At 46.9% G+C, this 144179-nt stretch overlaps 3 protein-coding genes across 4 annotated transcripts; 1 reads left to right on the top strand and 2 right to left on the bottom strand.

Moving 5' to 3' along the window:
* Positions 1-53658: 53658 nt before the first annotated feature.
* Positions 53659-96209, bottom strand: ALG5 (ALG5 dolichyl-phosphate beta-glucosyltransferase). Of its 2 annotated transcripts, XM_036250041.1 has the most exons (10): positions 96124-96209; positions 90061-90232; positions 89671-89717; positions 88512-88580; positions 87592-87684; positions 83058-83171; positions 70227-70286; positions 64446-64597; positions 55329-55414; positions 53659-53837 (listed from the first exon to the last, which is right to left on the bottom strand). In XM_036250041.1, exons 1-10 carry the CDS (start codon positions 96199-96201, stop codon positions 53722-53724), a joined length of 987 nt encoding a protein of 328 aa, XP_036105934.1. In that variant the 5' UTR covers positions 96202-96209; the 3' UTR covers positions 53659-53721. The 2 variants fall into 2 exon arrangements, with proteins under 2 accessions (XP_036105934.1, XP_036105935.1); XM_036250042.1 differs by lacking the exons at positions 53659-53837; positions 55329-55414 and adding an exon at positions 61995-62070.
* Positions 96210-98023: 1814 nt separating this feature from the next.
* EXOSC8 (exosome component 8) lies at positions 98024-104713 on the top strand. The gene is made up of 11 exons (XM_036249923.1): positions 98024-98060; positions 99032-99068; positions 99306-99369; positions 99907-99980; positions 101579-101624; positions 102626-102731; positions 102816-102861; positions 103503-103599; positions 103882-104002; positions 104098-104204; positions 104502-104713. Exons 1-11 carry the CDS (start codon positions 98044-98046, stop codon positions 104615-104617), a joined length of 831 nt encoding a protein of 276 aa, XP_036105816.1. The 5' UTR covers positions 98024-98043; the 3' UTR covers positions 104618-104713.
* A 75-nt stretch (positions 104714-104788) lies between these two features.
* On the bottom strand, positions 104789-140810 carry SUPT20H (SPT20 homolog, SAGA complex component). Its single transcript, XM_036249922.1, has 26 exons — positions 140663-140810; positions 138354-138445; positions 135540-135575; positions 134844-134902; positions 134513-134579; positions 132692-132818; positions 131623-131726; positions 128818-128934; positions 128653-128706; positions 126248-126387; positions 124655-124811; positions 124503-124559; positions 122769-122840; positions 119329-119480; positions 118174-118200; positions 117633-117665; positions 116870-116987; positions 115992-116094; positions 115705-115863; positions 113651-113720; positions 113015-113169; positions 110226-110281; positions 108094-108237; positions 107103-107205; positions 105728-105831; positions 104789-105136 (listed from the first exon to the last, which is right to left on the bottom strand). Exons 2-26 carry the CDS (start codon positions 138354-138356, stop codon positions 104999-105001), a joined length of 2355 nt encoding a protein of 784 aa, XP_036105815.1. The 5' UTR covers positions 138357-138445; positions 140663-140810; the 3' UTR covers positions 104789-104998.
* Positions 140811-144179: the final 3369 nt, after the last annotated feature.

Below are 144179 nucleotides of genomic sequence, written 5' to 3'. Positions count from 1 at the left end.
GGACTGAGCTGTGCTCAGATGTGGGCAGGATGAGGGCAGGAAGAGGCGCCTGCAGGACAGTGAGCGGAACAGCCCTTCTCCGCAGATGCAGAGGGAGCCTGCAGTGTGGGCCGGGCTCCTGGAAACACCTGCAGGAATCCCAGGCCTTTTCTTCTGGTGTGGGTGTTGCTGGAGGACCTTGTTTAGTCAGCAGGGAGCTTTGCGAGATGCTGCAGGTGCCGGTGATGGCAGCACATGGAGGGAAAACTCCCTGAGCCAGAAGCTGCAGCCATAACTTGTGCCGCCGTGTCGCCCGGCATTTCCTCACCAGTGATGCCACGAGGCCAGCGCTCAACGTGGGGCCATGAAACGGAATGTGAAGCTGCACAGGGGTGGCCTGTTGTGACCCAGGAGAATCAGCCTCACTTGGACACAAAGTAATTCTGAATAGTAGGAGCTTTATTCCCTTCCTAGCGGAAAACTGCAGCCCCGGGAGCAGACTTTCAGCCCTTTTATAATTAGGGCTAAACAAGCACTAATTAGTTCGGAGTTAGCCAGGTGAAGTACATATAGTCTTCAGTTTCTCCTTATTTACAGTGGAAGAATGTTACTTTTCAAATTCCCAGTGGAGGTCAAACTCTGGTTCATTTTTCACTGGGCTGGAGCCACCTACAACATTCCCCACTGGCCTTCTGTACAGATCAAATCTGATTCCTGTTGTTCATCTAATGGCGACGCGAGGCCAGGACTAGTAATTTGACTGATTGGACCCTCTCTTGTGAGAATTAGTGAAGGTCTGCGAGGTGCTTCCCTCCTGCTAGAGCAGAGAAGTAGTGAGCCAGGGGCCAGTTACAGCTGAGAACCAACACTCTGATGACTCCTGATCCATTAGCACAAAACAGCAAGTTCCCCTAGTGCTGCACATAAGCCACCCTGCTGGGGGGGAGGTGTGGTGGTCGGGTTACATTTTCAGGATCTGTTGTAGCTCACTGTCCTTAGAATCCAACTTGTCTTTGAGCTGCCCTAATTAACAACCTCCGGGACAGCAAGATGAACAACAGGGAATGTTATAGAGGGCTTTAGCCCCATAAAAATTAACCAGAGTTTGACCTTCACTGGGAATTTGAAAAGCAACATCCTTCAGGAAAAGGGCGGACAGACACGGCCCCAAGGCCAGAGTGTCCTGCGTGCTCTGTAAAGAAACTGACAGGGAGAAACTGAAGCTCCCTTTACCCCATAAAACTGTAACTGTTCAACATGTGTGTATTGCACCTGACTGACCGCTGATATCCCTCTCGAATGTGTTAGTTTTTAAAACTTGGATAATGGAATGAAGAGCAGGATAGATGTGTGCTGACCCAGTTCACCCAGTTCCCTTTCGCCTCAGCTCCCTCCCCCCTCCGTTCCCTCCTGCTGATCGCTAACTGCCTCCGCTTCTGTGCACACAGCTCAAACTCTTGAATGACCCCTGCCCTGTATAAGCAACCCTCCCCTGAGCTCGGGGCTGCAGTTCTCTGTGTAGGTTGGCTGCAGTCCCTGCGCAGATAATAAAACATCCCCAAAAACTGAAAAATTGAGTCTGAGTGTGGTCGGTCTCCTGGGTTACAACAGATCGTGACGTTTTCCAGGGCGGGGAGTGGTATGCCTGTGGAAATGTATTCGATGGTCATTTCTTCTCCCAAGATCCCAGCCTAAAGACAAACTTTCACATCCCCAGGATCTGCAGTAATGTCAGCTGCTGTTCCACAGGAGTGATTTGGGGGAGGGTTTTCGGGACAGGCATAATGGGCATCTACACGTTGTCCCGGCCGTGCCTAGGCCAGAGAGGAATAGTCCTCCCCTATTCTTTATTTCTAGGCTCATGCAGGTGTCATCTCCGAACAGGCGAGCTAGGTCGAAGGAGAGGGTAGGGTCCTCCCCGTATGTCTCATTGGAGGAGATGACAGTTCCATCTGTAGTTGTCATGATTACCCATTTGGACTTACTGAATGGGTTACCTCGGGTGCTTGTTAGGAAGGGGTAGAGGAAGAGGAGGAAACAGAGGGCCTGATTAATTTTAGTTTTAGGGGGTCCTCCTGCCACACCGTCATCCATTTTTCAGGAACTTGGTGGGGGTAGCTGGTTTTACCTGGGTATGGTGAATCCAGTACCTTTTCCCTGAGACCTCTACAGCAGTTGGAGTAGGTAGGATGACTAAGTATGGTCTGTCCCACCGGGGTTCAAGGTTCTCAGGGTGGTGTCTCTTCAGCAAAACCCAGTCCCCTGGGTTGCACGTCTGAGTCGGGGATGGCAGAGCTTGTCCTTCAGGTCATTGAAGGAGCTGTCAAGTCTCATCTCAAAGGAGTTGAATAGCCTGTAAGGACTTGAAGAGATCTCGGTTATGAAATTCAGCAAGCTGTTCAGAACTAAGCTTAGGTAAAATGGGCGGGGGTCGCCCGAACATAATTTCAAATGGGGTGAGTTGCTTTAGATAAGGTGAGCAACAAGTGTGCATTAGTGCAAAGGGCAAGAAACTCACCCAATTTTCACCCGTCTCTAAGTGTAGCTTAGTTAATGTTTCCTTTAGAGCCCTATTCATCCTTTCCACTTGTCCTGAGCTCTGAGGCCTGTAAATACAATTTCCAATCTATCCCTAAGGTTTTTGCTAGTAATTGAGATATTTTAGCAATGAATGCCGGACCCCAACGCTAAGGGAGGCCAAGCTGAGGGATGATCCCAGAGTAGATGCCTGATGACGATGTGAGCAGATTCCCCTTCTGTGGGGAAAGCTTCAGTCCATCCGAATAAGTATCAATAAGGACAAGTAAATATTTGTAGTTAAATTTTCCTGATGTCATGTCGGTGAAGTCTAATTCCCAATGTTCTCCAGGTTCTCGTCCTCATTCACGGGTTCCCGAGGCTGGGGGTACGGGTGGGCCTGCGTTTACTTTGGCGCCGGCCAAGCATCTAGCGACCGCCGAATGAGCCACCAGTTTTAAGTTGGAATGTAGAAATGTCTATTTAGGAGGGTTGTTCATTGTGAAGTTCCAGGATGGGTGCTCCGTGCAGGGAGCGCGGTAGGTCTGATCCAAGCGCCTTTGGTAGCAGCAGGCGTTGGTCTGGTAGCTGTCGCCAGCCGTGGGGCCCTTTGTACAATTTAGTCTGTTCCCTAATTAGACCTCTCCTGGAGTCTAGTTGGGTTGTTTTGGTAGTTCTTTGTGGGAGTGGAGGAAGTATGTCAAGGGGCCCCACTGGCCTTGCGGCTATGTCCCTGCTGCTTGGTCAGCGAGGGAGTCTCGCCTCATGGTGGGGTCGTCCCCTTTCTGGGGCCCTTTGCAGTGCATGACCTCTGCCCTCTTTGGGAGCAAGACGGCTTCTGACAGGGCTAGGATTTCTTCCTTATTTTTGATTTCCTTGCCAGAGGAGGTAAGGAGACCCCTCTCCTGGTAGAGGGAACCATGAATATGAGCCGTTGCAAAAGCGTAGCGGCTGTCAGTATAGATGTCTGCTGTCTTTCCTCGTGCCCATCTTAAGGCTTGTGTCAGGGCAATTAGTTCAGCCCGTTGGGCAGAAGTTCCTCGTGGTAGGGCCTGTGCCCAAATAATGTCTGTCCAAGTAGTGATTGCTGCCCCCGCTAGTCTGGCCCTCCTTTCAGATAGCTGCTGCCGTCTGTGAATAGTTCAAGTTCAGCCTCAAGGAGCGGGATGTCAGTGAGGTCCACTCTGGACCCCGTAAGGATCTCAGAACAGTCACGCAGTGGCTCCTCATGGTCATCATCTGGCATGAGGGTGGCTGGGTTCAGGATTGAGGCCTTGGAGAAAGTCATGTGTGGTGGGTTTAGGGGTAGAACCTGATATTGGGTGATCCTCATGTTCAAGATCCACGGGTCTGGGGGGCTCTGTAAGAGGGCTTCTGCAGTGTGGCCCCTATTATCTGCAGGTCCTCTCCTAAAGTTAATGTCTGAGCTTCTCTGACTAAGAGCGCTGTGGCTGCGATGGCTCTCATACAGTTTGGCCAGCCAGAAGCTACAGGATCGAGTCTCTTAGAGAGACAGGCCCTCGGGTTTGGGTTAGGACCCCCTTTGCAATTCCCCTGGTTTCAGCTACAAAGAGCGGGAAAGGCTGGGTGATGTCAGGTGAGGCTAGGGCTGGAGCGGAGGTGAGGGCCCTTCTGAGTTCCTCAAATGCCTTTGTTCTGTCTCAGTCCAAATAAGTTCATGCCCTTTCCCCCAGAGCTGGAATACAGTGGTTTTGCTATTTCTGCAAAGCCTAAAATCCATAGTCAGCAATATCCAACAGCCCCTAGGAATCCCCGTACCTGTCTCTTGGTGGCTGGAGTCGGGATCCGGAGGACGCCTCAATCCTGCTGTTCGAGAGGGACCTCCTACCTTCCTTTGGTTGGTGTCCTGGGTAGGTTGCCTCCTGTGTGCATAGCTGAGCCTTCCTGGCTGACACTCGGTAACCCAGTTTCTGCAGCTCCTCTAGGACGGCTCGTGTTGCTTCTGGGTATTCCTGCAAGGAAGAGGCTGTGAGAAGGGGGTCATCTACATATTGTAGCAGGGTCACCTGCGGGTGGCTTTCTCGGAATCTGAGGAGGTCCCTGCTGAGAGCTTCTTAAATCCTTGTGGCAGGCGGGTCCATGTCAACTGTCCAGAAAACCCCCTCAGGATCCGTCCATCCAAAGGCGAAGATGGGTTGGCTCCAAGGTGATAAAGGCAGGGAGAAGAAGGCATCCTTCAGGTCCAGGACCGTGTAGAAGGTCCTGGAGGGCGGTATGAGGCTCAAAGGGGTGTAAGGATTAGGCACAGTAGGATGTATGGTTTCTATCCTAATGTTTACCTCACTAAGTCCAGGGCAGGGCCATAGTCTCCTGTCCCTGGTTTCTTCACAGGTAACAAGGGCGTGTTCCAGGCTGACTGGCAGGACCGGAGAATACCTGCCTGCAATAGTCTTCTGATGTGCTCAGCAATCCCAACCTCAGCTTTGTGGGGAATCGGACATTGCCGGACCCGTCTGGGGGTAGCTGAACTCAAGAGTTGAACAATTATTGGTGGTTGGTGTGCAGCTAAGCCTGGGTGGTTGGCTTCAGCCCACACCCCTGGAATTTCATCCTGCAATTTCCCTAATAGGTTCTGGTTACTTGGTCTCTGAGGGTCCCCTTCATACAGCATGTATTCCTCTGATAGGGAACCGACACCATAATTGTCTGTGGCGTCTCCCTGTAGTCAGGGTGGATTCTCCATCTGCAAAGGATATGGTGCCTGTAGCTCCTGCAGCAGGTCCCTTCCAAGGAGAGGGTAGGGCCAGTCTTGCACGACCAGGAAGGAGTGTGTTGTAGTCCCCTCACCTAGGTCAGTGATCCATGCCCGTGTCCAGGGATAGGGTTTGGGCTTCCCAGTAGCTCCTACAATGGAGGTCCGTTCAGAGGAAAGGGGTCCATGGGGCTGTTTGAGTACCGAGTAAGTGGCCCCTGTGTCGACCAGCAAATCGATCGGTTGGCCCCCAGCTGTCAAAGTCACCGTAGGCTCCTGAGGGCCAAGTTTGTAGGAGCCGCGGCCTCTTCATTCTCGGTCCTGGAAGAAGATGCCACGGGAGTCACTAGCCTGTTCCCTCTCCTCCTTCATGGTCCCCTTGGGGCACTCATTCCTCCAATGCCCCTTCCTTTACAACAAGCACACTGGTCCTTGTCAAGGGGAGGCCTTCCTTTCTTTTCTTTTGGTTTCCTTGGGGTCCGTTCTTACAGCGACCTGGTGGAGTGATTTTTCTGCCCTGAGCGGCTAGTAGAGTTTTAGTTAGCTGCTTTGGCCCGTTATGGGATCATCCCTGTTCTGAAGACTTTTAGAGCAATTTCTAACAACTCACTAAGATTCCTTCCTTCAAATTCTTCTATCTTTTGTAATTTCTTTCTGATGTCTGGGGCCGACTGGGAGACAAAAGCTATGATAACAACACGTTTATTCTCATTTGCTGCTGGGTCCCAGGGAGAAGAGGTCCGGGGGGCCTCTAAGTCTTTCTAGGACGGCGGCGGGAGATTCATCCCTGCCCTGTAAAACCTCACGCATCTTATTGAAGTTTGTGGGTTTCTTAGCTGCTGCCCTTAAACCCCTAAGCAGAGACTGGCGATCATGGCATAAGGCCTTCTGCCCTGTGTTGGAGTTGGGACCCCAGTTAGGGGAAGTGTGGGGAGCTGTTCCTCTATTTCTTGGCAGCGCGCTTGGTGTCCCCTTCCTTCCCCCAAAAGGCTTTTCTCTGCTTCCCCAAATGTTCTCCCTCTCTCTCCTGACGTAAATGACGTCTGCAAAATCTGTTGACAATCGTCCCATGTGGTTGATGGGTACAGAAAATAGTCTCCATCGAGGAGATTAATTCTTGGGCCTTCTCTGAGAAGGGGTTTTGGTGTTTCCAACTGTATAAATAACTGGTTGAAAAGGGACATAGACATAACGCTGTCCTGGGGGTGCCCCTCACGGAGAGGCGACATTGGAACCGAGGAGTCTGGGATTCCTTCCCTTTGACTGTAAGGGGTTCCTCCGCGGGTCTGCGGGGGACCATCTGAATTCGGGGGAGGGGCTGATCGATGGGCCTCAGGAGGTCCCTGTGGAATTTGGAAGTTATAAGGGGGAGAGTTTAGTAGCCCCTCGATCAGGTCCTCCGGGTCCTCCAGCAACACCGGATGGAGCCTGTTCTTAGGATGTGGCTCTGGGGGCAGACCTGTCCGGGGTTTTCCGAGTCCTGTGAGGGCTGCTTGGGAGGCAAGCCCCCTTTTGGCCTTGGGGCGGCTAGGATAACACTGCAGCCCCGATTTTGGCTTTCATTTCTTTCCCCTCCATTTTTGAGGGTGCTAGGTACTTTCTTAGATAGCCCGGTTTGTCATGGGCTATATCTATCCACACATCTATATATATTTGTTGGTGGGGGTGTGGGACCTTATATATCATAGCTCTGACAGCAAACAATAGGGAGAGGTCAAATGACCCCTCAGGTGGCCAGTCTACACCAAACGACGGCCATTCTAACTCACAGGGTCCTGAGGACGCCTGGGTCTGCTGGCTGCCCGTGGTCACAGGAGCTTAAAGAAATCAGACGTCCGGTCAAGATAGCGGGGTAGGTAAATCAGTCCTCCCACAACCACATCAAAGTTACAACTACATTACAGAGCAACCATCATTCAAAACCGCCTGAAATCAAGCTGAATGGAAGTCCTACAACTACAGAATTAAAGCAGCAGCCACATCCAGACAGTAGGAGGGCGGAGGTTACAGGCTGGCCCCATACCCACGTGTGGAGGATAAAAATCAGGGGACACCTCGGCTGGGAAGGTCCTTCCTGAGGACTGAGGGGTCCCCGTCCCACACCAGGTGCCCGGCTCAGGGTTCCAGTGCCAGGAAGAGAAGCCCCATCACTTCTGGCTGGAAAAACCAGCAGGAACTGAGCCCCAGGCAGCTCCTTTAAGGGCCCACGAGCTAACTTACCAGACTCTCTCCCTCTAAGCTTGGAGGGGAGGCAGCTCGAGGGGCGCCAGAGACACACAGGGAAGAACTGAGCTGTTTGGCACTGGAGCGAGGGCTGGAGAGGGGGCTTTCTCTGGAACAAACGTGCTGTCAGAGGCCTTTGTTCCTTTGGTGAGCCCTTCCCTGGGGCGGCAGACAGTCTCCATATCTGGGACTCCAGCACCTGGCTCACACTGGTAGCCCCACCCTGGTGACTCCCTGAGGCCCCGCCCTGCCCCGCCCCACCCCACCCCACCCAACTTTCAACCCACCCAAGCTGTTGCCACTTGCTTAACCATAGGATTGGCCTGTCTTGGATCTTGCTTCAGGTTTTTCCTAAATTCTTTCTAACGGAGCAGCATTGGGTCTCAGCGAGACCCATACCTCTCATTAAGTAATACACTGAAACAAACACAGGGAGGCAGCCAAAATGAGGAGACAAAGAAACAGGTCCCAAATGAAAGAACAGAACAAAAACCCAATAAAAGAACTAAGTGAAATGGAGATAAGCAACCTAACAGATGCTGAGTTCAAGATACTGCTTATAAGGATGCTCGATGAACTTATTGAGAACCTCAGTGAACTTAGGAGGGCCTCAAGAGCATAAAAAAGGACCAGTTAGAAATCATGGATACACAGTTAGAATTGAAGGAGGCATTAACTGAAATAAAGAATAATTTACACAGCTTCAATAATAGAGTATATAAATCCAAGGAGCAAACCATCGATTTGGAATATAAGGAAGCAAAAAATCCCCAATCAGAACAGCAAAAAGAAAAAAGAATCCAAAAAAATGAGGATAGTGTAAGGAGCCTCTGGGACAACTTCAAGCGTGCCAACATTCGCATCTTGGGGGTGCCGGAAGGAGAAGAGAGAGAACAAGAAATTGAAAACCTGTTTGAAACAATAATGGCAGAAAACTTTCCTAACTTGGTGAAGGAAACAGACATACAAGTCCAGGAAGCATAGAGAGTCCCAAACAAGATGAACCCCAAGAGGCCCACACCAAGACACCTCATCATCAAAATGCAAAAGGTTCAAGACAAAGAGAGAATCTTAAAAGCAGCAAGAGAAAGGCAGCTAGTTACCTACAAGGGAGTTCCCATTAGGCTGTCAGCTGATTTCTCAAAAGAAACTTTGCAGGCCAGAAGGGAGTGGCAAGAAATATTCAGAGTGATGAAAAGCAAGAACCTACAACCAAGATTACTCTATCCTGCAAAGCTGTCATTTAGAATCGATGGCCATATAAGGAGTTTCCCAGACAAGAAAAAGTTAAAGGAGTTCATCACTACCAAACCGTTATTATATGAAATGATGAAGATCTTTTTGAAGAAAAAGATAAAATATATGAACAAACAAAATGGCAATGAATACATATCTATCAACAATGGAATCTACAAACAAAATGAACAGGTAGAACAGAAACATTCTCATAGATACAGAGAACATTTTGTTGGTTGCCAGTTGGGAGGGGGGTTGGGGGAATGGGTGAAAAGGTGAAGGGATTAAGAAGCACAAATTCAGCCCTGGCCGGTTTGGCTCAGCAGTTAGAGCGTCGGCCTGCGGTCTGGAGAGACCCGGGTTCGGTTCCCGCTAAGGGCACGTACTTCGGTTGCAGTTTGTCCCCGGCCCTGGTTGGTCGTGCAGGTGGCAGCCACTCGATGTGTCCCTTCACATCAATGTTTCTCTCTCTCTCTCCCTTCCTCTCTCCCTCCCGCTCTATCTGTACAAAAAATGGAAAAATATCCTCGGGTGAGGATAAAAAAAAAAAGTACAGATTCATTGCTAGACTGACAAACCTCAAAGGGAAAGGGCTTGGGGGGGAGGGAGAAATAAACCAAAGAACTTATATGCATAACCAATGGACACAGACAATACTGTGGGCAAAGGCAGGAGGGGGGCAGGAGGGGGGAGGAGGGGGTCAATGGGGGAAAAATGTGGAACATCTGTGATACATTTTACATCCAACAATAAAGATTTTAAAAGAAATCAGAGACGTCACTCAGCAGGCACTGGAGTGGGGTTCGGGCCTTCGAGTCGGCTTCCCCTTCTGTAGGAAGGAAAAGTAGCCGGCACACGACAGTAACAACACAAGGACAGACAACAACAGACAGTGAGCGCCCACTTTCATTCATTCACCAATCGAATCTGCAAGCGGATCCAAAACCATAAGCCAGGAACGGCCTCCCCTCCCGACCTGGTGAGGCAGCTCTGCGGCGTCCCACCTGTGAACACCCAATACAGCCTCGAGGGAACAACCGAAAACAGACGGAAAGGGATGGGGTTTCCCTTACCTCCAGCCCCCGACAGACCCAAAACGTTCATGGTCCAATCGAAAGCCAATTTGAGGCGAAGGATATGGAGGCTTCCCTCGCCTCGTCCCGAGGAGGTCTACCCCAAAGGGAGGGGGCCTCGCGGTGACCTTGCTGGGTCCTCCAAATGTTGTAACCCAGGGGAATCAACCTCACTGGACACAAATTAATTTTGAATATTGGAGCTTTATTACCTGCGCAGTGACTGCAGCCCCCGTAGCAGACTTTCAGCCCTTTTATAATTAGGGCTAAACAAGCAATAATTAGTGCAGAGTTAGCCAGGTGTAGTACATATATCCTTTAAAAGGAAGCTTCAATTTCTTCTTATTTACAGCTAAAGAATGTTACTTTTCAAATTCCCAGTGGCGGTCACACTCTGGTTAATTTCTCACAGGGCTAAAGCCACCTACACCCGGACTTGACCTGAATCCCTCCCACCCCGGGGCAGTCGGGCTGCACTGGATATGGGAAGCGTCCTGTGCCGTGGCAGTCAGAATGGGGGCTCCCTGCTGCCCCTCAACAGCCCCCACCCTGTGGAGCAAACCAGAATCAGGTGTGAAAAGACCAAGAATCCCCAAGGAGGGAGCCTCACCTTGCAAGCAGCATCCACAGAGAGACACGGCTGTTACCAGGCTCCAGGAGGGCGGAGGGGAAGGGGGAGCCCCACGTCACGTGTGTGTGACCCGGCGAAGGAGGCCTCAGCGAAGGGAGTGAGAGTCGGGGGGTCTGGTGTGGGCTCTGGCCCTTTGGTTCTCTCCACCTGCTCAGTGCAGGACTGGGGTGAGCTCATGCTGCTCCCCTGAGCTTCCCACAGGCCCTGGCTGGCGCTGCCTGTGCAGGGCAGCAGCTGGTGCCTCCGTGAGCGTCACCCTCCCAGGTGGGCTCTCCACTCCCGCCCTCATCAGGGCAGACGGAGGCTCTGAAAAGACGGGGGGCAGAAAGCAGATGCACAATCCGGTTCATCGGATTTCTGAACCCGGGAGGCAGCAGAGAGAAGAGAATGTCTGTAAGGAAGTAAACGCTGAACAGGCCGAATTCAGTGAACCAGTGGGAGAGGAGCCTTCCAAGCAAAGGGAACAGAATGAACAAAAGGCTTAAAGAATAAAATGCACCATGAGAAACATTTGCCATGTGTTTTAAGTCACGTAACCTGTGTTCTACATTGGCTTTGGCTAAACTCCATGAAATTCTCAGTCTCTCTGAAATCTGGTTCCCGCTCCTGCAGAAGGGGGAACTTACAGGCACAGGGATGTTGTATAAATGTAGCATCGGTCATGAGGGTGCAGTGGAGGCCTGCCGGCAGACACTCGGGGCGGCCCGTCCCCTCATCTGTGCAGGGAGCCGCCCTGGGACCGCACCAGGGTACAGAGGACAGCGACCTGGACCACTGTCACCTTCTCAGAACTTCAGGGCCTGTGAGGACGCTCTCTTATGGGACACACAGGGCACTGGGGACTGAAGACTGTGCTCTGGGAGTCTTAGGGTTCAGAGCTGCTGCCCCATATGCTCAAATGTGGCCCCTGCTGAGTCTAAAACCAGGTTGAACACCCTCTGAGATGCTGTAGATTATAAGATGAGTCAAGGCCAAAGCTTGGGGCCAACACCCCTTCACTGCTCCCTGGCCCAAAGCCCCCCTTTGTTGAGGGAGTGAGCCAGGAGCACCACCCTGCAGGGGGCAGTGCAGCTGAGTGCTCCCTATGCCACAGCGGGCCCTCTGCAGTCTCGGGCACCTGCGCTCCAGGCATGGGGCAGGGGCCACTTTTTCCAAATCCCTGGCACCTGCAAGGAAACTGAGGTCGGTTCACCCACTTTGACTTCGCCCCAGTGGTCCGTCCTCCTGCAGCACTCGGGCTGTGAGGAGTGGGGTCTGTGGCTCCACCACAGACTGTGAAAGGAGCCCCAAGCCCGTGGGTTAGAGCCTGGTCATCGGGAACATCACTGGCCCTAGTACAAGAAACATAATGTTGTTATGTCTGCGGGCGCGGGAAACGCCCTTTACAATAATCTTAACATGTAGGCTACATTTTTTTTCTTAAGACATCCTGTTAAGATGGTTTTTAACCTTTTTCCTTTATGTAAATCACAGTTAAGCATTGTTTGAGCTTAGATGTAACCTTGGGTGGTGGAGCACTGATTTTTGAAACCTGACACAATAAAAGCCATGTTTTAGGAGGAGTTTTGCTACGTGCCAGAGAGAGCTGTAGCCCTCCATTCATCTTGAGTACATCTTCCCTGCTGTTTCTTCGCGTCTCCGATCATTTTGAACACAACAGATGGTGGTTTCTTTTGCTGTGCAGAAGCTTTTAAATTTGATGTAGTCCCATGTGTTCATTTTTTCCCTTTGTTTCTTTTGCTTTAGGCATAGTCTCAGTGAAAATTCTTCTGCGTATGATATCTGAAATTTTGTTGCCTACATTTTCTTCTAGAATTATTATGGATTCACAAGTCACATTTAAGTCTTTTAGCTATTTTGAGTTTATTCTTGTGTATGGTATAAGTTAATGCTCTAGCTTCATTTTTTTGCGTGTAGCTGTCCAATTTTCCCAACACCATTTATTAAAGAGGCTGTCCTTACTCCACTGTATGCTCTTGCCACCTTTGTCAAATATTAATTGAGCATAATGTCTTGAGTCCATTTCTGGGTTCTCTGTTCTGTTCCACTGGTCTATCTGCCTGTTCTTGTGCCAGTACCAGGCTGTTTTGATTACAGTGGCTTTGTAGTATAACCTGATATCCAATATTGTGATCCGTCTGTTGTAGCTCACTGTCCTTAGAATCCAACTTGTCTTTAAGCTGCCCTAATTAACAACCTCAGAGACAGCAAGATGAACAATGGGGAATGTTATAGAGGGCTTTAGCCCCATAAAAATTAACTAGAGTTTGACCTTCACTGGGAATTTGAAAAGCAACATCCTTCAGGAACAGGGCGGACAGAAACGGCCCCAAGGCCAGAGTGTCCTGCATGCTCTGTAAGGAAGCTGATAGGGAGAAACTGAAGCTCCCTTTACCCCATAAAACTGTAACTGTTCAACATGTGTGTATTGCACCTGACTGACCGCTGATATCTGTCTCGAATTTGTTAGTTTTTAAACTTTGGATAATGGAATGAATAGCAGGACAGATGTATGCTGACCCAGTTCCCTTTCGTCTCAGCTCCCTCCCCCCTCCGTTCCCTCCTGCTTATCGCTAACTGCCTCCGCTTCTGTACAAGCAGCTTGCTTGCTCTGCTAAACTCTTGAGTGACCCCTGCCCTATATAAGCAACCCTCCCCCTGAGCTCGGGGCTGCAGTTCTCCTCTGTGTAGGTTGGCTGCAGTCCCTGCGCAGGTAATAAAACATCCCCAAACACTGAAAAATGGAGTCTGAGTGTGGTCGATCTCCTGGGATACAACACGTCCTACTTTGTTCTTATTTTCAGGATTGCTGTGACTATTTGGGGTCTTATTTGGTTTTATATAGACTTTTGAAGTATTTGTTCTAGTTCTGTGAAATATATTGTTGGTATTTTGATGGGGATTGCATTGAATCTATAGATTCCTTTGGGTAGTATGAACATTTTAATGATGTTAATCTTTCCAATTCATGAACAAGGTATGTGCTTTCACTTTTTTATATCTTCCTTATTTCTTTTTTCAATGTCCTGTAGTTTTCTGCAAATAGGTCCTTTACGTCTTTAGTTAAAAACTTAACCAAAGTTAAGTATCCTAATTTTGGAGGCACAATGGTAAATGGGATTGTTCTTTCAGTTTCTCTTTCTGTGAGTTCATTATTGGTGTATAAGGATGCCATCAATTTCTCGATGTTAATTTTGTATCCTGCTACCTTGCAAAATTAGTTTATTAAATCTAGTAGATTTTTCATGAAGTCTTTAGGGTTTTCTATGTACAATATTATGTCATCCACAAATAATGACTGTTTTACTTCCTCCTTTCCAATTTGGATCCCTTTTATTTTTCTTCATGTCTGATTGCTGTGGCTAAGAATTTCAGTACAATGTTAAGTAACAGTGGTGAAAGTGGGCATCCCTCTCTGGTTCCTGTTCTTAAGGCAAATACTTACAGTGTTTGCCCATTGAGTATGATGTTGGCTGTAGGTCTTTCATAAATGGCCTTTATTATGTTGAAATATGATCCCTCTTCCCACATTGCTGAGGGTTTTTATCAGAAATGGGTGCTGGATTTTGTCGAATGCTTTTTTAGCATCTATTGATATGATTATATGGTTTTTATCTTTTATTTTATGTGGTGTATCATATTTATTGATTTGAGAATATTGTACCAGCCTTGCATCCCTGGGATGAATCCCACTTGGTCATGGTGAATAATTTTCTTAATATATTGCTGGATGCAATTTGCTAGTATTTTGGCATCTATGTTCATCAGGGATATTGGCTTGTAGTTTTCTTTCTTTGTAGTGTCTTTTTCTGGTTTTGGAATTAGAATTATGCTGGTTTTATATAATGAGTTTGAAAGTCTTTCTTCTTATTGAACTTTTTGGAATAGTTTGAGGAGAATAAGTGTTAGTTCTTCTCTGAATGTTTGGTAAAACTCCTCTGTAAAACCGTCCAGGCCGGGGCTTTTGTTTGGTGGGAGAGTCTTTTTTTTTCTTTTTTCTTTTTTATGATCAAGTCTCGTTTATTCCGGGGTAATTCATACAATATATAGGGCAAGAAGCACCTGTTGCCAAGCACCAGGCTTGCCCGAAGCAATTCTAGGAAATACTACAAAAGGAACAAAAGGTCAGTAAATACTGGCTGATGAGTAAATGGTTACTTAAAGAAATGCAAAATGCAGAGATATCCTGCCTTGGGGCAGGTGATGGCAGAGCAGACTATAACAAAATTGACGCCATGCAAAATGTCTCCCACAGGTCCCCCTTTTCTTTAATTTTTTAAGGCCAAAATAATACCTTGAGGGTACTGTGCCTGTCTTAGGTCAGGAAACTTGCACAAGGTGCCAACCTTTCCTTACCCGTCATTGGAATAGCAAGGCAGCATAAGGCCTTGTTCCTGTCTTAGGTGGTGGTTGGCGACGCGTGTGAGTTCCAGTTGCCCGTCTTTGGCTAACCAGCCCAGCGCACCAAGGTGACGAGGTTTTTGAGCTTATTGACTCACAGCTAGAGTGAGCTTCTCTGTCGGCCATTGCAAGTCTATGATAGTGGTGGACCTGTATAGATTGCATCTTAATGGCATCTATCTGCTGCTTGATGAAAGCCATCACCTTATTGAAGAGGAAGGGTCCTAGTGACACAATCAGTAAAAGGCCAAGTAAGGGGCCCAACAGAGGGAGAAGATACACCCCATTTAGCCCGCTCCAAAGGGGATTATTGAAAAGTTCTTTTAAGCAGCAGCATTCCTGCAAGGCAGTCACATGGGGGGCCAAATAAGGTCCTCAGGAGCTTGTCAGGGTGTGGAGTGTCCGAGAGCCCGGGAACTGGCACCAGGCAAACTGCTCAGCCGTTACCTCGCTTACCCAACCTAAACTCCCTCCCTGTTTCAGGAGCTGTTTGCCCCGAACTCATAGATCAACTCCTGTCCCATTCTCCTGTCCTAGTCCAGGAACTGTTTGCTCCAGGACAATAGACTCACATTCCAGGGGCCCCCATGCGTAGCCCCTCAGGACCTAACCCTAACAACAAGTTCCCGCTGCCACAGGCGCAGATATAAAAATCACAAACCCCAGCATCGGGCGCGGCTTCTCGGACTCGACCCCCCGAGTCTGTGAACCCGCCCGGAGTGTACCCAATAAAGCCTGATTTCTGCTTATTCAGCTGTTTGGCTCTTCGGTTTCTTCCCACCTCCCACCGGCAGCACCTGGCTACCTTACATCTGGTGCCGAAACCCGGGAGAGGGGTTTTGCGACCCGCCTCAGTCCCTGCAGGCTGAGGCGAGAGTCCCCCCTCTCTCTCTCCCTGCCTTGTGCTGCCCTCCACCGCTTTGAATTCGGAGCTCCCTGCACATACGGCTTGCACCGTAAGTAATTCGATCCCTTTCCCTTCCTGCCGGACCCCTGTGTCCCCGCCGGGGTCTCTCGTCCTAGCCCTCCCCTCATGACTCCTGGAGTCTATATAGGGGGCCTGATTGAAAGGGACGCCTTTCACTCACCCCTCTATCTCTATCCGGAGACAGGTATCTGGAAGGGACGCCTCCCTCATACCCTTTCTCCTCCGACACTTAGGGGTCCAGAAGGCCACTAAATTATGGGGAACTCCGAATCCAAAATAGACCCTAAGACTCCTTTGGGATGTCTTCTTATAAATTTCTCCAAATTGGGATACTCTCAGACCCTCCACAAGAAGAAACTCATCTTCTTGTCCCAGGTCGCTTGGCCTCAATACACCCTAGACAACCAGTCTCACTGGCCGCCTACGGGTACTTTTTACTTCAACGTCCTCCGGGACCTGGCCAATTTTTGCCAGCGGACCGGAAAGGGCTCTGAGATCCCAGACATTCAGGCTTTTTGGGACCTCTGCTCCCGCCCTGACCTTTGCTCACACTGCTCCACTCTCCAGATTCTCCTAGCCCAGACTTCCCCTCCTCCAAAGGCACCTCCTATAGACCCCCCTCCTTACTCTCTGCCCGATGACCTCCCTGATCACCTATCGCCTCCCCCAACCCTCCTCAGAGAAGACCCCCCGGTCCTGACCCGGCTCCTGCTGCCCCACCTCCCACTGACCCCCTGGGCTCTCCTGTAGCAGCCCATACCCGATCTCACACTCCCCAACCCCCGCCTGCTGTCCTGGCCCCTCTCCGCGAGGTGGCTGGGGCAGAAGGACTGGTGCGGGTACATGTCCCCTTCTCCCTCCAGGACCTCTCTCAGACTGAAAAGAGGTTAGGATCCTTCTCAGCTGACCCCTCAACCTACATCAGAGAGTTCCGATACCTGTCCCAGACTTATGATCTGACATGGCATGACATCAAAGTAATCTGCACCTCCACTCTCACCCCTGAGGAACATGAGCGTATCCTCTCTGCCGCCAGGCAGCAGGCAGATAGAGCCCACCTGGTAGACAATACGGTCCCCCTCGGCCATGAAGCAGTTCCCCAGGACGATGCTGCATGGAACTATCAGGCCGGCCCTGGATCTAATATTCCGCGCCGGCACCTCATGCTCCAATACCTCCTTCGGGGTATGGACACAGTCTCCAATGAGGTAGTTAACTATGACAAATTGAGAGAAATTCCCCAGCTCCCCGAAGAGAACCCGGCCCTTTTTCTCAACCGCCTGCAGGAGGCCCTGGTTCGCTACACCCGCCTAGACCCGGGGTCCCGCAACGGGGCCACAATCCTAGCCTCCCACTTTATCTCTCAGTCCACCCCAGATATCAGGAAAAAACTAAAAAAGGCTGAAGAGGGCCCTGAGACTCCCATCCGAGACCTGGTAAAAATGGCTTTTAAAGTTTTTAACGCCAGAGAGGAGACGGCTGAAGCAGCTCGGCAGGCGCGGCTGCAGCAGAAAGTCAGCCTCCAGACCCAAGCCTTGGTGGCGGCCCTCCGGCCGGCAGGGGAACCGGCACAAAGACTGACCTCCAAAGGAGGACAGCGCACGCCCCCGGGCGCCTGTTTCAAATGCAGAAAGGAAGGCCACTGGGCGAAGGCCTGTCCGCAGCCCAGATCCCCCCCCAAGCCTTGGCCTCAATGCAAACAAATGGGCCACTGGAAGTCGGACTGCCCGACCCTGGCTCAGCCCTCGGCACCTCAATGCAGGGGGACTGAGAACCAGACGTTCCCGGCCCTAGAAATGCTGGGGCTAATGGACGACTGAGGGGGCCCTGGCTCTTCGACTCCGGTTACCCTCGCCGAGCCCAGGGCCACGCTCCAGGTAGCGGGTAAGTCTGTCTCCTTTTTGGTAGACACGGGGGCTACCTACTCTGTCGTTCCCTCTCATTCGGGCATCACGGTTCCTTCCCAGGTCTCGGTCATGGGAATTGACGGATCACCCTCAACCCCACAACGAACGACCCTCCTTAACTGCCTATTTGAGGGTCACCCGTTCTCCCACCCCTTCCTAGTCATGCCCTCATGTCCGGTCCCCCTCCTGGGGAGAGACATTCTGTCCAAACTCCAGGCAAGCATCTCATTCTCCCCGAAACAGACCTTCTTGCTGGCACTGGTGCCAGGCCCCGACCTTGAGCCTGACCCAGACCCCAATGTCCAGCTCCTACCTGGAGTCCACCCCGAGGTCTGGGACACGGATACCCCCACCATTGCTTCCCACCACACTCCTGTTTTAATTAAACTCAAAGACCCATCTTCTTTTCCTAACCGCCCGCAATTCCCCATCTCACACGCTCGTAGGATGGGACTCCTGCCCATCATCGCCAGGCTTAGGACACAAGGCCTCCTGGTCCCCACCAATTCACCTTGTAATACTCCCATTCTCCCCGTTAAAAAGGCCTCAGGACAGTACCGCCTTGTTCAGGATCTCCGCATCATCAACGCAGCGGTCATCCCCATTTCCCCAGTAGTCCCCAATCCCTACACCCTTCTCTCTCACATTCCCCCTACCACCACCCACTTTTCGGTCCTTGACCTCAAGGATGCCTTCTTCACTATACCCCTCCACCCGGATTCCCACTTCCTATTTGCCTTTACCTGGGAGGACCCTGTTTCCAATACCGCTCAACAACTGACCTGGACGGTCCTCCCCCAAGGATTCCGGGACAGTCCTCACCTATTTGGACAAGCATTAGCTGCAGACCTACTTGCTTGCAATTTAACTCCCTCCCCCCTTTTACAATATGTAGACGATCTTCTGATCTGTTCACCAACCAAGGCCGATTGCCTCACGGCCACCACCCTCCTACTGAATTTCCTTTGCAGCAAGGGATATCGGGTATCCTCCAAGAAGGCACAAATAGCCACCTCGTCTGTCACTTACCTTGGCCTCCTAGTCACCTCGACCCATCGAGCCATTACCACCGACAGGCTACAGGCTCTTCGGGGCCTGCAGCCCCCTAACTCAGCGGCTGAAATCCAGTCATTTCTGGGACTGGTAGGCTTCTTTCGCCACTGGGTCCCAGGCTTTGCCCTTCTAGCCAAACCCCTCTATCTTGCAGCCAAAGAAATGCCCGAGGGGCCCTTGACATCCCCTGAAGGTGTTCGCCAGGCCTTCTCGGCCCTCCTGAAGGCCCTCTGCTCAGCATTGGCTCTGGCCTTACCTAATCCCTCACGACCCTTTGTCCTATATACTGAGGAGAGACACCACTTAGCTCTTGGAGTCTTAGCCCAACCGACGGGTCCAACTCTGGTCCCAGTAGCCTATCTCTCCAGACAGTTGGACCCCACAGTTCGCGGATGGCAACCCTGTCTCCGAGCTCTTGCAGCTGCAGCCGAATTCATCATCGAGGCTCTGAAAATCAACCTCCAACAACCATTACAGGTCTTCTCCCCCCATCGCCTTACAGACCTTCTCTCACACCAGGCTCTGGCCCATCTTGGGCCCTCCCGACTCCAGCTGTACCACCTCCTCTTTATAGAAAACCCCTCTATCACCCTCTCCAACTGTAGCCCTCTCAATCCAGCTACCCTCCTTCCTGTCTCTGACCTGCCCGTCTCTACACACTCCTGCCTCGAAATCTTTGAGGAATCTAAATCTCCCCGACCCGACCTAATGGCCCATCCCCTGCCAGAAGCCCAACATGCCCTTTACATAGATGGCAGCTCAATCTCTGAACTGCCGGGGCCCGGCGGCCCGCCTATGCCATCGTCTCTGACACCCAGGTCATAGAAGCTAACAGCCTCCCCTTAGGGACCACCTCACAACAGGCCGAACTAGTCGCCCTGACCCGGGCCCTCATCTGGGCCAAAAATAAGACAGTCAACATATACACAGACTCCAAATATGCCTTTCTCATTGCACACTCCCACTGTATGATTTGGAAGGAACGAGGCTTCCTCACAACCAAGGGGATGCCTGTCTCAATGGCACACTCATTTCTAGGCTCATTCAGGCCATCCAACTCCCTTCGCGGTGGCCATTATGCATTGCAAAGGCCACCAGACCTCCAATTCCCCTGTTGCTAAGGGAAACGCCTTCGCTGATAAGACAGCTCGCTCCATAGCGCGTGCACACCCCACCTCTGCTATATGCTTTCTTTCAAAAACATACAGACCACAATATTCCTCCACAGAACAAGACCTTTTTCAATCTTCCCCGGAAATCCAGCTCAAGGATGGATGGGCATTCAAGGACAACCTCCTCATCCTCCCAGATTCTCAGAGATACCAGATAATCTCTGACATCCACAAGTCCCTACATATTGGGCCTAAGGCCCTTTACCATTTCCTCTCTCCCCTCTTCCACCCCAACCGCCTCCAACAAACCATTTAAGCTGTCCATTCCTCCTGCTCTACCTGGTCCAGGACAAACAGCCAGGGGGCCTGCCACATCCGCCGCCCACTTCACCAGATGCGGGGCCATCTCCCCGGACAGGACTGCAGGTCAATTTTACCCACATGCCCAGACACAAAAATCTTAAATATCTTTTAACTATGGTTGATACCTTTTCAGGATGGATTGAGGCCTTTCCCACCACCTCAGAAACTGCAGGGACTGTAGCTGACCACCTGGTCCGGGACATCATCCCTCACTTTGGCCTGCCTACCTCCATCCAGTCAGACAACGGGCCCGCCTTCATCTCCAAGGTCACAGAAGCTGTCTCCACCTCCCTCGACATACAATGGAAACTGCATGCGGCCTACCACCCTCAGTCGTCTGGTAAACCTCCTCTGACTGCGGTCCCTTATCCCACTGCTCTCAACTGCTCCGGGACGTCCACCGCACCAAAACAGGCAGATCACCTCCCTGGCCCAGCTGTCGATGCAGAATCAAAGGGCCCTGGACCTCCTCACAGCGGAACACGGAAGAACCTGTCTCTTTCTTGGGGAAGAATGTTGCTATTATATCAACGAATCAGGACCGATTCGCACAGCTCACACGGACAATAGAGGTCCACCAAATGATGCTACAACATTACCAGCCTTTGACCAGTCCCCCGAACTCGGACCACACCGACTCGGCACCCCACGCTGATGCCGCCCCCGTCCAGCAGGAAGTAGTCAGAAAGACGACCTGGCCCCTGTTCCTATATCACAGAGTCGGGAATGTCCGAGAGCCTGGGAACTGGCACCAGGCAAACTGCTCAGCCGTTACCTCGCTTACCCAACCTAAACTCCCTCCCTGTTTCAGGAACTGTTTGCCCCGAACTCATAGATCAACTCCTGTCCCATTCTCCTGTCCTAGTCCAGGCACTGTTTGCTCCAGGACAATAGACTCACATTCCAGGGGCCCCCATGCATAGCCCCTCAGGACCTAACCCTAACAACAAGTTCCCGCTGCCACAGGCGCAGATATAAAAATCACAAACCCCAGGATCAGGCGCGACTTCTCGGACTCGACCCCCCGAGTCTGTGAACCCGCCCGGAGTGTACCCAATAAAGCCTGATTTCTGCTTATTTGGCTGTTTGGCTCTCTGGTTTCTTCCCACCTCCCACCGGTGGCACCTGGCTACCTTACATGGAGGAGGCCCCAAACCTCCTTCCACAAGCAGGCAAAGATGCAGTAGTGTCCCTAGCATTAAGATTTCAGCCTTCCGGTCCATTCCTGAAAAGAAAAAACAGGAAAAGCCTCTCAGGGCGAATTTTCGTCCCTGGAGTTATCTATATGGTTATCTGTTATTCCTTTAACTTGATCAATCTGTTTAACCAGACGCTCTGGTAGCCACCTGGCAGATTTCATTTTCTTAGAGTAAATGCATACAGAACCTCGGCCCCAGATGAGGACTGGGTCTGGGCCATGCCAAGAGTTGGTTAAGGGATCTTTCCACAACACTGAGGCAAATTGTTTTTGAGTTTCTGTATGCCAAAAGCGATTAGCAGCAGATTTCCCATCAGTGTCCAAATTTTAAAAATTGAGAATATTTCTGGGTGACCCCCTCGTGGGGTACCATTCCCCCTTTTTTATTTTATTAATGGTGATCTTTAAAGACAGATGTGCTCTCTCTACAATCCCTTGGCCCTGAGGGTTGTAAGGTATACCTGTTATGTGTTGAATATTGAGGCGTTTGCAAAATTGGGAGAAGGCTGAACTTGTATAGCCTGGGCCGTTATCGGTTTTCAATTGCTGTGGGCATCCCAGAACTGTAAATGTGGTTAGCATGTGACTGATCACATGTTTTGTGGCTTCACCAGTTTGGAGGGAGGCATAAATGAACCCACTAAAGGTATCTATGATAACATGTACATATTTAAGATTTCCAAATTCAGAGATGTGAGTAACATCCATTTGCCATAATGCATTAGGAATTAGTCCCCTTGGGTTTACTCCAAGGTGGGGGACCGGCAAATGAGTGGCACACGAGGGGCAGTTTTTAACAATTTGCCTAGCTTGTTCCCTAGTAATCTGATGCATGAGGCAAAGCGTTTTAGCATTGAGATGATGTAATCGATGACTGTTCTGCGCTAGGGTGATTTTATCAGAGCTGTTATCAATGGCTGTAAACACTTGATTAGAATCCTGGAGGCGAGTAGCTAGGTCAGCTTTTTGGTTTCCCTCAGCAAGAGGTCCTGGCAGCCCAGAATGGGCACATAAGTGGCCTACGTAAAATGGGTGGACTCTTTTTGTAATTAGTTTCTGTAACTGCCTAAACAAATTTCCTGCATTGGATATGTTTTTTACCTGTCCAGCTGTTTCTAATAGAGGTATAGAATGTGCGATGTATGCACTATCTGTGTAAATATTGAGAGATTGATCTGGGAAGGCAGAAAAAACAGCAACAATGGCTTGCAGTTCTGTTAGTTGAGCAGATGTGCTGCTGGTCATAAATGACACTGTTTGGTCTAGATAAGTGTAAACAGCTCTACCCATCGAGGACCCATCAGTAAATACTAGTAAAGCATTTCTCAGAGGCTTAGATGCTGTGAGTATAGGAAAGGTAAACTCATGCTTATTGGCAAAATCAATAAGTTTGTCTGGTGGATAATGATTGTCTAGAATCCCCGCATAAGAGTCTAGGGAAATGGGCCAAAATTCAGTTTTTTGCATGAGCCAGGTAATTTGGTCCACGGTATAGGGTTGTATAATAATATCTGGCTCCTTACCAAAATAACATTTCCCTTGTTTCCTGCCCATCATAATGAGATTGGAAACTGCCTGATAATATGGCTCAATGACCCTTTTAGGTGTGGCAGGCAAGTGAATCCACATTAAGGGCGCTGTCTGCCAGAAAACAGTGGTTGAGGAGAGAGCAGTCTTTCAAATAATAAACTTTAAAGGTTTAGTGTAATCCATAAAGGTGGTTGCTTGAGAATGGATAGCCTGTTCAACTTTGCGTATAGCCTGTTTTCCTTCCAAGGTAAGTTCACGGGGAGAAGTAGGGTTGGCATCTTCCTGCAGTATATCATACAGGGGTCTAAGTTCTCCTTTACTGATTTTTAGATAGGGCATAAGCCAATTAATGTCCCCTAGCAATTTTTGGAAATCATTTAGGGTTTTAAGCTTGTCTAATTTTAGTTCTAATTTTTGACAGGAAATTAGGGACCCTCGCATTTGAAAACCAAGGTATGTATAAGGGTCTGCGAGTTGGACCTTGTCAGGGGCTGTTTCTAGGCCTTTGTCTCGTAAGGCAACGCGCATCATCTCATAGCATTTCAAAACCTCGTTCTCCTCTTCTCCGGCTATGAGGATATCATCCATGTAATGTATAATGTACATATTTGGCCAATTGTCTCTAACTGATTGTAAGGCTGAGGCCACAAAGGATTGGCATAGGGTAGGGCTATTAGCCATTTCCTGTGGCAGAACACGCCATTGGAATCTTTTCATAGGCGCTTTGAAATTTATAGCTGGTAAGCTGAATGCAAATCGCCTCTGATCATCTGGATGCAGAGGAATCGTGAAAAAACAATCCTTTAGATCAACAATGACTTTGAAATAACCCAAAGGGATGGCAACAGGTGAGGGAAGTCCTGGTTGTAAGGCTCCCATTAGTACCATAGTCTTATTTTCAGCTCTTAAGTCTTGCAATAGCCGCCATTTGCCAGATTTCTTTCTAATGACAAAAATAGGAGTATTCCAAGGGGATACATGTGGCCAGCATCAAGCTGCTTCTGTACCAGCTGTTGTGCAGCCATCAGTTTTTCTGCTGTTAGAGGCCATTGGTCAACCCACACCGGCTCCTCAGATAGCCACAGGATCTTTTCTGCATGGGTCACAGGAGTGTCAATGGCCCCCATGGAAAATGGCCTAATCCTGCCCTATCAGTCTTTGGGGAGGGCTCTATGGGTTCTGTTATACCCATATTATTTTTTCCCAGCCCTTGGCCTGGTCCTGATACTGCCCTATTTGTGGTGGGCATCAAAGGCAGGAGCAGCAATTGAGCGAATCTTTGTCCTGTGATGACAGTATTAATATTTTGGGGGGATGACATCATAACCTTAATTTCTCCAGAGTAGTCATTGTCTATGACTCCTGGAAGGACTTGTAGTCCATTCATTGTTGAGCTGCTACATCCTATTATTAGTCCAAATGTGTTTTCAGGCAGAGGGCCAAAAATTCCAGCAGGAAGGGCCTGAACTCCCATTTCAGGAGTTAATACTGTGTAGGTGGTAGAACTGAGGTCCAATCCTGCGCTTCCTGTGGTGGCTCTGAGGAGGTTTGAAATGGATTGTTGTTTGCTGGAACAAAACTGACTGCCCCAAAGATTTGTTTGGGTTTGGGGGCCTGGGGCTGGCCCCTGTGCCCGTTTTCCTGCATCGGGGATAGTTCGTTACCCTGAACATCCTTTTTAGACCTACATTCATTAGCCCAATGTTTCCCCCTTTTACATCTAGGGCAAACTCCTGGAGTCTGAGTTTTTGAGTTATTAGTGGGATTTCCTTTACAATTCCTTGCGAAATGGCCAGTTTCCCACAGTTAAAACATTTACTATTGTTTTGTTGGGATAAGAACTGTCTAACTGTATACCCTTGCAAGGCGGCAGCCATGGCAAGGCCCTGTTGATAGGCAGCCCCAATATCAGAGCATAGGCGAATATAGCCAGTTAAATCAGTCTTTTTCTTATAAGGTCTAATAGCAGCTTGACAGGCGGCATTAGCGTTTTCAAAAGCCAATTGTTTAACAAAATCTGTACTGGTGTCTGCATTACCGAAAATTCTGCCTGCTGCAGTAATTAAACGGTGAACAAAATCTGCAAAAGGCTCATCAGGTCCTTGTTTAATGTTAGTAAGGGAGGAGCTCATGTCGCCCTTGGTGGGCAGTTTCCTCCATGCTCTAGTGCCTGCAGCCTGAACTTGGGAAAAAGGCCTGCATCACATTGCATTTGGGCAAGCGGGGAGGGATCTTTGGGGCGGCTCCCCTCATGGTTGGTTTTTAGGCATAATTTTATTCCGAGTGGGCTCGGTTTCTTCTTCCTCATTATCACTATCGAATGACATGAGGTCCTCACATTCTTTACTTTCATTTTCATTCCCCTTTTTTTCTTTCTGTAATATACCCTCGCCATATTCTACTACATTGGCAACGAGAGGATCAGAATGTCTCTGAGATAAAATCTCATCTATTAAATACCAATAAGAAAAAGCAGTTACCGGGACCTTCTCGGGTCCATAAGTCTTATAGCAATCTCTAAGAGCATCACCAACTATTTTCCATCGTTTTTGATCTATAATTCCCTCCGTACCAAACCAAGGACAAACTTCTTTAATATAATCAAAATACTGACACAAATGCTTAATTTTCACCTTTCCTCCTCGTGCCTTGATAGCCTTTCCTAGTCCTTCAACGAACGTCTTATCTTGGCTCAATGCTTGACCCATGACCGCCATTCGCTTACCCGAGGGGTGCAGACGCAGCAGGTTCCCACGTCGTTCCCTCTTTTCTTTTACTTTCTTTTCCTTTCTGCCGGCTACTCGAACGGCGTCCTTCACTGGATCCCCCGTGCTGGAGCCCCACGTTGGAGCCACTTGACCCGTCCCGCAGGTAGAGCAACGAGGACTCTAGAGGGGGAGTGAGGATGAGGAGGGACAAGAGACACGAGAAATGGAGACAAGACAGGATTCTGATCAAGTCTCGTTTATTCAGGGGAAATCCACACAATATATAGGGCAAGAAGCACCTGTTGCCAAGCACCAAGCTTGCCCGAAGCAATTCCAGGAAATACTACAAAAGGAACAAAAGGTCAGTAAAGACTGGCTTGATGAGTTAATGGTTGCTTAAAGAAATGCAGAATGCAAGTCTGGTCCACTGGGAGGACACTAACCAACTGAGCTGCCCGGCCCGGGCCTGAGACATGCTGTGAGCCCCCTGCCATGAGCCGGGACACCTGCTCTGCGTGGGTCCCCAGAGCAGCCTGAGACCTCATCTCAGCTGCTGGCCTGAGCCCGCCTCCCCTGAGCCCGTCTGACGGAACTGGCTCAGGAGATTGTGGGGTCCAGCTGGGGAACCCGGAGTCTGCGGGGCAGACAGACCTTCCTCTTCCTCGGGGAATGCTTTGCTCTCATGTTTACCAGACCGGACGGGGCCACCGCAGCAGCCAGGACACTGCCCGTAATTAGCCAGGGCTACCGAATCCCTCAGCCACACCGCAGGGCCAGCTCCGCCTGCAGGGCCGACCACCCCTTCTGTGTGTTTACATGAGAACTTCAGTCCACTGCGTCTGACCTGGGGTCCGGAAGCGGATGGAGAGGCTGCCCGCCCAGCAGGCAGCCCCAGGTGCGGGCGGAGAAGGACCCGGGCTCAGTGGGGGACAGTGGCAGATTTGGCCAAACTGGAAACTTTAGGGCTAAACTCAAAGAAAACTTTAAAAAATAAAGTGTTTTCCCCTTTAATAATTTTAGAGAGAAAGGAAGGGAGAGGGAGAGGGAGAGAGAGAGGAACATGGATGAGAGAGAACATCGCCTGGCCGCCTCCTGCACGCCCCCCACTGGGGATCAGCCCACAACCTGGGCGTGTGCCCTGACCGGGAGTCGAACCAGCGACCTCTTGGTGCAGGGCCGACGCTCAACCACCGAGCCACACTGGCTGGACTCAAAGGAAACTTTATTCAGTCTTTTTTTAATTAAGTTTTTCCACCACTTCTCAGCCTCACCCTCTTCCACTGCCCCCCCCCCAGTGTTGTCAACAACTCCTCTCTGTTTGTGTTCAGTCCCCACCCACTTCCACTCAGTCTTCTTGTTGAAGCAACATAGTGTGGATATCAGCTGAGTTTAGGAGAGAAAAAGAACATGAAACCTTCAGACAGACAGACAGACAGGCAGACGGGAGGGCTGGTGGGCGCAGGGCGGGGACCGCAGGTCAGAGCTTCCCCACCACGGAAGGAGGGCGTCACAGATGCTCAGGAGCCCCCCCTCCTCTCTCCTCTGGAGGGAACATCAACCCCTTGGGCTGATCTCCCAGGGGCAGCAGCAGGGCTCAGGTGGCTCCGAGCCTGGTCCCAGGGAGGAGTCTGGGGGGCGCAGGGCCCAGCCTGGGAGCCAGCAGCCACGGGGCCACGGGACAGGGCAGGTCCCCAACCAAGGGGCTCGACCCTCCACCACCCGAGGCCTCAGGACCCTGCCCGCCTTCATCTCCAAGTCCTGCTCCAGCAGATGGACACGCGTCTGCTCCTTCCTCAGAACCGCCCGGAAGGCCAGCGCCTCTGCCTGGGCCTTGCTCTGGACCTGGGCCGTCTCCTCGCTGCCCTGGACGTGCAGAGAGCGGGCTCAGCCTCACCTTCCTCCTGCTCACCCCCAGCTGCCCACGGCGCCCCCTGCTCACAGCCCGAGTTTCTCCTGCACGTGGGCCCTCAGCACTCGGTAGCTCCGGGCTTCCTTCCCCTTCCCGAAGGCGTGTTCCTCCCACATCTCTTCAGGGCATCTTCGCTCTTTAAGGACTGAGGGGCGTACTGCTGACGGTCAGTGGCTCAGGGCCCCGGGCCGCAGGGTCGGGAGAGGACAGGCCCCCGACAAGACTCGCTGGGACGTTCACCAGGCAGCAGCCTGACGAGGAGGCCGCAGGGACGCAGCACTTGTGGTTTTGCTTCTGGAAAAGGCCCCTCCACACACAGCCCAGGCCTCCCCAGCCCTGCACACCAGGCCTGACCCCCGACCCTCTGGCCGCTGTTGCCTGCTGGCCCCTCAGCCTTCCTGCTGTCCCTCGAACTACCCTCAGCAGCAGCCCTGTGTGGCTTGGGCTCCTGCACGCCCTCACCCAGAGGGCGCCCCCAGAAGGCAGCTGCTGGGTCCTCTGTGCCTGCTGTCACCTGGGCACCCCTCAGCCCTCGTGCTCCTGCCTCCAGGCTGTGCCCTCAGTTCCTTGCTCACGTGCCCCAGCCCCCCCAGGCCAACAGCACCCCCCCACCCTGGGCCCATCAGTGAGACCTGCCTCTCAGCCCTGCTGCAGGGCAAGGCTCGGCCAGGTGCTGAGTTTCAGGGACCAGGGGCAGGGGGGAGGGCAGCTCCAGCCCTGTGGGCTTGGGACGAAGCCATGACGAGGTGGGGACACAGGGCAGCCCAGGTTGGTCCTACTGTGGGAGGCTGGGCACAGCCCCACCTACTGTGCAGTAGTCTGCAATCACCTCTTTCTGCTTCTCAAACTGCTTCAAGAGGTCCGAGAAGACCTGCTGCATGAAGCTCAGATCCATGGTTTCTCCTTAAGAACCATCTGGGTCTCAATTTTGTGAAGTTTCTCATGTTCCTCAGCCTCCTCCGGGAAAGAGAAAAGCACTGGGGTTGGGGGGCAGCCTCCATGCTGCTGCCCGGGTGACAGAGAACAGGGGGCAGGAGGCAGTGGGATGGAGGGCAGCTGGGCGGGGTCCCCCACAGCGCACCGAGGTCCTGGCAGAGATGGGGAACCTTTTTTCTGCCAAGGGTCAGTGGATAATTATAACATTATTTGCAGGCCATCAATGATGATCAACTTATCCATTAGCCTGCTATCTTTTGTAGGCTAATTATGTGAGGCTTGTGATGTTGGCTGATAGGATTTCTCAGGCCTTATAAGGCCCAGCAGGCAGGACAGTCCCCACCCCTGCTGGAGGAAGGTGACCCTCCCCGCTCAGCTCCCCAGAGAAGGGCCTGGGCCCCCAGGCACCCAGAGCACAGCCATGTCCACAGCACCTGCTCAACCAGGACACGAGGGGGTGGACGTGAGCCCAGGGCCCCACAGCAGATCCCTGGTGACTCCTGTCCCCACACTTGGGATCCTCTGGGTCCCTTGCCTGAGGAGGCAGGTGCTCCCTTCCCCATTCCCAGCCCAACAGGCCCAGAGCCTGATACAGAGGCCAAAGCTGGGCCCCACCTGCGAGCTCAGGTTCTGGCCAATTTGGGGCCCGTCCAGCACCTGCCTGAACCCACCCCCCCGACGCCAGCTGCTTCCGCACTGGCCTTAGCTGGTCCACCGCTGGGGGGGCGGCAGCCCCAGGGACCATACACTCACCCTTCGCCTGGTGTGTGGTGCTCTCGACCGCCCATGACCTTCCTGCAGGAGGGGCAGATGCCTGTGACCATCATGATGAGCCACACCCCTACCCCAGCCCTGCAGACCTCACCTCACCCCATCTCCAGGCCCCCTCCCTAGCAGGCCTCACCCCATCTCCAGGCTTTCCTGCAGACCTCACTGTAGCTCCAGGTCACCTCATAGGCCCACCCAGGCTCCAGTATGTCCCCTATAAGTTTCACCCCATCTCCAGGCCCCCCCACAGGCCTCACCCCATCTCCAGGCCCCCCCACAGGCCTCACCCCAGCAGCAGGTCCCCCCACAGGCCTCACCCCATCTCCAGGTCCCCCCACAGGCCTCACCCCATCTCCAGGTCCCCCCACAGGCCTCGCCCCATCTCCAGGCCCCCCCACAGGCCTCCCCCATCTCCAGGCCCCCCATCAAACCTCACCCCATCTCCAGGCCCCCCACAGGCCTCACCCCAGCAGCAGGTGTTTCTGATGCAGCTCCTCACACCAGATTCTCAGCTTCATATTTTTCTACTGTGTCGCCTCCACCTGCACAAACCAAACCCCTTGTGCCTCATCGACCAGACTTCACCAGGCTGGGCCAGCAGGTGTCCATTGAGAGCCTGGCCCCCTGTGTGTCAGAGCCCATCAAGCTCCCCGTCGTGGGAAGGTGTGTTCCGGGGGTCCCACGCCTGTGTGTGGGCTGGAAACCCCGCTTGCCACAGGCACGTCCCGGAGAGCAGCTGGTGGGGGGCACACGCTGGAGGACAGCGCCAGCCGGGCAGGGCTGAGGGGCCACGAGGCCGGGACAGGACACAGCCTGGAGCTGGGTGACGCCAGGCTGAGCACATGGACACCCGGGGCCCCACCACAGCAGCACCAGGGCTGTAGCCGACGGGGGGGCAGCATGTCCACGATGGGCCTTGGGCTCGAGGACACAGGGAGGGAGCCAGGCACCTGTGGGGTGACAGAGTCCAGCTGGGCCCCAAGCTCCTCGCCCTGGGGTCAAGGAGGACAGGACCTTGGAGGCCGGGAGCTCTGGGGGGCAAGGTAGTGACCAGAGACAAGGAGCGGCCCTGCCGACCCCAGACCGCTGGCCTCTGGCCCATCAGATCTCTGAACCTAAAACCCAGGCCCTCAACACACAGCATCTCTTCACAGGACAAAGGGCTGAGGACTCACAGGAAGGTCCTGATCTCCCAGGAGGCCCAGGCTGCCAGCGTGGCCTTGGGTGGGCTTCCCGAGGGAGGAGCGTGGGCGTCCTGGGCACTGAAACCAGAACAGAGGCTCCTGGGCCCCACTTCCCTCCAGAGCAGGGTCTCCTCCCGCTTCCCCACGGGGCCCATGTCAACGTCTTAGGAATTGGGGGACACATGGCCTGTGGCATCTGGCGACCCTGCTGTCCTCGCGCGAGCGCAGCCAGGCAGACGCGTGCAGAGAGGCACCACTGTGCCCGCGGCTCGTGCAGAGGCCCACACAGTGGCCGACCTGTCCCGGGCCTCGCTGTCCTGCTCCCAGCCCTGTGTCACTGGGCGAGTTCTCCATTGTAAACTCACATGAGGAGCATCAGCTCAGAGCCTGCTGTTCAGGAGCCGAGTCACGAGTGCCCCCCTAGTCTGGAAGTCTCTGATCGCGGGGCACCTGCCCACTATGCACTGAGACCCCAAAGAGGCCGGCGTACCTGCTGGTGTTGGGGGCTGGCAGCGAAGGTCCCTGAGGACTGTCCTTAAGGAGGGGTGAACACCAGATCCAAGGACTGCGTCCTCAGGGCTGACTCCTGAAATTGATGGGGGTAATCCACGATGGACACCAGTCCCCAACACGAGGTTACCAAGGGGCCCAGATCAGTGCACAGTGAGATGCTCCCAGGCGGGACCACCCAGCACGGAGCAGCGTGCTGTCCAGTTACTTCTGGTGACCGGATAGGACTCTGCTGGGACCTCGGGACCAGGCTGGGAGGAGCTGCTGCAGGAAGAGGCCGAGAGGCAGCCAGGGGGCCGCAGGCCCAGCACAGCCTGACGTTGGGCCTGAAGGGTCTTCCAGGCTGCAGAGGTGACAGCTGCTCTCCAGAAAGTCCCCCAGGGACACACCCTCAGGTAGGACTGGGCAGGTGTGAGCACTCACCAGGGACGTCCACGTCGGCCCCGTGCCTAGAACTGAGGGGAGCCCATCAGCACTGTCACCGCGCAGAGGGTGTCCCAGCACCCCCAGCACTCGGACCGGGCCAACACCACGCTGCGGCCACCTGCCCGCCGCTCTTCCAGGACCTGGGACCCAAGGTCCTTGCCTGATGATAATGACACCTGGGCCCAGATGGTTTGGGGCCACACTGTGTGCTACTGGGTGCTGAGAAGCAACCCCCAGGGGTGACAACCAAAGTGTCCCCTGGGGGTAACTCATCCTGATTGAGAACCACTGTTTAAAACTACCCTGGAAAAGTCCTTTAGCTTCTGAAAAGATAAACTTTACATAAAAATCCTAAGGGTGCCTCACGCCAAATATAAAAACTACTCAGAATGGGTCGTAGACCTAAATATAAGGGCTAAAATTCTAAAATTTCTAGAAGAAAAATAGGGTAAATTTTCATGACTTTGGCTTTGGCAATGATTTCGTAGATTGGAAACAAAATCACAAACAACAAAAGAAAAACATAAATGGATCCAGAGTTAACGTTCGCGCCTCCAGGGACACGGTCAGCGAGGTGAGAAGATAACACACAGGACGAGACACGTTCGCAGATCATGAACCTGATCAGGGCTCCTCTGGAAGAGCCTGTGACGGAAACACCAGCCAGCAGGGGCAGCGGATCTGAGCAGACGTTTCTCCACAGAAGACCTGAGACCAGCGGGCACATGAAAGGTGCTCACCCTCACGTCACTGTCACCCTCACGTCACCCCCACGTCACCCTCACCCTCATCGTCACCCTCACGTCACCGTCACCCTCACGTCACCATCACGTCACCCTCACATCACCCTCACCGTCACCCTCACGTTACCGTCACCATCACCCTTACGTCACCCTCACATCACCCTCATCGTCACCCTCACGTCACCGTCACCCTCACGTCACCATCACGTCACCCTCACGTCACCCCCACCGTCACCCTTACGTCACCCCCACCGTCACCCTCATGTCACCCTCATGTCACCCCCACCGTCACCCCCACCCCCACCAGGAACGCAAACCAGAGCACACGGATCGCGCTGCACACCCACTGGGACGGCAGAACCGAGAACTCAGACGGAGCAGTGTGCGCGAGGATGCGGAGAAGGACCCACCCTGAACCCGGGAGAGAGGGTGCAGAGCTGTGGGAAGGTCCACTGTCCCTCAGGAAGCTAAACATTATGTGGGTGCAGGCACTTAGAAGACAGAGGACATGTGGGACCACACAGAAGCCCAGCCCCTGGGCAGCGAATAACAAGCTGCTCTGTCCACACGCGGGTCATTCACGTACCACACGGGCCAACTTGACAACAGGCTCAGGGAGAGGAGCCAGACTCAACCCCATGACACGTGACTCCCCATGGCTCCTGGAGGGGAACCTGCCCTCACAGGGTCTCCCCATGGCTCCTGGAGGGGGGCCTGCCCTCGCAGGGTCTCCCCATGGCTCCGGGCACACCTGTATGAGAACATGTGCTTGTCCTGCAGGCTGAACCCCAAACCCCATTGCCCATCTCCTCTAGGCCTAAGGTTTTCAGTGTTGAAGTAATGGGAACGGATGCTGAGCACCCTGTCATTTAACGTAATTCAGTCGCGTGTCCTCACTGAGTGCACCGTAGGCCAGCACCACCCCATCCCCCTGCACAGAAGCACCGACCTGACCACACGTGCACCATGTGACGGTTCGAGCTCATCTCCGTGGGGCCTCATCCCCCTGGGGTCTCATCCCCCACAGTGTTTCTCTGCTGACCACTGAGGCCCAGTCTCCCTGGACTTGTAACTGCCTCTGCCTCACTCAGACCTTTGCATCCTGTCCTAAGAGTCTGCCACTTCCATTTACATCAAAGTATCTCCGGGATGTGCCCATCTTTGGATAAACCAGGTTCTACGTGACTGCCTCAGGGAACTGAGCTCCTGTAGGAAACTCACCTGCAAACACCACTCAACACAGACACTCAGGGGCATGTCTCAGGGAGCCGGCAGCAGGGACAGACGAGTGATGACCCCGGGACAACGTACCCTCAGCTGGGTCTTGGAAGAGCTCCAAAGTCAGGTCCGAGGCAGGCTCTGGCCCTGCAGGGCAGGGGGCCCTGGGCCAGCAGGGGAGGCTGCGGACTCACTGCCCAGACTGCAGGGGGAGCCGCTGGCTCTGGAGAGACTATGGTTTGCTCCTGGAAAGTAGATGAGGGTCCCCTGGGTGTCTCAGGGGGCTGCAGTGTGTCCCACCCGGGCACCACCGGCCTCTCTGTTTTATTACCGTATACAAGCACTGGCCACCCTGCAACATGTGCTCACGCTCGGCACACGGTCCTTACCTCGCACACCGCTCCCGAGGCCCCACTGTGGTCTGCATCAGAGGTGCACCACCTGTGGGAGCTGCAGGCACCTGCCTGGACAGTCGGGGTCAACAGGGCAGGTCCCCGCCCCCGGGCACTGGGCTGCCACCTCCCTCTGCACCTTCACCTAGAAAGCCCGGCACCGGGGCTCCCGTGGGTGGCTGCCCGGGGAGAGCTCAAGCCTGAAGGACTCGGGGCAGGCGGGATCTCTGAGAGCTCTTCAGTCCCACCCCAGCAGCCCGCTCGTGTGTCCATTTCACCAGAAAGTGGCCGAGGATCCCAGGGGCGGGAGGGCAGCCTCGCTGGGCAGTGCCAGGACTGCGTGGGGCTGGGCATGGGCACGGGCTCCGCAGGTAGGTGTGCGCAGGGACACCGGCTCAGCTTCTCCTGATGACCCAGCACTCGGCAGCCACCACGCAGCTGTCCCCGAGCAGCCAGCAGCGTGAGATGCACCCCCCCCCCCAGCCCCGGGCACACGGGAGCCACACACAGGTACAGGCAGCCCTCGGGGCCCGGGAACCACACGTTTCTGGTCCGGGTGTCTGTCCACGGGGACCGAACATGGTGCGGCTCAACTGTTTCCCCTATTGCACAACAGCCCCTGCCCTGAGGGCCCTTCTCAGGGGCATTTAAGTGGCATTTCTGGTCCAGGGTCCTCCCCCACCCACCACAGGGGAGCCACCCCGCCACCTCCACCCTCACTCACTGGCTCAGAGGCGAGTCCATCACGGCCTCAGGCCCCACAGGCCGGCCCTGGGAGCCCTCTGAGGGCCAGGCCTCTCCACCAGCACCGAATGGGTTCAAGTTTGGGTCACCCAGCGTGTCCCCGTCCAGCTTGTAAGACTCCTGGGGAGGAGGAACAGGACCTTCCTCTGCCTCCTCGGGGCCTTTTCCTGCCTCACCTCTGGCCACCTGGGGACACACAGTCACTGAGAGACAGCAGAGGTGAGGGCAAAGGTCAGGTTTCTGTGCCAGCCTGTTTCCCTTCCAGTCCGGACCCCTCGCTGCACATCGTCCAGGACAGTCAGGGCGCACGAGGGTCAGCTTTTCACGGAGAGAGGAAGGCGAGGGCCAGAAGGCTGCCTTCAGCCAGATCAGGGCCAGCTCCCGGGGCCCCTCCCAGGTCTTCTCCTGCACCCCCGGGCCTCTGCTCCGTGCTCCCTGAAGCAGGTCAGACCCCGAGGCCGGGGCAGTGTCTGGGCAGCCAGGTCTCCCTCCTTCCTGGGGCTGTAATGACAGCACAGCATTGGGTCACTCTGATCTCTTTCAGTTGAATCTCAAACAGAAAAGTACAAAGTGAAGTTGAAAAGTAACAGGGAGCCCGGGAGAGAAACAGATTCAGTCCCAGAAGCTCCCACCGGAACGCGGCCCAAGGAGGTTGGCTGGAGTTAGGTGAAGGGTGTATGTATTAGTGATATTTTGCTCAACTACCTTTCTCTGTACATCTGAAATCTGTTTAAGAGAAAAAGTAATTTTTCAACAGCTTAAATCAGCAAAAGTCCAAACAAAATGTGCCTGGAGGCCCCTCCCGACCCTGGATGTGGAGGGTCCCGGGCGCCCAGTCAGGTCGCCTCCGCCTGATTCGGGAGAAGAGCAGCCAGCAGGGCCTCCGGTGCGGACGGAGGAGGAGCAGCCACCCCCCTCCCCGCCCCGAGCCACACACCTGACCGAGAAGCTCCTGCTGGTCAAAGTCAAGGGTTCAGACCGACCGCCCAGGTCAGGACTCTGCCCAGGTTAACACAGACAGTCCCTCCTCCTCTGAGACTGAGGTCCCCCTGTGAGCTCCCCAGGGCTCTGCGGTGAGAACACCAGGTGGTTTGCAAGCAAAGGGGAGACCCCTGCAGAACACAGAGGTGAAACCACAGGGGTGTGGTCGGGACACTTTGAGTCAGAGAAAAAAACACTGAGGCCAGTTTGTGTCGAGGGCACTGAGATGTCAGGTGCTGTGGCCACGCACTGCACACACCAGAGCAGAGACCCGGAGAGACCGCCCGAGGACGGCCACCCGCACACAGCTGTCCTGCCAAGCCCATCAGGGATGTCCCAGACTGTGATGCCGAAAGCACCAACTCTTCTCTTTGCGTCCAGACTGCGTGAGAGCCACACACCTGAGCCGTGTTGTCTCCCAGAGCAACAGGCCTGGAGTTTGCTGCTCGAGCCAGGACTTACAATCCCCTGCGTCTGTGCCTCCGCAGATGTGTCTGAAAAGCTGCCACCACCCAGGACCAAGAGCTGGAGGGGCCTCCGGTGAGGAGGATGAACCAGGTTCTCACTCAGACTCAGGGAAAAGCCAGGGTCAGGCAGGTGCTGGCCTGGGAGGAAGCTGGAGTAGGAGGAGAAAGCCCCGTCACCCCACGGCCTCGGCTGGAGGAGGCGGCCAGGTCAGCACAGAACTGAAGGGCACAGGGCTGGAAAGTGGGGACCAGAGAGGGCAGCAGGAGGGCCTGGCCCAGAGGAGCCGGAGAAGGAAACCAGCAGCGAGGGGCAGGGTTACTGGGCTGGGAGACCAGGAGCTCTTACATCTGGGCCTGGACTCTCAGAAACGCACCAGGGGCCTCCAGTCAGGCCCAGGAGGTTCTGGAACAACCCACTCTCCCTTCCCACAGTCCCCGTGATGGTCGCCAACATGACATATACAACGTAGGAGCCACCAGAGTGCTGGGCATTGACCTAGGAGCCCAGGGGCTGAGGGAGCCCGAGTACCCCAGGCACCGGGGGGTCTGGGGCCCAGAGGCTGAGGGAGGCCGAGTACCCCAGGCACCGGGGGGTCTGGGGCCCAGGGGCTGAGGGAGCCCGAGTACCCCAGGCACCGGGGGGTCTGGGGCCCAGGGGCTGAGGGAGCCCGAGTACCCCAGGCACCGGGGGGTCTGGGGCCCAGGGGCTGAGGGAGCCCGAGTACCCCAGGCACCGGGGGGTCTGGGGCCCAGGGGCTGAGGGAGCCCGAGTACCCCAGGCACCGGGGGGTCTGGGGCCCAGGGGCTGAGGGAGCCCGAGTACCCCAGGCACCGGGGGGTCTGGGGCCCAGGGGCTGAGGGAGCCTGAGTACCACAGGCACCGGGGGGTCTGGGGCCCAGGGGCTGTGTGGCTAAAGGGCAAGTCCAGGCGGCTGGGGAAGAGGGAGCAAAGGAGGCCTGGAATAGAGGTCTGGGTGGGAGATGGGGGGACAGGATGCCTTGGAGGAGTTGGGGGCAGTCCATTGGGCAGGGGGCAGCCCTGGCTTGCCCAGAGGGTGACCATGCTAGGTATAGAAGCAGGAAAGACAAATCAAGGGTGACGCTCGGGCTTTGTTCTGGGAAACTGGATAAAACTGGCAGAGCCCCTTCCTGGCAGCTCAGTGCTGCCAGCCTGTCAGGTTCAACTTCTGCTGCCCATGAGGGCTTCGGGAGGGGCTCCCTGCAGGGGCCCCCTGCGCTCCTGGGAACCCTGAGCCCAGAGTGGCAGCTGGTGCCGCTGGAGCCAGTGAGGGGGTGACCCCCAGCGGAGGCTGCCCTGGGCAAGCAGGCGGGTCAGCTGAGCAGGCCTGGTGGCCGGGCGGAGAAGTGCCCTTCACCTAGTAGCTCCTTGGGGGATCTGAGAATGGACTACACCCAGGGAAGAGAAGAGGAGCCCAGGGACCAAGCCCCCAGACCAGTCTTGCTGGGGAATGACTGAGGGGAAGGAAGAGCCTGGGTCCTGTGGTCAGAACCAGCAGCAGCCCCGGAGGAGCCCGGGAGGGGTGTTCCGTTAGGGGCGATGTCCCCTGGGCCCACCTGCTGCTGGAGGGGCCACAGACTGGGGAGGAACCTGGAACTTTGGAGCCCGTGGCCTTACCTGGGGCCCCACAAAGCAGGATGGGGCGGGAGGGATGGAGTCCCAGAGTCCCTCAGCCTGAGCAACTCAAATACCACCGGCTGGGCAACTCAGCCAATCAACACACGAAGGCGGGGGGGCAGGTCACCTGGTGCGCACCGCCGGTAGGAGGATGTGCCTGTCGGCCACACCCCCAGCATCCAGACAGGGGTGCTCCAGGTATTTGGGGTAGATGGGCTCGTGGGAGCACCAAGTCCTTGGAAGCCTCAGGTGGCCCAGCAGGACAGGGAAGGACTGCTCAGGAGGGGCGGGGACTGCCGAGCCTCCACCCACCGGGGCGCAGGCTGGGCTGTGGGTGTGGCTGTGGCTGTGGGTGTGGCTGGGCTGTGGCTGTGGTTGTGGCTGTGGCTGGGCTGTGGGTGTGGCTGTGGGCGTGGCTGTGGGGAGGTGGGGCCTGAGAGCCTCCAGCCCGTCTCCTTTTTCCAGCTGTAGAGTCGCTGCTCCTCAGCTGCGGTTGATCAGTCCCAGACGCTACCGGGGTTCCACAAAGTAGGATTCTTTATTTATAAATCAAATATTTTCACAGAGCATAGAAAACGTGTTTACGGCCTTTTAAATACATTTTTTAACATTATCAGAGCCCTCTAGACATGAAATAACACCTTTAGTCACCATTACACTCACATTACCAATGTATTAGACAGAATAAGACATTAGATGTTACAAACATATCACTACTGTACATTTAATGACACACAGTTCTCACACAACCACTAGTCTATGAAAACGGTGTAACCTGCTGATGATGAAGCAAAGAGGAGCGAGGTCGCTCCCGATGGTGGCGATGCCGGAGCAGAGAAACAACACGCACGAGGCTGAGCCATCAGCGGCCAGGACAGGAAGGGGAGAGCCGACCAGTGCGCAGCTCTCATTGGTTTGGTTCCACACCTGATTTGGGGGGAAGTCACTGCCCACGCACGGAGAGGTGGGGGCTGCACCTGGCGTGAAGGACTCGGCGCCCTCGGGTACAGGCCTCCAGTCCGTTCGACAGGAATTTTAGTTTCATCGACACGGGAGCGTGGCTGACGGGACGGCCCAGCGGCGGTGACACGTTCTCTCCACCAGCGCAGCCAGAGCGCGCGGTGCGGAGCGAGGACGGCGAAGCTCCAGGCAGGTCTGGGGGGGGCGGGGGGCTTCTGGGGGCTCCACCTTCCCAGAGGACCCCGCGCTCCTGAGTTCCCACAGGGCGCCCCTCCAGGCCTCAGCAGCCGGCAGGCGCGGGTGGCCGCTGGGCAGCCCGCAGGTCGCACCCCGTGACCGCAGTGCTCGTCTGTGTCTCGTGTCCCCGCCCACAGAGTCTCCCCGAGCTCGGCCGGCGGGCGGCGAGGGGGCGGCGAGGGGGCGGCTCCGTGTCCCACCTTCTGCGCTGACACTGCCGCGCGCGCCGCTTCTACGGGTGAGGCCGCCTCTGATCCTGCCTATTGGGGCCCTAGTGCAGCTTCGGGGCCCGGAGGTGGCCGGGCACTGGGAGAGGGGAGGAAGGGTTTAGGGGACCCCGTACCCGCGAGAACGGAGGCCGTGGGCCAGCCACCCCGTGCCCCCAGCTGGGGCAGCGCGTCCCGTGGGCAGCAGCTCCGAGGGGCCTAAGGTGACTGACTCTGGGGGACAACGTGGCTCGGGCCCTGCCTGGGGAGCGGGTGTGGGAAGGGCAGACACGGGTGACAGCACGTGGGGTGTCAGGGGTCCAGAGACTGGAAAGCCTGTGTCACCAGCAAGCTCAGACCTGGCCCAGGTCTGCGCAGTGACCCAGGGGCCGGCTGTCCTCTGGGCGGTGAGTCTGTCAACTGACTGGTCCGGGGACCAGCGGGAGCATCTCTGAAGGGCTCGGGGGCAGAGGCAGGTCCGGGACAGCAGGTGGCTGGAGGCCATCCCGCCGGCATCCCGTGGACGCAGGGTTTTCAGCTGAGAGGCAGCAGCCACCCTGGTGCTGGTTGGTGGAGAGCAGCCAGGAGGGGGCTGGGCTGAGGCTGGAACCGCTCAGGGGATACTCGTCTGTGGGAACCAGAACCTGGGGAGCAGAGTGAATCAAGGAGGGCACCCCTGGGGGAGTTGGTGGAGCCTGTTCTAATAGATTTATTTTTCAGTCAGCGTCGATGTGTAGTAATATTTCAGTTTAGGTGCACAACCTAGTGATGAGACTTTTAAATAATTTACAGACTGATTACCCCGTAAGTTTAGCACCCACCTGGTGCTATACCTAGTACAGTCCTCTGGACTACAGTCCCTGTGCTGTGTACTTGACATTCCCCTGGCTATGTGATAACTACCAGTTTGTGACCTTTGTTTTATTTTTTTTATTGTTGAAATTATAAACCCTCTTTCTCACCCCCCCCCCCACTTTCCCCTGCCTACTGTCCATGCCAATTGATTGTACATAGATGCATATAAGTTCTTTGGTTTATCTCTTCCCACCCCCCCTCACCCCTATCCCTCTGAGGTTTGTCACTCTGTTCCCTACTTCCATGATCTGGATCTCTTTTGGTTGACAGCTTATTTTCTTCATGTTCCATAAATAAGTGAGATCATGTGGTACTTGTCTTTCTCTGACTGCCTTATTTTGATTAGCACAATACTCTCCAGGTCCCTACATGTCATCTCAAAGGGTAAGAGATCTTTTTTACAGCTGCATAGTATTCCATTTTATAAATGTACCACCGTTGTTTTTTTTATCCACTCATCTACTGATGGGCACTTGGGCTATTTCCAGATCTTAGCTATTGTATATAGTGCTACTACAAATATAGGGGTGCATATCTTCTTCCTGATTGGTGTTTCAGGCTTCTTAGGATATAATTCAAGAAGTGGGATCACTGGGTCAAACGGCAGTTCCATTTTAATTTTTTGAGGAAAATTCATATTGTTTTCCATAGTGGCTGCACCAGTCTGCAATCTCATCTGCAATGTGCTTGAGCCCCCTTTTCTCCGCATCTTCACCAGCATTTGTTGTTTGAAAATTTGTTGATGGTCATCTTTCTGGCAGGTACGAGGTGATACCTCACAGTCATTTTAATTTGCATCTCTCTGATAATTAGAGATGTTGAGCATTTTTTCGTGTGTCTCCTGGCCATTTGTATGTTGTGTTTGGAGAAGTGTTTACTGAAGTCTTCTGTTCATTTTTTAATTGGATCGTTTGTCTTTCTTTTGAGTTGTATAAGTACTCTACATATTTTGGAAATTAACCCCTTATCCGATGTGTCATTGGCAAATATTTTTCTCAGAGAGTGGGTTCCCTTTCATTTTTTTTTTTTTGTCCTCACCCGAGGACATTTTTCCATTTTTTGTTCAGGTTGAGTGGGAGAGAGAGGAAGGAGAGAGAGAGAGAAACATCGACATGAAAGGGACACATCGAGTGGCTGCCACCCGCACAACCAACCAGGGCCGGGGACAAACTGCAACCGAGGTACATGCCCTTAGCGGGAACTGAACCCGGGTCTCTCCGGACCGCAGGCTGACGCTCTAACCACTGAGCAAAACTGGCCAGGGCCCCTTTCATTTTGATGATGGTTTATTTTCCTGTGCAGAATATTGTGTTTGATGTAGTCCCATTTATTATTTTTTTCTTTGTTTCTCTTGCCCTAAGTAATGTATCAGTAAAAATTCCACTACATATATCTGAGAGTTTTCTGCCTACATTTTCTCCTATGATTTTTATGGTTTCAGGGGTTAGACTTAAGTCTCATCAATTTTTAGTTTATTCTTGTGTATGGTGTAAGTTGGTGGTCTGGTTTTAATTTTTTGCATATAGCTGTCCAATTTTCCCAGTACCATTTATTGAAGAGACTGTCTTTTCTCCATTGTATGCTCTTTTCTCCTTCGTCAAATATTAATTATGCATAGTCTTGGGTGAATATCTGGGTTCACTATTCTGTTCCATTGATCTATATGTCAGTTTTTGTGCTGGTACCAGGCTATTTTGATTATGATGGCTTTGTAGTATAACTGAATATCCAGTATTATAATCCCTCCAACTTTGTACTTCTTTTTAAAAATTGCTGTGGCTATTCAGTGTCTTCTATAGTTCTATATAAATTTTTGGAGTATGTGTACTAGATCTTGAAATATGCCATTGGTACTTTAATAGAGATTGCTTTAAATCTGTAGATTGCTTTGGGTAGTATGGACATTTTAATGATGTTGATTTTTCTAATCCATGAACATGATATATGTTTCCACTTTTTTATATCTTTCTTCTTTTTTTTTTTTCAATGTCTTTCTGTATTCTGAGAACAGGTCTTTTCCCTCCTTGTTTAAGTTCATTCCTAGGAATTTTATATTTTTGGATGCAATAGTATATGAGATTTTTTTTTGTTTTCTTTTTGAGTGTTTATAATTAGTGTATAAGAGTGCCATCTATTTCTGGATATTAATTTTGTATCCTGCTACTTTGCCAAATTTATTTATTAAAGCTAGTAAATTTTTGATGTACTCTTTAGGGTTTTCTATGTACAATATCACGTTGTTGGCAAATAATGAGTTTCAATTCTGCCTTTCCAATTTGGATCCCTTTTATTTTTTCTTCTTTTATAATAGCTGTGGCTGAGACTTCCGGTACTATTGCAAATATGAGTAGTGAAAGTGGGCATCCCTTTCATGTTCCTGATCTTAAGAAAAATGCTTTTATTTTTTGTCCACTGAGTATGATGTTGGCTGTAAGTTTTTCATATATGGCCTTTATTAATTTGAGTTATGATTCCTCTACTTCCACTTTGCTGAGTGTTTTTATCAGAAATGGGTGCTGGACTTTGTTGAATGCTTTTCTTTTTCTTTTTTTTTTTCTTTTTTTTTTTTTTATCCTCATCCGAGGCTAATTTTCCATTTTTTGTACAGATAGAGTGGGAGGGAGAGAGAGAGAGAGAGAAACATCGACGTGAAAGGGACACATCGAGTGGCTGCCACCCGCACGACCAACCAGGGCCGGGGACAAACCGCAACCGAAGTACATGCCCCTAGCGGGAACCGAACCTGGGTCTCTCCAGACCGCAGGCCGACGCTCTAACCGCTGAGCCAAACTGGCCAGGGCTGTTGAATGCTTTTTCAACATCTATTGATATGATCATATGGTTTTTATCTTTCATTTTGTTTATGTAATCTATCACATTTATTGATTTGTGAATATTATACCAGTCTTTCATCCTTGGGATGAATTCCACTTGGTCATGGTGATTAATTTTTGTAATGTATTACTGAATCCAATTTGCTAATATTTTGTTAAGGATTTTGGCATCTATGTTCATCAGGGATATTGGCCTGTGGTTTTCATTCTTTCTAGTGTCTTTATCTGGTTTGGAATTGGAATTATGCTGGCTTCATTAAAAGATTTTAGAAGTCTTCCTTTCTCTTGCACTTTTGTAATAATTTGAGAATGGGTGTTAGTTCTTCTTTGACTCTTCGGTAAAACTCCCCTGTGAAGCCATCCTGGCTTGGGGCTTTGTTTACTTGGAATTTATTGATTACATCTTCAATTTCCTTAGTTGTTACTGGTCTGTTTAAGTTTTCTGTCTTTTCCAAGTTTAGTTTTGGGAGACTGTGTCATTTTAGAAAATGACATTTTAGAAATTTGTTCATTTTGCCTAGATTGTCCAATTTGTTGGTATATAACAATCCTTTCCCTGAGGAGTCGGTTGTTATTGCTCCTCTTTTGTTTCCGATGTTGTTTATTTGAGTCCTCTCTCTTTGTTTCTTGGTGAGTCTAAGGATCCATCGATCTTGTTTATCTTTTCAAATAATCAGCTCTTTATTTCATTGATCTTTTGAATTTTTTAGTCTACATGTTGTTTATTTCCACTCTGACCTTTACTATTTCTTTCTTTCTGCTTGGTCTGAGTTTTTCTTTGTGTTTACTTTCTAGTTCTTTAAGGTGTAGGGTTAGATAGTCAATTAAAATTTTTTCTTATCTCTTTAGGTAGGCCTGTAGTGCTGTAAACTTCCCTCTCAGACCTGCTTTCATTGCATCCTATTAATTGTGTGTTGTTGTGTGTTCATTTTCATTGATTTCCGGGAAGTTTTTAATTTCTTCCTTGATTTCCTTGGTAACCTATTCATTGTTTAATATCATGCTATTTTAGCCTCTATGTGTTTGCATGTTTTATTGTGATTAATTTCTAATTTCATACCATTATTGTCCGAGAGCCTGGGAACTGGCGCCAGGCAAACTGTTTAGCCGTTACCTCGCTTACCCAACCTAAACTCCCTCCCTGTTTCAGGAACTGTTTGCCCCGAACTCATAGATCAACTCCTGTCCCATTCTCCTGTCCTAGTCCAGGAACTGTTTGCTCCAGGACAATAGACTCACATTCCAGGGGCCCCCATGCGTAGCCCCTCAGGACCTAACCCTAACAACAAGTTCCCGCTGCCACAGGCGCAGATATAAAAATCACAAACCCCAGCATCGGGCGCGGCTTCTCGGACTCGACCCCCCGAGTCTGTGAACCCGCCCGGAGTGTACCCAATAAAGCCCGATTTCTGCTTATTCGGCTGTTTGGCTCTTCGGTTTCTTCCCACCTCCCACCGGCAGCGCCTGGCTACCTTACACTTTGTTAAAGACGCTCTTGTCAACGTGCTCAGGAAGAGAAACAAGCAGAAGATACACTTGTGAAGTGAGATCGGTGTGCTATGGAAAAGGACATTCAGGGCGGAGGTGGAGGAGGGCACGGGGGATAAATGGTGATAAAATAAAAAAGTAAAATAATATATAACAAACATCAAAATCACAATAAGCTTGGAGTAGAAAGGAGAACAAAACAAGAAGGTAAAAAATGAAAATGGAGATACAGGAAAATCAGGGCATCGGCCAGGGAGACCCACCGTCACGTAAGTGGGGGAGATGAGCAGAGAGAAGAAACGATCTAAGAAACAGCCCGGGAGACCGAACAGTCCTGTGCAGTGAGCAACACTGGGCCTGGCCACAAGCTCAGTCAGGCTCCCAGCCCCACGCTGGGGACGTGGCTCCCCCTGTCCTTGGTTTGCTGCCCAGCCTGCTGGCCTCCCATGAAACAGCCTGTGGTGACAACCTGTGCCGTCTTTTCCCTTGTTCCCCGTGAGCTCCGTGAGGGCAAGGGCCACCTCGTCTTGTCCAGCCAGGGCCGGAGGCTCTGAGCAGGTTTGGCGCAGGGCAGGTGCTTGGTAAATGTTGTAACCCAGGAGATCGACCACACTCAGACTCAATCCTTTAGGTTTGAAGATGCTTTGTTATGCTAAAGCCTGCAGGCAGGGTCTGCCGTCTACGGACGCAGCCGAGAGCAGCAGCCCCGAGAAGCTAAAATGGCTGAGTTTTATAGGGGGCCCGTAACGCAAATTGCAAGCAAGCAGGATGTACAGAAGCGGATATCAGTGGTTAGCTGGCCTTGCAGAAGCTTTCTTGGCATGTACACCCTGAAGATGGTTTTCTCAAGGCTCAAGACGCTCTCAAGATGCCCTTGTAAGATTGCTAGGAAAGGGAGGAGGTTTAACTAGGAGACGAGTGGAAAATTTTCTTTGGCCCTTTGTTTGCCCGTGAAGGCCTCTGGGAGACTCGGGGCACTCTCAGACTCTAACAGTAAATACGTGTGGCATGCGTGCGCGGGTGCCTGAGTGGGGCAGTGTGGGCAGGTGACCACGGGCAGACTGAGAACAGAAGTTGACACCCAGAAACAACACCCTGACGAGCTCATCACCATGAGCAGTGCTTCCACGTATTCACTGGATGTTCTTTAAGGACCTGGTAACATCCAGTGAATGTTCCAAATATGAATGAGACACAATCCCACACGTCAAGGGGCTCGTGGGTATGTTCACAAGAATGAACATCCAGCACAACACTTCTCACACTTTCCGGCCCCTGGCTGGAAAGACGAGGTGGCCCTTGCCCTCACGGAGCTCATGGGGAACAAGGGAAGACGCTCATTTTCCTGACGCTTAGACCACCCAGGGTCAAGCCTCTCCCTCAAGGTGGGCAGAGCACGGCCGAGGCAGGGGCCACACACACGTTCAAGGCCTCGGACCAGTCCCGGGATCCTGACACACAGCGTTCACTGAGACCAGTGCTGGGGGAGGCCCGGCCACGCCGCTCCTCTGTGCACCTGTGGGTTTTGTCTCAGACTCTCTAAGGTGGACACACCCACTGGAGAACCTTCGCCCAGGTGCCAGAGCTCACAGCTGGAGGAGTCCACCCTCACCAGCCGTAGGAGGAGCCCTGCAGCACCCCGTCTCTGCCTCGTAACTACCTCATTCTTGTTCCTTCTTCCTGAAGCAGTTACAGCGTAATGGTATCATGTAGTTAAACCTGATAAACAGAATCATTATCAACATTTAATTCTTAATTACAATCAATTATATTTCTGAAACAATCAAGCACACTACAGTAAAAAATAATTGATTTATTCGCACACCCTCTTACTTGACAATTACACAAGTGCATTATTTATGTCATTAGCTAGACGTACAGTGCATTATTCCACATTTTGTGCTGTGGTTACAAAGCTCCTGAAACTCTCCAGCTCACTTTTCCATCTCCCTGCAGCTGATACTGAGGCAGAGCACTAAGTGCGTTCAAATCGGCAGGTTGAAAACCTTGTCCCCTGGAGCAGCGCAGCCGTCATGGATCAAAGGCTCAAACAGCGATCAGTTTAAATGAGTCATTAGCTAATTTCCCTCTGATCTTTTCAGGGGAAGAGGCTAAGATGCTGGGGCCCAGATTAGCTGGGATCCAATCATGTACTTTACCCATTAACCAGAATAATAACCCACATCGAGGAAAAATCCTTCACCCTGGGCGGTGAAGGGAGAGAAACCAGATTACCCTGTGAGGCAGCCTGAGCTGGTCCAGGCCTAGCATCCATCTTTGGGTCATTTCCACCCCTCCCTGCAGGGCCCAGACAGTCCCTCCCCAAGTGGAATGACCCTCCTATTGAGGGACCACCTTGGCTGACATCAAAGTCCCAGCAATGCCCTATTCTCCAGACAGACGCCTCTTCCTGTCTCCCAATAACCCAGCCCCACCAAGTGCTCTTTCCAAAGTGCCGAAACTGGCAGCATTTTCCTGGCCACTCCCCCAAATCTGTGGCCTAATAAGAAGACTTCCCCGAGGTACATGAGTGCCCTAGCGCTAAGATGGACCTGGAACCAGAGCAGCCAGACCAGCAGGTGGCCGCCTCATGACCCTGGCCCACGAGCTGGAGCTGGGAACCAGTGGCTGTCACCCACTGGGAGACTCGGCCTGAAGGTGGGAGCTAATGAGCAGACTCCAAAACCTATGTCAAAACCCAGTGAAATGTGACTTTTACAGATCAAATTTTTTTTAAAAAGTCCAGTAGGAAAAGTATGTTTCTAACAAGTATCAGCCTGGTTTCAATTTTTCTTCCTGGATCATGAACACATAGTAGAAGAGACTTCAGAGTTAGAAGAAAAATCCGGCCCAGCTGGTGTGGATTAACGGTTGAGCTTCAACCCATGCACCAAGAGGTCACTGGTTTGATTCCTGGTCAGGGCACATGCCCAGGTTGTGGGGCCTAATCCCCAGTGGTGGGTGTGCAGGAGGCGGCCAATTGATGTTCGCTCTCATTGATGTTTCTACCTCTTTCTCCCACTCCCTTTCTATCTCTGAAATCAATAAAGAAAACAAAACGAAACAAAAACAGTCTATGACCTCAACATTCTATACCCAGCTAAAGTGTCAGCACTCACACCACATTGCTGCCTGATGATGCTGTTGGGGCCTCAAAAGAGAAGAAAAGTTGGCCCTGACCAGTTTGGCTCATGGTTAGAGCGTCGGCCTGCAGTCCAGAGAGACCCTGGTTTGGTTCCCTCAAAGGGTGCATACCTGCAGTTTGTCCCCAGCCTTGGTTGCTCATGAGGGTGGCAGCCACTCGATGTGTCCCTTTCATGTTGACTTTTCTCTCTCTCTCTCTCCCACTCTCTGAACAAAAAATGGACAATAAAATGTCCTCTAGTGAGGATTTAGAAGAGAGAGAGAAGGAAAAGGCCTCAGATACGGAGCCTTGGCATGAAGACTGGCCAGGGCGTGGAAACCATACCCTCAGACAAACCTGAACGATGGTGACAAATACACACGTCGGTCACACATAACTCTTGAAAGTGGAAACGTTCCATGCACAAAAGTAGCAGCCTAGTGAGAACCTGAGGGAAAGTGCTCAGAGACAGAGAAACAGGAAGAGAACGCATGTGCCCATTTCCTGGATTTACACAGGAGGATCGGTAAGTACGTCTTACTTTGGTATCTAGACAGCATGTGCTTTTTCTTCTGTAGGGAAACAGTCACCATGATTGAATCCATAAGCAACACATGAAAAGCTATGTCTGAAACTGAACACGGGTTCAAGAACTCTTTCTCACCAGGGACCAGCCGGGACACTCTGTAGACCAGGTTTTTAGACTGTGTGGAGCAGAGAAATGGCCCAGAGAGAGAAATTCCCAAAGCAAGCTGGTCCTCGGGACCCGAGCCAGGGCGGGCACACGAGGAAACCACAGGCAGGCGTCCTTCATGAGCACAGGTGCACAGACCGCCCATGAAATGCGCAGAGGTGCATCAAAGGCCACACCTGGCTCTCACCCCGAAACACAGCAAGGCTCCCCCAGGAGCTCGGCTGGGTCCTGTGACATCAGACAGCTCTGGGCCAGCCCACACCGCCTGCTCCCCGCAGGCCTGCAGCCACACGGAAACAGCGCCCGAGCTGCCCCCACTTCTGACACCACACTTCCAGGTCCCAAGTAAGAAATGAGCAAGAACTCCCGAGCTGAGATCACCAGGCTGCCACACCCCTGGGTGGAGCCCCCGCCCTGCTGGAAGCTGCCCCAGGAGGTGAGGGGTCAGGAGCACTGGGGGTCAACTGGCCACCAGAGGCCCAGGGGCTGACCAGTGGGGACAGGGGGCAGGAGGCAGATCCCAGAGGGAACCTGGTCTGCAGCCCAGACCCTCTCCCTCCACGAGGTGGCTCCCAAAGCAGCAACCGCATTTCTCAACCAAACAGTGAGACACAGGTTTTGGAAAAAAATTATAAGATTTTTTCATTCATGTATTTGAATGTCCTAAAGAGGTTCAAAATTATATGTATTTACATGTTCATGAATCAGTTTATTACAAAAATAACATTGTACACAATCAGAACAGTGCCTTTTGCTCTCAAACGCATCCCACCTGTGCCCACGCCCCGTGGGCTCGCTGGACCTGGTCTCGGGCAGAGGGCACAGGGCACCTCTCAGGGCTGAGGGGCCTGGGAGACAGACGGCTGAGCAGGAACATTCTTTCAGAAGACAGGAGCCATGAAGGAAGCCGACTTAGCCGATGTGACCAGGGAGCGACAGGGACGGTATGGGCTTCCGGTGACCTCAGGCGGACTGGCCCGCACCACAGCGTGGGATCATAGGTGCTGGGGTCAGAAACCTGAGGTGGGTTCATCGGCTGCACTCCTCCTCCTGGTCCCCCCTCACAGGACAGTTCCCTTCCCTGTCCCTGCCAAGGCCACGCCCAGATCCCAGGGGCCGCCCAGAAACCCTCCCTGTGTCCCTCCTCCAGCCTCAAAGCCAGAAATGTGGTTGAGTCCCTGCCGTGGCCCCTGAGCCCCCTCCTGCCCACGTCCCAGTGTCAGGAACACCTGGCCACCAAGGGCCAGGACCTCGGGCGGGGCTGCCCCTTCTCTGTGCTCTGGGGAGGGTCTGGGGCAGGTTGTACTCAGTAAATGTTCATTCACCGCTTTGAATAAACAGCAGCAGCCCTGGCTGTTTTGTTCAGCGGTTAGAGCGTCGGCCTGAGGACCAGAGAGGTGCAGGCTGGATTTTGGTCAGGGGCACGAACCTCGGTTGTGATTCAGTCCCCGGCCCTGGTCAGGGTCATGAGGGAGGCAGCCAGTCAATGTCTCTCTCATCCAGTTTCTCTCTCTCCCACTGTCTGAAAATAAATGGACACATCAAAACAAAAAACACCAACACCTGGTTACCTGGCTGACCTGGGATGTTTGTCAGGTCACCTCTATGACCTGTCTCACCTCTATGACCTGTGGCCACATGATACCTCACAGGACAGGATTGGGGCCACTGCAGAGACTCCCCAGCAGGCTCAGGGAAGGGCTCCCCAAGACCTGGTCATACTTAACCTCAGACTTGGCGGTTGAGACAGAGCTGCCACCTGGGGAAATGAAAACCACCCCTCGAGGGACAGCACGTGCCCCCGGAGCAGGACAGCCTGGCTGCTGGGGTGCAGGGAGAGTGAGCAGCAGGTGGATCAAGGGTCCTGGGTGGGTTGGAAATGTTATCAGAACCATTAAGACTTTTAGGCCCGAGACATGATCTGATTGATATTTTTTAAAGATCACTCTGTGATTTGACATTTGAAATGATATTTGAGGTGCGTCCTGAGAGCACAGAAGCTTCAGACAGATGAAGAGGGTGGGTGAGCTCCAGGTGCAGAGCGGACACGTGGCCAGGAGGCAGGAGAGAGGAACACCGGGGGCCGGAGCACACCCCTCAGAGGCCTGTGAGTGAGGGGGCAGGGCAGGGACAGGACCCTCCATGGAGGGGGGAGGGCAGGGGACAGGAGACCCCCCAATAAGGAGTTAGTGGAGGAGGGACAGATGACAGGGGACACTGACACCTCCATGGAATATGCCCTGTCCCCTCATGGAGGGTCCTCTGTGTCCCCAGTCCTGCCCCTTCCCAGGATGTCTGTCCTCCCTGCCCTGACCCTTCCCAGGAGCCCCTGTTCCCCTCTCCTGTCTCTCCATGGAGGAGCTCCTGTCCCCCTGCCCTGCCCCCTTCATGAATGTTTCCCTGCCCTGACCCTTCCCAGGTCCCCTCTGCCCCCTGCTCTGCCTTCCATGGAGGGCCCGTCTCCCCTGTTCTGACCCTGCTGTGGTTGGTCCCTGCCCCCTGTCCTGTCCCTCCTGGGAGGTCCTGTCCCTGCCCTGCCTCACTCACAGGCACCCGAAGGGTGTGCTCTGGTCCCTGGTGTCCTCTCCCGCCTGCAGCGGCCACGTGTCCGCTCTGCCCCTGGAGCACATCTCACCCTCTTCGTCTGTCCAAACCCCTGTGCGCTCAGGACGCATCTCAGATGATATCACAGAGTGATCTTTAAAAATATAGATCATGACACCACAGAAACACAAAAGATCGTTAACAACTACTATGAACAATTATATGGCAACAAATTCGACAATCTAAGAGAAATGGACAAATTTCTAGAAACACATAGTCTCCCAAAACTGGACCAGGAAGAGATAGAAAACTTGAACAGACCAATAACAACAGAAGAAATTGAGGATGTAATCAAGACTCTCCCAGCAAACAAAAGCCCAGGCCCGGATGGCTTCACGGGGGAGTTTTACCGAACATTCAAAGAAGAACTAAGACCCATTCTCCTCAAACTATTTCAAAAAATTCAAGAAGAAGGAAGACTTCCAAACTCGTTTTATGAAGCCAGCATAATTCTAATTGCAAAACCAGAAAAAGACACTACAAAGAAATAAAACTACAGGCAAATATCCCTGATGAACATAGATGCCAAAATCCTGAACAAAATACTAGCAAATCAAATCCAGCAATACATCAAAAAAATATTCACCATGACCAAGTGGGATTCATCCCAGGGATGCAAGGCTGGTACAATATTCACAAATCAATAAACGTGATACATCACATAAATAAAATGAAGAATAAAAATCACATGATCATATCAATAGATGCCGAAAAAGCCTTTGACAAAATCCAGCATCCATTTCTGATAAAAACACTCAGCAATGTGGGAATAAAGGGATCACATCTTGACATAATAAAGGCCATATATGAAAGACCTACTCAATGGGCAAAAACTAAAAGCATTTCCCTTAAGAAAAGGAACAAGACAGGGATGCCCACTTTTGCCACTCTTTAACATAGTAGTGGGAGTCTTAGCCACAGCAATTAGATAAGAAGAAAAAAATAAAAGGGATCCCAATTGGAAACTGTTATTATTTGCAGATGACCCGATATTGCACACTGAAAACCCTAAAGACTCCATCAAAAATCTGCTAGACTGCCCTGGCCAGTTTGGCTCAGCGGTTAGAGCGACGGCCTGCGGTCCAGAGAGACCCGAGTTCGGTTCCCGCTAAGGGCACGTACCTCGGTTGCAGTTTGTCCCCGGCCCTGGTTGGTCGTGTGGGTGGCAGCCACTCGATGTGTCCCTTTCACGTTGATGTTTCTCTCTCTCTCCCTCCCACTCTATCTGAACAAAAATGTCCTCAGTTGAGGATAAAAAAAAAAGTAATAAAAAAAAAAAATCTGTTAGACTTACCCTGGCCGGTTTTGCTCAGTGGTTAGAGCGTCGGCCTGCGGTCCAGAGACCCAGGTTCGGTTCCCGCTAAGGGCACGTACCTTGGTTGCAGTTTGTCTCCGGCCCTGGTTGGGTCGTGTGGGTGGCAGCCACTAGATGCGTCCCTTTCATGTGGATGTTTCTCTCTGTCTCCCTCCCACTCTATCTGAACAAAAAACAAACAAACAAAAAATCTACTAGATTTAATAAATGAATCTGGCAAAGTAGCAAGATACAGAATTAACATCAGGAAATTGACACCATTCTTATACAGAAAGAGAAACTAAAAAACAATCTCATTTACCACTGCAGCAGAAAAATTAAGATAGCTAGGAATAAACCTAACCAAAGGAGGAAAGGACCTGTTTTTAGAAAACTTCAGGACATTGAAAAAAGACATGAGGAAGATATAAAAGAGTGGAAGCATATATTTTGTTCGTGGATTGGAAGAATTAACATCATTAAAATTTCCATACTACCAAAGCAATCTATAGATTCAATGCGATCCCCATTAAAATACCAATGACCCATTTCACAGAACTAGAACAAATACTCCAAAAGTTTATTTGGAACCGAAACAGATAAGGAATAGCCACAGCCATCTTGAAAAAAAAAAGAACAAAGTAGGAGGGATCACAAACAACAAAAATAAACAAGCAGAACCGAAACAGTCTTACAGACGCAGAGAACAGTGGGAAGGTTGCCAGACTGGGGTGGGGGGTGATGAAGGAGGGACTAAGAAGTACAGATGGGCCGTCACAGAACAGTCATGGGAGGTAAGGCACAGCACAGGGAACATACTCTTCTAATCATTATGCATAGCGTCAGATGGGCATGAGATGTCTCGGATGATCACTTAGTAAGTTACATAATGTACAACCACTGTGGTGTGCACCTGGAACTAATATTATACTGTATGGCAAGTGCAATTGAAAAATAAAAAATGATTTAGTAAAAAAAAAAATCACTATTTCCATACCTTTAAATACAAAAAAATAAACATATATATTAACTTAAAATTTTTTTTTTTTATAATCCTCACCGAAGGATATGTTTTTATTGGATTTTAGAGAGAAATAAGAAGAGAGAGAAACACAGATGAGTTGCCTCCCGTATGGGCCCTGACTGGGAATCAAACCCACAACCTTTTTTGGTGCACAGGACAACGCTTCTGCCAACTGACAAACCTGGCCAGGGATGTTGACTTTATTTTGAATCCCAAACCACTTTACACAATTGTGGTTTATCTTTAAGTTCATAAAAATTATGCAGTGTACTTTACAGTGGAAATAATTGCTTCTGTCTTGTTTAAAAATTATACAGTGTGGCCCTGGCTCAGCGGTTAGAGCTGAGTCAGCCTGTGGACCAGAGAGACCTGGGTTCGGTTCCTGCTAAGGGCACGTACCTTGGTTGCAGTTTGTCCCCAGCCCCGGTTGGGGTTGTGTGGGTGGCAGCCACTCGATGTTTCTCTCTTTCTCCCTCTCTCCTTCCTACTGTACCTGAAGATAAATGCAAAAATGTCCTTAGGTGAGGATAAAAAAAAAAACTATAGTGTGTCCTCCAAAAAAATGGATACAGGATGTTTGTAGATGCTATTATATTTTGAAGATGAAATGTTTTTTAATAAACACCGGGTTTATAATTATTCAAAGTTGTGTATACATTTTTGGGGGGACACCCTATATGTCTTAGTCTCACAGTGATCATCTAAATAAACAAAATTACTAAAGCAAAAGGAAGTCTGACATTTGTTACAAACACCTTAAATTTATTTTTGTCCAGAGACATATAAAAATGTTTACTTATGGCAGTTAATTCTCGAAAATGATCAAAAGGCAGAGGTTTATTTCAGCTTTATTTAAAATTTTAATTGAAATGAAATAAAGTCACAATGATATATAATACAAAGACAGCAAATAACCTAATCAAATTTCCTGGTTTGTCCCAGCTTCCACGCACCAGTCATGTATCGAAGTCGTATAAAAAGCAGGTCCCTGCCCATCTGCAGCCAGCTCCAAAATGGAACTAGCTTAGAACCTGCAATTAAAAAAAATTAAAATTAATTATCTTAAATATACTAGGGAGAAAAAAAATATATAGTTTACAATTATATTTTAGAAGTCAGTGTACATGACTTTAGCGAGCCTCTAGGCCCCTTAATTTCATTTATATTCTGTATATATATGGTAAATGATTCCATCTACACATCTAAGAATGATTTGAGGGGAGAAATTTTCGTGTTTTAGACACTACTTTTCAGTACCATCTGTACTACAATCAAGTACAGCTCTACACACAAGTACAGGTTAATAATCTGAGATAAGACATCGAAGAGAAAAGGCTGATTTTTCTTCTAATTGTACCGGAGACTCTCGGCTGCACACATGCGGGCCCAGCTCTGTCACCTCCTGTCCTGTGACCACCGGACGGCGATGAGCCCGGAGACATGAAGACACCTCTGAGCCTGTCCAGTGTCCCATCCCGATTCCTCCCCTTGGGGCTGTCTTGTCGGTGCATCCGCACAGGCCAGGGGCCGGGGCCGGCGGTCAGGGACGCGGCCCAGTCACAGGACTGATGACCACTGACAACCTGCACACACAAGGCTCCCCTCTCCCGGTTGTCCCCTGGCTGCGCTGAGGTGACTGCAAACAGAGCTCAGTAGCATTGAAAGTGCACGAAGTGCCCTGGCCAGTTTGGCTCAGCGGTTAGAGCATCGACCTGCGGTCCGGAGAGGCCCGGGTTCGGTTCCCGTTGTCCCCGGCCCTGGTTGGTCGTGCGGGTGGCGGCCACTCGATGTGTCCCTTCAAGTCGATGTTTCTCTCTCTCTCCCTTCCTCTCTCTCCCTCCCGCTCTACCTGAACAAAAATGGAAAAATATCCTCGGGTGAGGATAAAAAAAAAAATTAAAAAATAAAGTGCACGGAGTCATCATCTCATGCACGTCGGGCCTGCGGAGCCCCGGGGGCCGCGCTCACCCGGGCGCAGGTGACCTGGCTGAACTTGGGGTGGTTCTCGGGAGGCCGGAGACAACCGGACTGTCCCGAACCCCGCGCGGCCAGCCCCGCCCGAGCACGGGGCGGAGTGGAGGGTCGGGACGGCCCACGGCGCGGATTTCGGGGGGACGCCGACGCCGGTTAAGGGCCTCTGAACGGTCCGGGGCATTTGGGGTAAAAGCAACTGCTGCTCCTCATTTAACTTCGCAGTGTCCGTGGGGCTCAGATGACCCCACTGAGGGAGGACATGAGACCCTACTGAGAAGACGGCGGCGGAAGTAACAGTTTATCTCAAAGACAATCAGCCCAGCAGGTTCCACTGGGTTTCTGGGCGGTGGGAGCCTCCTGAGCACCCGGGGCGAGGGCAGAGCAGCCGGAGCGGGAGGGGGGAGCTGCACGTAGGGGGGCGCCGGGGGGAGGGGCCGCTGCGCCGTTTCCCGGCCCCCCCCCCCGTCGTGTCCCCTCCCCACTCCCGCCCCCTCCCCCACTCGCGTCCCCTCCCCCCTCGAGACCAGCTGGCAGACGGCAGCGCTCACCTTCGATCTCGGTCCAGTTGACGGCGATCTCGGCCACGGGGACGCGGAGGGACCGCGCTATGTACAGCAGCTCCACGTCGAACGCCCTGGAAGAGAAGAGACGCGGCTGCTTAGTTCCGGACAGTGTGACGGGGCCTCTGCCCGCAGGTTCGGACACCGGCCCGGCCGGGGAGAAGGCCCAGCGGACGCGAACCGCCCGGAGTCACCCGCGTGACCGCCTGACGTCGCCGCAGCGCAGCCCGAGCCTCCCGGGGGAGCAGGGCCTGTCGGGCCCCAGGAGAACGTTTCATTTTGGAAAATCTCAAGACCCGTGGTGTTGGGTCCCAGCTGCGACCGGCTCAGGGCTCAGAACCCGGAGATTTTCGCTCAGCGAGCGGGTGGAGCGGGGTCTGGGCGGCTCTCGGGCAGAATCCCGGGCCCTTCGGAGCCGCCCGGTGACCTTCCCCGACCCCGCAGGGCCAGGGGTCTTCGTCTTTCTCGTTCCTTCCCCGGCCATCCTGGGCCTCCGGCATCAACATTACTGGAAGTTAAACACCAGCTTAGACTAGTCTGACTGCCCTTTGAACATAATTACACACACACAGGAATTAAATACACGGTCTCGTGTTTACATTCAGTGATACAACCGTCCCTGGTCTGAATTCCCGGTTCGTCTGTCCTGCTCAGGAGACAGGTTCTTCCCCAAAGCTCCTCTTCAGTCCGCCCCTTGGTGCAGGTCAAATCCGTTCTCCTTAAAGTTTCTGAATCCGGACTCAGTTTTCCTGAATTCCGCTTAAAAAATTCTCTCGATCGGCAGCTTCCTCCGTTGGCACTACGCTCAGGGAGCGCCGCACCCTGCGCCCCACACTCACCTCTTCTAACGTCTCTGGGGCAGGGGGCCCGTCACCCTTTTATTTCATCCCCGAGTCAGTAAGGACCCAGACGGCAGGAACGCACGTCAGACTTCCAGGGCTTGGTTCTAAATATCAGCACAGAAATGCCTGAAACCCACTTCTATCTGAATTTCCTGATCCCAGACAACCCGAATTTGGGAGTTTTGTGTTTTGGGCAATACTAGCACCACCATCCAATATGCAACCAGTTTAAATGCCAAGTATTTATAATTCAGTATAAAAACAAATTTTAAAAACACAATCTTTTTCTTATCCCAGTAAAATATTTACTTAAGGGGATAAAATCATCTGTAAAATGTTCTTTGTGTTTTAAAAGGACTGTGCAGAACTCCTTTAACTAGAACTGTGACACTCAGGAGAGAAGGAAATGATTTGAATATTAAGCCTGGTGCTTAATCCTCACCTCTTAACTTCAACACAAAAACAAAAAATTACCTAGTGGTCTGAGTTAGTTAAAATGATATTCAATAATCTGAACAAGATTATTAAGCAAATTTCTAAGGATATCGATTATAATCAGTGACTTTTCAAAGATACAAAACAACCCAAGAATGATGAAAATAAGTGTGTGGTGGGTAAAGCACTGATTAATTGAAATTATATTTAAAAACATAAAGGACAATTTACCTTCTGAATTATTTATTTATTTTTTATTAATTAATTTTTGTTACAGATGTTTCTCCTTTCCCCCCACTGATTCCCCCCTCCCTGCCGTCTCCAGTTTGTTGTCCATGTGCACTGTTTATGCACACATGCATATAAGTTCTGTGGTTTATCCCCCCCCCCCCCCTTCTGGGGATTGTCAGTCTGTATCCCACTTCCACATCTCTGGGACTACTCCATTCCTCAGACTGTTATGTTCATTATATTCCACAAATAAGTGAGATCATATGACTTGTCTTTCTCTGTTTGGCTTGTTTCACTTAGGATGATACTTTCCAGGTCCCTCCATGTCGTCTCAAAGGATAAGAGGTCTTTCTTTCTTACAGCTGCATAGTACTCCATTGTGTACATGTACCACAGCTTTTTTATCCATTCGTCTACTGATGGACACTTGGGCTGTTTCCAGATCTTAGCTATTGTAAATAGTGCTGCTATGAACATGGGGTTACATATATTCTTTCTGATTGGTGTTTCAGGCTTCTTAGGGTATATTCCCAGAAGTGGGATCACTGGGTCAAATGGAAGTTCAATTTTTAATTTTTTGAGGTAACACCATATTGTTTTCCATAGTGGCTGCACCAGTCTGCATTCCCACCAGCAGTGCACTAGAGTCTCCTTTTCTCCACACCCTCGCCAGCACTTGTTGTTTGATGGTTTGTTGATGGCGGCCATTCTGACAGGTGTGAGGTGATACCTCATGGTTGTTTTAATTTGAATCTCGCTGATGATTAGTGATGTTGAGCATTTCTTCAGATGTTCCTTAGCCATTTATTTGTATGTCCTGTTTGGAGAGGTGTCTATTTAGTTCCTCTGCCCATTTTTTAATTGGATTATTTGTCTTCCTTTTGTGGAGTTGTATGAGCACTCTATATGGATTGGAAATTAACCCCTTATCTGATATATCATTGGCAATTCTGAATTATTTTTTTATCAAATCCTTCTCCCCTTAAACATTTTAAAAAACAGGAAGATGTTTATTTCTTTTTAATTATATTTCCCATCACTAAGTAAAAGACCAATCCGTAGTAAAAGACCAATCTGCTACCGAAGCAAGGGTCACAATTAAAATGCGGAGGAGCAGTCGAAGGGTTATTCCCCACTAAGAGGCCTTCACGGGGTTTGCGGAGGTGGGGGCGGGACCATGTTTCCTTCTCGGCTCCCTGTCACCTCACGGGCTGGTATGTTCCCGGAGAACCGGAGCATCTTACGACTCCTCAGAACACAGCGGACACCCCTGTGCCTGCGGGTCTCGCCCAGAAGCCCACTAACATTAAGACAGCGACGGATGAAAACACCAGAAGAGACGAGGAAATGACAGTGATACTTTTTGAAAGTCGGAGAGAAGCGGGAACTGGTAACTAGGAAAGTAGACAAAGGCAGAGGGAGGAGCCTAGAAGAGGCTCCTGGGTCCCAGAGGCCCCCAAAGTTTCAGGCATCAGAGGCCTCAAATGATGTCAACCAATAGGGGTACAAACAGGAGGACCCCCTAAAATCTTATGGCTTTTCCTTTCCTCCAATTAGTTCATGTCTCCTAGGCAGGAGATGGAAGGACCCACTTTAGGGACAATGACGAGCTCAGAACATAACGGCAGTTGGGAGACTCCACACAAAATGCCACTGGATCTGCAGTGACATCTCCTGGTCCCTCGGGGCTCTGGCCACTCACACAGCTCTTAGCACCGTGCTAAAAACACCCGAGGATGGACTTTATTATTATTATTATTATTCCTTCATGCTATAATTGTGTTACAACAAGGAGCACAGGTAAAGATGAAAGCATTTCCAGGTGGCCTAACTGTGAAAGTCACTTAATCAAAGAAACAACATGTCACAGGGAGTCCAAGTCTACGTCCTGCAGCAGCTGAAGGAACAATGTCTCCTGGTCCAGCCGAGCCCGCTGCAGTGGGAGCGGAGACACTGCACTGCGCGCCCGGAGCCTCCAGGGCCGCTGTCCCGCCCCGGCGGCTTGGCTCAGCGGTTAGGGCGTCAGCCCACTGACCAGAGGTTCGCGGTTCCATTCCAGTCGGGGGCACATACCTGGGTTGTGGTTGTTCCCGGCCCTGGTCAGGGTCATGCAGGAGGCAACCAGTCCATATGTCTCACGGCGATGTTCCTCTCTCTCTTCCTCCCTTCCACTGTCTGAAGATAAACAGAAAAATGTCCTCAGGTGAGGATTAAAAGAAAAAAAAGCAACTATCTTGCCTTGGCCAGTTTGGCTCAGTAGTTGCCCACTGACCAAAGGTTGGCAGGTTCGATTCTGGTCAGGGGCACGTACTTGGGTTGCAGGTTCTGTCCTCAGCCCTGGTCGGGTCATGTGAGATGGGAGGAGGCCAGTCAGTGTCTCTCTCACTTTGATGTTTCTCTCTCCGTCCCTCCCTGCCACTCTATCTAAAAATCAACGGGAAAATGTCCTTGGTGAGGATTAACAACAACAAAAGCAACATTGTTGCCAGGTGCAGAAAGACATCACTATTTAACATCTGTATCTCTTTGCTTCCGGGTTCATTATCTTCATGATGCTGCTACTGCCACAGAAATCATGTCTCTTCCTGAGGACAGACTTTAATGACAAAAACAAACAAGAAAGTTGGAGGACAGAAACAATGCAGGGAAAGTAAAAAAAGTCAAAGTTTTCTTTTAAATTCTCACCGGAGGACATTTTTGCATTTATCTTCAGGTAGAGCGGGAGGGAGGGAGGGAGGGAGAGAGAAAAACATCGATGTGAGAGAGACACATCGACTGGCTGCCTCCCACACGACCCAACCAGGGCCAGGGACAAACTGCAACCAAGGTTCATGCCCTTGACTATAATCGAACCCACAACTCTTTGGTACATGGGCCAATGTTCTAACTGCTGAACCAAACTGGCCAGGGCAAAAAATGTCGAGGTTTTAAATGACGCATTAACTAGTGTAAGATACTGTAGTCATGAAACAATAGATTCTTAAAAAAAAAATGAACACTGGAAATGAGAGTTATAGGAAATTTAAATTTTGAGAGCAGAAATAAAAATTCAAAAGGAGGATTGAATGGTAAAATTGAAATCTCAAAAGAAGAGAAATAGAAGAAAGAGGAAAAGATAAAATTATGAAATCAGTAGGAAGGTTCTGTTTACACAAGAGAGCAGAGAGACTGTGAAAGAAATGATTCAAGGACATTTCTCGGAACTCAAGGACGTGGTTTCCAGATTAGATGCCCACGGAGACTTCAACACACACATGAAGAAGAGCCTTGTTAAGGTCCTGAATCACGATATTTCAAAGCACTGGAGAAAAGGCTCCCACAGCTGGGGTAGGGGCTTGGTGGGTGCGCACGGAGACCACACACCTGGAACCACATCAAGTTCACATTCTCTACGAACCGAGCTTCTCCACAAACACACCACTCATTTCCAACCTAACATCCCCCAGCTGACTATCAAACACGTGTGAGACCAGAGTAAGGACACTCTTTTACGTGCAACACTTCACAATTCCCTTCTCACAAGTGGGGGACAGGGGTGTGCTCGACGGCAGCAGGGTGTCACCAAGGAAAGGGGGATGGAGCAGGAGATGAAGCAGGAGCCTGCAGGAGGCCGGGGAACCAGAAGGGAACAGCCGACAGGATGTCTCCAAGGAAAAGGTGACGCTGATCAGATCGGATGTGTCAGGACACAGCAAGGGAGGTCTGTACACCAGACGGACCACCTTACATATTATAATATAATATAAACAAACAATGATACATAGTTTTTAATAATTTGTAATCCTCACCCAAGGATATGCTTATTGATTTGAGAGAGAGAGGAAGGGTGAAGGAGAGAGAGAGAAACATCAATCGGTTACCTCCCATACATGCCCCAAGGGGGATCAACCTATGACCTAGGAATATGCCCTGACTGAGAATTGACTCTGCAACCTTTTTGGTACATGTGATGACGCTCCAACCAACTGAGCACCCTGGCCAAGGTGACAGTCATTATCTTTAGAAAAACAAAAAGTACTACAAGAAAGGTAATCTTCATATTGCATTCTGTGGCTCACATGTAAATTATCTTTACAGAGCTGTAACTATCAATACTGATCTACCCCAAAATTATTTTAAAACTGCATCTAGAGAATAACTATGGAGGGTACGAAGTTCAGGAGAACTACACACATATCCACTGGTTTTCTGTTCTGAAAAGTAGTATCTATTATTATTATTTTTTTAATCCTCACCCGAGGACATTTTTCCATTTTTTGTTCAGATAGAGTGGGAGGGAGAGAGAGGAAGAGAGAGAGAGAGAAACATCAATGTGAAGGGACACATCGAGTGGCTGCCACCCGCACGACCAACCAGGGCCGGGGACAAACTGCAACTGAGGTACGTGCCCTTAGCGGGAACCGAACCCGGGTCTCTCTGTACCGCAGGCCGACACTCCAACCGCTGAGCCAAACTGGCCAGGGCTGAAAAGTAGTATCTAAAACTGAAAACGGACACAGCTGGACAGACCCATAATTCTGGATATGAAAGCAAATACCACAAAAAACCTTAGAGTTGACAGTGGCCATAGTTACAGAGTAAGAATTGGGGATGAGGCAAGGGACAGATGCTTTTTTGTTTTAAGCCTTCTGGGACTGAAATTAAATTATAAATATGTATAACATTGATTAAAATAAAAAGTATTCATCAGAAGAAAGTACATTTCAAAGAATTCATTTTTAAAGTTACCCATAAACTCAGTGAAATTATACCTTAACATTAAATAGAAAGAATTTAAGTGAGACCCAGTTGTGAGATTATATACATAAACATTTATACCTAACATTACATATACGCAAGTCTGTGATTCTGAATTAAAGAGATGTCTACAGTCTTTTATCTTCAGCTATAATCCTTGACATTTTCTGGTATCTTGAAACTCAACTTGGATTTTTCTGAAAGTTATGAGAAAAATTTCAATGAATCTTTAGAATAAACTTTTAAGAAGCAAGTCTAGGGGACACGTATATGGAAATAAGCAGATGCACAACCTGATTTCTATAACTCACACTACATAAGACATCCTTTTTTTAGTCTTTCTTGATTGAATGTGCATGATCTTGATTTAAAGGATGTTTAAATGGCAGCTACTGATGAAACATTGCTGTGGTGAAGGGCATCACTAACCAAGTCGATACATGTTTGGTGGTTCTCCTTTACAGTACAAGATGACATAACTGGACCTTCCAGAGAAACATGAGGTAACGGTTTAACTCGGGTCACTGCTATGTCCACCAAGTACAAAATAAAGTAAAAGTCATGCACATGAACATAACGTTTAAAGAAGAACAAAAACATATTAAAGGTTCTTTAACCAAAAAAACAAACCAAAAAAAAACACAAAAACAAAAAAACCCAAATATCCTACAACTATGTTGTCCAGTGCAGCAGCCACGAGCTACCTGAGGCTACTGGGCACTGACAGGTAACCAGGCTGAACGGAGATGTACTATTATTGGAGATGTACTATTATTGGAAGATACGGTACAAAGAAAAGAATGTTGAGCATAATGTTTTTTCATGCTGAGTACATACTGAAATGACAATATTTTTATATTATGTTAAGTATATTATTAAAGTAAATTCCATCTTTCTTTTTTATTGACTTTTCTTGGGGAGGGAGAGAGAAACATTGATGAGACAAGGAAAAATCAATCGGTTGCCTCCGGTACCCGGTCTCATATTATATGTCTATTGGCCAAAACTTCCCTGCAGCGACTCTGACCGGGACCCTTCATGACTTGGAAGTTGTCAGTCCTGCCCTAGTGTTCTCCTTTGTAAGGCCCCCTTTAAACCGCAAGGGACCGAGTTCTCCGCTCTCGACCGGACGTGGCAGCGGACAGAAATATCGAAGGTGGAGGCCTCACTGCCTGCAGAGCAGCCTCTCAAGTCAGCTTCTCCAGCTTCAGAGCTCATCAGCGTCAGCAGGTTCTGTTCTTCGGCACAACGAAACCATGTATCTCAATTAATTGAAGACCAAATATAGATTACGTAAAAATTTTTCTAATGTAGTTAAAAAATATTAAAAAACAGGTTTGAATGATCATTTTCATTCTGAAAGTAGAATTTCTCGAGTGTCTTCGGGGTGGGGAGCACACGCTGTTTCCAGGGAAGGAACAGGTCTCTGCAGCACAGACGCACGAAGCGGGGGGACGAGAAGGAGCACCTGCTGGAGCAATTGGGTGTCTGTCCCCCATGAACCGACTCACACAGAGCCGACGACTTACACTGCTAACTGTTCACAACACTCACCGAGCACTGAGCGGTGCCAGGCCCGTCAGACGCAGGCTGTGCCGTGAGCAGTCGGACGGGCCTCTAGCTAGAAGGACACAGGACACAGGACACAGGACCACGGGACACAGGACACAGGACACAGGACCACGGGGCACAGGACCACGGGGCACGTGCTACGAGAACGGCTCGTGTTGCAGCAGCACATGACCCGGGCGTCTGGTCTCGTCTGGGAACTAAGGGGCAGGTGACCTGAGGGACAGGCCGCCGAGGTCTGGCAGGTGCAGACTCGGGGCGGGGGGGGGGGGGGCACCGAAGGCTCGGCCGGTACCGCTCAGCCTATTTCTGGGCCCGGGAAGCAGCGAAGGGCCGCAGGGAGGAGCAGCACCTGACGGATCCGCCTCAGTGTCTGAAAAGATCCCCCGGGCGGCAGCACAGGGAGAGCCGGGGTCGGGGAGGGGTGGCCGGGACGAGAAGCGAAGGGGGGACGGCGGTCGGTCGGGCAGGAGGTCGGTGTCCGTCGCGCCGCAGGCCGAGGGCCCGGGGGGCGGAGGCAGAGCCCGGGAACCGCGTGTCCAGAGCCCAGTACGGACCCGACGACGGTCAATCGGACAATAAACCGGCACATTCAACAGGACCGCTGACCCTGGCCGGTCCGGCCGGCGGTCGGGGCATCGGCCTGCGGACCAGATTCCCGAGTTCGGTTCCGCCAGGGGCACGGTCCCCAAACCAAACAGAAAACAGGACCACTGGGTTTAACACGTGAAGTGGCCACGTGTTAGGTACGAGGAGGAGGAAAACCCACATCAACGAGGGTGAAGAGCGAGAGTCGATGAGAAAACGGAACAGACACGGTCTCCGGAGCGGCGGCTGCAGGACGGGCCGGCGGAGGGGGCGCGGGGTGGGGGTGCGGGGTGTGGGGTGGGGGCGCGGGGCGGCCCTAGAGAGGGTTTGCTTTCAACGCAAGAGAAACTTAAACTTGTATTAAATCTGGAAGACGTGGGCGAGGGAACAGGCAGGTGGGAGCGAGCACGCGGGCGGGAGGAGAAGCGGAGGCCGAGCTGGGCGCAGGCCGGAGACGTGACCCCGCGAAGGCCGAGGCGGCCGGGTCGCTGTGCACGTCCCTTCCCGCCGGCCTTTGCTGGGGTGTCCGCATGAGGTCCGACCCCGCGAAGGGCAGCGGCACAGACACACGGAGAACTGCGCTTGTGCCCCCCGGGCGCCCACGAGGAGCGCGGCCTGAGGTGGAGTGAGACGGACGGACGGACGGACGGACGGACGGACGGACGGACGGACAGACGGACAGACACACCGCATGGGCACCTACCAGCGCTCCACGTGCAGAGACGAGAACGTCCGCCGGGCCGCCTCCCGCGTCAGCAGCTTGAACCCGCACTGCGTGTCCCGGATGCCCCGGACGCACAGGACCCACACCAGCCCGTGGAAGCCGTACATGAGCAGCGTGCGGAAGTAGGAGCGCTGCAAGGACAGGGCAGGACAGGCGGTGACTTCCCGCCCGCGCCGCCGGGGCTCGGCCGGCCGGCTGACCCCGCGCAGCACCCGCCCCGCCCCTCCACCTCCCCGGCCGGCTGACCCCGTGCAGCACCCTCACCCCCCTCCCCCTCCCCGGCCCCCCTCCCCCTCCCCCTCACTGGCCTGCTGACCCAGTTACAACAGGAGAGCCACATAACCCACAAAAAGGTCACACCTAAAGTATACAACTCAGTGGTACATGGAGACCACACCACTGAGTCCCACAGGGCACTTACTACAAAAGCCCACACCACAAAGACTGGAAGTCGCAGCAAGTACATCTAAGGCATAGATACAAACACAGAGACAACTAAAATGGAGAGACAAAGAAACCCCCGAATTAAAGAAAAGGAGGAACTGCCAGAAAACGATCTAAAGGAGATGGAGGGAAGGAAATGAACAGACATGGAGTTCAGAGTAATGGTTATAAAGATGCTCAAGGAAGTGAGTGAGAACTAAGGAAACTAGTGGGAGCTAAATCAGCACGACAAAAGACATAGATTATGAATAAGAACCAGGGATAAAAGAATACTATATCTGACATCAAGACTGTGCTGGAAGGAATTAAAGGTAGGCTAGATGAAGCAGAGGACAGACTAAGTGAATTAGAAGACAAAGTAGAAAAAAAAAGTTCAATAAGAGCAGGAAAAAGAAAAAAATATTTTAAAAGCATGAGTACAGTTTAAGGGAACTTTGGGAGAATCTGAAACGGAACAACATTGGCATCATAGGGGTAACCAGAGGGAGAAGTGAAAAGGGATAGAGTACATGTTTTAAGAAATAATGACAGTAAACTTCCCTAAGCTGGTGAAGGAAAAAGTCACACAAATTCAGGAAGCACAGATAAACCCAAAGAGACCCATTCCAAGATACATCATAATTAAAATGGCAAATGTTAAAGACAAAGGGAGAATCTTAAAGGCAGAAAGAGACAAACAGTGACCTACAGGGGAACTCCTATAAAGCTGTCAGCTGATTTCTCAACAGAAACATTGCTGGCTAGAACGGAATGGTATGAAGTATTAAAAGTAATGAAAAGCAAGGATCTAAAACCAAGACTACTCCATCTAGCAAGGCTACCATTCAAACTTGAAGGTGAAATAACGAGCTTCCCAGACAAAAAGGGTACAGGAGTTTAATGCCACCAAACCTGCAAGAAATGTTACAGGGACTGCTGTAAGAAGAAGAAATATATAGAGAGAGGAACATAGACATGAAGAAAAAATGGCAATAAATAAGTACCTATCAATAATCATCTTAAATGTAAATGGATTAAATGTTCCAATCAAAAGACATAGGGTAGTGGAATGGATAATAAAACATGACCCATATATATACTGTCCACAAGTGATGCTTGTCAAAATAAAAGATTCACACAGGATGAAAGTGAAGGGATGGAAAAAGATTTTCCATGCAAATGAAATCAAACAAACAAAAAGCAGGGGAAACAATACTTACATGGGGCAAAAAGACTTCAAAGCAAAGGCCATAATAAGAAACATGTCCCAAATGAAAGAACAGAGCAAAACTCCAGAAAATTAACTAAACAAAATGGAGACAAGCATCTACTAGATGCAGAATTCAAAACACTGGTTATAAGGATGCTTAATGAACTAGTGTGAACCTCAACAGCATAAAAAAAAAATGACTGGCCCTGGCCGGTTTGGCTCAGCGGTTAGAGCGTCGACCTGCGGTCCGGAGAGACCCGGGTTCAGTTCCCGCTAAGGGCATGTACTTCGGTTGCAGTTTGTCCCCGACCCTGGTTGGTCATGCTGGAGGCAGCCACTCGATGTGTCCCTTTCACATCGATGTTTCTCTCTCTCTATCTCTTCCTCTCTCTCCCTCCCACTCTATCTGTACAAAAAATGGAAAAATGTCCTCGGGTGAGGATAAAAAAAAAATTAAAATTAAAAAAAAAAAAAAAAAATGACTGGTCAGAAATGAAGGATACACTAACTGAATGAAAACATTTTTACAGAGAATCAACAATAGAGTAGATAAAGTTGAAACTGAAATCAGCCATTTGGAATATAAGAAAGCAAAAACAAACAAACAAATAGAAAACAATGAGAACAACAAAAAGAAAAAATAATCACCCTCACCACCACCACTACTAAAATGAGGATAGTTTAAGGAACTACTGGTACAACCTCAAGAGAACCAACATTGGCATCATGGGGGTGCTAGAAGGAGAAGGGAGAAATTGAAAACCTATTTGAAAAAACAATGAAAACCTATTTGAAAAACTTTAACTTCTCTAACTTGGTGATGGAAATGAACATATAAGTCCAGGAAGCACAGAGAGTCCCAAACAAGATGAACCCAAAAAGGTCCTCACCAAGACACATTGTAATTAAAATGCAAAGGTTAAAGGCAAAGAGAGAATCTTAAAAGCAGCAAGAGAAAAGCAGTTAGTTGCCTACAAGGAAGCTTCCATAAAACTGAGAGTTGATTTCGCAAGAGAAACTTTGCAGGCCACAAGGAATTGGCAAGAAATATTCAAAATGATGAAAAGCAAGGACCTACAACCAAGATTTCTCTACCCTGCAAAGCTATCATTTAGAATCAAAGGACAGATAAAAAGCTTCCCAAACAGGAACAATCTAAAGGAGTTCATCACCACTAAACCAGTGGTATACGGAATGCTGAAGAGTCTTCTTTAAGAAGAAGAAAAAATATATATATATATATTATATATATATATATGAGTGATAAAATCACAATAAATACATATCTATCAAAAACTGAATCTAGAAACCAAAATAAGTAAACAAGCAGAACAAACAGACTCATAGATACAGAGAACATTTTGATGGTTGCCAATGGGAGGGGGGTTAAGGCGATGGGAGAAAAAGGTGAAGGGATTGAGAAGTACAAATTGTTTGTTACAGAATAGTTGTGGGGATGTAAAGTACAGCATAGGGAATACAGTCAACAATATTCTAATAACCATGCATGGTGTCAGATGGGTGCAGGAATTACTGGGATGATCAATTAGTAGGTTATGCAATGTCTAATCACTGTGATGTGATTAGATAAAACTAATATAATAATGCATGTCAACTCTAATTAAAAAATAAAAACGATTTAAAAATGAAAAAGAAAGAAGTATAGTTCTATGAGATCACCGGGACTTGAATGACAAGCCTTCCGAGCAGCAGTTATAATAGCATCTGCAGTAGACAACAGCTGATCTCTAGTCACGTGATCAGTTTATCCTTTCTTCTACAGTCTAGCAGCCAATTCTGTGGGGCCCAAAAGCACTAAACCAATTACTTAGTTTTAAAATTATTTATTTATTTTGAGAGAGAGAAACACCGATCTGTTCTGCCACCCCTGCATTTTGGTTGCTTGTTGCATGTGCCCTGACCAGAGATCAAACCCACAACCATGTGCATCAGGGTGATTTTCTAACCAACGGAGCCACCTGGCCAGGGCCAATCGGTTACTTTTAGAGATGGAGGGACAGATGAAGGACAAAATAAATTACAAGCAGGCAGAGAGTCCTAGATGTCTGGCTAAAACCAGTACTGGGTAAAATAAGATTTAGATCACAGCAGTCTCATTTAAATACTGTTCTAGAAAAAATTCAAAGAATTTTCAACTAATGGAAATTCTAAGTGAAAAGAATTTACAGCATTAAAAACAAAAACAAAACACAGTTCCTTTACACCGCCAACAGCAGTAAATATATGTCCCAGCTAACTCTTGCCCTGGTCACTTTAACAGCTTCTTACCCATGGCTTCCTACTTCTCCAATCTACCTTTATCCTTCAACAAGCAGATTATGGTTTGTCCCCTACATTGGTATTTTTTTTTTAAAGAAAAATAATTACTCATGAAACCATTAAATTAATATTAGCCTATTTTCATGAAGTGTTTTAGTTTGCACAGTTATTTTTATACACATAATTATACTGTTTTTATAATATATTACTGCCTTCTTAATACAACTTAATATTTTAGGCATTTTCCTATGTTATACAGTCTCCATTTTCATCTACTTTATTGTTTTCATATTTAACCCAGAGGATATATTTACATTTTCTAATGTTGAAATTTAGTATTTTATAGTTTCTAGTATTTTATCATTATAACTAATGTGCTGAATATCTCAGACATATGCTTTTCTTTCTTTATCCCACATGGATCTGTAAACTGATAAAGTTGGACTAATCTCTAGACTCTCAGCTTTAAATTTATAAACATATCATGTTTTCTATGGTTAACAGAGTAACCTTTTCAAACACCAATGAAAGTCCATAGTGATATAAAATAATAAACTAGACACTCAAGATGTTAGAATAATTTGTTTCTTAAAAAACAGAGGGTCTAGGTTTGCACATTTAAATATAATCCTTAAGACGTTCTATGACTTTGCCATCAGTTCATCTTGGAAAAACAATTATAATGCCTTAATATCTTATTTCAGAATCATTGAGGAAATGGTTGAACCTTTTACTCTGGTGATTCTCAAACCCTGGTATGCATAAGGGTTACCCAGAAAACTGTTAGAAATGCAGACTCCTAGCCCCATGGGTAGAGTCTAATTGAGAGTGTCTGGGACCAGGACTATGCACCTAAAAAAGAAATTTTGACCTTGTGCTAAAAATACAACCTGATTTTTGATGCAGTTGATCATTCCAATAGATGAACCACTGAGACTATAATGAACAATTACTGGACTTGACATACTAGGCCTACATGTTTTAAGAGCAAAAATTTTAAAAATTGCCTCATCACTACACTGTACACCTGAAACTAGTAACATTGCATGTTAACAGTAATTGAAAAACATAAAAACTACCAAAAACATTGCATAGAATAATTCCTTAATAATATTTACTCCTTCAAGTCATCTCAGGGTTATTGCAAAATGAAGGATTTAATGTCTTCTATTTTTTTATATCCTAAAATGGGCAGTTACAATTTGACTAATATTAAGATATGGTGTGTCTCTAAGAGTGATAAAATTTAAAATTTAAACTTTGAATGAAACTCAACACATAGTACTTACATGTGCCAATTATGGAAAAACCAAAAAGAAGCTGAGAGATTCAAAGTGCATAATTTAGAAAAGTTTGGCTCATAACTAAATGGGGACGCCTTTGTGTCTTAAAAAAAAAAACACAAAAGTGCTGTTTGGATTCCAAGGCAAAGTCTACATTCTTCTCCTACTCATTACAAGGAAAACCAATTCCTAAAAGTGTCAGTCCCGCATAAACTTTCCAAATTAAAAAATTATTTTTTTGCAAACCCTCACCCGAGGGTATTTTTTCCATTGATGTTCAGAGAGAGTAGAAGGGAAGAGAGACAGACAGACAGAAACCCTGATGTGAAAGAGACAGGTCAACGGGTGCCCCCCGACCGCGGCCCACAGGGGTGGAGGTGGAATCGCAAGTCATGGGCGTGGCCTTGGCAGGAACTGAACCCGAGACCCTTCGACTCTAACCACTGAGCACTATGGCCAAGGCAGGAACCTCGTCTTTATGAATTAAGTCTACACGCTTATTTTGTGCTAATGTACGTGTAACAAAGGAAAGAACTACTGACCTACTCAGCTATGAAGCCTCACCTGAGCAATCGATTCTTTCTGCAAATGGGCCCGAGATCCACATGCAATAGCCATTTGATCCTGAGGAAAAAGCAATTAAATAACGTTTCAATATTTAAATATCATGAATAAGAATATTTACTTCCAAAGTGAACATTCCAATTCTCAGAAGCTAACATTTGGAGAAAGTACCAGTAAGTATCTGTAACGGTCTACTGGGGTCAGAATACGAGAGCGTCAAGAGTCGAACTGTACCTTTGAAGAGGACTATTCAGGGCCAAATATGAGGAGCAGGTATCACTTCAAGATTCATACATTTAAATTATTTTCTGATTAAAAATACTATGTTCATATAACTATAAAGAAAAATCAGTGTATTAGAAAGGAAATAGTTATCTATAAATGGTATAATTTTGTATAAAATCATTACATTGTGAAAAAACCAAGAATATCCACTGAAAACTATTAGAAGCAATAAGTGAATTTAAAATGAGTGGGTACAAAATGAATAGTATTTTAGCTTTCATATATGTAGACAATAACTAAAAATTACTAGGGACGAAAAAAATGACATTTATAACATCAATAAAGAAAAATCTAGAAGAAAACTTTACAAGAAACACAGCAAGATATGAAGGGAACACAGAGATGCTACCAAGGGAAACAAGTGAGCACGTAGAAGGGAGTAAACACCGTGATCACGGACTGGAGGGGGTGAGGACAGCACTAAAAGTCAATGCTCCTTAAGTTAATCTTTAAATGTAAGGCCATACCAACAGAAATGCCCAAATAATTTTTCTTTGTACTAGACAAGCTGATCTGCAAATTAATAGTGAAAAATAAAGGACCAAGAAGGGCCAAGAAAATTCTAAGAGCGAGGAAGGACTAATTGCAGAGGATTTAAAAATATATAAAAATACAATAATTTAAACTAACAGGCTGGTGACACACACACCAAAATCACACGGGCACTTGGAGTATGATAAAGGGGACGCTTTCAATCAGGGAGAAAAGATGCTGAAGAAACCAAATTAAAGTAGATCTCACACTGACTAGGTATATTCCAGATACATCAAATATTTAAGTGTAAAATACAAATAAGATTTTAAATTTCAAGAAAGGCAAAAGCACACAAAACCTAGAACAATAGATCAATTTGACAATAAAATTTTTTAAATGTTGTATGGTAGAACCCAAATCCAACCCTATTAAACATTAAAGGACAAATAAATTGGTGGAAAATATTTGTAATTTAAATTACAGACAAAAGTCTAATTTCCAAAATGCACAGTGAGCTATGAATCATTAAGAAAATCCCTCGATAACTGAGCTGGACAAAGGCCAAGGCCATGACCAGAGCTCACCTGCAGAAGCGAGAGCAGCTCTTAACCCTGACGAGACCCTGTCACACTTGCACCAAGAGCGATGCAAACAAAACCCATCCGTCTTTACTCTATACGGACAGCAGTCTGAAAAATGCTGTCAAGATCACATACGCATGATTGGACCCAGCAATTCCACAACCAGTAACTCTTCCTATAATGAACCTGCACGTTGCAAACCGGCATTCACGTGAGGCTCATCACTGCAGTGTCTGAACGTCCACCTGAAGAAACCAGCTAAGAGGTGACAAACGAAGGAGCACTTCGATGAACATACACGGCTCCATCTCCAGATACGTTGTTCAATGGCAACAAAACAGTGTATATACAGTGCACTACAATTTGCATGTTTAAAAAAATATACATCTTCCAAATGGAGACATAAGAAATGGGTAACACTGGTAACTTCTGGGAATAACTGGGTGACTAAAAAAATGAAGTGCAGTTTGACTGTATATATCATTTAAATTTGGAACTGTTCACTAAAATAAATAAAACTTAGAAGTGCTCACTGTAAAATATTTGGTAAGCATATACATTTATATGATACAATGAAATTTTATTATGAAAAGGCATGCATAATCTACCCCCCAAAGCAGCCACTACTAACATTTTGTGTATTTTCCCGTCTGTACTTGACAAACCAAAGCTGAAATTTACTCATGTATATCATGCTTTTTCATTGAAAATAACTGTAACATTTTTTATATTCAAGTTTATTGTTTTTGAGCATTTTATTGTAGGTATTTTCAAACACACACAAAGTAGAAAAAATAAAGCCAGGCACCCACAACCAACTTCAACAACTATCAGCACAGGGCAGGCCAGTCACAACCCTGCTTCCTCTGCAGCTCCTCCCCCAACCCCTCCCCAATCTGGTATTAACTGAAACAAACTAGACACATTATCCTATAAACTGATATGTGTATCAGTCACAATACCATTATCATACTAAAAACATTAATAATTCCTCAACACCATCAGATGTAGTTCATTTTCAAATCCACCCAATTATAAACATTTTTAGTTTGTTTGAACTGGTTGGCATTTCTTTCTTTTTTTAAAATCCTCACCTGAGGACATTTTTTGCATTTATCTTCAGATAGAGTGGGAAGGAGAGGGAGGAAGAGAGAGAAAGAAACGTTGACGTGAGAGAGACACACTGGCTGGTTGTCACCCACACGACCCCAACCGGGGCCGGGGACTAATTGCAACCGAGGTACGTGCCCTTAGCGGGAACCGAACCTGGGACTCTGGTCTGCGGGCCGATGCTCTAACTGCTGAGCCAAACCGGCCAGGGCGGTTGGCATTTCTTTTACCCATGAGTTCCCCTACCTCTGAATTTTTTTCCTTATACAGTGGAACTTCGGTTCTTGAACTTAGTTCATTCTGGAAGGCTGGTTGAGAACACCTCTATTATACTTTGCACTTATTTATTTTTTAAGTAGTTCTAACAACTTTCCTTTTCACTGTGCTATCACTGACCTTCTGAGGACCCATGGTAACTTACTGTAGTAACAGCAACAGGAGCAGGAAAAAACCCCCAAAAACATGAACCCTGAAAATACAGAACAACTTCCCGAGAAGTTAACCCCGGGAGGTTTAGGGAATAGGACTCCCACTCCCACATTCTTCTCTTGGTTGTCGTCCCAGAGACGCTAACTGACCACAAGGGATTCAGCGTGATGGCTGTCTGGTCAAGAAGTGACGTTTTGTTTGACAACCACAACATTTTCTGTGAACGACTTGGTCGAGAACCGACTGCTCGAGATGGGAGACGTTAGAGAGCTGAGCTTGGACTGTCATTTATTAGGTGAAGAAACCAGGTAGTTTTTCCTGTAGTTTCTTAGGTTGGGGATTTTGCTGACTGAATCCCCACTGGTTACATTTAACACATTCTTTTGTCCTCTGCATTTCCTGTAAACTGGCTGTTAGCATTAGGGGGTGATAAGATCTGGGTTTATTTTACAAGAACCTGTCATAGCAGTATTGCATTTCTATCTCTTTCTTGTGTCAATTATAAGTGCAACATAGTATTTCACCACATAGGTTCCCGTATTTCACTATTTGCCTATGTATTATTGCTAATTTCATGTTATTATAAAGGTGCCTAAAAGAACATTTTTGAATATAAAACTAACTGCACTTCAGTTTTCTTTCTTTGGAGAATGTCACAGATGTAGAACAATACTAAGTTAAAAGTATGAGTGTTTTGTAGAGTATATAGGCAAGCAAATAAATACATTATTTAATTACTTACTTACTTATTGGTAATCCTCACCCGAGGATATTTTCCTATTGATTTTTAGAGTGGAAGGGAAGGAGGAAGAGGGAGGGAGGGAGGGAGGGGGGGGGAGAGAGAGAGAGAGAGAGAGAGAGAGAGAGAGATATCACTGTGAGAGAGATGCAACAATTGTTTGCCTTCCATATGACCCCTGGGGATCGAACCCTTTGGTCTGTGGGCAGATGTTCTAACCACTGAACCAAACCAGCCACGGACAAATTATTCTTTTAAAGGCTCCTTATAATCTCGATAACTGGATATGATTATTTTTAAAAAGAGATTTTTAATTGATTTTTAGAGAGCACTGTGAGAGTAAAACATCGATCAGCTGCCTCCTGCATGCCCCTACCAGGGACCATGCCCACAACCTGGCATGTGCCCTGACCAGGAATGGGACTGGCGACCTTTTGGTACATGGACGATGCCCAACCCACTGAGCCACACCAGCCAGGGCATGATGGACTCTTTCCTCAAATTCTTGTCAATACCAATTACTCTCTTTTTTAAATTTTTATTTATTTATTTGAGAGAGTCAGAGTAAGGGAGGGGGTAGGGAGAGAGAGAGAGTCAACTTGTTGTTCCACTTATGCGTTCTGGCCGGGCTGAACCTGCAACCTTGGCATCTCAGGATGATGCTCTGACCAGCTGAGCTACCTGGCCAGGGCTAATTATTCCCATTTTAAATTTGCTAACCACACATGACCTCATTTCCTTTATTTTCTCAAATAAAAAGGTAAATGTGGGGGGTTCTTATTAGCCATTTATCTGTATTTTCATTTGGAAATGACCTGTTACATACTTTGCTTACTACTTAATAAGAATTAATTTCTTCCCTCCCTTTCTAGGCAGAGGTACTTTGCTGGAAAGGGAGAGAATGATTTTCTTAAAGAAACACAGGAAAGGTTTAGATAGTAATGACAAATAAGCTCTAACCAAAAAGAGCAGTAACATTACTGGCAACAGATAGAAAAGAACATTCTTCCACCTCTCAGAGATGAATTGAGTTAAAATATCAAATTAAACTAAAGACAAATCAAAACCAAAAGCTTTCTTTTAAAATAGCCTTTTCTTTCACTACAGTCTTTAAAAGCTTTTAAGAAAGTCCTGTATATATGACGTTCTGATGTAAAAACTGAATCCCTGACACTGATCTCAACTCAGGTTTTAGAACAGCTCACTCTTCTTCAGAAATGAAGGATATTCTTGTTTTAAAAACTGCCCACATTAGAAAATGTAGGTAGAGATGGTATCTCTTTCTTTTAAGCCTCTTTCAGAATATCACTGAATTTCTTACAGTTTTTAAAAAAAATTAAAAAAAATAAATGCGTATTTTAGTTACTAATGACAACTGACTTTTTAATGATTTTATTTTGAGAGAGTGAGAGAAAAACATCAATGTGAGAAAGAAACATCGATCGGTTGCCTCCTGCACGCCCCCTACTGGGATGGAGCACAACCTGGGCATGTGCCCTGACCAGGAATCAAACCAGGACCTCTCAGTCCCTGGGAGGACGCTCAACCACTGAGCCACACCGGCCGGGCACAGCTGACTTTTTAGCGGTAAAAAGTGGAGCTGTACTGCATTCTAGAAATAATTGCTTAGTCGGAATCTCTCTTTCCTAGTTCTTCAGTTAAATCTTTTCTCACTATTCAGAGACAAACAGACTAGAACAAGGTAAATCCATTTGCAGAAACAATGATAAATAGTAAATCAGAATTAGTTCTGAAAAGCAAGCACAAAGACTAATGTTAGTAAATTAGAGGTAATGGTCAGTCACGGCTGTCTGTGTTTGGGTGGACTATTTTTCTAAAGGGGCTGCTAAACAAGGAAGGTACTCAACAGAGACCACGCATGGCTCCCAGGCCTGAAACAGTTACGCTCTGGCTCTTTGCAGAAAGCGTGCTGTTCCCTGTTCTAAGAGATGCCCATTTTCACAGTAAGCTGTAGGCATTAAACACCTCCTCTGACGGGCAGCCCTGCCCTTCAAAGGTTTGGACATGCACTTTCTGATCTGCTGAGACAGATCCTAAAACTGTATCATGTAAAATCTATGCTTTCAAATTCTCGTCTTCTCTTTTGTGTCATTTCCACAAAGATCTCAGCAAAACGGCTTGGTCTGTAAAATGAGTAATTTGGGAGGTTGAAGGGACCTCTCTGGAGAGTGAAACAAATATACTCTAGGCTCTTCGATTGCCCACATGGTCCACAAAGAGAAGACATAGTTATCATGTCCTTCGGTTTAAGGGACAACCAGACCATGTACACACATGAAAGTATGGCGTACCAAAACCACACCTGGCCAAGGATTACGATACTGAAGGAAAAGGAAGACTGAAGGTGTAATTTTATTCCATATCTGTTTCATATGTTACCTTTTTTTTTTTTCCCTCACCCGAGGACATTTTTCCATTTTTTGTTCAGGTAGAGTGGGAGGGAGAGAGAGGAACAGAGAGAGAGAGAAACATCGATGTGAAAGGGACACATCGAGTGGCTGCCACCCGCACAACCGACCAGGGCCGGGGACAAACTGCAACCGAGGTACGCGCCCTTAGCGGGAACCGAACCCGGGTCTCTCCGGACCGCAGGCCGACGCTCTAACCGCTGAGCCAAACCGGCCAGGGCTCATATGTTACCTTTAATCATTTGTGGCCTTAAAAACCTAGAAACTAAGCTTGTTGGAACTATGTCTACCTGGGAATTTAGGGTCCAAGTCATGACCTCTGAGGGATGACCGTAGGATTGCGGTGTCCTGACTTCTCGTCAGCTGTTTGCCTGTTCAGGGACTTTTATTCTATTTTGAGTGATTAAATCACTAAACAATTGATCATTATATACTTTTAGAAAAATTACTATAACAACAAGCACATTTTTGTAAAAAGATGTAGAATAACTACTGCTTAGGAAATTAGCTTAGAAAAAAGCTTTGCACCTGAAAAAGGCAATATAAATAAAATATCTGGAACTAAATACAAAGCCCCATTTTATTTCTTTGTCATACAAAGCTCTGTTTAAATCATGGACATTCAGTTTAAAACCTCAGAAGAACAATTATCTTCAGAAAAGGAATTGCAGGCAACTCTTCCAAGTTCATATTATATGAATAGTCAGATTGGAATGTGTGACCTGGTTACTCTAAGAGAAAATATAAAAAGTAACAGCAAATTTCTTTTTATTAAAATTAAAAATAAAATCAGCTGAGAAGAAAACATTAGAATACATTGAAGAACATTATGGTGAGCCTGTCAAAATGATACTGGGAAACAGTGATTTTCAGCTGGTGCGCCCAGGAATTTTTATTATCTTATTTATTTTTATCCTCAACCGAGGACATTTTTCCATTTTTCGTTCAGATAGAGTGGGAGGGAGAGAGAGGAAGAGAGAGAGAGAAACATTGACGTGAAAGGGACACATCGAATGGCCGACACCTGCACAACCAACCAGGGCCGGGGACAAACTGCAACCGAGGTACATGCCCTTAGCGGGAACCGAACCCGGGTCTCTCTGGACCGCAGGCCGACGCTCTAACTGCTGAGCCAAACTGGCCACAGGGCTGCCCAGAAATTTCTAAAACAGACATAATGTGACTAGTTAGAGGCAATGCCCCCTCTTCCTTACACCCAACCTTGTTACCAGCTGAATTTTCCTTTCAGCTTGTAGTAATCTATTAAGAGGTGGAAGAAGAAATGTATTTTCAGTAAGAGTGAGCATGCAATATATCCAATAATTTGACAGGATCACAGTATGAGGAGGCCCAATAAAACTTCCTGCGATGACGGGACTGTCCTGCATCTGTGGGGGCCAGTGAGTCAGCTGCCGGACACACACATTTGAAAGGTGGCCAGTGACCGAAAAACTAAGACTTGATTTCATGTAAATTTAAAGAGCCACACGTGGCTAGCAGTTTCTGTTTTGAATGGCACAGGTAAAAGGGACATTTTCAGAACAAATTCTTTCAAGAATTGTATCAGTTAATTCATTGCACAGTTTTAAATAAAAACTACTGGAAAGAACAGGAAGGTGATGGCGGAGGTAGACAAAGAATACTTCATAAACTATGAAATTAAATAGACATTTATTTCCAGGAAGTAAGACATAAGGTGAGTTTTTGTGATTATTATTAAATTTTGATTTGGGGATTTTCTTTTTTTTTTTTTTGGTACGTGCCCCTAGTGGGAACCAAACCTGGGACTCTCTGGTCCACAGGATGACGCTCCAACCGCTGAGCCAAATCGGCCAGGGCTGGGGTTTTTCTTTAATGGGTTTTGTATGTGTGTTAAACTTTTCTACTGTTTGGTTATTGGTAACAAATAGGGCTTATTTTAACAAATATATAATAATAATCAGCTTTAAATTAAGTCTGTCATTCACGAGAGGTTCTATTTACTGACCTTATTCGGACCCACGACCTGTGTCCTTAGCTAGGAAATTCCTCCATTAAGACCCTTCTGCTGTTGTGCCCCTCGCCCCAAAGGCCCACGATGCCTAATTACCTTTATTAAGTGTTATTTCTTTAGCAAAAAATGTTCTGATGTATTTTATCCATTTCCTTGTGCTATATTTCAGGATTTATCTCTTTGTACAAACATTCTTTGATTCTTGTCTTGCGATAAGTTGGCATAGCTGCCGTGATGAAGACAGGCGTTTCTCAGACAGTACAGGTGGACTTTTCTTGGGGTACTTGCCCTTGTTCCCGGGGAACTAGTTTCCAGGCCTGCGCATTACACCTGTGTGACAGCGACCAGCTGGGGACCGAACGTGCAACCCTGGGATGTGCCCTGACCCGGGTTTGAACCTGCGATCTTTCGGAGTGCAGGACCACGCTCCAGCTAACGGAGCCTCCTGGCCAGGGCTCTCACTGGCTTTTACAAGGTGGGAGTGGCACTAGGATTTTCTTCCTTTTCTCAACCTCCACTTTCCCCCTTTAACATGAATGTCGACACTGGATTTGTAATTGTCAAATGTTGGGAACAGCCCGAATGTCCTTCAGCAGTTGAGGAAATAAACAAGCTGCGTCCAGGCAATGAAATACTGCTGAGCAATTAAAAGGAACAAGTTATTATCGCCTGGCCGGTGTGGCTCAGTGGTTGAGTGTCGACCCTGCACCAAGAGGTCGTCGATTCGATTCCCGGGCAGGGCACATGCCCAGGTTGTGGGCCCGATCCCCAGTGGGGGGCATGCAGGAGGCGGCCAATCAATGTTTCTATCTCTCTCCCTCTCCCTCCCTCTCTCTCTAAAATCAATAAAGAAAAAAAATTTATTAAAAAAATAATAGAATAAAGGAGCAAGTTACTGATATACACAGCAGTATCGATGAATCTCAAATGCATCACACTGAGTAAAAGCCAACCTTCACTGTTTTTGTTTTTAAAACAACAGACACTTGTTTCTCAGAGTGCTGGAAGCTGGAAGTCCCGGATCAGGGTGCGGGCTCACTGGGTTTCTGGGGGAGCTCTCGTCCTGCCGGCACACGGCCACCACTTGGCAACTCCGCACAGAGAGGCCCGCCCCCAGTCCCCTCTCGTAAGTGTGGGAGGCACAGGCACCCGTGTTACCAGCAATTGGAACTCAGTTCAGCAACCTGCGTACTCAAGTTCTGGCCAAGAAAGAATTCAGAGCCAAGACTAAAACACAAGCAAACGTTCAGGAAGTCAGAGGTCAAAGAAGTGAGCAGCGATGAGCCAGTGGGACTGCGCAGGCTCAGGACACAAGTCACAGAGGCAAAGACAGGCCCTTGGAGCTCGGGGAAGGGAGGCAAAGGGGCACACCTAAAGGAGAAAGTGCAGGCAGCTGGGGACGGGGGTGGGGGGTGGGGACTTTATTTTTTCCTTCTGAAGTCATAGCATGAAGTTGCACATAAAGTTTGTGTTTTTTTTTTTTAACTTACTAGGGTGACACTGGCTAACAAAATTATACTGGTTTCAGGTGCACAATTCTACAGCACGTAATATGTACACTGTATCGTGGATTCACAACACCCAGTCAAGTCTTCGAACGTCACCATTGATCCCCCGATACCCTCCACACACCCCTCCTCCACAAACACCCCACTGTTGTCCCTGTCAACGAGTTCTCTCTCTCTCTTTTTTCTTTTTTCACTCAATCATCATTTTCTTGGTGGTTTCCTTTGCTGTGCAAAAAATTGTTAGTTTGATGTAGGCCCATCTGTTTACTTTTCCTTTTGTTTGCCCTGAAGAGATATTTAAGCCCTGGCCACTGTGGCTCAGCGGTTGGAGTGTCTGCCTGCAGACCAGAGAGTTCCGGGTTCAGCTCCCGCTAGGGGCAGGTACCAAAAAAATAAATATTTAAGAAACAATATTGCTACAATAAATGTCCGAGATTTTATTACCTATGTTTTCATCTAGGATTTTAATGATTTTGAGTCTAACTTTCAAGTCTTTACTCTGTTTAAATTTATTCTTGTGTGTGGTGTAAGAAGGTGGTCTAGTTTCATTTTTTTTTTTTTTTGCATGCATCTGTCCAATATTCTCAACACCATCTATTGAGCAGACTATCTTTACCCCATTATATGGTTTTGCCTCCTTTGTCGCGTATTAATGAACTATAAAGGCATGAGTTTATTTCTGGGCTCTCTATTCTGTTCCATTGATCTTTGTCTGTTTTTAGGCCAGTAACATACTGTTTTGATTACTATGGCCTTGTAGTCTAGTTTGATATTAGAGTGATTCCTCCAATTTTGTTCTTCTTTCTTAAGACTGTTGTAGCTATTCAGGGTTATTTTGTAGTCCATATAAATTTTTGGAGTATTTATTCTAGTTCTATGAAATACGCCATTGGTGTCCTGATAGGAACTGTGTTGAATCTGTAGATTGCTTTGGGTAGTATGGACATTTCAGTGAGGTTAATTCTTCCAGTCCATGAACAGGGTAGATGCTTGAACTTACTTGTGTCTTCTTCAACTGCTTTCTTCAGTAACTGGTAATTTTCTGAGTACAGGTCTTTTACATGCTTGGTTAAATCTACCCCTATGTATTTTATTCTTTTTGAAGCAATTTTTAATGGGATAGTTTTTAGCTCCCCTTTCTGAGAGTTCATTATTGGTGTATAAAAATGCAGTGATTTCTGGATATTTATTTTGTATCCTGTTACTTTACTGAATTCATTCATCAGTTCTAGTAGTTATTTGGTAGAATCTGTAGGGTTCTTTATGTGCACTGTCATCTGCAAATAATGATAGTTTTACTTCTTCCTTTAAGATCTGAATGCCTTTTATTTCACCTTCTTGTCTGACTGCTGTAGCTAGGGTTTCCAGGACTGTTTTGCTCCTACCCGTAAGGGAAACAGCTGTAGTTTTTGCCCACCGAGTAGGATGTTGGCTAAGATATGATCCCTCTATTCCCACTTTGCTGAGCATTTTTATCTGAAATGGATGCTGGATTTTATCAAATGCTTTCCTGCATCTATTGCTGTGATCATGAGGTTTTCGTCCTTCACTTTGTTTACGTATCACATTTACGGATTTGCAGATATTGTAGTAACCTTGTATTCTCAGAATAAATCCCACTGGATCATGGTATATGGCCCTCTTAAAGTATTGCTGGATCCGGCTCGATAATGTTTTGCTGAGGATTTTAGCATCTATGTTCATCAGGAATACCGGACTCTAATGTTCTGTCTTTGCAGTGTCTGTCTAGTTTTGAAGTTAGGACAATGCTGGACTCATATAATGTGCTTGGAATTCTTCCCTCCTCTTGAATTTTTTGGACTAGTTTGAGAAGGACAGGTGTTAGGTCTTCTGTGAATTTTTGGTAAATTCATCTGTGAAGCCATCCAATCCAGGACTTACTTTTATTTGGTTGAAGTTTATTGATTCAATTTTATTCCTTGTAATCTGTCTATTCGGATTCTCTAATTGTTCCTAACTCAGTTCTAGAAGAGTGTATGTTTATAGAAATTTACCATGTTTGTCCAGAGCGTCCAATTTGTAGGCATACACCTGTAGTATTTTCTTACCATCCTTTGTTGTCCATTATCACTCCTCTTTCATTTCTGATTTTATATATTTGGGTCCCTTCTTTTTTTTTTTAATTTTTGTTTGTTTTTATTTTATTAATTTATTTTTGTTACAGATGTTTCTCCTTTATCCCCCAAGACACCCTCCTCCGTATCCCGCCACACCCCCCTTTTTTCCTTGATGAGTTTGGTTAAAGGTTTGTCAATCTTGTTTATCTTTCCAAAGAACCTGCTCTTGGCTTCGTTAATCTTTTCTTTATTTTTTACTCTATTTTGTTTATTTCTGCTCTGATCTTTATTTTTCCTTTCCTGTACTTACTCTGGGCTTTGTTTGTTGTTCTCTTTCAGGTTCCTTTAAGTGTAAAGTTAGACTGTTTACTTAGACGAGACTGAAATGCTATCAATTTTCCTCTTAGGACTGCATGCTCTGTGCCCTCAGATTCTGGGTCATTGTGTTCTCATCATTTGGTTCCAGGTATCTTTTGATTTCTTCCTTCATCTCATTGTTCACACATTCATTTCTCAGTAACATATCCTTCAGCTTCCAAGTCTGTGTGTTTTACAGGCTTTTCCTTGTGGCTGATTTCTAGTTTCACACCAGGGTCTGGGCCTCCTGGAGGGGTCTGGTGCAGCCCTGTAGACGCTGCTTCACTGGCCTGGGTGACTTGCTTAGTCTGGGTGCAGTTTCCCCTGTACGTCCTTGGCTGCCAGGCTTCTCTTCAGCTGGTCACCCAGGATGGTTTCCGTAATTTAGCTGTAGTTCCAGTCCGGTCCTGGGAGCCGGTGAGTGTTGCTCCCACCTGCTGTGCAGCCAGCTTGGACCCTTTCTCTGGCATGTAATCCTGCTTGATTGGTTGCTGCTTGTGTCTGTCTGTCTGATTACAAACCAGATTCTGTGATTGTTTCATTTCTTACCTTTATCTGGACGTCTCAAACCGTGCTTTCGGTTTCATATGTATGCGTGATAGATATAAGTTAAGCGATTAAAAACTGACAGATGGCCAGAATATTAATAAGTAATTGTCAAGTGAACCTCAGAAAATCAGTGAATGTTTATAACAAAATGACTAGCTCTTCTGTGAGCCTGTAGACAGGAAATCCACACCCAAAAAATCCCCTAGTTTTTTAACTTATAGGTAAGCTTCATATTCCTTATAGTTTCTATCCCTTTTATTCTTGATTAAATATAATTTAAATTATATTCTTATACTCACAGGCCAAGGCTGTAGCTCATCAAGTCCCTTTTCTAATTTCTCAACATCTGGAAACTTTGTGGCTCCATCAGCATCTGCCATAAGGATCTTCTTCCCTCGAGAACTGAATACACCCTGCATTTAAAAATCCAATTTAAAAATGTGCTTAAAATAAAGGTTAAATCCAATGACATGTCAATTTGTTCTGCTTTACTTAAAATATCTACGAGTGTAATACTAGATATGACATGGCAGGAGGCCAAAGTTCACATAAAACAAATTACATTGATAAAATCTTCCTAATCTAATGATTATTTCATGATTTTAAAAACTTTGTGGGGTCACACAACTAACATATTGGGAAATATCAAGGTAAAAAAACAGATTTAGCCCTGGGCAGTTGGGGTCAGTGGTTAGAGTGCTGGCTCACGGACCAGAGAGACCCGGGTTCGGTTCCCGCTAAGGGCATGTACCTTGGTTGCAGTTTGTCCCCCACCCAGATGGGGTCATGTGGGTGGCAGCCAGTCAATGTGTCTCTCTCACATTGATGCTTCTCTCTCTCTCTCTCTCCCTCCCTCCCGTTCTATGTGAAGATAAATGCAAAAAAAAAATCCTTGAGTGACAAAAAAAATAAGATTTAGACAAATTAAAGATATTCTGCATCAATAAGATTTAAAATGTGAAATGCCTATCATATATAACATGTACATATTGTTCCTGTATTAAGCTGCTTAGCACAGCATATTAAGAAAATATTTATGAACAGATCGAACAAATATATACAAATTTGCTGTGAAATGCATCATAACAATTTTTTACTCTTTATTTTGGTATCTAAAGTACTTTAAGTAAGTTGTTGAATAAAGGCACATGGAGCGTCACTGAACTTTAGGAAGCGTGGATGTGCCCACCCAGTCATGCGAGGCAGCTACAGAGAAACCACGCCCCTCACTCGGACTGGTCTCGTGCAGAATGTGGCCCCATCAGTGTACACTGGACACAGGAATAAGCTGTAGATCAATTCTTCACTTCATGGTGCATCTGAGTGAACTCACTGCTCCCTGAGTGTAAACATATCTATGGCTCGATTCAGTAAAATGCAGCTTTGATGTCACTTAAAAGTGTGACTACAAAGATATATAAGATACATACACATGTAGATAGAAATCTGATTATTTATGCTATGGTATAGGTCCACCAATTAGCATCTGTGGTGTTGATCATACTTACTAGAATATGGGTAAGAAAACAGAAATTAAAATGTTGTATTTAAAACCTGAAAGACATATATGAAGTTTTAGAAAAGATGCTGCCTGGTACCAAATCTGTAGCTATGATGATACATGATAAGGGTGAACTGGAAGTCATTATCTAACATTAACGGAAAATTGTCTTTGGCCCACAAACTTGTCGATTTTTTTATTTTTAAATATGTTTTCATTGATTTTAGAAAGAGAGAAAGGGAAATGGAGAGATACAAACACCAGTGAGAGAGAAACATGGATCAGCTGCCTCCTGCACGCCCCCTACTGGGGACTGAGCCCTGACCCAGAATAGCCCAGTCGCACTCTTGGTGGGTGGGACAAGGCTGAGCCACTGAGCCACATGCCCAGCTGCTCCACCTACTGTTTAAAGGGCCAGGGGGTGGGGGTGGGGATGGGGGTGCTCCAGTGCCTCTGGGTGGCCTTCCCTTCACTGCTATTGTCACACCCGTCCTGACCACTCTGATTTTCCACCTTATGCGCCTCGTTTCCCCAGGTTCTTGGCTCTTCTTCACCCCCCTTCCTTTTGAATGGCTTCGACTATCCCCTGACATACGTGGGTGACCCCTCCTCTCCTCTTCCCCTGGCTATTCTGAATACCACTACTTGGCACCTCAGATGTAATATGGCTCTAACTGGACTCAACATGTCCCTGTAAATATATTTTTATTAATTTTTTAGAGAGGAAGAGAGAGAGAAATACCGACGTGAGAGGGAAACATCAGTTGGCTGCCTCCCGCATGCCCCATCCCAGGGATGGAGCCTGCAACCTGGGCACGTGCTCTGACCGGGAATCGAACTGGGACCTGTCAGTCTGTGGGTGATGCTCAATCCACTGAGCCACACTGGCCGGGCTACCTACTGCCTGTCACATCAGCTCCTCCTCCACGTCACCACAGCCACTGGTCCCTCGTCCTCTCCATCACCCGGCACAACTGAGACTCATTTTAAATGCCCCCCACATGTATCCTCTTGTCTTCTGTTGGTCACTTTCGTAATCTAAGTAATATTCAAGTCATCTTGCCTAAAGTTCATGATCTGAACCCAAACACCCCTCTGGCCTATTTTAACGTGAAACCTTAGTATCACCAGCGGTCCCCTCACTGTTCCCCTGGGCGTGCGCCTCTTCCGCCAGCTCCCTGCCTCCGCTGGGCCTCCGCTGGGCCTGGACAGTTCCTGATCCTCCCGAAAACTCCCTCAGAACTTCCTCTGGAGGAAGGTCTTCGCTGCCCTCCCAGGAGGAGGGAGACACCAACATCTGCATGTGCTTCTATTACAGCGTTTACAGTAATGGTCACTGTGACATCCCTAAGGACAGGATGGGTGTCTATCACCTCAGTCTCTCTGACAAAGTGTCTGACGTGGTGGGAACTCAAGTGAACAGATGACTTCAAAGCCCACGAGGATAGTGCACCTGGTCCATTTCCTTTTCCTTTCATATTCTGTGGTCAACCATTGTCTCTGTACACACCCCAAGGCTCCGACCTCTTCTCACTTTGCCCACTGGCTCTTCTCCCAGCTCCCTCCAGTGTTAGACAGGGAGGGCGTGGGCTCCAGGGTGAACCTAACCTAACCCTGACTGAGTATGTCCCCCAAGTGACCCACTCTACCTACTGTGCCTCAATTTCCTCTTCGACGTAATCAAAATAACAGGACGTAACTCCTGAGACGGCACGAGGAGGATTCCAAGCGGTGACTACGTTGAAGCGGTTAATTTACTGTCCACTCAATAAGCAGCGAGCAGAAGGCCGCACGGGAGGCCCGGCCTCCACCAAGGTCTCTGTGAAGGCTGCTCTCTTCCTCGTGTGCCCGACTGCTGTGGACCCAACGCAAAGCCTCTCCTTTGCTTTGCCACGACTAGTGGAACCCCGGTTTAGTTGGGAATGAATATTAGAAAAAACATTTTTTTTTTTTTAATCCTCACCCGAGGACATTTTTCCATTTTTTGTTCCGATAGAGCGGGAGGGAGAGAGAGGAAGAGAGAGAGAGAGAAACATCGATGTGAAGGGACACATCGAGTGGCTGCCACCCTCATGACCAACCAGGGCTGGGGACAAACTGCAACCGAGGTACATGCCCTCAGCGGGAACCGAACCCGGGTCTCTCTGGACCACAGGCCGACGCTCCAACCGCTGAGCCAAACCGGCCAGGGCAGAAAAAACATTTTTCTTTTTTTTTATCCTCACCCGAGGATATTTTTCCATTTTTTTTTTTTGTACAGATAGAGTGGGAGGAAGAGAGAGGAAGGGAGAGAGAGAGAGAGAAACATCGACGTGAAGGGACACATCGAGTGGCTGCCACCCGCACGACCAACCAGGGCCGGGGACAAACTGCAACCGAAGTACGTGCCCTTAGCGGGAACCGAACCCGGGTCTCTCTGGACCACAGGCCGACGCTCCAACCGCTGAGCCAAACCGGCCAGGGCAGAAAAAACATTTTTTAGCCTTCCCTGGAAACAGGTTGCCGGATGACACTGATCTGGCACTGGGGGGGGGGCTCCTGGGGAAGCTCCCCAAGGCAAAGGGAATCAGCTGGCCTGACCTTCCACCCTCTGTCCCCCCTCCGGTCGGTCTCACATGTGGACGTAACGGCTGCTCCGGGTGGCATCTCATGTGCCTGAAGAAGGGGGGGCTGGGTGTCTGAGGACACTTAGTCCTGCACAGGCCTCTGCGTCTGGACCTCTCCGGGGGGTACATGCAGCTCTAAGCCACTCAGGGCAGGACTCACTCAATTTCCCTCACATGATTCACTTGGCTTTTTGTCAGCAGATCTTGACTCCTACCTGATCAGCCTCAGGGGAGTCACCCCTTCTCTCGGAACTTCTACAGCACCTGTTTCCCTTCCGTAACTACAGCCACCTTTCCTGTTCGACTGCACGTTGCAGTCAGATGGGTCTAGCTCACGGTGCCATGCTCAGCCTTCAATGGGTCCAACTGAACGCACAGACGCATTTGGTAAATTGAAAAAAAATCACATCATCTTATTACCCAGCGACTCTCCCAGAGACACAGAGGGGAGCATGGTAACGTTTTAAACTCTGATTGAGCTAAACGTATTTTTCTGAATCGCCCAGTATGTTATAGATATGGAATCTTTTCAGATTTGATCAAATATATATACACATAAATATATGTATCTACATGTATATAGTTACAATCATCACTGAAAGTAATTTCCACTCATCTGAAATGTGGGTATTCACATAGCTCGCTGCAGAATTCACAGGCACTAGTCTGCAAGAGGGCATTCACCACATCTCTGCATTTTCCATGAAAACGCTGAACCCGAATTACCATTTTAACAGCTCCGCCTTTGCCCCGATTCTTCACCAGCGTTATCACTCGGATTTTGTCACTTCCATATTTCTGGCAGTATTTAAAAGCTACCTGTGAAACGACATAAAAGTGAGAATAAAATTAACTGGGATTACAGGACCGTAATGTGAAGTGGTTTCCCATTTTGGATGAAAACACGGTACCTCCAGTTGCCCTCTTCCTGTGACGCGGTTGTGCCCGGGGAGCTGTCGAATTCCTGGTGTCAGGAGGCGACACTGACCTACTAGGCTGAAGTCAGAGTTCCCCTTCCACCAGAACAGGCACCTGTGCCTCGTCGTGTAACTTGTCCACCTCAGCTACTGGGCTGCCAGGGGCACAGAACCACTTGCTGATGTGCACACCGTGACCCCAGCCTCCAGCACCCCTGCTGATGGCGCCCTGCTCCCCACAGGTCTGCCTGCACCCGGGGCCAGCCCCCTCACAGCTCCCCTGAACCCCCTCAGGTGTCCCTGCCACAGCCTGTCCCCCTGCGGGTCCATCCAGATGGGGTGTGACAGAGAACATGCCCGCTATTCCTGTTGAGATGACTGCTCTAGAAAATGCCAGGCAAGGCGCACCACCTAGAACACAACCCTGCTCAGGGCAAGGGGAACCATGAACCGCAGGCAGGGAGGGCTCCCCTGGCCCCAACGGGAACACCCGAGTTCGTTCTCTCCCAGTCCAGTGCTCAAAGTCCCCTGCTCGCATGGAACGCGGAGCAGCAGGCGCATCCCCCAGTTTTCCATATAGGAAGTCTCCGCTTCCTGTACGACCCACACAGAGCAATGGGGAGCTTGGTGAAGCGTTAGGTTCTCTGATGAGCAAAACCAAGGTTTCAAACTTGCTAAACCCTCCCACACTTTCCATCTGCTGGCAACTCTGAAAGCAAGTCCACTGACCTTCGAAGTCTGGTCTTCGCTGCCGTCATCGACGACTATCAGCTCGTAAGTGAAAGTAGGATCTTGTTTCTGTAAGAAGCAAAAATAAAATACCACGATTTGGCCTAACTGCCATGAAGAACTCTGAAAACAATTGTAAGACACTTTTAAAACCTGTGTCAGTGTTGACGTGTATACACGTAAGTATAAAGAAGTGTACAAACGACCTAAAGTGAACCGGAAGGAGACTCTGGCAGGAGCTGAGGGCGGACACGGCCCCGGGCCGTGAGCACCCTGCTCTCCCCCAGTTGCAAGGTGCCAGGTGCAATGGTGCTGGGCACACCTGAGATGGGGCCCAGGAGATCTGAGCACAGAGGTTCTGGCTGGAAGCCCCACCTCTCAGCCTTGTGGCCTCGGGCAAGGTAACATTCTTGGCCCATTTGCTCATTAAAAACAAAACCGAAAAACCTAGTCTATGCGGCTGGTGTGTAAGAGAAGAAACAGAAGCCTCACACAGAAAAGGGCTCAACTCTCTTCCTCTTTCCTTTAAATTAATTTTTGAGTAGATAATATGGGCTCCTCTCTGTCCACGAATCTTCTCTCTTCCCTTTACACAACGGACCTAAAACCAAAGTAAACCAAGACAAGGAATTTTCTTTAAGAAGAATCAGCCACAGAGCTTACTTGTTCCCTTACACTCTCTGAGACCCCAACAGTAGCTGACACCACAAACCGGGGACAAAGACTGCCCCTCTTATCTTTAGCAGGGACAGAAGAGGACAATAAATGAGGGGGACTCTCAGGAGTAATGAAGAAATACAAAATAATGCCACTCTAAGTATAAGTCTTTCAAATAAACTTAAAAAGTCATGAAAGTTAAAATCGCACTGGTGGTCACACAGTCTGCAGACTCGCCATCGCTCATTGTGTGTGTGTCTGGCAAGAGAGGGTCCGCAATAGGTGGGTGGGTACACAAGAGGTATTTTAGGCTGCAGTTTGCTGTGGGTGCCCCCCGCCTCTGAAGGAAGTCGTGGGCGACAAGCTGGCACTGGGGCCCAGGGACCACGATGGCCCGAGGGGGCCGACACGGCCCTCGCTGTGGGCCTCGCCTGGGTTCAGGGGTTGGTGACCTGGCCTGGGTTTCACTGGAGACGTCCTACTGAAAGAGAAAACACAATACCTGTCTCTCTTCCAGATAACCCAGGGCTTCATCCATCATCACCGGCACTTAAAGAAAAGAAAGGTGTATTAAAAATTACTTCTGAAAATGACTTACCGAGTTCTCACACATGCAGTTCACCTGTGGCAAATGCCCCGTAATCTAAGACCCTGCACTGGCCACTTCCATTCAAGACACAGATCCTCTGCCCACACCCACTGCTCCCCGAGAACACACTGCCTGTGACACCCCCCTTCTGAACGGCAGTACCAGGGACTGGGCCTCACCCAGCCCACAGGCACTGGCACCGAGAGGGACAGTGTGATTGATCCACACTACTGGTCCCTCGTCTCCCCGGGGGTCCCTCGTCTCCCCAGGGGGTCCCTTACCAGAAAATCAAACAGGGCTTACACCGCTTTTCTTCGTTGTACGAGGGCACCACGACGGACAGCTGCTTCGTGGGCGCCGCCGCAATGCTGGGGAGAGCCTCCCTCTGCCCCCCGGAATTCAGGAAGAACCTCTCTGCCTCGTGCCGGTGCAGCGGGGGCATCTCCGTGGCTGTGATAAATGCCACCAGGGAAACCTGGAAGCAGGCACGTTAAGGAGAAATGGTTGGGTGGGGGTCTTTCCACGTGTGGTGTCCGAACACTGCATCGTCTCCGTGATTTCCCTCCTCGTGGGAATGTTTATTCTGTTTTCAGTCCATTAACCGTGGTCTGGGGCTCAACGGTCCCTGGCCAGTGTGGCTCAACGGTTAGAGCGTCGGCCTGCGGTCCAGAGAGACCGATTAACTTTTACCGGGTTCGGTTCCGCTAAGGGCACGGACCTCGGTTGCAGTTTGTCCCCGGCGCAGGTTGGGGTCATGCAGGTGGCAGCCTCGATGTGTCCCTTTCACGTGGACGTTTCTCCCTCTCTCTCCCCCCCTCCTGCTCCACCTGAAAAAATATAGTAAAATGTCCTCGGTGAGGATTGAAACAGAAAATTCAAACCCGTCTCAAGAACAGTAACTGCCCTTTGCCACTGCTGAGGCTCTTCCCCGTGGGCCTCCAGGCCTCTGTCCCGGGGCCAGCAGGGAGCAGACTGCTTCGGAGGTAGGACCGGCCGGGCCTGGGCACAGGGAGGGGCCAGCCCGCCTGGAGCCTGGGTGAGGACGGGCCCCCTCGGCCGGTCGGCCCCCCACTCCCCACAGTGGGCACGAGTCACGCTGAAGACGCCTCGGTGCGCAGCGATGTCGCTGGGGCAGGGTCCGCGGGGTGAGGGCGGCCTCCGCCCAGGACGGTCCCCGACATTCTTCCGGGGCCCCTGCTGCTTCCGGACCGAGCCAGGCTCGTCCGTGCGATGTGGCTCCTCCGCCCTCCACAGCCGTCCCATCGGCGCCCCGAGTCCCTGCTATGCACGCGTCCAGATCGCGTTTTCTGAACCCCACCTCCCACCAGAGCACCCCATGCTCCTCGGGGGGCGGCCCACTCGGGTGCGGGGCAGGAACCTGCAAGGGTGGGACAGCCCGTCAGTGAGAACCAGGGCCCAGCAAAGGGACGAGGTAGCCGACTGAGGGCTCTCACTGGCCTAACATTTGAGCATCAAATTACTGCAATCCATCGGAAAAAATGAAACATTTTATATCGTGGATTCATGATAATAAATAAAAAGTTAATCAGTCACCTTTATAAGATGCCAGGGAACTATGTCATTGTTTTGAAAACTTGACTTTTATCTTACCTTTTATGTATGTGTGTATTTCAGGTTAATTGGCAGCTAAGGATTAAGTTCATTTGCATTATAGCTGTCCAGGTAATAGAGGAAGGAGTGATATCATCAGAACACCCTACTTTTGCCAGTGAAATAACAGGTGGAAGTAGTGATCACCAATGACTGCGAAAACCATCAGGGGAATGAACAACCTTAGAGCTGGTGGGTCAGACTAACATTTAACAGCACAGACAGCATCCATTCCGCGTCTCCTGATGTGATGAAAGGGGAAGTCTTCAGCATCACTCACACCCTTTTCTTAATTAAAAAACTCAAACATACATGTCATCAAGTCTCTACGTGTAACAACCAGCTGACAGGCATTCTGGACCCAGAGAAAGGTGTTAAAAGGCACAAAGTGGGTGTAGTCAGGAGAACGTGGACTGTGAGAACAGGACAAAGGACCACTGATTCAAAATAAGCGGCAGAGACATTGTTATAGCTTAAGACACCCAAGACAAGAATCAGGGCACCACGGCTGAAGCCTCAGGAAGTTCCGCCCATTTGCTCCAAACACAGGAGCAGACTTAAGGCTAACTGCAGAACAAGCAACTTGAAAACCACCTGAAAATAGCTGGTTAGAAACACCAGCACGGAGAAGAGACAGGAGGAGAGGCGAAGTGCATGGATTCCTGCAGCTGCACAGCATGGGTACAAAATAACATCCAGAAACTGACGGCATTCTTACCACTGAGCACACAGATAAACTGAAAAAACAACCCCGTTTACCACTGCAACAAAAATACTAAGATACCTAGGAATAAACTTAACCAAGGAAGTAAAAGACGTGTTCTCAGAAAACTATGAGACATTAAAAAAAGAAATAGAGGAAGGTATAAAAAAGTGGAAGCACATACCTTGTTCATGGATTGGAAGAATCAACATCATTAAAATGTCCATACGACCCAAAGCAAGCTATAGTTTCAATGCAATCCTCATTAAAATACCAACAACATACTTCACAGAACTAGAACAAATACTTCAAAAGTTTATATAGAACCAAATAAGACCCCAATCGCCACAGCAATCTTGAAAAAGAAGAAAAAAATCGAAAGGATCACAATACCGGATATCAGGTTATACTACAAAGCCACTGTAATCAAAACAGCCTGGTACTGGCACAAGAACAGGCATACAGATCAATAGAACAGAACAGAGAACCCAGAAATTGATCCAAGACATTATGCTCAATTAATATTCAACAAAGGAGGCAAGAACATACAGTGGAGTAAAGACAGCCTCTTTAATAAATGGTGTTGGGAAAACTGGACAGCTACATGTACAACAATGAAACTAGACCACCAACTTATACCACACACAAGAATAAACTCAAAATGGATAAAAGACTTAAATATTACTCATGAAACCATAAAAATCCTAGAAGAAAATTCAGGTAGCAAAATCTCAGATATCACATGTAGCAGAATTTTCACTGATAAGTTGAATTACAGCAATAGAAACAAAGGAAAATAATGAATAAATGTGACTACACAACAAAAGAAATCAGCATCAATATGAAAAGGGAACCCACTGTATGGGAGAACATATTTGCCAATGATACATCTAATAAGGGTTAATTTTCAAAATATATAGAGTACTCACACAAGTCAACAAAAGGAAGACAAACAATCCAATTATAAAATGGGCAGAAGACCTAAATAGACACCTGTCCAAACAGGACATACAAATGGCCAAGAAACATATGAAAAAAATGCTCAACATCACTAATCATCAGAGAGATGCAAATTAAAACAACTATGAGATATCACCTCACACCTGTCAGAATGGCCACCTTCAACGAACCATCAAACAAGTGCTGGCGAGGGTGTGGAGAAAAGGGGACTCTAGTACACTGCTGGTGGGAATGCAGACTGGTACAGCCACTATGGAAAACAATATGGTGTTTCTCAAAAAAATTAAAAATGGAACTGCCATTTGACCCAGTGATCCCACTTCTGGGAATATACCCTAAGAAGCCGGAAACACCAATCAGAAAGAATATATGCACCCCTATGCTCATAACAGCACTATTTACAATTGCAAAGATCTGGAAACAGCCCAAGTGTCCATCAGTAGATGAATGGATAAAAAAGCTGTGGTACATGTACACAATGGAGTACTATGCAGCTGTAAGAAAGATCTCTTACCCTTTGAGATGACATGGAGGGACCTGGAGAGTATTATGCTGAGAGAAATAAGCCAACCATAGAAAGATAACTATCACATGATCTCACTTATTTATGGAACATAATGAACAAAATAAGCTGATGAAGAAAATAGATCCAGAGACATGGAAGCAGGGAACAGACTGACAAACCTCAGAGGGAAGGTGGCTGGGGGGATGGGGTGGGAAGAGACAAACCAAAGGACTTATATGCATAAATGCATAACCAATGGTCACAGGCAAGAGTATGGTGGGGGGAGTGTCAATGGGGGAAAAAGGAGGAACATCTCTAACAAAAAAATATAAATTAATTTTTAAAAACAGACTTGAAACATCAATGAAGTGCTATGTGTGTGAATGCTGACCGGAAAAACTGACTCTACTAAGACATACACGAGGCATTGGAACTGATGGGGTATTTAAAACCACTAAATAATGGTTAACTTAAAAAAATAATATGTGAAAATCCTACTGCCATTATATTTTAAAAGGGGTCCTATCTTTACAGATAAATGCTTAGGCTTTACAGATAAATATGTCTTGGGTTTGCTTCAAAATAATCCAGAAAGTGGGGAAGGAATAAAGTATATATGGAGGGAAAGTAATTGTATTAGAGTTTTTCCGTTTTGTTCTGCGTTGTAATAATTACCTGCTCTGGCATTTAAAAAACGAACTTGCACGACCTGTGCGACATTTGTGTATATAAGCTCTTCCATCTAACTTGTTCCTAACCAGTCAAATGAAGCAATAACATTTGTCAGTACTGTTTCAAAAACCAAACTGGATAATCCTGCTAAACACTGAATACAACTCCTAACATACTTAAGTTCTCAGTAAACGGCAGCTCGTACAATCGAGGGTCAAACCTCCCAGTGCGAGTCACAAGGCGCACACGAAGTCCGTGACGGATTCCACGCGGGGCAGAGCAGCCCAGGACCCCGTCAGGCCCAGCCCGTCCCAGACCTGACCTGCGCAGAACCCTAAGTCTGGCATCCCCGTGTACCCCTAGCGGACCCCTCTCACCGACAGATCACCGCGGGAATCAGGACACAATGCTGTTCCCTCTCGTTTCTGAGCTGTGGGTTTATAGACTCGCGAGGGAGCCCTTCCCGGCTGCTCATTTGCGCATCAGGGAAGCTGAAATCTCTCCATTTCCCAACCCGAGAGCAGGCTCTTTCCAAACCACACGGGAGAAAGTTCACTGGGCGCCTTTCTGCTACTTACGGAGCAGCAAGTATTTACAATGTTTCTGTTTCCAGCGCAATGGCCATCGTTTCCAGGCAGCAAATGGAGGGTGTTTAATTCTGGGACACGACGACCCCCAGACAGAGGGCAACCCAGGCCTTTGCCTAGCTTGGTCTCCCTGTTCCTAGTGGGGCTCAGTGCACTGATTTGCTCCCGTCTGTTAACAGACGGCTCCGCCAGTGCTGTGCCGACGGCTGCTTGCAGAGAGCTGCTGTCCCTGGGCCAGGCCCTCCCGGGGGTGCACTGCAGAGAGCTGCTCACCCCGGGGCCAGGCCCTCCTGGGGGTTCACTGCTGAGAGCTGCTGTCCCCGGGCCAGGCCCTCCCGGGGGTTCACTGCTGAGAGCTGCTCACCCCGGGGCCAGGCCCTCCCGGGGGTGCACTGCAGAGAGCTGCTCACCCCGGGGCCAGGCCCTCCCGGGGGTGCACTGCTGAGAGCTGCTCCTCCCTGGGCCAGGCCCTCCCGGGGGTGCACTGCAGAGAGCTGCTCACCCCGGGGCCAGGCCCTCCTGGGGGTTCACTGCTGAGAGCTGCTGTCCCCGGGCCAGGCCCTCCCGGGGGTGCACTGCAGAGAGCTGCTCACCCCGGGGCCAGGCCCTCCCGGGGGTGCACTGCTGAGAGCTGCTCACCCCGGGGCCAGGCCCTCCCGGGGGTGCACTGCAGAGAGCTGCTCACCCCGGGGCCAGGCCCTCCTGGGGGTTCACTGCTGAGAGCTGCTGTCCCCGGGCCAGGCCCTCCCGGGGGTGCACTGCAGAGAGCTGCTCACCCCGGGGCCAGGCCCTCCCGGGGGTGCACTGCTGAGAGCTGCTCACCCCGGGGCCAGGCCCTCCCGGGGGTGCACTGCAGAGGCCGCAGACTCCAGGGGAATCCCGGACAGGTCGGGACAAGCAGAGGGTCAGGGGCATGGGAGCGAGTGTCCCAAAGCAACCCACCGTGCACGCTCTGGTTGTAGGGAGAAAGAACTCAAAATAAACAGAGACGAGGGCCTGGCCGCGCGGGTAGTGGGTGAGCGGGACCCCCGCACCCAGAGGTCCGGGTTCGAGTCCGGTCAGGGCACATGCCGGGTTGTGGGGGGCATGCAGGAGGCGGCCAACCGATGTTTCTCTCTCGCTCTCCCTCTCCCTTCCTCTCTCTAAAATCAATAAACAAAATGTTTTAAAAAATAGACGAGAAGGGGAGGGGTGAATTCGGAAGAGGAATTCCGGGGTTAAGGCCTGGGGACGGAGCACGAGCCGGCAGCGTGGAGAAGGGCGGCCGGGCCTGGCTTCCAGGGGAGCCATGGGCCCGACCCCCGGGGGTCCCCCAGCCCTCTCCTCACCAGTATCAGGGCTGCAATCGCCAGCGCCACGCCGAGCACCGCGCCGAGCGCCGCCAGCTGCAGCGGGAGCAGAGCCATCCTCCGGCCGGGTGCTGCCGCCGCCCTACCCGGCACCTACACGCACGCGGAAGCCGGACGCACAGCCCCGCCTCCCGCCGGCGGAGAGGGGCGCCCGCCGGCACCTGCGCCCACAGCGCCGCCTGCCGGCCACAGCGCCGCCCGCAGCGCCCCCTCCCGGCCATAGAGCCCCCTGCCGCCCGCCCCGCCCCCTCAGCGCCGCCCGCCCCCTGCCCCCCTCAGCACCGCCCGCCCCGCCCCCCTCAGCGCCGCCCGCCCCCTGCCCCCCTCAGCACCGCCCGCCCCGCCCCCTCAGCACCGCCCGCCCCGCCCCCTCAGCACCGCCCGCCCCCTGCCTCCTTCAGCACCGCCCGCCCCGCCCCGCCCCCTGCCTCCCTCAGCACCGCCCGCCCCGCCCCCTGCCTCCCTCAGCACCGCCCGCCCCGCCCCGCCCCCTGCCTCCCTCAGCACCGCCCGCCGCCCGCCCCGCCCCCTGCCTCCCTCAGCACCGCCCGCCCCGCCCCGCCCCCTGCCTCCCTCAGCACCGCCCGCCCCGCCCCCTGCCTCCCTCAGCGCCGCCCGCCCCCTGCCGCCCTCAGCACCGCCCGCCGCCCGCCCCGCCCCCTGTCTCCCTCAGCGCCGCCCGCCCCCTGCCGCCCTCAGCACCGCCCGCCGCCCGCCCCGCCCTGCTGCCCGCAGCGCCCCCTGCCGCCCTCAGCGCCGCCCGCCCCGCCCCGCCCCCTGCCTGCCGCCCGTAGCCCCGCCCCTGCCGCCCGTAGCCCCGCCCCCTGCCGCCCTTAGCCTCGCCCGCCGCCCTTAGCCCCGCCCCCTGCCTGCCGCCCGTAGCCCCGCCCCTGCCGCCCGTAGCCCCGCCCCCTGCCGTCCGCGGCAGGGACACGCAGTGTCGGTGCACCGGGCGCGCTGCTCCAAGGTAGGGCTGCCAGGATGAGCGCGTAAAGCACAGGATGTCCACTTCATTTGAATTTCAGATAAGCGACAACGTTTTTGTGTTTTTTAAGCAGCCTCATTGAACTGTCATTCCCACGCCATACAACCCACCCATTTAAGTGTGGGTATGTTACATAATTTTTAAAAAATTAGGATAACTTTTTTTGATGTTTTAACCATTTTAAGTGCCCAGTGCAGTGGCATTCGTGGCAGTCACAATTCTCTGCAAGCATCACCGTGGTTTCTGAACGTCCTTCTGTCCGCCAGCGCCTGGTAACAGCCGCCAGCACGCACTGCGGGGCGCGTGCGCACGGGACGAGTCTGTTCTGCCGTTCGGACGTAGCGGGCCGTGCGTGATGCAGTCTGGCGCCCACTCCTGAAGGGCGGCGGGGGCTCGAGCCAAGACACACCCTCCGGAGCAGCAGCTCCTTTGCAAAGTGTGACCTGGAGCCGGTAACAGGTGCACAGGGCGTTTGCGCGACCTGCGGCGCCAGGGCTGGGGACCCTGCACCTGGGGGAATGAGCACTCGGGCCCGCCCTGGCACGGATGCGGGGAAAGGGTGCAGAAACCGCAGTCACACTTCACACTCAACACCGGGTCATTGGCTGTGCATTTGGTTTTCTCTGAAACCCTTGAACCACCAGCCTGTTTCTCAAGAGAGACGCTCATCGCGTTTCTAATAGCAGATTCGTCAAAACGCGTACACAGCAAGGAAGTCGAGAGAGGCGCCTAGCTAGGGGGTGCGGGACGCGGGCGGGCCCGGAGCCCGCCGTGCAGCGCCCCGGCCTCGGGCGCCTCGGGCTGCGGGAGGACACGGGCCTCCCTGACGAAAGTGCGAAGGCGGAGCAGGCGCCGGGCCAGGAGGCGCAGCGCAGGCGCCGACGCGGCGCAGGCGCAGGCGCGCGGGCGGGAAGATGGCGGCCGGGTTCAAGTGAGTACCGGCGGCTGGCGGTGGGAAAGTGTCTCCTGGCGGCCGGTGGCTCCCTGCAAGCACGAGCTGGGGCCACTCCCCTGGCGGCCACCCCCGGTTCCCACCTGGCCCGCGGAAGGCGTGAGGACCTGGAGGTGGTCGTGGGGAAGGAGAGGGGCTCCGCCGCCGGTGAGACCGGAGGACGGACGGGCGTGCGGGCGCCGCGCGCCGCTGGGGGGGCTGCCCCGTCCCGGGACGCTGGGCGCCGGTCAGTGAGCGGCCGAGGGCGGCGCCTCCCCGAGGTCCCGGCAGACACATCGGTGTCCAAGTGCGTGCGAGCCTCGCGCCGCGCCGGCCCGCAGGGGCCTGGAGGTTTCCGGGGGCCCCCCTGTGCCCCCAGCGAAGCCCCCGGCCTCCCGCTCGGGCAGGGGTGCGCGGGGCAGCGGGACCCAAAGGGCACCCGCCCCGTAGAACAGCACCTCGTCGTGCAGACTCCCGGCGCCCGGCGCGGGCTGCAGAGCCTGGTACGGCCGACGTGGGCGACGAGGCCCCGGGAGGCTGGTGACGCCCGGAGGGGGCGCAGCGCCCGGTGTCCGCGCTGCAGACCCGCGAGCAGCCGGGACCCTCGCGGCACCGCTCACGTCACACCGGCTGCTGCCCACAGTCGTTGACGATTGTGCTGCCTTCACTTACGGGACAGGGAAAGCGAAGGCCCGACTTTCATGCCGGAGTTGAGAAGCCCCGCTTCGGGCGAGAGCGGGACCGTAGCCCTGCGACTGTTTAGGGCACAGTTGGCAGCGGGTCAGTGCGGTCGCTACAGCAAGTCCCTCCTTTTTATAATTGGTTGCACGTGGCAACATGCACTTTAGGATTTATTTAAGGAAACTTGCACGTTGTGCAGATTAATTCTGCACCACGAGGATCTTTCCCAGTTTCTGGGTTGATGTTAAGATTCATTAACTTACTTCAGATATATTTTTAACACGTTTCAGAACCGTGGAACCGCTGGAGTATTACAGGAGATTTTTGGTGAGTGAAAGTGGTTATGTCGATGCTATGCCTTTTGATCATATGCTTTTAAAGTCAGCTTTTATATATATAAATATTGAACGTTACATTACATTATACATCCCAAACTAATCTTACATATCAATTATACCTCAAAATTTTTGAAGTAATTTTAATTAACAAGGTTTAATGTGTTTTCCTTGGTTCTGTGTAAAATGTACACGTGGAAGTAATTTACTTTTATATATATTTGTTTAGAAAGAGAACTGCCGTCCTGATGGAAGAGAACTTGGTGAATTCAGAACCACAACTGTTAACATAGGTGAGGATATTGTGAGTTCTAGACTGTTGAAGTTGCTTTGATTTTGAAAATAGAATTTTTTTACTAGTAAGGAATTTTTATTTTTAAAGGTTTTTTAAAAACTCACTATTCTCTCAAATTTATGTGCTCTTTAAACATTTAAAGTTACTATTAAGAGCTGCGTGCCCCCCCCCCCCCAAGCCTCCCAGACATGGATTCCTTGTATTATGAACTTGTTAAACCTGGTGTTGCAAACATGGGATTTTCCAGTTTTACCTGCGTAGCATTCCCAAATTTTAGCCTCTGAGCCACTTAAATAGTATTTTGCCCAAATTCTACCATGTCGAAGGGGTTCCAGCGACCTTGTGTAGAGAGATTTCTGTCTGCAGTGCTGTGGCTGGAGGGAGAAAGCTCAGTGACAGGTGAACAGTTCTTGAACAGTCGTTTTAAGTAGTTGTGCCCTTTTAAACAGATTGAGCCAGTGATAAATTCTATGTAGAAGGCAAAAACACTCTTAAGGATTCTTTCATTTTGCTTAAATGCTTCTCTTCTCTTCAGGTTCAATTAGTACGGCAGATGGTTCCGCTCTAGTGAAGCTGGGAAATACTGCTGTAATTTGTGGAGTCAAAGCGGTAGGTTTAATGCACGTCTACTGAGGTTTCAGTTACCAGATGATCTTCAGGTACTTACGAGATGGTAATAGACACTGATGACTATTAACCAGGCAGTCAGATGTCAGCTTTTAGTATATTTCATTTCCCAAGAGCTTTCATTTCTAAGTATTAGATAATGCAGCCCAAGTTTAATGACTCAGTGATATTTTATGGACATTCGTCAAAAGTACTGAATTGTGCCCTGGCTGGTTTGGCTCAGCGGTTACAGCGTCAGCCCGCGGACCCGAGAGACCTGGGTTTGGTTCCCGCTAAGGGCACGTACCTTGAATGCAAAAATGTCCTTGAGTGAGGATTAAAAAAAAAAAGTAATGAAATGAAATAATTTTCAAAATTCTACTACCTGTAATTGTTTTACAAATTCGGGTGTCGTTTGAGAAATCGAGAGATTTTTGGTGACCACCTTTTTTTTTTTTATCTTCACCTGAGGACACCTTTGCATTCATCTTCAGATAGAGCAAGAGGGAGAGGGGGAGGAAGAGAGCGAGAGAAACATTGTGAGAGAGAGACACGTTGAGTGGCTGCCACCCACATGACCCGAACAGGGGCCAGGGACAAACTGTAATCGAGGTCTGTGCCCTTAGCAGAAACCGAACCCAGGACTCTCTGGCCTGCGGGCCGACACTTTAAGCGCTAAGCCAAAGCGGCCAGGGCTTTGGTGACACCCTTTTACCTAGCGGTGGTGGCGAGTCCATGTGAACGTGCAGAAAATCGAGACTTGCAAAGGAGCCCTGGAGACAGTGAGCTGCGGGCACCGAGTGCTGTCCCATGCTTCACACCTCACAGCAGGCGCTTTAGAGTCAGGTCCTTCAGGGCACGTGAGGTTTCTGTCACCTGCTTGACATGGGCCAGTCCTTGTCCAGAGACGTGAGGCTCACAGATGGGACTTCTCTGCCCCGAAACCTGTGTGCTGTGCCACGCTGCACCCCACTCCCAGTCCACGTACTTCTCCTTGGTCTGGGGCATCTGACCATGAGGCTGTACCCCACTCTCCAGTCCACGTACTTCTCCGTGGTCTGGGGCATCTGACCATGAGGCTGAACATGAACTGCTCAGTTTTACATTTGGGACCGAAAAGCATTCTTCTTCAACCCTCACTGAGTCTTTAAATCAGGCCTCCATAAACGTCCTGTTCTGCACATGAGGAAATTGAATGGTAAGAAGTTAATTTGCCCAAAGTCTCGGCCAAAAAGTGTGGGTCTGACCTCTGAACCAGCTTTGGCTTAGTTCCATGTCTGTTACCATCATTCCCATTCCCTCAATCTTGCTGTGCCCTTGTCACAGTGGAGTTTAAATTCAGATTCTTGGCTGCTGAATGAATGCAAGTGAGGGCGGAGCATAAATCCAATTAATATTTTGAAAAGAGCCACAAGCATTTCTGATGGCAGCGCCGTGTGTAGTAACTGGGCCGCACCATGTGCTGCAGAGCCAACAGCGTCCCGGGCAGGGTGCTGGAGGTGGCGCTGGCGCACTGCTCAGTGTGGTCTGGCAACCTCCCAGGACTGTGCTGTCTTTGGTGTCTAGTAGCTTCTCATAGGAAACATTTGTCTGCTTCGCAGGAGTTCGCAGCACCCCCGCCAGACGCCCCTGACAAAGGGTATGTTGGTAAGTTACCTGGTTTTGTCATTTCAATATGGACACTGGAGCACATGTAATGCTACTATTGTAGCTAAGTCCTAGTAGTTTTGGAAATTATTCGTAATAATCAGAAATATACAGGAAGACATTCCTAAAGGTTTGCTAGAAGATAGCATAATAACAAAATACTTTTGTTTTTTCAAACTTTAGTTTTTGTGTATACAAATAGATGTCATCAACCAAGAAAATAGAATGCTCTAGGCAAAAGGCTGCAATTACAGACTTCTGTTACCATAAAGATGTTCATCTAAACCACTGCGATTTTTATCCTCACCTGAGGGTGTTTTTATTGATCTTAGATAAGGGAGACATAGATGTGAGAAACATTGGTTACCTCAAACATGTACCCCACCTGAGTATCAAACTTGAAACCTAGGTATGTGCCCTGACTGGGAATTGAACCCACAACCTTTTGGTGCATGGGCTGATGCTCCAACCTAAGGACCCACCCAGCCAGGGCCTGCTATGTGATTTCTCGACTTAGACCATCTGTTCTACATGGTAGGAAGCAACGTTTTGAAAATGCCGAACAGCCCTGGCCAGTGTGTCTGTGGTTAAGTGTCACCCCTCTTGGGTTCAATCCCCAGCCAGGCTGGGGTGCATGTGGGAAGCAACTACTATATGTCTGTCTCACACTGATGTCTCTCTCCACCCCTCCTCCCCCTTCCCTTTCACTCTCTCTAAAAGCAATGGAAAAAGTATTTAGTGAGGATTAAAAATTTTTTTTAATTCAGAACAGTAGAGGCAACACCTTCTGCTCTAGATGGAGGTTTCTGAAAGAATCTGGAAAACTCGTGAACGATTTAATCCTTAAGTAAATGCTTTTCTTTTTTTGGTGTTTGGTAAAAAGTCAGAAATACAAAGACCAAAAAGAATGTAGTGGATGTTAGTTCTCCGCTTAGAAAAGCCTCCCCTCACCACGCCCACCAGCCAGGAGTGAGGGGGCCGCATGGTCACGTCTCTTCCAGTTCCCAACGTGGACCTCCCACCGCTGTGCTCGTCCAGGTTCCGGTCGGGACCCCCTGGAGAAGAGGCCCAGGTGGCCAGCCAGTTCATTGCAGATGTCATTGAGAAGTAAGATGACTGCAACAAAGTGTGACTACCGTTCATTTTCAGATAGTTTTGACCTTTCATTTACTGTGTTGTCATTAAATCAAGTTCACAGATAATTCAGAAAGAAGACTTATGCATTTCTTCAGGAAAGGTAAGAAAAATGAAGCTATGAACTTTTATTAATTATGAAGTGTTTTGTGGAGAGACGGAAATTAACAAACACAGTAGCCTTCAATACAGGTGTCTTAATTGTTTTTAGATGAAATCACTAAGAACATCAGAACTGTGTTCACACAAGAGCCAGTGTGGGCCATTGACCTGCTTGCCTCGCAGCCGCCTCCCGCTGAGGCCACTCCCCCTCCACGCCCACAGCAGACTCACTCCACAGGCCCCTTGCAGCCTGCTGGCACCTGGTCAGCGACATGTGTGAATCCACACTGTCAATTTCAAGTGTTTAAAAACTCAGAACTAAGTTGATCAGAACCTATACGTTTTTCCTATTTCACTACATGTTAGCTTATAAAACCTAAGCATTTCATATATTAAGGTTTCCTTGGGAAAGTATATTTTGATTTTCACTTGCTGACTTAGCAACAGGAATGGAAATGTTTGTCATCTGTCAGCTCGGTGTAGTCAAAAGCCAGCTTTTATCAGACATCCCCTTTTATGTGCACTTCTCAAAGGGAAAGGTTTGTGTGTTTCTGAGCCTTGAAGCTGATCTCGTGGTCGAGGGCTCTGGCGCACAAGCCGCGGCGAGCGGCCCAGAAGCCCGATCACTGCAAACTGTTTCAGCTCGCGTGGGTCCTGTACTGCGATCTCATCTGCCTCGACTACGACGGGAACATTCTGGATGCCTGCACATTTGCTCTGCTGGCAGCTTTAAAGAATGGTGAGCAGCCTTAGTCACGGCAGTGTTCCTGCTGGCGTGTCAGATAGTCCGTTTTCTTAAAACCTTTTCAGACTTTGGGTTTTGTTATGATTTACTAGCATTCCTTTTAGTGTATCTAAATTAGTAACAATGTTTATAGATACTATATGGTGATGGTCTAAGATAATTTTTTCTAAAATACTTCTGGACAAGCTAGACAGGGAAAACTGAATTGAGAAAGCATAGGCAGCCATGTTTGTTACTTATACTAGAGACTTACTGAACGTATTTCTCTCCTTCTAGTACAGTTGCCGGAAGTTACTATAAATGAAGAGACTGCTTTAGCAGAAGTTAATTTAAAGAAGAAAAGTTATTTGAATATCAGAACTCATCCAGTTGCTACCTCCTTTGCAGTATTTGACGAGTAAGTCAAATGTATAAAAATCGTGTATTAAGTATTCTTCTAAAATACAATGTTTCATGGATTGATCATTTGTACCTCAAAAAATTTTTAAACAGCACTCTGCTCATAGTTGACCCTACTGGAGAAGAAGAACATCTGGCCACCGGAACCCTAACAGTAGTCATGGACGAGGATGGCAAGCTATGCTGTCTTCACAAACCAGGCATGTTCCTTTTACCTCTGCCCCAAATATTTGGATGAGATTAACTTCTTTACCGGGGGGTGGGGGGTGTGGAATGTGGGGTATTTTACTGTTTACCTAATGCATCAAGTTTGTTACCTCAAATTCTTTATATTTTTTATATTAGAACCACTTGGAGATCTTGTTAAAATATAACTTGCAAATCTTAACCATACCACTGGTTTACATTATTGAAATTTTTGGTTTATAACTTGACATGACATTGGTCGTTACAAGTAAAGTAACATAGATGAAAAATGTCGGCACAATGATTTGCAGGTGGAAGTGGGCTGACTGGTGCTAAACTCCAGGACTGCATGAGCCGAGCAGCTCTAAGGCACAGAGAAGTAAAAAAACTGACGGATGAAGTAATGAAGAGTATGAACCCCAAATAAACAACCACATTTTCAAAACATTTGTAAAAACTATATTTGTTACACTGTGCACAAACCTTTTATACTAAATAAATACTGAACTACATCCTTCTGAAAGGCGCTTCCAGTATCTCTCAGGCCGCGTCCACACGTCACGTGCAGGGAGCCCGTCCTGAAAAAGCAGCGACTGACGCAAACCAACCCTAATGGTGTGTCAAAGCATTTCCCTGTTTTTATTTAAAAATCATAGGGTTGTGCTTCTCTATAAAGTTTGTACATCAAGCAATGTAAAATACTGATATGTTTTAAAAAACAACAATGAAGTAGAAACTCAGAATCCTTTCCATTCATAGCTCTTAAGTTCTTAAAAAATAAAAAAAATAAAATAAAAGAAAGCAAGACTCAGAATTTGGGAGAGGTGGGTGCGCCCCTCTTCACTTTACTGTTTGGCTGGCCGCCTGTGTGCCGCTGCCGTTGCCGTTGCGCCGTCTGGGCCGCCGCCGCCGCCATAGCCATTTGGTGCTGCAAGAACCGCAGCTGCTGCAAAAGGGAGGGGAGATCAGTTAGGTGCAGTGCAGGCAGGTGTGCGAAGGAGCTTTTCCTGAGAGAGAACAACGGAAGGGAGAAGCACCGAGGGAGGAACAGGCTCTGCCACGTGCAGACACCAGGGCAGGGCCTGCTGCAGTGACTCGGCAGCCGCAGTGCTGCCTGGCTGACGGTCTACAGCACACGAGCCGCCCGCATGTTCAAGACAGGCACCTGCACTGTGCTGACTTCCTAGGTGAGGGAACGACCGTTTTCTCAGGCAGGTGCGACAGGGACACTGGGACACTTGTCTGCAGCACAAGTTGCCATCAGCACTGAGCTGTCTCAGTGCAACTACAGAAACGGCTGTTGATGTGCCACCAGCACTTCATGAAAGATTCTAAGTAAAGGAAAGTATGGCTTAAATATACAAAATATATTCAGCGCTCCAAGTTGAGTGGCTAAAATGTCAGACTTAAATAAAATTTGCTGAATTATTTACCTATTACTAAATAGTCTTAAAAGACAGTGAAATAAAACTAAGGTATTTGAGGTGCTTCTGGAGCACAGTGTCTAGAATGGAGTCAGATGAAGCTGCTGGATTACTTGTATCTGCTGCTGCTGCTGCTGCGAGGCAGAGGAGGGCTGGAGTCTCTGCTGGGGAAGGCTGTGCTCAGGTCTGTTCTCGGCAGAGCCAAGCTGAGACAACGCTACAGAGAGGAGAAGGGGAGAGCAGGCCAGTCACAAAGTCTGAAGGCTACCAGGGTTAGAAAGGACAACACAGAAAGTGAAACAACAGAAAAGTTTCAGCATGATTACTCTAAGTATCAAATCACAGACATTTCAGAATGCACTCAGTCTCCTGTTAGCTGCACCACTGATCACAGACTGGGCAGGGCAGGGAGGGCACGTGCTGAGTGAGCGAGCACTGGCCCCTTCTACCCAACGAGATGGGACAATTGGTATTGTGTTGAGGTTTCCTTGCAGAATGTAAAATGCAGCACATTATTTTTTAGATACTGCAACGGAGTAGGAGAGGCATGGGAGCAGTGGAGGCTGCAGTGGCGCAGCTGGCAGGCAGGTGCTCCAGCAGAGGGCGCAGCGAGCGCCAGAGGGCACTGCAGCTCCACCCTCCGCCCCGCCCCGCCGCAGCCGCTCCCTGCAGGGGGAGGCACTGCAGGCCTAGATGGCTCAAGTCATCACCAGGCAATAGTAGCAGGTCTGGAGCATGGATCATTTTCATGATTTTTCAGCCTAGGGTTCTTTCCACTAAATTATACTTTATATGTGTACCTGATGTGATAGAGGTTTGTGATGAATTTCCATTAGAAATTCACTAGCTCTAAAATTAGAACATGTAAGACCTTACTAAATTCAGACACAGAGTTCAAAAGGATTCTAAAGGCACCACAGTAAGCCCAACAGGAATTCAAATGTTGACATGATGCCTCATTCAATCCTCAAACTCTAATTACTCTCTTCAATTGACAAAATAAAATCTTTGGTTCACCATTTACTGTTGGAAGTGGTAAGCATGTAGTATAACCTCATTTTTTTTTTTTTTACAAATGAAAAAAGTGGCTTACAGAAAGTTTTATTACTGACATTATATCTTAATTCATGCAAATACAACCTACCAGAATGAAAGGAACGATTATGCACTATCTAAATGCCCGGAAAAACGGAAGCACTGCCCACTTTGGTGGCTTCCTGGCAAGTTTAGGATCACTGCGTAAGACTTTGCCAACAAACTAACATGAGGAAAACACAACTGCTGTTCATGTATGTAGGTCAAGGCACTTGTAATTCATCAACTGTCAATGGAAAAACTCTCAGAGGGCTATCAGTAAGTTGATAGATATAACTATACTTTTCCTAGTTCATGCTTGCAAGAGAAGGAGAAACAATTAAATAATTAAAAAGGCGAGACCCGACTAGATCGAACCCTCAGGAAACCCGCACACACGGCCATGATACCGACCGGCCTGCGGCTGCGCCAGGCGTCCCGCTCCGGCCAGGCTGATCGCAGCGGCGTGCTGAGCGGCCAGGGCCTGCTCCTGACTGCTGGAGCCGTGTTCAGAGCCCTGAATGGGAATTTTAAAGAAGCAGACATGACTTGTATAGAAAGAAAAACAATTTGTGTTGGTAAAAAGAAAGCAGTACTTTTTCTGCATGAGAAAAACTAACCATGTTAGACTAGGTCTTGTAAAAAGTAAACATAAGGAAGCGACTTTAAAGGTATTCGGCATCAGCAAGAACAAACACACTTACTGTGCTTTGAAAGGAAGCCCGTGAGGCCAGCCTTTCAGACCTGACTGCTGGGGCTCTGTGAGCAGCTCCCTAGGGCTTCTCCCTACTGCTGCACCAGCAGGGCTTTGAGTTTAGAACAGTTTCTGTGACACTGAATTGGTGCCCCCAGTGAGCACAGTAGTCCAGGAAAGGAAACAGAAGGTACAGATTTTTCACTTCCCCAGATGATTCCAAAGTATAGCAAAGGTTCAGAAAAATCTGTAGCTGCTTCTTCTACTTTAAATTTACCATAATTCTTATTCAATTTTATCATGTTTAATATTGCAGAAGTATTTGTTTTTGTCTATATTCCCTCTACCCTAAGTTTCATGGTAACAGGAACATCTCAATTCTAAGAGACAAATACTGTCAACAGCAGGAAAATACAAGCCTTTGGGGCAGAGACCTGAATTTAAATTGAATTCCCTGCTCTGCTTCTCACTTGGCCGTGAGCAAGTACCTCGTCTGAATCTGTTCCATACAACAGAAGATGAAGTGACAACACGATCCAGTCCGAGGTTGTGAGAATTAGAATAACTGACAGCTGCTCTTGTCAATAAAGAAAAATAGTGTAGGAACTGTTTGTTGAAACAAACTAAATACACTTGAAAAACGCTCAGCATATACAAAAGGAGTAACAATCCCATGCAGACACAGAGCACGTGGAGGCACAGAGCACACACCTGCTCCCCTGGCTGGTGAGGGCTGGACGCTGTGGGCTGCTGGGGAGGGAGCTGAGGCTGCTGGGGAGCAAACTGAGAGAGCTGCTGCTGCTGCTGCTGCTGCTGCTGCTGCAGGGTGTTGAAAATCAGTGAGCCACCTGGGAGCTGTTAAGAATTTAAACAAGAATGAATTCACATGGTTTAAATTTCTTTATTCCTCAAATATTTTTGGAGCGTTCACTGTGTTGGGCATTCTCCTAGGAACTGAGAAAACAAATGTAAACAAAAGTAAAAACAAAACAAGATCCCTGCCTTAAAAAAATAGAAAGATTTATTTAAAAACAATTTTTAAGTGTTATTACTTTAGGGTCCTCAAACATGTTAATACTATAAAACATAAATCATTCTGCTTCAAGTTAGTGACATATCCAAATATACACACTGCTTTTATTTAACTTTCTATACCTAAATAAAAAAGTGTTAAATGCATTAGAAAATAAAAAGCTAGTGAAAATCAGAAATACACATTATGAAAACTCATCTCTCAAAATTTGTTCTAGCTTTGCCAAATCCCAGAACTGCATGGATGCTCATACAACCTAGTGAGAACCCCAGAGCTGAGAAGAAGTGCTAACTGCAGGTCCATGTTTAGGTTGGGGTTACTTGCTGTGTCATTCAGAATCTAAATTGATTCAAATTACAAAAAGTTTTTTAAACAGGCATTCAGAAAAATCCATGTTAAAAATTAAAACTAGACATTCCAAATAAATCAGAAAACAAATGGCTCTTCTATTTTATTCTATAAAGGTTTAAGTTATAAGCACTTTGAGGTCCTTAAGAGAAAGTCCAAGTAAATACCAAATACAGAATTCTTAGGTCTGTATAGTGAAAAGAAAAGAAAAGAAGAGAAGAGAAGAGAAGAGAAGAGAAGAGAAGAGAAGAGAAGAGAAGAGAAGAGAAGAGAAGAGAAGAGAAGAGAAGAGAAGAGAAGAGAAGAGAAGAGAAGAGAAGAGGAGAGAGGAGGGAAGGAAGAAAGAAAGAAGAAAGGCCCTTGGGTCAAAATCTCTACAACCCAGCAGAGTTTATCACTAAGTATTTGGGCATAGCACCAGTCAGATGTTCTTTCCTTAATCACTTAGATAATAAATGTAGCAAAACATAATTGATTTATATAATAGTTTTGTCCTTATTATCATCAGTTCTAGTAAGGAGCTCCACTCCTCTTATCAATGAGACTAATCCCTGACAGAAACCCCAACAGCAATATGCAGGGACGTTAAACAAACCAACACGATCTGTGGTCTGTCTGCATCACAGGCAACTGCTCTGCAAACAGCGGCACTACTTGCATGTTGGATAAGGAACAAGCTTTAAGTCAGCTCTCAGCACATTTCCCAATGTGTTATTTGAGTGCCAGGTTGGCTGATCTGCTACTGTTATTTCCCAACGTTATTTCCCAACAACGCACAGCTCTGCCACGTGTGTCTCAGATCCTCATCTTCTGTCTACCCTTTTTAAATTCTCTGTAGGTAGCCCTACTCATTTTCCAACCTAGGTTAATACTGGAATCCAACCCTTATCAAGGACCTGGAGTGCAATACCCCAAATACTGTACGCTCACACTCAGTGTGCACCAATCCCCCCCTTTCAATCTCTCTATGCTGCCTGTGCTGACTGGTACCGCGTAAAAGCCTTATCGCTGGACAGACTGTGGGCTGACATTTACCAAATCACTATCAGGTGCCTGCACTGCACAACAGATCCTGCTCCTCAGGAAATGCACACGCAGCTCCTTCACTCTCCATCCGAGCACAGTCTGCTGTGAGCAAGCAGCACTGCACAGGTGCACAGAACGTCTGCTGAGACATTATTCACTACAGGTACTGCTGCTACTGCAGGCGCCTGTGCTCCTTGGCTGTCAGTTCTGTCTCCAAACATCTAGCTCTTGACTTGACAGAGCAATGGAAGTGCAGTATGGAGGATACTTACTCTCTGTGCCGACTCTCCCAACCATGCAAAGTAGCAATTACAACCATATCCACAGAAGATTCTGAACCATCTCAAAATTTCAAATGCTGATATGTGCAGATATACATTATGTTCAAAAAATCAAAGCATGAAAACTTTAATCAAGAGCAGTGTTTCAGGTTTACCTGAAGTAGATTCAAGGGCCTGAGACTTGAAGTATTTTTTAACCCAAATGGAACACCTGTTAAATACAATTCAAGGTTATAATAAGAAATTAAAACTATTACAACACATGAAAGTTTTTTACACTTTAGTACATATATAAATATAGCATTTTAAAGTGCTTTCTGCATAGGCAAGCCTTTTTTTCCCTATATTTTTAAACTGTCTTAAGAACAGTATCAATACTGAGATCAAAGAGTTGGAGCACTAAATGTACGTTTATTCTGTATTTCAGAAACTGAGACTTCTTGATCACTATTTGGACTGTTGGCTGGAGAAAGTAATCTAGAAGTATGCGGAGACCATGAATATAACTAAATTATCACAGTTAAGCAAACACCTTTCAGGTTTGGCTTCTACTGACATTCCTCAGTGCTACACCGTATGTGGTAATCATAATAATCATACTTCTGAGAACCAGTGTGCTCCGTACAATTATTTTAAAGTACAAAAGCTAATAATAATGCTAAAGAACATTGAATCTGTATGTAGGATCAAACTGAGAGTCAGGAAACTGCTAATTCTGTGACAGCAGAGCGCACCACAGACCAGGGTCGGCTGACTGTTCAGTGGGCTTTATCGGCCACCTGCAGCCACAGTGCATATTCTTCCTCTTCATTTTCCTTTTTTACATTTTAAACACATCTTTAAAAAATGTAAAGTCATTCACAGCTTAGACTGTAGACTGCAGTTTGCTGACCTGGTCTCAAATAAGTGTTTCTTTTTCTCAGTAACGATACATGCCAATTTGAACACTAATTAAAAATGTATCTAGTTCTCTAAACAAGTAACTGTGTTTTAAAAAGGTGAGAGGCAGGCCCAGCCAGGCCCTGGCAGGCTGGCTCAGTTGCTTGGAGTGCTGTCCCATACACCAGAAGGTTGCAGGTTTGATTCCTGGTCAGGGAGCGTAGGGGAGGCAAATGACTGACGTCTCTCTCACATCAATGTTTTCCTTCCTCTCCATTCCTCTCTCTAAGGTCAATAAAAATATACCCTCAGGTGAGGATTAAAATAAATAAATAAATAAATAATAAAAATGTAAGAGGTAGAAAATTCATAGGTGTTAGTATGTGAACCTTATATAAAAAACTTCAAAAGCATCATCAGATAAAAATATGACAATGCTGATTTTCCTTTCTGTACAGCAAATTAAACTGAGGCTAAGGAAGAGAAAGCGACTTGTCGCATCCGGGGCCATGTGTAACTGGCAGGGTCCATGTACATGTGAACAGTGTCAATTCGACACCTGATTCCACTCCCGGTACGCCCACCACTAAACACACTTGTGCACATTGCAGTAAGACCACAGCCAAAATCAGGGACCACAGCAATGCTAACATGCTTATATATTTCTGGGGTCTCTGTCTCTCAAGTTAGCAATTTTCAACTGATGTGCCACAAGAATTTTTAAAACATGCAAAGGACACAGGCCTCCTTTCCCTTGGACTGTCAAATACAAACAGCGGCAGCAGCTGACACAGTTAATAGCTGTCCAGTGCGACTGACCTGTCTTGAACAGTAAGTATACAGGTCATATAACAGGGTTGCATCTTATTGGTCACGCTGCATGAGGATAAGTCTGATTGGTTAATTCTTGGTACGAGAAATCCTTATGTACAGGTATAGGCATCTGTTTAATTCTCAACTGAGAACATGGTTTTAATGATTTTTTTAAAAGAGAGAAACACTGATTAGTTGCCTCCTGCACATACTCTGACCAGGAATCCATGTGCCTTGACTGGAAGTCGAACCCAAAACTTTTTGGTGTATGGGATGATGCTCCAACCAATGGAGCCACCCAGCTAGGGCTTGGCACCTGATTTTTTAAAAAGTCACTTTGAAGCAAAAAGGGTAGGTAATTGCTATCATTACTTTTTTGCAATCAATCAAAATTATAACTTTTTTTTTGTCGGATAGACAAAATATATACATCTTTTGGTGTGCCACAAGATTCTAGTAATTAGCTGACATGTGGCATGAGATAAAAAGGTTGAAAATAGCAGTCTTAAGTCATATAAAGTTTTCGATTAATTTCCTTACTATGCCAAGTTTGTTTTCCCTATTAAATTTCTTCTTAGCAGAAGGACACTGAATTGTGCCAAGACATTACATCATGTTCCTTTAAAGAGCATTGAAGCAATAGCAGGCGCTGCTGTAGCTGTTCCCAGCACACGTGGTAACAGCCACCACTACAATGAAACTGCTGCTGACAGCAGACGTCTCTGATGCTCAGACTCAAGGCACAGCTGAAGCCCTTCACCAGCACAGACTCATCTAACGCTCACAGTTATGAGGTGATAAGGTGTCACTATCACCCCCATTCTATCTCCAAGGACAGTGAGGCGCACGGTGCACAGCGGGGATGCAGACTGGTCTCTTACTGCCGTGCTGTCCCTTTCTTGCATAATCTATCTTTTCAAGAAATGTTTCCGTCACCTGGAGTGAGACTACACTGACAACAATAAGACTATCAATGTTAATTTTATTATAATGTGTGAAAGGCAAAGATATAATTTGCAAAGACTTACACGTTTATCAAGTTTCTTCACATAAGTTTGATTGCTAGATGGTTTTTAATTCAAATATCAGAACTTTAAAGGCTTTCAACATAAAAGCCTCCATTTTAAAAAGAGCCTTTTTGATATACTACATAAATGAAGAGTAAAATACCTTCAGTAATAGCGTTAAATTGACACTTTCACGTTATCATGCACTTGCATTTCAGAGGCTATGTTCCACCCAGTGTCCTGACCTGCTTGAGAAGCTGCCTGCACCGCGCCGGGCAGTGTGCTTGGCAGCAGACCTCCTGAGGGGAGAAGGCCGCTCAGGCTGATTCCTGCAGGAGCTACGGCACCAGTGTTACAGCCCAGCACAGGGTTCGAACCACTCATCAAAGCCTGAGCCCCACTGTTGAGAGAGTAAGACAAGCATTAAACTTGCACTGCAAAAGGGAAAATCACACACATAATTGCTTGGATTAAAACAAAACAAAACAAACACAATTAGATAATTTTACCTTAAATATCAATCTAAAAACTCAGTTTCACTTTTATGCTAGAAAGTGATGGCAAAGTTGGCTAAAATTAAGTGCTGTACATTTTTCAAGGTCAAACTATAACTTGAAAGAATAAAAGTACTAATCTAGGGATTAAGAGATGTAACAAAAGATGAACAGAGAAATCTAAGCTGCTGTCAGTATGCAGCAGCAATGTCTGGGTGCACGTAACAGACGCAGCACCTAGAACTAAAGCCTGGCTGAGACAGCTTCTGCCTGAACCTAAAGCATTTTCCTTCCGTTTCAGTGACATGCAATTTATTCTTAATTTCACAGTAAGAGTCCATCTGGACCGGTAGGAATCTCGCAAAGCCCGAGCGCCCAGGAACTCACCACGCAGAGCCCACGGCACTGATGAAGCTAAGGCCAGCGGAGCTTGCCATGACCTGGGCGGCTGCGGCTCCTGGAGCACAGGTATCACCATGGTGGAGAGAGGAACGGTCGTTACAGGCATTGCCTGGCTCAGAGACCTTTGATGCTGAGCAAACTGAGTTAACAAAGTGGGCTGAGGGGTGAAGCCTGAATCTTGGGGAGGAGGGGTGGCTGAAGGGGCAGTGGGAGCTGAGCTCTGAGCGACAGGAGGGTGTGGGGTCGATGAGGGGCTGGTGCAGGATGGCTTAGGAGTTCCAGATCCTGCTCATCGAGAGAAATAAGAATTGCTTGTTTGTTATAAATGGCCAGTCCTTTCAAATAAGGTTCATGGAATCTTACTTAGTACTGACAATTTGTTCCAGTTTTCTTTTTAAGCAGTTAACTGCCAAGTGTTAATTTCTACACATGATACATGAGTGTTGCTACACTCCATTACAATTAAGGATGCAGTATATCACCTGAAAATCCCATCAGATGTTGTTATAGTAACAATAAAAATATACATTTGTATTCTACCACAATACACATTTAAAAGTTATTTTCTTATATGCTACCTTTGGCCTAAAGTTTAAAAAGAATTCAAATTAATTTTTCGTTACTAACGATTTCACTGATTGAGGACTTCATTTAAAAACACTGCTTGTTTTCTGTCACAGTCTGAGATAAACTCTGAACGTATTTAATAGATTACACATGCTTCACAGTCATATTTGGCACCTAAATATACATGTTCAATTCCTGACACATCAAGTTCACCCTGACAAAAAATTTATAAGACACAATAGAGAAAATATTTGATAGATAATACTGCATCTTTAACAGTAACTGTGTTCCTCTGTTTAAATGTAGAATGTATAGAAAATCTGTTGTGAATGAAGTATGCACAGTTTATCAACATTTTACGAAAAAAAAAAACAAAAAACAAAAAACAAAAACAAAAACCAAAAATATAAAACCAAAGCTCTCGAGGTGTTTTCTTTTTTAGCTTTCATGTCCTGCAGAAAGAAAGGAAAGAAATGTGAATGTCCAGAGGCTGCCGCTCCACCTGACTTACAGTAACAACTGTGTGCAGACTAACACGATTCATACCCACAACATGAGAAGTGTGAATAAGACGTTCAGGAAATTTATAATTTTTTCTTTGTGCAAAACAAGAAGGCAGAAAAATTACACCTTTTGAGCTATCAAGATGAAGATGTTTAATCTAATGCAAAGACTACCCTATCACTGTGCAGTGTACTAAACTTTCAGCATACTTTATTACCTATAAAAAAATCTAAAAAACTGGAATGCTTTTTTGCAAACTGGTACCAAAATATCTGCTATTTATGATTTTGAAGAAATTCTCCCAAACTAATGCTAGAAGAATTCTTGTATAACTCTTAATGGTTTAAAAAAAATTAAAAAATAGAAAAAAAATTTAAAAAGGTATTCAGTACTAAAAATTACATTTTAGTATCTTCAGAATAATGCTTTATGACCATCACCACGTTTTAGTAACTGATAACCATTTATAAGAGTGTAGGAGTGTTTTTTGAAAAATTGGCTTTCAGTTTATTGTATCACCACCTTGGAAATAAATTGGCTTCTTAAAAAACAAAGATAGGACTGCAACAAGAACTCTTATGACATTTTTTTTATATATATATATATATATATCAGCTGTATAGTTTACATAAAATGTAAAATGATCCCAGGGCACAACACTGAAATAAAAAATTTTGGAATCTCACTGCCAATTCTAACTACCAGATTTTTAAAAAGAAGATGAGGTTTTAAGTCTATAATAAAGGTATACACAAAGTGCATACATAAATACAGAAAAACGAATACAATTACATTAGACATATAATACATACAGTCAACAAGAGATCTGCCTACAGTTTCTCAAGACTTACACATCTGGGGTACACAGTCCATTAGATTTCACTATTTCATTGGTAAACACAGCTCTCCCAGCAACACTCACGTAAAGCTTCCGAAGGGCTACTCTGAGAACTAAAATCAGGACTCACTCTGTGACGAGCCGGCAGGTGACAGGGCTGCTGGAGAAAGCATGCTGACTTGACTGAGATCCACAGACGACTTCCGAGAAAGACTCGGAGGCTTGGACGCAGGCGGAGGAGTGGGAGATCTGAGAAAGCTGCTGGCCTGCTGCGGCGTGAAACAGTTCCCTGGAACACAAAGTTAATTCCTGTAATTCACGTTCTGTGAGAATGAAGATGAGTTAAGATTTTAAAAACAAGTTGTGCCCGTGTGATGCTTCTTATGCTAGATTACAGAAGGCTAAGGAATGGAATACCTGAGGAACTAGTTCCTGAGCTTGAAGGAAGTTTAATGGGTGGAGGCCGATGTTTTACTCCTTTCCCCAGTATTGAAGACTGAACGGACACGGTCTCAGACTGCTGAGGAACAATGACATCAAGTATACTTGTTAGACTTAAAGTTAAATCAGTATCTCATAAATTAATACCACTGAAACGCCCAGAGAAAAATGCAATTTAAAAGTGCAAAGTACTCTCAGTGGTTATAGACTGCACATTACAGACGTTACAGAAGAATATAATTTCAAATAAGCAGATCCATGAAGTAACTGAGCGTATGCAAACAATGAAGGAACAAATTCTGAGTAACAGGGCGGGGAGAAAGTGCATGAGAGGGGCAAGGGGATAAGATGGAGACAAAGCTTCATCCTTAATCTTTTCCAACAAAGTAGTAACTGTTGAAACTAGGTGATTCCTATACACAGGTGTTCATTACACTTTTTGTTCTACCTCTGTGTATATTTGAAAATACCCATTAGAAAAAGTTAAATAAAGTTAAAAGCAAAATCAAGTCCAGCTGGTATGGTTCAGTGGTTGAGCGTGGACCCTGCACCAAGAGGCTGCTGGTTCGATTCCAGGTCAGGACACATGCTAGGTTTGTAGGCCAGATCCCCAGTGGGGGACGTGCAGGAGGCGGCCGATTTATGTTCTCTCTCATCGGTATTTCTCTCTCTCTCTCTCCCCATCCCTTTCTCTCTAAAATCAATAAAGGAAAAAAAAAAAGCAAAACTAAACAATACTTCCATCCCTCAAAACATAGCCCTTAACATATCTCAGATTTCCTGAGAAACAATTATGCACAAAAAAACTGACAATACAAACAATGTTTGGCACAAAAGAAAGTCCAACAACACACTTCCGTGTCTTTCCCTGGGGAAGGCTGGCCCAGGCTGGCCGGGCCGCTGGAGCTGTGTGACATCCTGACCGGGCACTTGGCTTCACTCTGCACCAGCTCCTGGTACTGACTGACTACCCTGAAATATTAGGAAAAACAAGAAGCAGTTAACTCTTTTAAGCATAAATTTATTGTAATAGAAAATCAATGTCAACTAAAAAGTTCCATCAAATTAATACAAAAATTGAAAACGGACAATTTGCCTTTTTGTTAAAAGTATACTCTTCTCATCTTTTCTTTTTTCTGTCGTTGAAAAGTATTACAGATGTCGCCCCCTTTTTCTCCCATGGACCCCCTCATCCCCACTCCCACCCCCTAATCACTTCAATGACAAGTTAATGCTTAAAAAATTTTGTACTTGTTAACAATCTTAAGCTATACTTTCAGTATCTTATTTCAAATACAGAAGTTACAGGGATTATTAAGCCATTAAGCAGCCAAAAAAATTAGCACTTTTGCTTAACATTCCGAGTAAAGTGCTACCTAGAAAGCATCTTCCTTGCCTACCACAGATGTCTGTTTTCCTATTTAAAGAAGTAACACTGTATTTCAAACATTATTCTTTTAATTGTTATTTTCCTAATTCTATTTTTCAAAATCCTAGTAATACCCATGGGATAACTGAAATCAAACTCTTGATTCCTAGAAAAGTACTCTCTATCCTCCAAGAGGGAAGGTTTTTCAGATCTAGCCAGATCAAAAATAAAGATGCTACAATTTTTACCTTTCAGCATCAGTCTTTGATCCAATAATGAACCTAAAATGTTTAAAAAAGAAAGAAATGTATTAGATAAAAGGTGCATTAGCCCTGGGATTACTTTCGAAGGCTTCCATATTTTATTGACAATAATTTTATAAATTAAAATCTACCAAGATATGAAAAAAATTAAAGGTACATTTAAAGTTGTGAAGCAGTGACAAAATTCTGCAGTAAAATAACACTGTGAGTGATTTGGCTGCTTTGACTTAAGGGAGATTTGCTTTGGCACAAAACAAAATCTGGGCTGAACATCACCAGTGCTCTACACTGCAAGGGCCTGCCCGACAGCAAAACCCCCGTGAGCATGTGCAAGGCCTTCCTGCATGTTAACCTTTGACTCTGGAAGTCACTAGTCTGCAGAGCAGGGCCACAGAATATACTTCAGACAAAGAAGAGAGTTTATCACCAATTCAGATCACATGTTTTTACCAAGTCTTTAAAAAGTTTGACATTTACATGATTTCTTAACAGATTAAAATAGTGAGTTTGTTTCTTTTTTAATTACCAATTTGAATGATCATCTGTGGAGGAGCTGAAATATAAAATGTAAAAAAAGAAAAACACCTGGTTAATGTGGCTCAAACTTGAACTTCATAGTTATTAAATCAAGTAATTTATGAATATGGAAAATAACTGAAAGATAATAAACCATGCAGCATTTTTGCAGTGGCTCCCTGAGGTAAATGCAGATAATTCTCTTTTCTTCTTGTCAACAGTTGGCTTTCTGATTTTTAAAAATGAGCATATATGTTACTCCCTTTTGTTTAAAAAAAGTTAATACATTTACTTAAAATGACCAATGTATATCTTTAAGGGGAAGATTTTTAAAAATATAGGTAATCAAAACACTGAATCTTTCTACTTATTATACAACAGAAATTGCTAATGTAAAATAATTAGCTGAGGGTGCCCTGCCTGCTATGTTCCCTCCCATCGACTTTTACTTAGGTATCAATGAGGTTCTTTAAAATCCATCTTTCTCTGGTCCTCGGGCCAATGCTCTAATTGCTGAGCCAAACTGGCCAGGGCAAAATCCACTTTTCTAATGCAGTTTCCATTAGTATTTTGTATAAGTAAAGGCTTTATAAATGGTGTAACATAGACCTAGTCCCTGCTTTTTTCTGCTGAGCTCTTTTTTTTTTTTCCGTTTCAAAACATCAACTTAATTAAAACACAAACCTAAATACTGGTAACTTGTACTAAACATACATAGTTCATAAATACAGAAAAATCAACTATGTGCATCCTAGAGCCAGTGACCACATTGAGCACGGAGTCTGCTCTCAAGCACAGCTGAAATGCTGCACCGCTAACAGCTCCAACACTGCCAATGAGCTTGCTTCTCTTCTGAACAAAGTCTGCCTGGAAACCGTTCACGCTCAGAGGTCAAAGTCAGTAAGTGCAACACATAAGCACACTAACCAAGATATCACAGCAAATATAATTATATCATAGGTTTTTTAAAAAGTTATGTTGTTTTAAATTCTTAGACAACATGGTAACTACTATGGAAGTTTACTTAGGGCCACTGCCAGATCTAATGGAAGTAGTTAAGTTACAAATGAATCCCCAAAAGAAAGTTTTATTCAATTAGTTTATAAGTAGTTGCTAAACAAACTCTGAAAACTGATTTTGTCAATATGTATTTAGCAGAACTCACGGAGATGGAGACATCTGGCTGTCAGTTTCTTCGTCTTCTTTACATGGCTGAATTTTACCATAGTAAAGGGGGTCACCAAGTGACTGTAAAATGGTCAGCTTTGTTTTCTGACTGCCAGCTTCACACTCAAAGACATAATCATCTTTTAAATCCTGAAGAAGACAGAGCATCCAGTATGAACAAAAGGGGGCACCTGGAGACCTCACAGACTCAGTAACATGGGACGTTCTCATCCTAACACTCCTGACTGAGCACACTGTACTGAAAGTCATGTCCCAATGCCCACGGCAGATTAACCTTGACCTTAAGCAAACCTTATCTGTTGTTTTTGTGCATGTAGAATAACACACTTAAAATGTCAGAATGACTTCCTCCAGACCTCCAGAGATAAACACCCCAGTACCAGGGTGAGACAACCCCACGTCCCCCTCATCTTTCACCAGTGTACCTCTGTGAACTGTGTGCAGTGTTAACATATAAAATACACTGTAGAACTATTATTCCTTAGAACGTTTTCTCAGTTCTTTAAGATTTTGCTTCTTGGTCTGGCCGTCAGCTCTGGCTCAGATACTCTTTAAACCTTTCTTTCGGTTTTACATCTCTTTCCTACACTCTAGATAAGTATGTTCTCAGTGAGCACAATCAGAATGAACAAAAATCAGGTGTGAATGACATACAAACACATCTGGCATTAGGAAGACACATGGCACGTAGGCTGATAAACCTGAATAAGATTGCAGAAGAGAACAAGGCTCATGATTCTGTTTACATAGCACTTGGGAATGAGTTCTACTGGGTATTCAGTATATTAAATATTAAGAAAAATAAAACTTTCAAAGGCATATCTATTTCTATTTGTCATTAGTCTTTCTGCTATTGCACATACAAAAAATCTTATTTAACTTCTAGATTCATCTTATTTAATATATTATGCCTACTTCTTCCTTTAAGAAGTTATTATCGCAAATAGGGAAACCTACAACAGAGCATTTCTTGTAAGAGTCATTCTTAAAATAACTTCCTACTTACTAAATTGAAGCAAGATAAATCAGAACTACCAATATGTAACCAAAGCAAAAGTAAAAATGGACTTATGCATTAAAATTGCCTTTTAAACTGGAAGCCAAACTTTATAAAAAACAAAACTAAATAGTTGCTCCTTCTCTTAATTAGATGAATTCCCAGAAAGTCCTTGAAAAAAAGATCAGACAGCCTCCAGTCAAGATGGCGGCATAGGTAACCACAGTCCTCGCCTCCAACCACAACCACATCAAAATCACAACTAAACCACAGAACAAGCACCCTTCAGAACCGCCTGACATCAAGCGGAATGGAAGTCTTCCAACTACGAAATTGAAGAAACCAAGCACGGCTGGTGTGGCTCAGTGGTTGAACATTGACCCATGCACTAAGGGGTGGCCAGTTCGATTCCTGGTCAGGTCACATGCCCAGGTTGTGGGCCTGATCCCCAGTGGGGGACCTGCATGAGGCAGCCAGTTGATGTTCTCTCTCATCCATGTCTCTCTCTCTCTCCCCCTTCCCTCTCTCTAACATCTACAAAGAGAAAATAGTAAAAAAAGAAAAGCAGCAGCCACGTGATATGGAGATGGGCATAAGGGGTGGAGGCGGACGGGCTGGTCCCACACCCACATCAAGATGGCCCCAGGTAGAACACAGGCAGTGGCTGACCTTGCCCCAGAGCCAGCACACCCAGTGGACAGCTTCAGACCACGTCGAAGCACCACCACCCAACCACCTCCACAAGTGACACACTCAGTGAGTGGACTCGGTGGGTACCAGAGCCCTGCTGAAGTAAGTCTTGCTCTGTGTGGTGGGCCCTGCACAGCTGATCCTCCAAGGGAGTCAGAGGTCAGTGGGCACTGAGCAGTCTGAGTAAATCCCTCCCATTGACATGCCAACAGCAATTCAGACTCAATTACAAGTAAAAGGTGTAAAGTCCACACAAGAAGTACTAGGGGTGCACCTCCAGGGCCCAGCTGGGTGATCAGGGAGGTTGTGCCACCGGACCCTACAGGACACCTACTACAACAAGCCACCCTAAGAAGCCTAGGAGACATAGCAATTCTACCTAATACGTAGAAACAATCACAGGGAAGCAGCTAAAATGAGGAGACAAAGAAACATGTCCCAAATGAAAGAACAGAACAAAACTCTATGAAAAGAACTAAACAAAATGGAGATAAGCAATAAATCAGATGCAGAGTTCAAAACACTGGTTATAAGGACAATCAATGAACTTAGAGTTTGAAAAACATGAAATGACCAGTCAGAAATAAAGGATTCACCAACTAAAATAAAGAATAATTTATATGGAATCAACAGTAAAGTAGGTGAAGCCAAGAAGCAAACCACCGATTTGGAATATAAAGAAGCAAAAACCATCCAATCAGAACAGCAAAAAGAAAAAAGAATCCAAAAAAATGAGGATAGTGTAAGGAGCCTCTGGGACAACTTCAAGTGTAGCAACAGTCACATCCTGGGGGTGCCAGAAGGAGAAGAGAGAGAACAAGAAATTAAAAACCTATTTGAAAAAAAAATGACAGAAATCTTCCCTAACTTGGTGAAGGAAACAGACATACAAGTCCAGGAAGCACAGAGAGCCTCAAACAAGATGAACCCCAAGAGGCCCACACCAAGACACATCATCATCAAAATGTCAAAGGTTAAAGACAAAGAGAGAATCTTAAAAGCAGCAAGAGAAAAGCAGTTAGTTACCTGCAAAGGAGCTTCCATAATACTGTCAGCCAATTTTCCACAAGAAACTGTGCAGAGAGTGGCAAGAGATATTCAAAGCGATAAAGAGCAAGGATCTATAAATAACCAAGATGACTCTATCCTGCAAAGTTATCATTTAGAATCGATGGCCATATAAAGAGTGCCCCAGACAAGAAAAAGCTAAAGGAGTTCATCACCACCAAACGAGTATTATGTGAAAAGTTGACGGGTCTTTTTGAAGAAAATAAAAAATATGAACAATAAATAAAATGGTAATACATACCTATCAACAACTGAATCTACAAACCAAATGAATGCACAGAAACAAACTCATAGATACAAAGAACTTTTTGCTGTCGCCAGATGGGAGGGGGGTTGAGGTAATGGGTGAAAAAGGTGAACAGATCAGAAGTACAAATTGGTTGTTAGACTGACGAAGCTCAAAGGGTAGGGGGCGGGGATGGGGTAGAGGTGGGAATAATCCAAAGGAGTTATATGCATACACGATATAACCAGTAGTGTGGGGGAGGCAAGAAAGGGGTGGGAGTGGGGAGGAGGGGGTCAATGGGGGCAAATATGGGGGATGTCTGTAATACGTTCAACAATAAAGATAAGTTCACAAACTAAAGGCAACTGTACTTCATGTCTAATTAATTCAGATCCCAGATCAGAAACCTTAGAAATGAAGACTAATGGTTACTTACATGGGCTGGCCAGACTGTTGGCTGTGAGTCATCAGATTTGATGGACTTTTCCACTTTAGCGTATTTCTCCACCTGGGTAATCAGATCAAGAGACACAGATACAATGGAATCAGTATTATCATCAAAAATAAGAATCTAAAAAACTTAACACAATGTACTTTTTAGTACAAGAATTCCTGAATCACTAATATTACCAACTAGTTATGCTTAAGCATTCAAAAACTCTCCTGATATATTCAATTAAACCAATTGGTTTTTAAAATAAAATTAAAATCTATTTGCCACTAAATAAATGTAATAAACACAGTGCTTTCTTTGACAGCACCTCTCCTTTTTATTCCATGAATTGATACCACACTTGTCTTTCAGGAAAACCAGTGTCAGAGGGTGACCAGGACCAGGATCTTTCTCGTCGGCTGGGTTTTTAATGAAACAGAAGTTGTCATGTGACAGTGGAGACAAAACTGGAAGGAGACGATGGAAGTCAAAGTTGATCAAATCTGTGTGAACTTTTTCCAATTCTTGGTCAGACTTGGGCCACTGTGTATCTCCCACTAGTCTGTGCAAATCAGGTGCCCTCTTCTTTCGGGGAAGGGTGATCTTCAGTGCACCTTAGATTCACCTGGGCATCTGGTAAAAATTCTGATTTCCTTGTCCCCATCCTGGAGACCTGACTCAGTAATTAGGTGTTGAAAATACATCATTCTGTTTTAGTTTTAATCCTATCCTAGAAGCTTGAAATCTGTATGTTTAACTGGTATTCTAGATGTTTCTTTTGATCAAGTCAGACCGAGAAACTTTGTATTAGGGCTTTGCAACTAAACGTGTGGTTAGTGGACCTCAGCACACCACCTGAGACCTGTCAGCACTGCAGTGTCCCAGGCGTGAGCCCAAACTTGCTGAGCTGGGACCTGCAAGCAGTCCAGGTATCCCACATACATTCTAGTTTGGGGAACAGGGCTTTAGATACCCAGCCTGCCATCTAAAGCTGAATTCCACCCTTTGGTATTGATTCTAAATATCTTCTCAGGCTGCATTCCTAGAGGTGCAAGCACAAAAGATAATGTGCCTTCCTCTCTTGAGTTGTGTATGCAGCCTATTTCTGATTATTTTGGCTTTGTGCTTTAAGTAATTTTTTTTTTTAATCACCGACAATAAGAATAGTACACGTGTTAGCCTGGAAAAGATGCAGAAGAGCAAAGATCAAATTGGTTAGTTAAAATAACCAATTATAAAGAGTTGAATAAATAAAAAGAAATGCAGGGGAAATAAGAAAATAAAAGAACTAGGGACCATTCATCGTAAGATCCCCCTCCTGACTCTGATCATCTATATTATGGATCAGCAAAAACACCACACCCAAGGTTCCTCCATCTTGGCTACTGCTCCAATATTATTAATTTTTAAATTTACAGTGTTTGAGAAAAAATAATTATGATAAAATATGAAAAAGAGGCATTTTGTGCATATTATATAATATGTACCATCTTTTCCCATACTTCAAAATTCTTTGGTTATTATTCCTGCTCTATATATAGACCTATATTAAGGAGTTACAGTCTTATTACACAAGTAAATGTGAAAGAAAAATATCATGTAGCTTCTAAAACTGAGCAACTGATTTAAAAACAATTCATTATTTTTTTTTAATTTTTAAATAAGCTTCTTTGTCCAGAGTATAACTACTATTAGCGAAACCTTGGAACCTTGTATGAAAGTAGGTGAGTGACTCACGTCCACTTCAGAAGGCACGGTCAGATTACAGGGGCTGCGTTTCCACATGTCCACACACTGAGAAATAAAAATATCATAAATATACTGAAAATTCAAAACAAGGCAAAGCTCTTAGCATAATAATAATTTTCATTTAAAAAATGTATACTTACATTTCCCGCTTTAGAAATTTTGAGGTCATAATGCTGACCTGCTTTTCTCTCCTTTCTTTTTTGTAAGAAATCCAGTAACTTTAGCTGAGGAGGAGGTGGGCAATGAGACAGATCCTGCTGTCTGTTCAGAGAGGACCTGGAACACCTCTTAAAACACCTAAGATATTAAAAGGTTTGAAATTAATAAAACTAATAGAACAAATTCAGAGTGCATGTGGGTTTAACTACGTGAGCACTCAGTATGACGACATCACAAGTCTGCAGAACACCACCTCGTGCCATGTCCTGGGCCCTGGTGAAATGAAAGTGGACGAGACACAGAATTCCTGCGGCCAAGGCGCTGACAGTCAGTGCAGAGCAGACGCTGGATCAGCCCACAGGCCGTCCCGACGGCGACGAGCAGGGGCAGAGACGAGCAGCAGGTGACAGGACAGCACTGGGGAAGGGGACCCTGAAGAAATGGTGAGTGACGGGGACACGGACGACAAGAAGGAACCAGCTATGAAAAGATCAGGGAATGAGTATCTGAAGCAGAAAGAAGAATTTTAAAAAGTGCTGAAGTAGAAATAAACTTATTTTGTTTTAAAAACAGAAAAGGCAAGTGTGGTTAGAGCACCAAGGTCCAGGTAGTAGGAGGTGAGGTCAGAAAACAAGGCCTTACAGATCAATGAAAAGGTGCTGAAATTTAGCATGAAGTCGCTTTCGGGAAATTTAGACAAGTGGTGCACCATCTGCTTGGCTGTTTTAAGACTGCTCTGGTGTGATCACGTGGCAGAGGCCACGAGGGAGACAGGTGAAGGCAGAAAGACCCACCAGGCAGGAGCTGATCACAGAAGCAAGACGAAGACGACGGCGTGCCCTGGGCTAAGGTGGTGGCACTGCCCATGAAGAGATGTGGACGCAGATACAGGAGACCTTTCAGGACTCCTGATAGATCAATACGGCTTTATTCCACTATTTACAAAGACGTACCTTTTCCTCAGAATACATTCTTTTTTCCATAGTAAATCAAGGCTATACAAAATGCATTGGTGTTTTAAGCCCCTTCAAACTTCAAGATCCAAAATGGGCAACTCAAATAATCACGTAAAGAGAACTTAACAATCAGCCAACTGTAACTGCAGTCCAAACTTATAGGCATTCTTTTATTTTATTAAGTAGAAGAGATAAAAAACAGTTAAAGACAAATGACCCTGTTATAAAAAGGCATTTAGTTATAAACTAACTTCTAAAATTGTCATTTTCCTAAATCTCAAAATAATTTATTGTTTCTTTACAGTAGTATCAGCAATGTTTAAACTGGTCACTGGACACGAGGAAGTAGTAAAGAACCATCCTTCTGTTTACACTGATCTCTCTTTTCAGCGAACAGGCTCTCAACTTAGAAAGTTCATTCTTCGAAAGGACACATTGGTTCAATACAAACTAGAGAGTATTAAAAACTACAATATACCAAGAAAATAATTCCAGGCAATTAAAAATCCTCCTTAAGAGTGCTTACATCCTTTGAGAGGGAAAAGGTACCAAAAAGAACAACATTTAGAGTTGCCTGTCTAGGAGCACCTTCTGGTTCATGTCTCACAGGGTGATTACCGTTTCATTGGGCGCGTGTTCATCTTCTGCTTGTTGTAGAGCAGTCTGTTCGCAGTGCATGTCACAGCTATAGAAGGGTCGAGACACAGTGGTTCAGTCGTAGCTAGGATCAGCTGGCTCTCAAGCAAAAGTTTGTCTTCCTGAAATGTAAGAGCACATGTCAGTACCAAACTTAATATTTTCAAATCGAACATATCACTTAATCTAGAACTATTCCCTGAACCTCTGCTAAGGTCTATAGTAAAATATCCTACTGCAAGTTCCAATTCAGAGGGTGAACTCTAGGAACCTGACAGCATAATGAAACGACTAATGGGAATTCAGTAATCAGCACAGCACACAGAATGGTCAGAGTGAAGGATGCCTATTGCCTAATCCAGGAAGCATTCACTGAGCTCCTACATGCACGAGTTGTTCTAGGAGTTGGGGATGAAGCAGTGAACGAGGCAGACAGAACCCTCTTCTACAAGGCACATGGGACAATCAAGGTGGACACAGCATTTTCAGTGACTGTGACACGATGGCCCCCTTCTATACTCAGCTTCATTTCGTCATGATGAAAATGGCTACACTAATACTGTGCAAAACCCCACCTACCCAGTTCCACAGAATACAAAGGCTTTTTACTGGTATCATATAACTTTACCGAATCCTATTTTTTTCGTTTCATCTCTTAAGTGTTTTAATAACTCTAAATTTTTAACAATTAAACGAGTCATTCAATATTGTAGAATAAAATTTTTTGCAAAAAAAAAAAACATGCTTGCTTAGTTCCATTCAACATTTGATTATGAAACTTTTCAAAAATACACAAAAGCAGAAGTGTAATGAAATTCATGTACCAACACCCAATTTCATTTACCTGCATGCCCCTCTTATTTATTTATTGCTGTAGTAATTTAAAATACTTCTATCTCTGACACTGTATTTCACTTGAAAATACTTTAGCATGACTACTAACTGGTAAGAACTTCTCATATCCAGTCTATATTATTTCCATTATTCCAAGAGTACAGTTTTAGTTGGTTTGTCTGAATCTGAACTCAAACAAGACTTAGTAATTGAATTTGGTTTTTCTCTCAAACATCTTTCTTATATACTGTAATGATAACCTGTTTTCTTTTCTCAAGCAATTAATTTGTTGGATATGACCACGTGCTTCCTCCTATCACTTCAAACTGAATCTGGCTGGTTCCTTCCCCATCTTGTCATTTAATAGTTTTATTCCCTGAATTCTCCCATTAGATGTGGAGGTGAGATCTGATTCAGGGTCTATTTTTAAACAGCATTCATTGGTGCTGTTGTCTCCTCAAGCATTATACCGGGAGGTGACACGGTGACCATCCCACCTCAGACCAGGGGTTCAGCCAGATCTCTTCACCATAAATTCCCATGAACCTATCATCTGATGGTTTTTCAAATCTAAAAATATCAGCTGTCTAAATTCATTAATTAAGATTTCCAAGTGCTGATACTTTCAAGTCTATCATTTCTTTTGTACCTGTTAGCTGACATTTTTCTGAAGAATTTGCTCTAGTCACTATTGGGCATCAATACACAGTTCATACAGAAAAACAGAACAAATGCTCTCGTCTGCCACTTTCTTTTCAGAGGAAGAAACTGCCGCCCTAACCACCTCCAATGGTGACCAATGAGTTTGTTTTGAATACTCATCTAACAGCTTTTAACATTCTTTTAAATAAAAAGATCACAGCCCAAAACTAGAACATAATACTTGATAGTTACTGACAAAAGGAATCTTACTTTATAATCATACTTCACAGATGAAGTAACTCTAAGTACTGACATGTTCTCTGGCTCAGTAACTCTCTCCCTGGCTCTCCTCAGGAGGAAGGTTCCCCCGCAATGAACGGTCAAGACAAGCTAGGCCTGCTTCAGAACCCTCGGCAGAAAATCTTATCTATTTGTACCCATGGTATACACACAATACCGCTCTTTCATAATGGGCAGATCAGGCCAACCTGTCCCTGTATCACCATGTCCTAAAGCAAATAGGACTGAACTATTTCAGTTCCTTGAGGGATTACTGAATATACAGACACCCTTAACTTCTAAAGCTCATAAAGAAATCCCAGACATGACACATGAGTAAAATTATGAGCAGAAAGTATATTCTGCTTAACTTGATGATGTGTTGACTTAACCTATATTTTGCCTGTCTGGGATTAAAGAACACAACTGCCTGGCCGGTATGGCTCAGTGGATTGAGCGTCATCCCATGGTCTGAGAGGTTCTGGTTTGATTCCTGATCAGGGCACATGCCCAGGTTGCAGGCTCGATCCCCAGTAGGCAAGAGGCAGCTGATTGATGTTTCTCTCACATCAATGTTTCTATCCCTCTAAGAAAATCAATAAAAACATTAAAAACAAAACAACAAAACTAACCTGGGTCCATTTATGGTTATCACTTGTTATTGAGTGTACATCACAGACTAAAGTCTAGAAAAAATAAAAAATTTAAAAACACATTAAGGATAGGCATACAAACATATGAAGACATTTAATAAACTCCAAATAAAATCTAAGTGATACTTCTGAAACATTCCTTACCTGCATTGTTGGACGTAAGAGAATGTGCTTACTTTGGTAACCTGGAGATTTCATATTACTGGACTGCCTATAGTCCCGTATTTCTGCTATGACACATCCACAATGAAAAATATTAACCTGTTTTAAGTGAAAATATTGAAATGAAATGTCATTTTTTAAAAGCCCAGGTCAATGCGTTTATACTGCATGTTCCAGGGTCTTTACACTCTCATGCCATGTTTCCGGCCATCCAGACACTCTCAACAGATTTCTTTGGCGAATTCACCACTACATACATAAACCCTTTAAAGGGAACGCTTTCCTGTTCATCCATTTGACTCAAGAAGCAGTTTAAAATGATTCCTAGTTATAAACGGACTTTTGGCATTTATGTTTTATGTTATAGATCATTGGAATTGCTGTTCTTCATTGCCTGAGTTATACTTTGCTAGTTTTGTCAGTCATTAATTGTCAAGCAACCCTGTCAGAGTTTTAGCTTATGGACACAACTGCTACTATCTGGTCTGTTAAAATTTCCAGAAGACAGTCTTTATTAATAAAAGGGAGAAAGCTACTATAAATTAAAATAATCTTCTGTTAAAAATATTGTTTTCTAGAAAGTACTTTTTCTAAGTTCAAACGTAAGAACCTTTATGGCTTAAGTCTTCCTAATTATCACTTGCCAGTCACTCAGTTTTTTCAGCCATTCTGAATTTAAATGGGTACTGTGACCTCCATGCTACCAGTCACCATGCACATGTTTTTAACAAGTATTGATTGAGCTACCACAGTAGGACTATCCGAAAAGCTTTAAGGATATAGTGGGGTAAAACAAGCCTTGTTCTCAAGGTGGGAAGACAGGTAATAACATGTAAAGAAACACACAAACAAAATAATGTTTAGATAGTGATGAATCCTACAAAGAAAATAAAAACAGGAAGGGGCTAATTTAGATTGTGTGCTGAGGAAGTGATGTTTCAGCTGAGACCTGAATGGCAACAGAGCCAGATGTACGGAATAGATCACTCCAGGCAGAAAGAATGCAGACGAACAACCTTGGTGGGTCTTAGTTTGGAAAGAAGGCACAAATGGCTGAGCTGTAGTGAGCAGGGATGAGAATCAGGAAGTGAAAACAAACAGGGTGACGGAGTCTGTGCACCGAGAGGACACTCAACAACTTTAAGCACAGCCTTGGCTGGTTTGGCTCAGCGGTTAGAGCGCCGGCCTGCAGTCCTGAGAGACTCGGGTTTGGTTCCCGCTAAGGGCATGTACCTCAGTTGCAGTTTGTCCCCAGCCCTGGTTGGGTTGTGCGGGTGACAACCACTCGATGTGTCCCTTTCACATTGGTGTTTCTCTCTCTCTCTCCCTCCCTCCCACTCTATCTGAACAAAAAGGGGAAAATGTTCTTGGGTGAGGATAAAAAACAACAACAAAAAAGGAACTTTAAGCACAGACCCCGTTTTGTTTTTGTTTTCTAAGCTTAATCTGTGGAAAAATTTGTCTGGGGTTCTAGAACAAAAGCAAGAAGTTCAGCAAAGTAACTACAGCAGGTCATAACCATATACTTTAAAGATACAGGTGATATTGCTCATGAACTGAGTGTTAAAGGTAAGACAGGGTCATACTTTAGGTTCAAAAGAGACTGATAATAGAACTGATTTGGGAGATAATATAAAAAGTTCTGTTTTGTCATGTTAAGTTAAAGAACCTATTATATATCCCAGTAAATATGTGTTTGAAATGGTCACTGTGACAGAGAAACAAGAAATTAAATGTCATTTTAAATCTCATGAAGCTGGTTGAGACCATCCAAGGAGAGAGTGTCACGAAGAACAGAGTGACCAGGACTAAACCCTGAACCTGACATATTTACAGGTGAAGGAGATGACAGCAAACATGACTGAGGCTTAAGAGAGAAAAGAAGAAAGCCACTTTGTATGTCTCAGAAGCCAAAATGTTATTTCAAGGAAGAAGTAGTCATTTGCACTGACCTTTGCAAAGAGACCAATTCAGATGCAAACAGAAAAGGCTTTTTTAAGTTAAGAGACAGTACAGCATGCTGTCTTTTTTATTAAAAGAGGGAAGAAAACAGAAGAAAGGGAGGTTATAGTAGCAAGTCATTGAAATGGAGGAGGATCCTGAAAAGAAGACAAGATGCCTTAGGAACAGCTTACTTCACCCATTTTAACAGGAAGAAAGTGTGGACAGAGATGTGGGGATGCTGGTAAACGAGCCCTAGAAGGAAAACATCCAGCACTCCTCTGATGGCTTCTTTTTCCTCAGTAAACAACACAGTATGACTGGGGTGAAGCCAAGGGAGTAAGTAGTTTTTTTCCATAATTTCTTATTGTAGCTAAAGGGAGATTTCCAGTAGATGAGCTAATTTTCATAGTAATTTTATTTATTTATGTTTTTAATTTATTTTCTTCATTGACCCCTAGAGAGAGAGGGAGAGGGAGATAGGAACATCGATGAGAGAGAGAACATCGACTGGCCGCCTCCTGCATGCCCCTCACTGAGGAGCAGGTCCACAACCTGGGCATGTGCCCTGACCAGGAATTGAACTGGCAACCTCTTGGTGCAGGGTCGATGCTCAACCACTGAGCCACACCAGCCGGGCTTTCATAGTAATTTTAGAAAAGCCAACTAAATCTACACATTTGAGTGTAGCCTAAAGGAGAAACATCCCACCAATTTTCATATAGTTACTGATAATGTTTCATTTCATGTTCTAAGCACTGCTGAGAATACAAACAAATATCCTTTATTACAAAACAACATATAGTTGACAAATCTAAGGACATTTTTAAAATAAAATATTTGTACCTGAGATTTTTCTAGGAGATCAACCAAGATAGGAGGCAATTCTTCTGCATCCAAGTATTCAAGCAATTCCCCTTCTTCATAAGGCAGTCGAATGGTCTCAGAATCTTAAATAAAAAAATGTTTCTGAAAATTATGAGGCTCACAGAAAAGTTTAGGTACATAATGTAAATGACTTCAAAAAATAAAGAGAATAAAACCAAAAGGCTTTCCTAAAGTCCTTCTTTATGCATAGCTTCTAAGTGAATCACTTTCCATATTGCTAAATTGTACAGAATTATAAGACAAAAAGGAGAAAACTGCCTAACATTTCAGGGAGAAACATCTAGCATAACAATCACAATACAATCATAGCCAGCAGCACGATAATCAGAATATGACAAAATCCCAGCGTTTGGTAACTGAAAATTCCTTGAAGACTCTTATCTGGAAATCAACAATAATTTGACACCTAATCTGAAAAACGGTCATTTATAGAACAAAATTCTCTTGGCTTACCATTTTACAATTATCTACACAAGAAAAAATTAACCAAGGAGTTCCTTGTAGAATTCAAAGTATCATCGTATCAAATTTTCTGATGGCTCTTTAGTGAAATCTAAGATTATTTGTATTTTAAAACTCTACTCTCATATTCACATTAATAAAAATAAAATGGTAATATATGTAAATTGCTCAAAAGACACTAAGTCTGCTTAATTTTGAAAGTTTCAAACTCAGTATAATATGAAAGAAAAACATCTTAAAATATCTTATGCTATCTTAAAATATTAATGGCAACAGCAGTCAAGAAAATTTTGACATTTAACAATTACATCTTTTACAATTTACAATGACATGTCTTCAATCAAAACACTCCTCAAATGCATATTTCAGGAAGGTTAATCATATTAAAGATAATTTCCAATATTCTAACAAAATGTCATAAGTGGGAAATTTGGAATCAGTCTTCTCTATCAAGTTATCACTAATCTGAAGGACAGACACTGAGCAGGCGGAAAACACTTCTGAAAGACAGCACCTTCCTGCAGGCAGAGGGCTTTAGTGCCTGCTGCCCTCTGCAAGTTCTTACCTGATCCATTCTTTCCCCTGAGCATCAAGGAATATCCCTCGTTTCCTGGGTACAGGTTGACCACTAAACATGACAATGTTTCTTGCATGACAAGCTTCTCTAACAAGTTCACATTTCTTCTTAATTTCTGCTTTAAAAAAAAGCAGAGCTCATGAAAATAATCTAGCATAATCTTAACAAATAATACTATGACTTAACAAAAACAGACCTGAATTAATCTGTTGGTGCTCACTCCACATTACAATGCTGAATATATATGGAAGAGTCACAAACACTATAGCCACTAAGAGAACATCGGAATGTTCAACTCAAAAATATCTTGCCCTGGCCAGTTTGGCTCAGCGGTTAGACCATCAGCCTGTGGTACAAGAGACCTGGGTTCGCTAAGGGCACGTACTTGGTTGCAGTTTGTCCCCGGCCCTGGTTGGGTTGTGTGGGTGGCAGCCACTCGATGTATCCCTTTCACATCGATGTTTCTCCCTCTCTCTCTCTCTTCCTCTCTCTCCCTCCCACACTATCTGCAAAAAATTAAAATTAAAAAAAAAACACATTAAAATATATATATATTTCATTGCTAAGAGGAAGTGGGAAATTAAAGTAATTTTCTGTAAGTTCAATTTATCTATTCTTTAGAAACTAGATGTATATTATTTTTATTACTTTATTATTATTTTTTGTTGTTTTGTTTGTTTTTTATCCTCACCCGAGGACATTTTTCCATTTTTTGTTCAGATACAGTGGGAGGGAGAGAGAAGAAGAGAGAGAGAAACATCGACGTGAAAGGGACACATCGAGGTGCTGCCTCCCGCACAACCAACCAGGGCCGGGGACAAATTGCAACCAAGGTACATGCCCTTAGCGGGAACCGAACCCAGGTCTCTCTGGACCGCAGGCTGACGCTCCAACCGCTGAGCCAAACTGGCCAGGGCTATTACTTTATTATTAATGTGAAACTTATTATACACCAATTATACCTCAATAAAACTGACACAAAACATACTGTCAGACTTATGTATAGTTTAACAATGATTTTTCTCCTAATGTGAAGATTTCAAAGGTTAGATACTAATGGAATTTCACTGTTTTGTCTTTTTTCCAACCTAAAAGGTAAAATGATACTAATTTTTAAGTTAAAGACAGGTAATAGAAGCTCATAGAGCCCTTTAAGACCCTTACAACCTAAGGGTATGATAAAAAACAAAAAATCTATTTCTATTACATTTCGACTGCACATATTTTTATGCTAAATAAAAATAAAATTATTTAACCTGAAGATAAACTAATTTTTGACCAAATTCACCTTTTATTACCACAACTAGTTTTTCTATATGCCCTATAATAGCTTTAACTTTCCAGTGCAAATCACCATGATTTGCTCTATCTTCAGTCTATAAATAATTTCTCAGGAGGGAAAAGACACAAAGAATATGCAAAATGGGGCAAAAACGGGTTTACAGGTGTTTATATGGAAAATAATACAATTCATAAATAATAATACCATATAAGAATAAACTCACATACTTGCAACTGTAAACCTACTTTTGCCCCACCCAATATATACAGTGGCCTTGCTTCATCTGACCTCCCAAAGAGACCTCTGTTACTCAGTAAACACTGTTTCCCATCTCCTACCTAACGATGTGATTTCCACCTTGTAGCCACAGCTCTGGGTAAGCTGTAACACTGGCTAGAATCTGGCTGGAAAAGATGTTCTCTCACTCACAAAAATATAATCAGTATCTGCTTCAAATGTAACTCCTTCAAATTTCTCTCTTCCTCTACATTTCAAAAGCCGTAACAATATAAAAAATACATACTTACCTTAACCTCAGGCTCTTTTTCACATTCTTCAATATATAAGTCATAAAGTTTTTGAAATACAGATTTTCTAAAATTTAACAAAGACAATATACAAAATAACATAAATATAATAATCATGGTAAAATAAATGTTACTTTCCCCCCTTTTTTTTCAATTTCCCAAAGATTGGGGGTGAAGTGGATATGGTAGCTAACATCAACTAAGAAAGTTCTAATATATGCAAAGTACCTATAATGTAACATTTCTAGGACAGTGTCTATTCAGAATGCAATAAATGGTGGTACTTATGTCAATGAATCTAATATGTCACTTATCAACTAAGTATTCTTACCTTCCACTAGATAGGTATTTCCTTTTAGGAGGTCTCTGTCGGGCACTTTCAATGACATACTAAAAAAGAAAAGTTTATGAAATAGTTTGCCTTTGCTTAGTGAATGAACACTGTATTAAGAATATTTAAAACACACACAAAGTCTATAAAACAAGTCTACAAAGGCTATTCAGTCAGTCAAGTCTCTGATTCCTACTAAATTATACCTTGTAGAGAAAACTAACTTCTAAAAAGGTTACAAATAAATGAAATTTAACACAACATTTTATTGCTATGATATAAGCAATATTATGTATTTTTACAACAGTGATTTCTTTCACAGGTCAAAAATATCCTCAGTATGCTTAGGATATGCACAGCGTATCCAACTGCAAGGCTGTGTATACTTTTCAGCTATATCCCCCTTGAACTGCGCATCTAGAAAACTTGTCAGAACAGGAAAACATGATTCTAGAAATTCTGTCCTTTTTAAAATATTTATTCTGCAATATTTTTTATGCTACAGCATCATTATCTGAGGGTTTCAATTTACAAATGGTTCAAACATCACCTAGTATTTTTATATATTTACAAAAAAATTTGCATACTTATCCTAAAAAAATGTTCATGCACTCCTTTGACAACCAGACAAAAGTCTCTTAGAATGAGTTCTGTCAATTAAGGCAACACTGTTTCAGCACACAACCTGTCACTCACCTCCGCACGGTCCAAAGCCAGTTCTAAAGCTTGCTGCTGTGAAGAGTGAATAGTGCATTTGGGAACATTAGTTATTTTCAAAAAATATAATTTAATATACACAACATTTGTAATTAAGTTTTAAGTGCATTTAATTTTCTAAAATAAGTCTAACATATTTTCCTTTTATTTCTCTTCTCCACACCCCCACTGTATGCTCTCTATATATTATAAAGAAAGAACATGGCAGTCTTAGGCACCTGATTATGACAACAAATTAGATAAGAAATGCTAAAATCGCCTTTCCTGGTCAGGACTTGAGGCTGATGTAGGGCCATGGGCTAGATATAGTAACTACTACCATTTTATAAACTGTAATTTCTTCAACATTCTAAGAGAACCAACCATTCAGTAAGACATGCTGGACATCAAGTATGCAATTCAAGTAAAGCAAAGATAAAACTCTCCTAGTCTAAGAATCCTGAAAAATGGAGGTGTTATTATGTTGGCACCTAATATCAACTTAAAAATTCCTATTAATGCAGAAAATTTTTAACATATGCTTTTAGGTCAGTGCCTATGATAATGTCTCATTATCATGTTTCAATGATTTTAAGATACCATAAACTATAAGCATACATCCAACATTAAGAAAAAAGTGCCACCAATTATAACTGTAAGATGGCATTGACTCATCATCAACTCAGTAATAGTAAAATGTAAAAGGAATGCATCTCAGAGCTGATAAAACACAGTATGATTGATCCACGTATGATTTAAGATCTACTAGTAAATTCCCATCCTGCACCCATTATTTGGAGACCCTTAGGCAAGAGGGAGGAAATAAGTAGATAATCTCTATCTTCCCCATCTGTGTAGCTTCTTTTGTAAGGACACCTAAAAATAAAAAGTACTAGGTTTTAAACAAAATTAAGCAAATATACCACCAGTGATTTATCTTTCCAGTTTTGTGGTTACTGTATTTTTCATTCTCAATGATAGTCACTTTTAATTCCACTGAGAAGGCACAGAACTGTCATTTTTTTGTTTACAAGATCTAAATTTTTATGATTTATTTTGTACATGCCAACAATTCAACCTACCAGGTTGTATGGGGTAAAATCTCTCAGCACCCATCAAAATCCCATTAAAGTGAAGAATAAATATTGCCAAACTTTGGAAATCATGGAAAGGTTTAAGTGACCCTGCCACCCTAGCCCTAAGAATGACAAAATCATGATTACAAAAACAGCTGGCCCTTTCATTTAGACTGCAATAAAAAACAACCCACATTAGCAAACATCTAAAATGTAGTAAATAAAAAAGTCTGAAATATGTCCTTTCAAAAGATTCAGTTAAAATAAATTTAAACCAATTTATTTTTTAAAATCTTACAGGGATCAGATTCCCAATGAAACTGGACAAGATGACATTCCTAAGTATAAAGTGTTTTCCAGCACAAAAACATAACTCTAGATATATGCACCTGACAAATACATAAAGTTCTTTTTAATTATTTTGAGCATAAAACCTTAATGTTAAGGAATGGTTTTTAATTTGTTTTATTGTTGAGAATATTAATGGCCACCATTTCCCCCAATTTCCCTCCTCCTCCCTCCACCCCCCCCAGGCCTTCACCTCTCTACTGGGTCCATGGGTATATAAATTCTTTGAATAATCTCTTCCCACCCTCCTTTCCTGAAATCTGCCATCTGTTCCACGTTTCCATGTGGATCTATTCTGTTCGTCAGTTTATTTTGCTTCTTAGATTCCATATATGAGATCATGTAATATTTGTCTTTCTCTGACTGGCTTATTTCACTTAGCATAATAAACTCCAGGTCCATCCATGCTGTCTCAAAGGGTAAGAGATCCTTCTGTTTTTAACAACCGCACAGTATTTTTTACAATATTCCATCGTGTAAATGTAACACAGCATTTTTATCCTCTCCTCTACCAATGTATACTTGGGCTGTTTCCAGATCTCAGCTATTATAAATAATGCTGCTATCAATAAAGTAACAATTTCACTTCTAAAATAAAAACTTCAAAAGGTTTAGTGAGATATACCTACATATAAATACAATCATCATTTATACAATACCACCTTCAAATACTTTAGAAGGAAATGATTCGCTAATTTGGATGCAAACATATAAAGCGAGATCTGAACCTCACTGCAACAGCTCTACTTTCCTTAACAGAGCACAGGTAGAGGCAGATCCCGAAAGGAGAAATACATGTTTTCTGAGGTTAATTCAACATGGTGGTCAAGTGTTCATTTCTTCTCGTACTGTCACATGCTGCTGTTTCTTTAAAACATTCGAAAGTTTTTCCCCTTCAACTTTTTAACGGCAAAAGTTAAACGCCTAGTCTAATAAGTGTGTTTAGTGACTGTAAACCAGTCAACTGAAATATGCCACTAAAAGACTAAAATTGATGTCAAACCAGCTTACATTTCTTTAAAAAAATTTTAAAATCTAAATTAGGAGGAACTTTAAAATATGAGAAACCCCTAAAACTACTTCTATTTACACCCATCCTCCTTGCCAACGATTTGAACTATGGTAAATATAAGTACATATTTTTCAATATTCCACAAAGATAAAGACAGGTGATTATCTGTATAACCTGGATACAATAATCTTAACATGGAATTAAGAGATGAGCCTCCTATTCTGTGAAGATTTTGCATAGGATTACTAAGTAATTTCCCACTTAGGGAACTCAAACAGGAGACAAGGATTTTTATACCAATAATACAGATATTTTTATGGAGATAAAGGAAGAGAACAATCTAAAGCACAAATATCAACATACTAAGCTGTAGCTTACCATTGTGGTATGAAATAGGGGTCCAAAAAGAAAACTTAACTGCGTTGATGAAGTAGGGTGAAAATCATGTCTTTAGTATCAATTTTATAGCACTGTAAAAGCAAAAACAAAACCCTCTATTAACAAAAAGCTATCAAGAGAAATGAGATAAATTAGTAAGTAATAAGAAACATTAATTGTGGTATGTTTTTCTAACACATTTTTTAATAATCAGCAACAATGAAATTCACGTATCACAATCTATCCATTCACTGTTGTCAGGCAAAACAGTTTGCAAGTCAAAATGATTACTCAAGCCCTGGCCAGTTTGGCTCAGCAGTTAGAGCGGCAGCCGGTGGACCAGAGAGACCCCGGGTTCGGTTCCCACTAGGGCAGTGGTTCTCAACCTTCCTAATGCTGTTACCCTTTAATACAGTTCCTCATGTTGTGATGACCCCCCCCCAAACCATAAAATTATTTTCGTTGCTACTTCATAACTGTAATTTTGCTACTGTTATGTCTTAGGCGACTGCTGTGAATGAAAGGGTCGTTGGACTCCCAAAGGGGTAACGACCCACAGGTTGAGAACCGCTGCACTAAGGGCAGTACCTTGGTTGCAGTTTGTCCCCACCTGGGTTGGGGTTGTGTGGGTGCAACCAGTCAGCTGATGTGTCTCTCTCACATTCATGTTTCTCTCTCCCTCCCGCTCTATCTGAAGATAAATGTAAAAAAAAAAAAATGTCCTTGGGTGATAAAAAAAATAAATTAAATAAAATGATAACTCACTTTCTTCAAAAACATTTACCATCCAAGAGAGAAAAGAACAAGTTGTTTTGAATGTTGCTGTTGCTGCTCTAGTTACTGTAACCACCTGCCCAGGGGTACAGCCGTCTGCACAGCGTATAGATTATACGTTGCACCAATGCGCTGATAACTACCCCAAACGCCCTGGGCTACGTTTCCAGTTGCAGCTCCCCTGCCTCCAGCCCTCCCCGCATCAAGCAAACTGGATACACTCCTGAAAAATCTCATCTCTCTAACACAAGGGTTCTCATCCTGGCTGCAAAACAGAGTAACCCTGGGAGCTTTTAAAAGTGGAATACCTGCCCGGCCAGTGTGGTTCAGTGGATTGAGTGTCGTCCCATGGACTGAGAGAGAGGTCCCGGTTCGATTCCCAGTCAGGGCACATACCGGGGCTGCAGGCTTGATCCCCAGTAGGGGGCGTGCAGGAGGCAGCCAATCGATGTTTCTCTCTCAAAAAAAAAAAAAAATCAAAACCATATTTTTTTTAAATTTTTTTTAAAAAAAAAAAAGTGGACTATCCAAGTATCACCCTCCAGTGATTCTCATTAACTAGACTGGAGAGGGGCCCAGGTATCACCATTTTGGAGCCCCCAAGTGACTCAGAGGTTCTGCAGGGCTGAAGCCCGCTGTCCCCTCCGCCTCCAGCAGAGACGCTGTGTATCTGCTCTGAGTGATGCAAGTAAGGCTCATTTCTCAGACTTCTTCACCTCCCTCCTGTAACCTGTGTCTGTCTCGGCAGGTGAGCTAAAAGCACATTTTCAAGGGACACAAAACAGTATTTTCCACGTAAAATTCTTTTGGTTTTGCCAGTTTAGGTGTATTAAAAAAGGGGGTGGGGGAGAGGGAAATTCGGGGGGGTGGGGGCAGGGGACAACAACACAGGACCAATCTAGGAATAATCATTAAAAAAACGGTTAAGACGTTAATCCTACCCTTCAAGAACTTATAGATTTATTATGAATTCCAGTTAAGATGAAAAATTTCTGACCAGTGAATCTAAAGATGAAGATACAAGTAAAATACGATGACTTTAAAATTAGATTTCTAGCCCTGGCCGGTATGGCTCAGCGGTAAGAGCATCGCCTACACACCAGAGTCCTGGGTTCGATTCTGGCCAAGGGCAGTACCTCGGCTGCCATTAGTCCCCAGCCCGGTTGGGGTTGTGCGGGTGGCAACCAATCGATGTCTCTCTCTCTCTCTCACTGATGTTTCACTCTTCCTCCCTCTCTCATTCCAGCTGTATCTGAAGATTAATGTAAAAAATATCCTCGGGTGAGGATTACAAAAAATAATAATAATAATAATTTCTAATGCTCCTCAGCCTTTTGCCTAAGATCAAGTGTAAACTGGATCTATCACTACATTAGGGGATGGGGGAAACTTAGTGAGTTTAAATTATTTAAGTATCACAGACAAAAACCAACTGCTACCACCTACCAACCACACATCACTGTGTCAGGACGTCCCTACACACCCTGAGCCCGTGAGAAAACCCTTGTAATCAACCTCTCGGGAGAAGAACGCACCCAGGGCCGGTGAATTTCCCACGATCACACTGTACTGCCATTCAAACCACTATGAAAAAAAAAAACAATTTTTGGTAACCTCACCCGAGGACATTTTCGCATTTGTCTTCAGATGGAGCAGGAGGGAGACGGAGGGAGGGAAACGTCCACAGTGAGACCACGTCACTGGTCGCCGCCCGCACGACCCCAACCGCCCCAACCGCGGGGACAAACTGCAACCGGGGCACGTGCCCTGCGGGAACCGAACCGGACTCTCCGGTCCACGGGCCGAGCTCGAGCCGCTGGGCCAGACCGGCCAGCGCCTGACCACCGTCCACCTTTCATCTTAGACTCTTCCTGCAACATCTTACACCCCTGGGCCCCACAATCAGCGCTCGTTACAGTTTGAAGGCAAAGCAGTTAAAATAACGCCGAGCCCCGAGCGCCGAGCCTGCCCCAGAGGCGGCCCGTCGCGTTCTCTCCCGGCGGTGCCCGTCTCTCCCACTCCCTTCCTCTCTCTAAAGTCAATAACGAAAATAATAATAAGACAAAGACCTGCTTCTGCTCAGATGGACAGTTTTCTTCTGAATTTGCTGGAGGTTTACATCCCAGTTTCCACCCAGCGCGGAAGCCTCAGCGCCTCCCACCGGGATCCTCGCAGGGGTCCCGCCGGCGGCGCCGGAAGCGCGCCCCTCCCCGCCCGGGGTCCCCTCGGCTCCCGGCCGCCGCAGACCCGCCGCAGACCCGGCCCCAGGCGGGAGGCCCGGGCCCACCTGCCGCCTTCCCACCGCCCGCTCTCTGTGGCGCCGGGACTGGGGCCCCGCCCTCCTGCGGCCCCAACACCTGTGCCGGAGCCCGAAGGCACAACGACCGAGGGAAGCGTGCTCCGGGCTCCGCGAGGCCGAGGGGGTGGCTCAGCCCGACCGCGTCCGGACACCGCCTTCCCGCTCCGCGCCGGCAGCGACGACGGCCGCGCGGGAGCCGCCCGCTCACCTCAGACCCCGGCGCGGCTCTCACCGCCCCCCGCCGGCCGCCGCCCACCTGTGGGCCGCCGCGCCCCGGCCAGAACGCCCGTGGGAAGGCCCGTGGGCTCGCTCCCCGCCACCAGCTCCGCAGCCGCTCTGCCGCCGAGCTGCGCGCTCCGTCCTACCCGCTCCGACTGCACTTCCGGCGGCGCGCTGGGCGGGGCCGTGATAGCGGCGGAAGGGGCGGGGCTGGAGGACGTTAGGGGACCAGCGCGCTGGGGGCGTGGCCTCCGTGGGCGTGGCCGGGCGGCTCCGGGCCTTTAGGTCTGCAGCACAGGGTCCTGCTAGTGCAGGCATCTGTCCAGACGCCAGAGAGGTGCTGGAGGAGAGCCAGGAGGGGGGTCCGCACCTCGGTTCTTGTCCTGCTCCTGTAAAGCACTTTAAAGGAGAGACCTCAATTACATTGTGTTAAAGTGAATTTATTGCCATGGCTGCTGTTCGCAGTGGTTAGTGTTGGCCTGTACACCAAAGAGTTGTGGGTTCAATTTCTGGTCAAGGGCATGTATCTGGGTTGCAGGTTCCAAACCCCTAGCGGTGGTCAAGGTGCCTGCAGGAGGTAACCAGTGCACACCTCTCTCACATTGATGTTTCTCTCCTCCTCTCCCCCTCCCTTCCTTCCTTTCACTGTCTCTAAAAATCAATGGAAAAAATAAACTCAGGTGTAGATTAACAAAAAAAGTAATTGTATTAAAAATTAGAGCATGCACATTAATGGGAGAAGCAAGTCAAGCTAGTCTATACATCTGGTTTATGAAGCATAGATGGACTCGGCTAATCAGAAGAGCAAGTAAGGTGAGGGTGGGGTTTTCTGCCTTATAAACCCTCCTGTTTTTAATTTTTTTTAAAAATCCCTCTGCTAGATGTCCTGGTACAGATGAACTCTGAAGATCCCTTTGCTTTGTTATGGCTTTTCCACAATTTACGAGAAGCACCTGGCAATTAAATCACGAGATTGTTAAATGTAGTCTCTAGTTGGATTAAGATTCCTACTCCTCTCCCCCTTATGTTCCCCCTCCTCTCCTGCATTCTTTGTGAGGAGAGGTTTTTAACTCTTTCTAAGACAAGGCCTTGCTACAAGAAGCATGCAAAGTTTTTTGGCTTTGTTTACTTTTTCTGTTTCCCTATTCCACTTGTCCTGGAATTTTCCTAGCTTTTCATTGTCCTATAACAATAGGAGGTGGCTGTTATTGGAGGAGTAGGATGTAAAAAGGTCTGAGCCAGCAGGGGATCACACCCACAACGGTAAGACCAAACCAGACCAAAATGATTTTACTGAGTGCGCCTGGGTGCAGGTGGGCTGAACCCAAAAAGGGGTCAGCCTCGAACAACAGTTGGGGTGTAAGTTATATACTCTACATCTAGCTTCTGCTGAGGTCCTCTGCCTGGCCCACTGTCCACTTTGCAGTTGGACTGGTCTGGTATCTTGTCCTGCATCTGCTGGGTAAGTCATTGTCTTGTGCAGAATCTGGTAATCTGTATTCAACAGAAGGCTGAGCAAAGGTCACAGAAGCAACACATTTTTTCACCTTTTGCAAGCTTTTACCCTTACCCTTTAAAATGTTACTAGCCCTGTTGAATTTCTAGAGTGAAAGAAACTTGCAACTTGCCCTGGCCGGTTTGACTCAGCAGTTAGAGCGTCGGCCTGTGGTCCAGAGAGACCGGGTTCGGTTCCCACTAAGGGCACGTACCTGGGTTGCAGTTTGTCCCCGGCCCTGGTTGGGTTGTGGGGGAGGCAGCCACTCCATGTGTCCCTTTCACATCGATGTTTCTCTTTCTCTCTCTTCCTCGCTCTCCCTCCCACTCTATCTGAACAAAAAAATAGAAGAAAAAAAAAAGTTCTCGGGTGAGGATAAAAAATAAATAAATAAATAATAAAAAAAAGAAACTTGCAACTAGGTTTTCTCATTGCCCAGCTCATCCTACGAAAAGGGAATGACATGATTCCTACAGTTACTAGTCCAAGCCGTGCAGCCTTTGATAGGATACTGACAATGTAAGAAACATTCAAACCTGTGCAGAATTTTCTGAGTTTATCTGAGCCAAACTATCGACAAATGCTGGGAAGCAAAACCTCAACAGACTGAGGTAATGCTCCAGAGAATGGCCGTTTTGCACCATGATTTATACATTACAATCAAAAGAGAAGACACAAGTGGGTTACATGAAATCCACTGGTGATAGATTTAGGGAGGTGGGAGAAAGCAAAGGGGGGGATCTGTGGGATTGGACAAAAAGTAAAATGATAGACACAGCCTTCTTTTACATACCTGGGTACAGGATAGTTAACAGTCAATAATTAACATGGTAATAATAATGAGGGGGGTTGTAGTTTCCACCCTGGTGCATAGGCTGTGCCCTGAGGAGTCTGGGGGTGAAAGCAAGTCATCCCACATTCCAAAGGTCAGTTATCTTAGATGCAAACAGACAACAGGCTTCATGAGGGTGAACACTGATATGACTTCCTGCCATACACTGCTTTTAGTAGGAAAGAAAATTTCAGACCATCTTGCGTG

This window comes from Molossus molossus, unplaced genomic scaffold, assembly GCF_014108415.1.
Source record: "Molossus molossus isolate mMolMol1 unplaced genomic scaffold, mMolMol1.p scaffold_m16_p_9, whole genome shotgun sequence".
NCBI lineage: Eukaryota > Metazoa > Chordata > Mammalia > Chiroptera > Molossidae > Molossus > Molossus molossus.
Note: the sequence above shows the minus strand (reverse complement) of the source record. Positions and strands in the feature narration are given on the sequence as shown.

Coding starts and splice junctions, on each gene's coding strand:
- ALG5 (XM_036250041.1), bottom strand. CDS start 96,201: ATGGCTCTGCTCCCGCTGCAGCTGGCGGCGCTCGGCGCGGTGCTCGGC. Junction 87,685..88,511: donor GCGAAGACCAGACTTCGAAG/GTCAGTGGACTT, acceptor GTCGTTTCACAG/GTAGCTTTTAAATACTGCCA. Junction 55,415..64,445: donor TCTCTGCACGTGGAGCGCTG/GTAGGTGCCCAT, acceptor CTTCTCTTCCAG/GGCGTTCGACGTGGAGCTGC.
- EXOSC8 (XM_036249923.1), top strand. Junction 101,625..102,625: donor CCCTGACAAAGGGTATGTTG/GTAAGTTACCTG, acceptor CGTCTCTTCCAG/TTCCCAACGTGGACCTCCCA. Junction 102,862..103,502: donor TATGCATTTCTTCAGGAAAG/GTAAGAAAAATG, acceptor AAACTGTTTCAG/CTCGCGTGGGTCCTGTACTG.
- SUPT20H (XM_036249922.1), bottom strand. Junction 124,812..126,247: donor AACACGCGCCCAATGAAACG/GTAATCACCCTG, acceptor TTAATATCTTAG/GTGTTTTAAGAGGTGTTCCA. Junction 118,201..119,328: donor AGCCAGATGTCTCCATCTCC/GTGAGTTCTGCT, acceptor TTTATATTTCAG/CTCCTCCACAGATGATCATT.